At 40.2% G+C, this 128,549-nt stretch overlaps 2 protein-coding genes across 4 annotated transcripts; both read right to left on the reverse strand.

Annotated features, from left to right (window-relative positions):
* Nucleotides 1-5,721: 5,721 nt before the first annotated feature.
* drd4b (dopamine receptor D4b) lies at nt 5,722-19,155 on the reverse strand. Its single transcript, XM_082161016.1, has 4 exons — nt 18,552-19,155; nt 17,158-17,270; nt 14,016-14,611; nt 5,722-10,255 (listed from the first exon to the last, which is right to left on the reverse strand). The coding sequence occupies exons 1-4, from the start codon at nt 18,798-18,800 to the stop codon at nt 10,053-10,055; spliced, it is 1,161 nt and encodes a 386-aa protein (XP_082017142.1). The 5' UTR covers nt 18,801-19,155; the 3' UTR covers nt 5,722-10,052.
* Nucleotides 19,156-44,246: 25,091 nt separating this feature from the next.
* On the reverse strand, nt 44,247-115,374 carry LOC309492161 (globoside alpha-1,3-N-acetylgalactosaminyltransferase 1-like). Of its 3 annotated transcripts, XM_082161035.1 has the most exons (7): nt 115,201-115,374; nt 92,491-92,526; nt 84,583-84,609; nt 77,174-77,221; nt 56,368-56,397; nt 56,136-56,273; nt 44,247-46,068 (listed from the first exon to the last, which is right to left on the reverse strand). In XM_082161035.1, the coding sequence occupies exons 1-7, from the start codon at nt 115,260-115,262 to the stop codon at nt 45,381-45,383; spliced, it is 1,029 nt and encodes a 342-aa protein (XP_082017161.1). In that variant the 5' UTR covers nt 115,263-115,374; the 3' UTR covers nt 44,247-45,380. The 3 variants fall into 3 exon arrangements, with proteins under 3 accessions (XP_082017161.1, XP_082017162.1, XP_082017163.1); XM_082161036.1 differs by lacking the exon at nt 77,174-77,221; XM_082161037.1 differs by lacking the exons at nt 56,136-56,273; nt 56,368-56,397.
* Nucleotides 115,375-128,549: the final 13,175 nt, after the last annotated feature.

The following is a 128,549-nucleotide window of genomic DNA, read 5'->3' on the forward strand; positions in this document are numbered from 1 at the left end:
AATATAACCGTACAAAACCAGTAGTTCTGTGTGAAATTAGACATTGAGCACCCCCATATTGCCAAAATGGTATGATCCTCGTTTCATAACACCCGTGAAGATTCGACTGTGAGATCGGTGGTCGAATCAGGCTCCGCATATCGATGCATCGAATCTTCGACTATTCGGGGTCACCCCTAATGACATCCCAGTCAATAAAGACCCAAAGTATGCGTTTAAGGGTTAAGTACATACTCTACATACTGTAAGTCAAGTCAAGTCAAGTCAATTTATTGATTGATAAAATTAAATTAAATATCCCCAAAATATCCTCAAACTGAGAAAGCCAAAGGCAACAGTGGCAAGGAACCGAAAAACTCCATCAAGTGACCTAATGGTGTCCTAAAACTCCATCAGGTGACCTAATGGTGTCCTAAAACTCCATCAGGTGACCTAATGGAGAAAAAAAAAACCTTGGGAGAACCCAGGCTCAGTCGGGGGCCAGTTCTCCTCTGGCATTTATGAGCTAGAGGCCGGATTGTAGTTTGAACTGTAGGATTATATGAATGCCTGGCTGAAGAGATGCGACTTTAATCTAGTTTTAAACTGGGAGAGCGAGTCTGAGCAACGAACAGTATCAGGAAGACTATTCCAGAGTTTTGGAGCCAAATGTGAAAATGCTCTCCCTCCTCTGGTGGTTCTGAATATCCTAGGTATGACCAAAAGCCTTGAATTTTGTGATCTTAAAGAGCGCGATGGATTATAGGGTGATAAAAGATCCGTTAAATAGACTGGAGCTAAGCCGTTTAGGGCTTTATAAGTCAGTAGCAATACCTTGTAATTAATACGGAACTTTATAGGTAACCAATGCAGTGATGATAAAATCGGTGTTATATGATCATATTTTCTTGATCTCGTAAGAACTCTAGCGGCGGCATTTTGGACTAACTGTAGCTTGTTTATTGAGGATGCAGGACAACCAGCTAATAAAGCATTACAGTAATCCAGTCTCGAGGTCATGAATGCATGAACTAACTTTTCTGCATCAGAAACTGATAGCATATTACGTAGCTTAGCAATGTTTCTAAGGTGGAAAAAGTAATGTAAAGGTGTAAGCAATGTAAAAATTCACAAGCACTGTTTAAAATTATAAATACAATAATAATGTAGCTGACAATAGACACTAGTCAGGGCATGAATTTTACATGGGTTAATACAAGGCTGTAAAGGATAGACTAGCCTGGTATACGGTGTACATTTTAGGACATCCTCAGACCTCAGACATATGAAGACAAGGCATCATGCCTCAGACTAAAAGGCTTCAGTCATTGGACAAAACGGCATCGCGCCTCAGACTGAAAAGTTTCAGGTCTCAGGAAAAACAATGTCAGGTGTCAGGTCTCGTACAATTAGGCATCAGACGAAACAGCCTCAGACAAAAAGGCATCAGACTAAAAGGCATCGGACGAAAAGGACTCAGACTAAAAGGCATCAGACATAAAGGCCTCGGACGAAATGGACTCAGACTAAAAGGCATCAGACGAAACGGACTCAGACTAAAAGGCATCAGACATAAAGGCCTCGGACGAAATGGACTCAGATGGAGTTTGGAGATTCGCATTGCCCCGCCCCATGTGACATCACATGTACGCGGTTCATAGCTCGAAAGAACGCTTTACTTGATACATTTCTAAAGTCTCTAAGGTTGATTAAAAACAAGAAAAGTGACAATGTGATAATGTTTCCTCTGTGTATGTCTTTTATTTATTTATGTATTTTATATAATGTGAAACTTTACATATACTTGATATAATTTAATTCCTGTAGAAGTTATATGTCCTTTATATCCGCTTGTTATCTTATACATATTCAATAAAAGTAAAAAAAAAAAAAAAAAACGCTTTACGATAGTTTGCCAACATACAAGCTATAGTTGAAATATGTCATCTAACTTTTTAAACGTGCAAATAAAACTCGTGAAATGCATGTTCTCTTCTGCATACAGCATAATTAGTGTAACATTTAATTAAAGCATATATATATAGGCTATATATATTATGTGCTTTAATTAAATGTTAAAACATGCACTCGCGAAATGCATGTTCTCTTCAACATAATATATACAGTACAGGCCAAAAGTTTGGAAACATTACTATTTTTAATGTTTTTGAAAGAAGTTTCTTCTGCTCATCAAGCCTGAATTTATTTGATCAAAATGTAATATTGTGATATATTATTACAATTTAAAATAATTGGTTTTAAATTTATTATACTTTAAATTATCATTTATTTCTGTGATGCAAAGCTGAATTTTCAGCATTATTACTCCAGTCTTCAGTGTCACATGTGACATCCAGTCCATCACATGATCCTTTAGAAATCATTCTAATATTCTGATTTATTATGAGTGTTGGAAACAGTTCTGCTGCCTAATATATTTGATGAATAAAAGGTTAAAAAGAACTGCATTTATAAAAAAAAATAAAAAAAATCGAATAATATAAATCTTCTGAACAGGGGCGGATCTAGAAAAATATTTATGGTGTGGCGAGAGGGGTGCAGGAATTTTTGAGGGGTGGCAACATATGGCAGACGTATATATACTGAATTTAATCACAGTTAAATTGGCCATAACTTTTAATTCCTTGCTGCCAACTGGGGTGATCCGCCCCTGCTTCTTTACTATCACTTTTGATCAATTTAACACATCCTTGCTGAATTAAAGTATTGATTTATTTCAAAAAAAGAAAGAAAAAAAATTACTGACCCCAAATTACTGACCAGTGTATATTGTTGTTACAAAAGATTTATATTTTTAAAATATTTGCTTCTTTTTTTTTTTTTTTTTTTTACGTTTTATTCATCAAAGTATCCTAAAAAAGTATCACAGGTTATGAAAAAATATTTAGCAGCAGAACTGTTTCCAACTTTGATAATGAATCATCATATTAGAATGATTTCTAAAGGATCATGTGACAGACTGGAGTAATGATGCTGAAAATTCAGCTTTGCATCACAGAAATAAATGATAATTTAAAGTATAATAAATTGAAAACCAATTATTTTAAATTGTAATAATATATCACAATATTACATTTTGTTTCTGTATTTTTGATCAAATAAATGCAGGCTTGATGAGCAGAAGAAACTTCTTTCAAAAACATTCTCTCTGTCCTAGCATGTATCCCATATATCCCCCCCCCCCAAAAAAAAAAAATTGTATGTTTAAAAATCTTTGGCCTGTATATATATATATAAAAATATATGTATGCTATGTATATATTATATGCTTTAATTAAATGTTAAAACAGTGTTAAAATCACTGCTTAAAATCCCTGCTTTATTGAAATGTTACACTAATTAAGTTGTTTACAGAAGAGAACATGCATTTCGCAAGTTTTATTTGCACATTTAAAAACTTAGATGCCATATTTCAACTAGCTAGTTTGTATGTTGGCAAACTATCATGGAGTTAAAGCATTCTTTCGAGCTATGAACCGCGTACATGTGACGTCATATGGGGCGGGGCAATACGAATCTCCAAACTCCCTCTGAGTCCGTTTCGTCTGATGCCTTTTGGTCTGAGTCCGTTTCGTCCGATGCCTTTATGTCTGATGCCTTTTAGTCTGAGTCCGTTTCGTCTGATGCTTTTTAGTCTGAGTCCGTTTTGTCTGATGCCTTTTAGTCTGAGTCCGTTTTGTCTGATGCCTTTTAGTGTGAGTCCGTTTCGTCTGATGCCTTTTTGTCTGATGCCTTTTCGTCCGATGCCTTTTAGTCTGATGCCTTTTTGTCTGATGCCTTTTTGTCTGAGGCTGTTTCGTCTGATGCCTAATTGTACGAGACCTGACACCTGACATTGTTTTTCCTGAGACCTGAAGCTTTTCAGTCTGAGGCGCGATGCCGTTTTGTCCAATGACTGAAGCCTTTTAGTCTGAGGCATGATGCCTTGTCTTCATATGTCTGAGGTCTGAGGATGTCCTAAAATGTACACCGTACTGGTAGGTGTCATCATCGTACAGTCTACACACGTCGTTCAAGTTTATTAGATCCATGTTGTACAGTGGGATTTGTAATGATCTTAAAGGATTGCGCAGTCTGTGATTTTGGATACAGTCATAAAAGACATCCAAACATCCACTAAAAGATGTAAAGTACACTTTCCACTGTAAAGATGTCTTTACAGACATCCACTAAAAACCACTTTGATACCAGTTGGCAACTCCAGAAATGGCTCTATCATCATTGGATTAAAGACACATTTGGTTTGATATGTTCCTTTGGCTAATGTATTGTCATTCATACATTTAAAGGGTTAGTTCACCCAAAAATGAAAATTCTGTCAGTAATTACTCACCCTCATGTTGTTCCAACCCCGTAAGACCTTCGTTCATCTTCGGGACACAAATTAAGATATTTTTGATTAAATCTGAGAGCTGGATCACTCCTACATAGGCTTCTAAGGGACTGAAACTTGCTGGCCCAGAAAAGTTCTTAAAGAGATCGTTAATATAGTCCTGCGTTAAAACACTACGTGAAATAACTCGAGGCCCAGAGAGAAGGAAATTAATAGTGGAATAATGTCGTTATTTTTGTTTGTTTTTTTGCGCACAAAAAGGTATTCTCGTCGCTTTATAAACTTAAGATTGAGCCACTGTAGTCACTTGGACTATATTAACGATCTCTTTAATAACTTTTCTGGGCCAGCAAGTTTCAGTCCCTTAGAAGCCTATGGAGGAGTGATCCAGCTCTCAGATTTAATCAAAAATATCTTAATTTGTGTCCCGAAGATGAACGAAGGTCTTACGGGGTTGGAACAACATGAGGGTGAGTAATTACTGACAGAATTTTCATTTTTGGGTGAACTAACCCTTTAAGTGTCCAAATGTACTCACATACTTTGCCCTGTACATTTTCCAGTTTTGTAACCATTCTTGATGTTGATTTACTTAATATCACAGCTCAAGTTACTGGCCTTGCCCACATTTAGATGTGTCACTTCTGCTGTAAAAATAACAATGTCTAGCTAGCTTGGTTTGACATGTAACGCCTTGCATGACGGTTTTGACAACGCTTGATTGAAGGCAAAAGAAAAGCTCTGTGCTTGTCGCATTCAGAAACTACCATGAATTGACACACAATGAGGAAAATAGTTGGAGGCTGATAATGACTTTTTCAGAAGCCGAGGACTCATTGTTTGTCTGTTTCGTCTGTTGAGAAGGTGAACTGCTCAGTTCATTGTGTCAGTGTCTGAGAATGCCAAGTAAGTGACAAACACTACGTCTAGCTAATTCAGTCCGGTCTGTTGCTCGGTACTATACAAGGTCTGAAGCAAAACAATGCCCTCAATTATCCGACAATTCAAGATGGCAAGAAACAAAAATCCATGTTTCAGGAAGAAAATCATCTGACATGATGGCAGTGAAGAGACCGGAGCAGATATATATAATATAATGATATAACAGGACCTCTAGAGGTAAAACAAAAGTCGAGCAGTGGTATTTTGGATGCACTTACGGGCACATATAAATTGCAGGTTGGCTGTCATGGAGGAAAGCCATGAGATTGCTGTGGCCCGAACAAAAGAGCTTAATAGCTTAGTGTTGAAGAATGGCCTTATTTTCCAAATGAAGCTGTAGGGCCTGAATGACTGTTGTCATAATGTGGTGCAAAACATGATTATCCCACACACAAACTGTAGTATAACTTTATATATCAGGATCTTGATGGTTAATCAACCTAATAGTTCCATTTGTCATCGCCCTCCTGAAGTGCAGGTACACAGATGTTTTTCTAAAGGCCCTGATATACTTCAAGCAAAGTCAAAGAGCGAAGTGGTGTGACGTCAATGAACAAAATCAGGCCAAAATGAAGCTCGAGTTGGAGTTTGTTTTGGGAGTTCAAAGTAGCTTGCAAAACTTTTCAGAAAACTTCACTCCACCTGGCAAACAACTTCGAACTATGATTGGTCCATTGTGATGATGTAATAGATGGGTGTGGCTCTGAGGCTCCGCCTCTTTTGACGTGGAAATCTTCTCTGATTCGTTTCTTCTGTTCAGTCCGTCAAGATCAGAGATGAGAGTAAAAACATGAACACACTGGAGAGACGCTTTCTAGAAGTAGTGGGAAGTTCTGATCATTTCACTGACTCGGATCTTTGAATCTTGTTTATCAAAATGAACGAACCTTTTTTCAAGTCATTTCGTTCATTTCAGCAGAATGTATTTAAAATGTTACATGTTAATAACCAAATTCACCAAACACATCAAATGTTGATTGCATTTAGAATAAGAAAAAAAAAATGCAATGCAATGCAAGGAAAAGGCCAAATTATGAGAAATTATCTTTGGGCTAATGAGGCTATACAGTCTGTTAGTTTACCTCACCTCCCGATCTAAGTCGTTCGTTCATCCCATGACATCCCAATAAACTGAGCTTTGCAGTAGTTTACTTCACCTCCCGATCTGGGGTGTGTTTCCTGAACAACGACGTAATTCGCTGCTTAACTACAATAGTACGATGCATCGTTGAAGAAATCAACTAGCTAGTCACGACTGTTTCCCGAAACCGTATTGTCGCAAATTGGTCGTTCAACCACATTGGTTTATGACGTCACGCACATGGTGGATAAATAACTTCTTTTAATGAATCTGTTTGAGATCGAATTAACGCTAGATGTTTTGCTATAAATTACAGACATGACATCTGAGGACTATTTCTAATTTTTCTAAGTTATTTTGCTTTATTTCCAGATTTAATCATAGACTCGTTCTTACATAGTAGAGCACGTTCGCACATGCGCACTCTTCAAAAACGGTGCTTTACATCTCTTGACAAACTCAAAGACGTAAATGACATTTGTATTCTAAATAAAAGACACAGGTGAATGTCAGCTTGCTTATTTTGCTCAAGATAAGGATTTATTGACATCATGCAAACTAGAAACTCTGCGTGTAACCACAGGTCGAGAGCTGTTGTTCCAACTACACAACTTTGCGATGCTGTTTGCGAATGTTCGTTAGAACGATGGTTTCTGGAAACACTGACTCGTTGAACTATGCTGATAACGACGGAAATTGCGAACATAGTTGGCTAACGATGCTTTTGGGAAACGCACCCCTGAGCCATTCATCCCGTGACATCCTCATAAACTGAACTATGCAGTCTGTAGTACCGGATACAGAATTGATTAGTTCATCTCTCGAGTCTTCGGGTTCGGGTTCGAGTCGTTCGTTCATCCCGTGACAGCCCCATATGCTGAGCTATGCAGTCGGTACCGGAGACAAAATTGATTAGTTCATCTCTCGAGTCTTCGGGTTCGAGTCGTTCGGTTCCACGTCATTCTCTTACGCTGTTGATGTAAACAGTGTAGTGCTTCTGGGTTCTACGTCAGAACGTCGGCTCACTAATTGGCCGAAGCTGGTCATGTGTGTGATGCTGGCCAATAGTGAGCCTACGTTCTGACGTACAACCCAGAAGCGCTGCGCTGTTACACTACGTCAACAGCATAGGAGAATGACGTGGAAGAGAAGAGATTGTTGAATAATGTTGTTATTTGGTTTTTTTTTTTTCATCGCCTCATAACAACATAATGTTGAACTACTGTAGTCACATGGACTATTTTAATGATGTTTTTACTACCTTTCTGGGCCTTGAAATTTGCAATGACGTTGCTGTCAATTGAGGGACAGAAAGCTTTCAGATTTCATCAAAAATATCTTCATTTGTAGCCTAGAAATCTAGACGCACCCTAGCGGCAGCAAAAATGATTTTGCAGCCAGGGTAATAATAATAATAATACGTTTATTTGATATAGCGCCTTTCTCAATCCCAAGGTCGCTTTACATAGTAGGAAGGCAAGGAAACACAACAACAAACAACCAAAACAATACAACAAAGACAAGTTATCTGTATGAAGCTATGAGTTGGGTGTGGAGAAGTGATCATTAAACAAAAAGGTCTTGAGATGTGCTTTAAAGAAGGGAAGAGAAGGACAGTCACGAAGAGGTTGTGGGAGGCGGTTCCAGAGTTTGGGGGCCAAGGCACTGAAGGACCTGCCACCCAGGGTGGAAAGTCTGGAGCGGGGGATAGCCAAGAGATTTTGGTCAGAGGATCTGAGTGAGCGGGAAGGAGTGTAAGGGGTCAGGAGGTCGCGGATGTAGGGGGAGCAAGGTTGTGGAGTGCTTTGAAGGTGAGTAGTAGTACTTTGTATTTGATCCGGGACGGAACTGGTAGCCAGTGAAGTTGGTGGAGAATGGGGTGATGTGTGCTGATCATCTGGTATGGGTGAGGAGCCTGGCTGCCGAGTTTTGAATATATTGTAGCCTTTGAAGTGATTTAGCAGGGAGACCAAGGAAAAGTGAGTTGCAGTAGTCTAGACGGGACATAATGAAGGAGTTAACCAAAATCTGAGCATCACTAACAGAGAGGAAGGGTTGGAGGCGAGCAATGTTACGGAGGTGAAAGAAGGCAGTCTTAGTGAGTGATTTGATATGAGGATCAAAGCTAAGGGAGGGTAGTCTAGCAACTCTCCGTTGACTTTCGTGCTGGAAAAACCTAAATTGGGTCAGGCCAATCACATCGTGTATAGAGTAGGCGGGGCGGGCTTAACATAATGACGACAGAGTTTAGTACTGTAGATGGTTCCCTGCTACTTGAAAACAAAGAGTTGCTGCTGGAGAACAGTCTTTCAAATCGGCTTTGTCCGCGACTCTGGAGGACTTGGAGTTAAGTTTTTCTTTGAGAAAAGAGCAAAGAACGGCACTTAAGTCATTCTTAAAAAAGGAAGATGTGTTCGTAGTTTTGCCGGCCAGATTCAAAAGTTGAATCTATCAACTGACATTAGCTCCGCTGTTGGGAAAACGCTCTGGTTGGTTGAAGCGCTGTCCTATTGCGTGCAGAGGGAATCTGAAAGACAGCCGTTTATCCCGCCCCTCGGATTGAGCCGTGTCTATGGTGAGTTGCCAGACCTAACATCTTGATGTAGGTCTGGCTTGCCAGGCTACTTCATTTGTGTTCCGAAGATGAATGAAGGGCTTACCGGTTTGGAACGACTTGAGGGTGAGTAATTACTGACAGCATTTTTTATTTTTGGATGAACTAACCCTTTAAGACCCTTGCTTTTTGGAAGCTTTATTTTAAAAGTGCAGGGTGATTGGTTTTGGTTAGGAAGGAGAGCTCCATGATGGATAGTTATGAATCTCAAGTTTTCTGTCTAATCTATACATGTACATTTACTTAATAAAAGTACACATTTTTGGAAGATACAGGTCAACAGGGCTGGATAGTTGGAAAGGACAAGATCTTGGTGATTCTTAATTCTCTAAGAAATGCCAGCGTCAGGCATACTGGAGAATCTGCACTTGATCATGCAGACATTTTATTTATAATTCAATAAGAGAGGGAAAAAAAGAGAGACAAGTGAGAATTCTGCCTAGGTGTCTGATCCTTCTTTCACTGCGCACAGATGATGAGCTCGAAGATTACAAGGTTAGAAACCAAGCATGGTCAAATCCTTAGGGCTTTTCTGGAACTTCATTAGACACTTTCTAATGATGTTTTTGAACCTTCACAGAGAAACTTTAACCCCTTTTTCAAACCTCCGTCTAGTGGTTTTATCGCACATTTCTGATTATAGTAATTTTCAGCTCCAAGTTCAAATGAATGAAATCCAAACTCAAAGCTCTACGGTATCTACAGAATATTTGAAAGACCAAAATATGCAGTGCCAAATGAGGGCTTGTACATTGTTTTTTTTTGTTTTTTTAATCCTTCTTATGGGCAAAAACACGTCACAGATCTAAAATATGCAATGCATTTTATATTTTATATCATTAATCTTAGCTTAATTCGGACTGAGGCATATTTTAACAGAGCATGGCGCATTATAAAATGATGCACAAATGTTCCAGGCACTACTGAAAACAAGTCCACTATGTATAAAATATGGATGTAGCACATGGTTGGCACAAAGAAAGTACTGGCAGGATTAACACAAAACAACAAAATAAAACAGTTCCACTCAAGAACAAATGTCTTTAGCATAAACAATGGCATTATGAAGCGCTGGGTGGATGTCAGCAGCAGCGGGGGAGAAATCCTCGGAAGAACTTCCTGAATTCTGTGTTGAAGACCGTGTAGATGATTGGGTTGAGAGCACTGTTGACGTAACCCAGCCACGTCACGGTGCTCATCAGCTCTGGAGAGATGTGGCAGGACTCACACCGGGCTCGAGCCGTGTGAACGACGAAGAACGGTGTCCAGCAGAAGAGGAAGACACCTGCAGGTGGAGATCACACATCACATAAGGGTTATTATCTTTAACTAAAGACTAACACTACTAGAAACATTTCTGGTATTTGAAATAAAGCTGAAATAAAATGAAATATAAACCTGTTAACTGTCAGGTCGCTTTTTGAGCACTGATGTGAAAATGCACTACCCAAAGGTTGGTCTCTTTTGACAGAAAACACTCAGCAGATTATTGCTGAAGTGAAAAGAAGTTGAAATTTACTGTAAAGCAAATGCACTGTACTAAACATTAAAAAAAAAAATATATATATATTTTATAAAATAGTGAAGACTCTAATATTGCTATAAAATTAAAGCCACATGTCTAACCAAATTGTGTTCCGAATTTGAAGTTGATATCACAAAAACGTAAGTAAAATAGCCCCTAGGTGACGCACACATTCTTTTGATGCATTGTCCTGTCACAAATGAATCAATTTCTGTCACATCCTCACTTCTATGACAAAACAGTCGCCAAATATGGAACATTGAGTTTCAGACCTTTCCGGCAATATGTGTTTTGTTTGGATTATAAAAATAGTGTAGTAAATTATGTAATATGAAACATGACTCTGCCCATGGGAGGAGCCCACTAAACGGATTTAAAGTTGGGGGAGAGTGGGGTAAGATGAGCCATCTTTTACTTATGTGGTCCTCAAGATAAGAGAAAATTAGGCATAAGTGATGCATAAGAAATTTCAGGATGTTTCCTATTATTTTTAAATGATCAGAGTACATCTATGACAAAGGGTTCTAAAAGTATGGCTTCCTATAAAAAAAAGTGTTTATGTGGCTCAATTTACCCCAGGTTAGGGGTAAGTTGCACCATCTGGGTGTAAACTGACCATCTGACTGAATCTGAATCAAACACGTGAAATTGAAATAAAAATAAATTAAACCTGAAAAAATTTATAGAATGAAAAAAGCACATCACGAAATTACAAAAAATTCAACTATAATAATAACATGACAGCTAAAAATACAAAGATAAAAGCTAATTCATAATAATACAACTAAAATAAAACTGCATGACATATTTATCATCAGTTGAATTAAGGCACAAGACATTTGGTGCATTTTTTACCATTACATAAAGTGTATAAAAAATATATTTCACGTATATTGTAAAATGTTACTTGTAGTTACTGTACACAAAAAAAAAAAAGTTATTTTGTTTCAAAGTAAATCCTAGATTTTTTTTTTTCAGTGTAGCAATAACTATAAATTGTGCATAATTACATGCAACCACAGCCCATAACCCTATAGTAAAGTAAGTACATGTAGTTCATTAATATTACTCAGTACTCAAATGTATAATTACACTGTAATACAGACACCTTAAAATAAAGTATTGCACATTTTTGCTTTTAAACCCACTGGAATGCCTATTGTCCATTACTGTAAATGGGTTTTTTGTTTGTTTTTACAAGCTTGAAGGAATTGAAAATTATTTTCTGTGTTAGACGACAACATGCCATTATGAACGTTGTGGTCAGAGTCCTGCTTCTCTTCTTATAAAGCAAGAAAAATGAGCAGCCAGGACTCAAAATATTCAAGAATGACTTTAAGAGCTCTGGAAAGCTTAGGATAACCCAGAAACCTGCAAAATCACGCTCATTCATTCTGCATTATGCAATAAGAATCTCTTGCGAAAGCGACCAAACTAAGTCAGATGTTATGAAGAGCGCGGGACAAACGCTGCACATATAAATCAACCTATGTATGTTATGGATATTAATGTGCTCCTCCAGTGGCCTCTTCACTGCTGAATTATTCAAGTATATTAATGGTATTTCTATAAATACCCAGTAATGGAGTTAAAATAAGTTTCAGATCATCAGCATAACTGCATGTTTCTGTGATGCAAGAAATGTTTACATCTTTGGAAAAGTTATCACTTCCCCCAACCTTTGAATCCTCATGAGGAGGTGAAAACCTACACATTCCTCTACTGTACACGGAAAATATGGAAAATGTCTTGTTACGTAAAGGAGTCATTTCTGACATGTTGATGTAACCAGTAACCGGGTCATATTCAGACATATTAACTCTTTCCCTGCATTTTTTTTTTTGTTTTGAAAAATTTTTTGAAAATTTTTATGGGTTTCAAAATAAACAAGATTTTCAAAACTCAACAAATTTGTGACAGTTGAATGTCACATTTTTGACAAGCCAAACATGTCAGTCTCTGAATCTTCCAGAATCAACGGCACTAATGCGCTCTATATTCAGAATATGTGACATGGTGAACCAATTTTCAACAACAACAACAACAACAACAAAAATAATAATAATAATAATAATAATAATGAAAGATTTGTAAACTGCAACTCTAGTCTTTGCTGAATGGCTCTGTGTTAATGAATGGTGTCCCAGAAATGAGGTCAAGGCACCAGGTGAACCATGACATCATAATTGGATAGAGGGATTTGCCTGTAGTTGGTTTTATCTGTGCGCCGGTCCAGGGAAATTCAACTTCTGTGGCAATTTCTTGCAAAGCTTAGACATTTATAATTACATCCACAAACTAATTAGGCTGCTTTGTTGATAAAAGCTCAAAAGTTGTATTTTAAAGTCTTCTTTCACTCTGCTCACATCCAAGCTACAAACTTCCGGTGTCTCTCTTGAATCCAACACGTTAGTGACTTAAACTGCAATTCATCGACTGGCCACTAGAGACCGGCTCCAGAAGAGAGTCAATCCCATAGATACCCATGTTCATTTGCCCAACTTTAGGGCAGAAAAAATTTTTTTTACAGCCTGGTGCAAAAAGTGGTTTTGGTCTATATAGCTAATTTTCATGACGACTGTGAAGGGGGTGGATTTTTTTATAACTCATCCGTTTAAATCATATTAAGCTTTAAAATTCTGCATAATTAGGGGCGGGGCCATTTGAGTGACGGGTGGATTGCCGCTGCTGTCACTATTAGCCGTTTGTCTGCTGCATAGACTGTAAAGAAATATGGACATAGTGTCCGTGACGTCACCCGTAGTGTTTCTGAAGAGCATTATTGAAGCCCAAAGTGGGCGGAGCCGGCCGTCGCCATCTTGGCAGCGTCACTCCTGAATAACCGGAAATGGGCAGAGGCGGATTAGCTGAGGTGACGTGATGCTAACAGACAGCAGACAAACGTCTAGTAGTGACATCAGCGGCAAACCACCTGTCACTCAAGTGGCCATGCCCTTAATTATGCAGAACTTTAAGACTTAATATAATTCAAACGGATGAGTTATACAAAAAAAAATCACCCCCCTCACAGTTGTCATGAAGGGCAAAATTAGCTATATAGACAAAACCACTTTTTGTACCAGGCTGTAAACAAATTTATTTCTGCAGTAAAGTTGGGCATTTTAACATGGGGGTCTATGGGATTGAGTCTCTTTTGGAGCCTGTGTGGCCAGTCAATGAATTGCAGTTTAAGTCACTTCCATGTTGGATTCAAGAGAGAGACTGGAAGGTTGCCGTTTGCCTGCTGTCTGTTAGCGTCACGTCACCTCAGCTAATCCCGCCTCTTTGCCCATTTTCGTTTATCCGGGAATGACGCGCTGCCAAGATGGCGACGACCGGCTCCGCCCACTTTGGGCTTCAAAAACGCTCTTCAGAAACCTACGGGTGACGTCATTGTCGTCACATCCATATTTTTTTACAGTCTACTATGCTCACATCGCATGTGATTATACAGTAAGTACTTTCAACTTCAACAGGACAGACAAACAAACACTCACAGAAGCATTATTTCAACACTTACCCACAACAACAGGTAAAACCCTCATGGCTTTTCTCTCCCTTCCATTGATCTTAGCCCTTTTCTTTCGCTGAGTTGGCTGGCCGTGTTTAATGGCAGTGTAGGCCACGGTTTGAATGGGGCTGTTTTTATACTCCGGTGGGAAAGGGCAAACGGGCGGTTTGAAGTCATCAAGCTCCTCAAGACTGGACTGGGCCAGATCTCTCTCAATGACCCGGGGCAGAGACATTGTTAGAGATCCCAATGGTGGGAGGGCGGCAGCAACCGCTGCATGCTGTAAACTACGGCAAGCATGAATACTGTTCCTCAGTTTGGCTTTACGTGCTTCTTCCCACTTGCGCAAACCATGGAAGATCCCAAAATACAGTAGGAGCATGATGGGGCACGGGATGAAAAAGGAGCAGACGGACGAATATACCACATAATTGTCGTCTTCCAGTTTGCATTCTCTGGGATCTCTTTGAGGAACATTGTTTATCCCAAAGATGACGGGAGAAGCCACAGCCAGCGCCAAGAGCCACGTCGCAGAGAGCAGGACCATTTGCCGATAGTCGACATGCTTTCTGTTGTAGTTAAGCGGTATGGACACGGCTATAAACCTGTTAAAATGATGCATTTTCAACTTTACCATCTGGATGTAAAGATATTTTTAAAGATGTAAAATAAATAAAGACTTCTAAGGGGCTGTTTACACGACATCGTTTTCAACTAAAATCGTAAAAGTTTTTATGTGTTTTGGCCGTTCGTTTACACGAGTCACGACATCGCGTTTTGAGTGCCTGAAAACGCAAAGTTTTGAAAACGGGTTCAATGGGGATTGTTTTGACAATGTACGCAGAAAACTGAAAGGAAAAACTTCTCCGTTTTAAGCATATCGTTGTCGTGTAAACGTACCCGAAGAGCCATAATCACAGCAAAGCCAAACGCTGTAGTCAGTGGTTCTCAACTGGTTTTGCTTTAAGACCCACACTCTAAATAACGTGTTGGCTCAACAAAAAAAATTGCAACCAATCGTTTGCATCAATCTTTTGAGTCATGACAGCTTCGAATAAAATGACAAACTACATTGAGCAAGAGGAACTTAATCATTTGTGACAAACACAATTTTTTAAGTTGACTACTCAACAAAAATAAGTCACACTAACTACTTGAGTTGTAGCACTCGAGCCAATTTTATGTATTTCAGTTAAAATCCACAGCTATCATAGTAAAATGTAAGATATTACTTGTCGACTGGCATTAGCTCAGTCATTGCTTATAGAGTCAATGTAGTGTTTATCTTCATGATGTCACACTTTTAAGGGTGTGTTCACAATTGCATGTTTGGTTGGATTAAAACAAACTCTAAACTTCTAAACAAACTCTGGTGCGGTTTGACTGAAATATGAATGCAACAGGGACCAAAGACATCTAAACGAACCAAAAACAGAATGTGATGTCACAAGATGCGACCCTAAAAAGGATGGAGGGATTCTTGCTGCTGTTTTGACTCTGTTACACAGTTCTCATCTAGTCAAAATACCATCATATGTACACACATACGCTTTTAGTCCAGCACACAGCATTGGTTTGAATGTTTGTATTTGCAAAATATGTGCCATAAAAGCAATTTAGTTTTTTTTTTTATCTTTAGGTTCGGTGTTAATAATGACAGTGTGAATGCTAAGCAAACCATAATTTTCTTTTTTTAGGTCCGGACCAAAACAACCAAGAGAACCGAACAATATGTGTGAACACACCCTTAATGTCAAACATAACAGCATTAAACACTAGCAGGTCTTTCCCTTCACTAAAAACTAATAAAATGACACTTAATTTCAACATTTGTTCTCCCTACCCAGTCCAATGCAAAGCGTGCTGTAAACTAAAAAAAATCCACTGCCCACTTTCCAAAGTTATCAAGACAATTTTATCAAGTTACTGCAACTTAAAACCGATTGACATACATTTCAGTTTAAATTGCACACAACATTAAGTTAATGTTATGATCAACATTATTATGTTAACCTAACAACACCAAACAATTAATGCAACTTAAAAGGTTTAAAGGGTTAGTTCACCCAAAAATGAAACTTCTGTCAGCAATTACTCACCCTCATGTTGTTCTAACCCCGTAAGACTTTCGTTCATCTTCAGAACACAAATTAAGATATTTTTGATTAAATCTGAGAGCTGTCTCACTCCTCCATAGGCTTCTATGTTATTGAAACTTGCCGGCCCAGAAAGTTAGTAAAGACAATGTTTAAAATAGTCCAAGTGACTACAGTGGCTCAACCTTAAGTTTATCAAGCGACGCAAATACTTTTTTTGTGCGCAAATAACGACTTTATTCAACTCTTCATTTTCTTCTGTGTGGGCCTGTGTGAGTGAGTTCACGTAGTGTAACAGCGCAGCACTTCTGGATGTACATCAGAACGTAGCCAGCATCACACGCATCACACACATGACCAGTGTCGGCCAATAGTGAGCCTACGTTCTGACGCTGCGCTGCGCAGTTAAACTACGTGAACAACGCAGATTTAAATATCTCAGATTTAATAAAAAATATCTTAATTTGTGTCCTGAAGATGAACGAAAGTCTTACGGGGTTGGAACAACATGAGGGAGAGTAATTACTGACAGAATTGAAATTTTTGGGTGAACTAACCCTTTAATTACATAAATAAATTAGAATCTTTAACTTGCAACCATGGTTTAGCATCTGCCTAATTTGGCTAGCTTCTACTAAGTAGCCAATGAATTTGTGTTTGACATCAACAAGATATTAAGCTTATTTGTTCTGTTATCCTATGTTAGATGCATTTTATTATTTCAATTTAGAATTGTTATTTTTCTGCTATTTGCTATCAGATCAGACCTGTGGTCCGTTTTTGGGTCACGACTCACCAGTTGACAACCACCTTTCTTTAATAAAGTCACTCACTGATTTGCTGAAACATGGTCTTACGCACTATAAGAATGAACTTAAGAATGAACCAGCATGACCTGCGTCTGCAACCCTGATTAGGTCAAAATAATATGCTAAAAACTGATTATGCAATTCACATTCTTTCTTGAGAAAATGCCTCAGGGCTCCCAAAGCAACTTTTCTCTTTCCTCTGGAAAAGCAATGCTATGCAATATCAATATGATGGGAAATTCAAACCTGTCCACACTGATCGCACAGAGGTTAAATATAGACGCTGTACAGAGCATCACATCCATGGTCATTAGTCCATCGCAAAGAGCCATATCCAATGACCAGACACCACCTTGAAACTGGAAAGACAGATGTCAAAAAGAGTATTAATGAGCATTTAGCATAAATTAAGGAAAACAACTGCAAACTTCCTTACATCTTCATTCCTGCAATTCATTTCAAACAGGAAAGCAATTGTATTGAGACAGATGACATTCGACCTGCCCTTGATTCTCTAAACGAGTCAAACTAATCTAATGAGCCTAACAACTAGACCGATTTAACGTGGGGGCAACTTGAGGATAACAAGATAAGTGGACTAAAAGAGAAGGAGAATCAAAGAGGAAGTTACCTAGAAGCCTATGTAGTAACTCTTTTCAAATATATGTATGTATATACTGTATGTGTGTGTGTATATATTTGGGTGTAATGCATTACTCAGTAATTAGATTTTCTACTTATGATGTAATTGCATTAAATCCTGCATAGACATACAATTCTGAAACAAAAATGGATTTAAAGGCTAACAATCAAAATGTAAAGTCTAATATTAAAATGTACGTTTTTAGTGTAACCCTCTCCCCTTGAAACACTTTGGTCAGTTCAAGAATAATTGATGCATTTTTATATTATTTATTTGATAGAATTAAAATAGCAGTTCCATGTGTACCCTTGTATATTTTCGAGGTTGATATGGGATTTAGACGGTAATTACTAATAAGTAATGCAATACTTTTTACAGAGAGTAATTAGTACAGTAATCTAATTGAAGATGTAATTAGTAGCTAGTTAATACTTTTTAGAGCAACTTACCTAACATATAGCCTATGTGTGTGTGTGTGTGTGTGTGTGTGTGTGTGTGTGTGTGTGTGTGTGTGTGTGTGTGTGTGTGTGTGTGTATATATATATATATGCATAAAAGTCTGTGTTTATATAATTTGTGTATATATACACATATTATATAAACACAGACTTTTATGTTAGATGTGATTAATCACGATTAATCGTTTTAACACTATATACATATATAAATTTACACACAGTGTTGGGTAAGTTAGTCAAAAAAGTAATTAGTTAATTAATAAATAATTAATATAATGAATTATAATACAATCACATCTTCGATTATTAGTCTTTCACACTGCACAATTTAAAACTTATAATCTATATGTCAGTGATCATACTGATACATCAACCTAATACAACAGACCTTACAAATATGGTGATAAATGGTTGTACTAAAATTGTAGACTAAAATAGTAGCCTATACCTAAGAAAACAGTTTTAACGCGGAACCATGTTTGGACTTCAACAAAACGCGTTACAAAATGAACTTCTATAAACGCAAACGCATGACTTACCTCTGTATAGACAAACAGGGGTAAAACCAAAACTGCCAGCAGCAGATCTGCCACAGCCAAACTCACAATGAAATAGTTAGTCGTTGTCTTCAGGGCTTTTTCCTTGTAAACACTAAGGCAGACGAGCACATTTCCACAAATGACCACAATAATAAGCGAAACCCCGAACACGAGAGCAGGAACATTGTGCGTAAAGACCTCGGGTTGAGGAGAGCTGATGTTCGAGCTCGAGGTGTTGTTCACAGACATCGTTCCTGATCCGAGCGAGAACGGCTTCTTCTTCTTCTGGGGAACTTTTCATAAATGTCTCATGTTGTCCTGTCCGCTTTGGTCCATCTCTGTTCATCTTGTGTTAGTCCGAAGACGAGCCATCTACTGTATATCAGCAGCTCTGAGTCTGAGTATGTTGGTCAATCTGCTGTCTCTCCTTAAATAAACACAGTCGGATAATCTGGGAAAGTCGCGCTCTGCTCTTCATGTGATGGAAACTGCTGTCAATGAAAGTTTTCGAGGTTGAAAAAAAAAAAACGATATAAACCGCGCAACCAATAGATACTCAGTTGCAGGCGATCAGTCAGTGCATGGCGCTGCTTACAGTGGGAAATGTCTCTATACACCCACTTTATTTCTGTAGGCATGTTGGCTATGGAAGGTAGGAGGTATAGAGGTATGGAAGCTTGTTTCCTCCGCAGATTAAAACATTTGAAAAGATAATTGCGACTTTTTATCTCACAATTGCTAGTTTATACATCGCAATTCTGACATCTTTTCTCAGAATTGTGAGATACTTAAAAAGTCCAATTCTAAGGAACAAAAAGACTGACTTTATAACACGCAATTGCGACTTTATATCACGTAATTCATACTTTATAGGCCTAACTCACAATTACGACTTTATATCAGGAAATTCCGAGATAAAAAGTCAGAATTGCGAGATGTAAACTCGCAATTGTGAGAAAAAATATTATAAAAATATAAATAAATAACGTAAATAAAAATATAAGTCGTTATATAAAAATATAGGCCTATGTTTTGTTTATATGTCTAGTGGTGTTTTTAATATGCTTTAAGACAAACCATGTGCAAATGTGTGTGATCGTCAACAGTGGATCTCTGAGATGCTGTGAGTGAGTGGAGGCGGGGCTCATTTGCATATTCATACTAAATGAGGCAAGGATGAAGAGTTGCATCATTTTTATTTATTTTTTGAATAAAAATAAAAATATATAACGTAAATAAAAATATAAGTCGTTATATAAAAATATAAAAGAAAGTGTAGGGAAAAGTTACTTTTAAAGCAATGTGTTATATAATATTGTGTTAGACTACTCCCTAATATGAGACACTGGCAGTTAGGGGGTTTTAAAGCCCCCCTGTGGTGAAAAGCCAGCTTTTAATGTAGTTTATGTGTCTATGTGGTGTTTTTAATCTGCTTTAAGACAAACCATGTGTAGATTCATAAGTCGACAGCATTGCTGAGTATTTCCTCCTTAAAACTGCAGTGAACCAAAGACAGTCTCAAAAACACGCTTTGAAATCGCTGGTGTTTCTGACGTCACAAACTACCTTGTAACCAATCAGATCAACGTGTGATCGTCAACCAGTGGATCTCTGAGCTGAGTGAGTGAGTGGAGGCGGGGCTCATTTGCATATTCATAGAACCGCCTAAATGAGGCAAGGGTGTCGAGTTATATTCAAGCTATTTTAAGGCATGAAGACATTTTTTTCAAGGAAAAAACATTTAAATATGTGATTTTGGTGATCAAAGATGAGTTTTAAGGGATACAATTATTGACTACAGGGAAACTAATTACATTTTATATAAATTTAAACTAATACTTCTTCATTGAATTGCAAATAACATGGAATTAACACTACATTCAGTTCACACAATTTCGGTAATACTTTTTTTTTTTTTACTCTTTTTACAAGTAAAAAGTCTACTTCTTTTTCAGAAGGGTAGAATGGCATGAGGATGAGTTAATGATAACAACATCAATTGAACTATGTGAAGTATTCCTTGATCTCTAGTTTAATAATTTCTAAATTCTGGTGCCCAAAGTAGGGTCAAATATGAACAGACGGATTAGGAACTTAATTCAAGTGTGCATTTGTAAACCTATGGCTTAAAAACATGTTAATCCACAGTAATGCATAGTGCAAAAGGGTTTTAGGTTCGTTATTCGCTGTTGTTCATTAACATTTAAGGTTCTCCTGAAGTTACTTCAGTATGCAGCATATGTTTCCTCTCATCATATACTGCCAGCGGGAGAACATACAAGATATTAATTGGGGTTGACATCACTGTAATCACGTGAAAGATGAAGGTCTACAAGCAGGATGGTTTTAGCTGAAAATATAAGCCAGAAGCTTTTTCCCCCATCAGGGAAAGCATATCCTCCACTCTTCATCTGAATACTGGGACTGTAAAGAATAAACCTTGTTCTTATATTTTCACCTCCATGCGCTCACAGAGGGTGAAAGTGTAAAGTGAGAATAGCAATCAGACAGATTGTGGAGGAAGATAAAGAAGAGGACAATTATAGCACATAGTTCATTCAGAAGGGAAATAAAGTATCGTATAACTCGTGGATAATGAAGATGAAACTTTGTCTTCCTCGAGGTTCTAATAAAAGCAATTTCCACTTTGTAATATGTAGAAAGTTCAACAGATGATGAGGTTGATCAGATGATCAGGTTTTCATTAACAGTTTTAATATATACGTGTATATATATATATATATATATATAGATAAATAGATAGATAGATAGATATTAAAACTGTTTCTATAAACTGTGTGTTCATAACTTTTGACTTCTGAGTCTCTGAAACAGCAAATTATTATGTTCTTAAATATATAATGCCTTGTTATTGTTTTCTGTCCCTCTCATGATATTATTGGCTTAGAATTTATTAAATTATTGTTGTGTTAATTTTTCCAGGCTCAAGGACACACCTGGTTTCTCAAGATGGCAAACAAACACAAGGTCAAACAAATGTTACACTTGGATTTGATCCAAATAAGGGCTTAAAGATAATTTTGTGCCTTTTGAGAATAGCATACTCAAAAACATGCGTGAACCCTGTAATTTGCTTTTAAATCACAGAGAAATCATAGAATATTTTTTGGTTTCTAAAAAATTACAGTTAAAAAGTGAATTGCACATATCAAAAGTTTTTTAGAGCTTATTTTCTATTTTAAGGCCCATTTAATTGTACACAGTACTGGATATATATATTTATAGATCGTATTATAGATGGATGCAGTGTATAAGCATCTTCAAAATAGGTTAGTTATATATACAGCCACGTCTGCTGACTCTAGAGATTTCTTTTTCTGGGTTTTACAACAGGACAGATTTTATTAATCTGGCCATACCGACTGGATCAGACAACCTATAGAGATATAAAATACAATAGAAATAAGACAGAAATTGAGAAATAAAATATTAATACACAGTGTTACAGTATAAAGTATAAGTAATGTAAAGTTGAATTAAAAATATACTTATTGAGTCATGCGTTTCATGTCATGTGATCTCTGCTTCCCCTGTTCATTGTTTTCATTGGTTCCCTTGCTTCATGTGTCATTTTCTAATTGGTTCTGATATTTTGTTAGCAGTCTTGTCGTTTCATTGGTCCATGTTCACCCTAACATTCAAAACAATTAATTGGTTTGAGTAGGGCAAACTTAAATTACCTTTTAGAACTAGCGCTGGGAAAAACTAATTTTTTTATATCGCTGCATCTGAAATCGCACACTTTTCTGTGTAGGTATACTTTTGAATTTTAATTTATTTTGCGACTGTTAAGAAAGTACGCTCTATAAAGTAGGAATATGGTAGTATGAATGAAATTTGAATGTACTACATCTGCCATGTTGTTACTGTCATGTGACCAACCAGAGTCAGTTGCTTCGCTTCTTCAGAATCTCGCCTGAAGTAGTAGATCATCAAGGGACTTTTGTCTACTGTTTTTCAAATACGATAAATTCGGACAAGCTATTATTCAAATACTATATAGTAGGGATATAATTAATAAAAGACAACTTACATGTGCACTTTGTTTTGCCTGTGCTTTGAAAATGGATGGGACGGCCGTATCTTTCAGACGTAGTACCGTCTTTCTGGGCCCATATTCCATTTTTTCAAAGTAGTCCTCCAGTGCAAAATGCTCTTCGCAAACACAAAACTGTATAATTTTGTGATATATTTGATTTTGAGCGCAGCGTTTGAATCAGTTTAAGTCCCTGTGTGGTGAAAATCCAGCTTTTAATGTTGTTTATATGTCTATGTGGTGTTTTTAATATGCTTTAAAGGAACACTCCACCGTTTGGATAGTGTTAATCTGCATCGCTAGTACTCGTTGTGAATACGCAGGCCACAAGAAGTAATTAGGTGGTTTTTTTATTTTATTTTAAATTGATCACTTTTACTCAGGACATGCTAGCTGGCAACAAAGGATTCCATTCATTGTGCTAAGCTAAGCTAGCGCCGACCCTGTCAAACTAAAACAATGCATGCACTGAGACAAAAATGCATTTGCCCACCTATCTAAATGTAGGAAAGAAGGTGAATAAGCCCTATTTCAAAAAACGGTGGAGTGTTCCTTTAAAACAAACCATGTGCAAATTTGGATCTCTGAGCTACTGTGAGTGAGTGGAGGCGGGGCTCATTTGCATATTCATAGAACCACATATACTAAATGAGTCAAGGATGAGTTACATTCAAATTTTTTTTAAAAAACATTAAAATAATATTTTTGGTGATCAAAGGTGAGAGGCGATGACAACTTATTCAAAGAAGCTCTTTATTTTACCTTTGCATTGCAAACAAGCAGAGACGCTCCACACGGGAGCTTATCTTCATTCACGATAGAGGTGGGCGGAGTTATGAGGTTTGAGTTTGACTGACAGTTTGAGGATCCAATTGAGTTATGAGGTTTAATCACTAGCTCTTTTTCATACTTTTAATGGATTAATTATTTGTAAAACTAACACAGACATATAGGGTGACCAATAGTAAGGATTTATGGGGGGAAAAAGACGAAATATGGATATACGACAGTGACGATATGTACTTTCCCATAGTGTCGGCCCAGATTCGGCCCACATCTGGTACACATTCCACACGTAGCCTATACCAGATGTGGACCGGATCTGGGCCGACACTATGTTGCTGTCTGGGTTAACGTGCTTTAAACGTCCTCATAGCAACTGTACATTTAGTTTGGTTGCATGGGTGGTTTTTATTCAGGTGTCTTTAGACTCCTTGAAGTATATAGTCTTTGTCTTTGCCACATAAAGTCATGCTCACTTTGTATCCTTCCCTTTCATTTGAAATGAGGAAAGACGAAAAAGTATGCCAGCAGTTCAGCGAGGCAAGACATTCTCATAACGTGAATTTAAGGTCAAAACTGTGTTCTAAAAATGGCGGGTGACCTAAAACAAGACATGTCTCCTGACATACTTCATAAACAGCCTCTGAGGAACACCACTACAAACCCATAAACCACAACGTTTCCGTGTCGTTGCAGAACATCAGTGAAAGTTTAGCGTGCATACCTGTCAAACATGTCTGAAATATCTCGGTATGACCGTATGACCTCTCTCCTGTTTTGCAGGTGACTTGTGGGTCAAACCCCAGGGAACATTAAGCAGGTTTAAGTAAGGCTTAGTTGGGAGTATTGCACTAATGTGGAGCTCGCTGTCTAAACAGTGCATGACTATATTGACGTCATGTGAGTTGCTTTTACCTCCCTGCAGTTCTCCAAAGCTCTCCTGCAGTTCTCCAAAGCTCTTTTTCAAGACAATCCTTAGAGCTTGTGATAAAGACTTGTATCTGTACAGGTTTCGTATTTCGTATTGGGTAAATAACAACAAATTTGGGAGATCCCAGTCATCTCAATGGCAAAAAGAGTCCCAAGATTCACCCTATTGTATGTTGTTGTGACATGGGGGAGATTTATGTCGTTCATCTCCTACTTCCTGAAATGTATATGTAAGATGGGTTTGGAGGTTGGTCTTTCATTGCACAGAGAACTTCATTCTTACTTACGATCTCTTATGAAACTCTAGACTAGAAGTGGGAAACTTAAGCTAAGCTCTTTGTTTGCTGTCCATTTAATCTCGTTGCAGTTTACGAGGATACACTGACATATTAAAGTAATACTTCAACCAAAAATGATTTTTGGATCTTTTGTTTTGTTTAAGGCAAGACACCCCAGGTGAGTAGGGTAAAAAGATTAACTAATAGATATCACCGTACTTTCCCAGTTGATTGATTACATGAAATAAAAATAATAATAATTATACGTTTTCTGAAAAGTTATGTTTAAATATGCAAATGAGGCATTATCTAATTAAATATGCACTAATTTGCAAACATTTCTACACTGTAAAAAATAATTTTTTGGTGAAGTAAATACTACAAAAAAAACCCAATGTTAGTTCAGGCAAGAATTAAAAAAACTAAGTAAATTCCATATCAGTACTTAATTCAAGCGAGTAGAAATGAAAGCGTAAATATCAACTCAATAAAATTACGTAAAAATTACTCAACTTTTCTGATACTGGGGTTCCCATCATGCACTGGACCTTGAATAATTAATGAGGTTCATTTTTCACTGGTTTCCAGCTGTATTTACACTGTTTTATCATTGCTTTTGTTGTCAGGATTAGTAACTTGCCATTTTGTGACATTTCGAGTAAATTTTCTGCTCAAAATGACACATTCAAACACAAAAACGATCCATCAAATGTTACCGTCATTGTGTATTGTCTACCAAGTATTGATGTCTTTGCATTCACATGATGCTTAGCATCTGACATGATGTAGTATAAATTACTTACATAATCTAAGTAAAGCGCATACTATAAATGACTAGTATAATTCAATATTATTATTTGAGTGAAATGTAATGCAAAGGAAATTTCAACTAAATCGATAATAATCAACCTTTTACTAGCCAAGTTTAAATGACTTATTTTCTTTGTTACTTTCAGGTAACGTTAAGTAAACGTTAAGTAGGTTAAGTAAAGTTTACTAAATTCCATATTCCAAGTAAATTTAACTTAAATATTTCTAATTAAAGCTACTGATAAATATGTTTAGGTTTTTACTTGGCAAATCTTTGTAAATTTACTAGCATTTTCTGAGTGAAAAAAGTTCCCTAGCTTTTTTCAAGTAAATCCTACTCCAAATTTTTTTTCAGTGTAGAACAACAATCTAAACATATCAGATAGAAAGGATTTTACAGAGGGGATTTCGGATCTCTATTAAAATCTACATACGCGATGTACGTCACACCACAGAAGAAGAGACCTGCCGCTACTTCCATTTCAATGAAACTTAGTCATTGTAGAAGATTATGAGACATTAATTAACTGGTGCTCTTCGCATGTCGGTCAAAAATGAATGAATGTACTAGATTTTAGTTTAATAATGTTTTTTATTTAATATTTTGTATTTTTAGGGGATTTTATGGTACTAAATTATATTTACTTTTCGAGCATAGACCTGTAACTTAAACTGTTGTAAATCTTGAATGCTTTAGAGCACAGACTGAAGTTTGATCTCTTTTCAAAGACAACTCTTGGCAGATTATTGCTGAAGTGAAAAAAGTGAACAAAAAAGTTACAGAATTTTACGTTTATTGTTATGAAAAATGCACAAAAACACAAATTAAATTTTTTATATGAAATATATTATTTTCAAAAGCAAAAATCAAAAAGCCATAAATCTAAACAAATTGTGTTCCAAATTTGAGGCTGATATCTAAAGAAAAAATGTTTTCAGTAAGATTTTGTTTGGCCGCAGTACCAAAAGTTTTCACTAGATGAAATTCGTCTTCAATTAATTTCCAATGCGCTCATTTTTGACGTGAGGAGCAAAATGGTGAATATTTTTTTCAGGACTATTTTCTGTGATCTGTTACATTAGGATGTACGTCACAACACAGAAGAAAAGACCTGCCGCTACTTCCGTTTCATTGCAACTTTAGTCATTTAGAAGATTATATGTGACATTAATTACAGGGAAAATCCTCTTGAGGCCGAAGGGTGTTAAGTTCACCTTATCTTGCCAGATCATGAGTCCCTCCTTCTATGGAGTAAACCTGCAAGGTTTATGTTATACCATCTCTGAGCTACAGTACAATTTTCTGCGTTATATATCTGTTATTGATTGTGGACTGAACTATTTCAGTCGCTGAAATGCTCGTAAACTCCTTTTAAAGGTTAGCCTAGGGCTTGTTTTTAAAGGTTGATGTTGCCAAGCAATATTTTTTACAGCTTATCTTGACAGCACATTCCATGCACCAAATTACTTTAAAATGGCAAGAATTTGTGACATCAATGCTAAAAAAACCTGTTCGGTCAAACTGTTCCCTAGTTGTCAAGCCAAGTTGGCATGGTTTGAGGGGAAAATAGGATTTACCTTATCCTTTTACAGAAGGACTTGCGAAATGGAGCAAGCTGTTTTTAGAAGATTAACACATTGTTGGTATTTGTATTTAAACACTTTGCATTCCCCTGGATCTCAACCGAACACTGTATACATTGGCAGATTCCTGAAAGTTCATAAATCTTGCAGATTTGCTGATGATTGGTTTATTCATGATTATGTTGGCGTATTTTAGAGTATGATCATAAAGATGCTCTCAGCTGCAAACCGACAATGTTGCATGTCCAGTTGCTTTCACTGAGAAACATTTGCCATCAGTATACTGATGTGAGGTTATTTCATTGTCTTGGAATGATATTATGCAGTATAATTTTGTAATCGTGACATGATTTTCATTATTATCATACGCAGGTTGGCAGGAAACAGCTGATCACTTTATGAATTCATGTCTACGAAGTCTTATGTTGTCTTCATGTTTATGAAGTCTGTCTACTACAGTCTAATCTTCAATGTATTTACCATAAAACATTAATCTTGGATTGATCTATATTAGGTATAGATCAATCCAATCGTATCAAACTGCTAAAGTCATGTAATATGAGTAAACAAGGCTTCACTTGTTTCGAAATGTTTTGAAATTTCAATGGTTGGCCTCTAGGGGGCGATGATCTCGACTATTTTTGACTTTCAAAATGCCGGTGGACACAGCTTCAGTGAGTTGTTCAAAATCTTTCTTTTTAGTAAACTCTGTGTGTGTACACAAACACTGTTCTCAATGCTGGAGTTCATGTGTAGAGCCACTGGTGACACTTCCAGCACAGTTTCATGTTGTGTCGAGCCTTCTTAGTGTTTTAAAAATAGCGATTTTGATGCTATCATAGTCGTGCCCCAAGCTCTCCCATTCAACAAGGCAATTTGACCGAAAACGAAAATACGGTCAAACTTAAAAGTGGCGTTTCCATCCTAATTATGCTTTTAAACGAAAGTTTGCCTCGGGTAGATTCACAAAAAGACCCTAGGTTGCATTTTGGCGAGAGTTACGCTTTAATGCAAATATTTCTGCATTCTCATATCAATAAACGTATAACAACAGATTATCTCTTTAGAAAAAGTCACAATATACAAAAAAATACAGAATTACTCACATACAGCTTCTCATCAGGTACTGTTTCCACAAATTAAACAAATAATTTCAATAGACACTTGGATTACAATGCACATTAATAATACTATGTACTGTATATTGCATACACATATGATACTCTGCCTAACAATTTAAACATATGTACCGTTTCCCATGTCTTCAACTCTCTTAAACTTCTTAAATTAGCTCTGGAATTATAGCATGTGTCAGCAAAAATAATTATCTCTCTTTACACACCATTAGCATGAACACGTTCATTACACTTTCTCTTATGAACCAACAGATTCCTTTTTAAGCACTGTCACCTGCAACTTCTGACTCTTAACTGTTACATTAGTTATCAAAAACACAAATAATATTGTATAAATTCACTTCGTTTTCACATTTCTGTAACCGCATAGTCTCTGCCATCAGTTTAGCTTTCACCAGTTGCACACGTGATACACACATGGTTAACTTGAACCAAACTTTTAGACATTTCTATACAAACAATTAATACACTTCAAAGAATGACATTTGCCATTTTTCACAGCCTTGACTTATACAAAATGTATTTCCACAACAATTTACTCATCTCATACCTGGTAAAGGGGAGGTATACAGGGTTAGGATATTGTTGCATTATTCCAAATAAATAGATTGAGATTCACAAACAAATGTAAAGAGATTCACAAAAAAATATCAAATTCACAAATAAATAGATTAAGATCCACAAATAAATGTAAGAGTTTCACAAAAATTTATAAAACTCACAAATAAATAAAATGAGATTTGCAAATAAAAAAATAACAAATGTGTTTTATGTCACAAACACAAGTCTGCCTGGCATTTATTTGTGAACCACTTTCTGTGCATTTGTAAATCGCTGCACGCATTTGTGAATCTCTTCTTGTGCATTTGTAAATCCCCTCACGCATTTGTGGATTTTGAAACACTTCTAGCATCAATGTGCAGACAAATCCACAAATAAGTGGACTCCACCCACCGTTTACTCAAGCCAATCAGATAACGGCGCTGACCAATTGTAGCACGTTCTCGCTACAACCAATCACGCTAGGCTTTACACTCTCTCTACACCGGACTCAAGCGCAGGGGGTAATCTTTCAGAAAAAAACTGAAGCTTCCCCGGGCGCCGCCATTGATTAGCGGACCATCACCTGCTGTTAGCATTACAAAGACTCCCATTCATTTTGGCGTAACTTTCACAGCGAATAACTTTACATCTGAGGCGTTTAAAGACTCCATTTGTCCATTATTTATTTCTAAAGAAACACGAAAATGTATAAAAGGCTCCATTACCTTGTATCTTACGTTATGGCCCCGTAGAAGCCGTTTTTGTAAAAATAGGCTAATGATTGTGTCATAACCACGCGACTCTCTGTCGCACAGTAGAGAGATTACCGTATGGACAGGAGGAGAAGCTCGCGCCCAATCGGGGGGACGTGGAGGCAAAATGACAAAATAATTAATCAGAATACTTAGCAAAAGTTTCTCCTGCTCCTAGCTCATGGACACCTCCTACTCACACTCTCCGTCTCTGCAAGTTTCGGAAGGGAATGATTCAGATTTCTCTTGGCACAGCTACTAGAAGACAGACGGGTTTCTCACGTCACATCTACGTCGTCAAGCTCAGTTTGAGTCTGCGCAGTACGCTCGACCATCAGGAAGTGAGAGCTTCTAATTAACTTAACTTTTCTCCGTTGAATCCAATGGGGTCGCTGTGTCCATTTCTTTTACTGTCTATGGGCGAGACAGCGTGTCAAGATCATCAATAGCTCATTATCTTCCCTGCTGCCGTAGCAGTTTCAAATAATGTAAAACTAACATGTTTGCAATGTTAACACATTTTGCCCATGACGTCTGTTTTCTTACCTGCAGATATAAAGTGTCTGCATAATCTTCCTTATTGACTAGTGGTGGCTATGAAAATGTATAATTCGTGACACTGTCTACACTAAGACATTTTATTTAATATTCAACAATAATATTGATCTGCCTGCATTTGTAACAGGTAAAATAAATTTGTAATGAATTTTGCCAAAATGTTTGTTCATGTTGTAGAATAATCCTAAAATATTCGTTAAATATAACGTGTTAAAGGGATAGTTCACTTTGAAATTAAATTTTGGTAAGTTTTAGCTTACCTCAAGGGCATCCAAGATGTAGGTGTCTTTTTTTCCGCAGTAGTTTCAATTTTGATATTTTTAGGTCAAACCGTTCTTGTCTGTCAGTCATATAATGCAGATCTATGGTCACTGTCTCAAAGAGCATGCACAGAGTCCAAATTAAACAATTCCCCATCGTAAGTACACATTGATGGCCTAAGACACGAAACGAGCGGTTTGTGTGAGAAAACGAACAGTATTTATATCGTTTTTACCTCTTGTACACATCCGAGATCACGTCCGGCGCTTTCCGGCACTTGCGCAGACTAAGCCAGAACGCACGCACACGTCACACGTCACACACCAGGAAGCGCCCGAGCCCTCAGATCACTTGGACGTGGTTGTGTATGTGGTTTTACAGAGGTAAAAACGATATAAATACTGTTCGTTTTCTCACACAAACCGCTCGTTTCGTGTCTTAGGCCATCAATGTGTACTTACGATGGGGAATTGTTTAATTTGGACTCTGTGCATGCTCTTTGAGGTGGTGACCATCGACCTGCATTATATGACTGACAGACAAGAACGGTTTGACCTAAAAATATCAAAATTGAAACTACTGCGGAAAAAAAGACACCTACATCTTGGATGCCCTTGAGGTAAGCTAAAACATACCAAAATGTAATTTCAAAGTGAACTATCCCTTTAAGTACCTCTAAAAGAAAGGGATATGGGGACACCTACATATTCTCCTCAGTTTCATGCAAGCTGTTGAGGAGAATGTTACGTGACCAGATGAGCTGTATTTCATGTCTGTTTGGTGTCATTTCATATGTTCCCAGATGAACTTTTTTATAAACAAAAATGAAACATCACTAATTACTTAAGCTAGATTGTGATGCTATTTTCTTCTGGAAACGAACTTTATTGCATTATTTTCCTGTTATCTCTGTAAAGCTGCTTTGATACAATCTGTATTGTAAAAATCGTTAGATAAATGTGACTTGACGACTGGACACGATGATTCACTGACAGTAAACGCCGCCCGTTCTACTTCTGAAGTAGGACGCTCTGTCCAGTGTAGACAGCCTTGCACGGGGTAGACACGATGTAAGAAATGGCGAAACGGATGATTTTTGTCTTTGAAAGCACAATCGAGCCTCAGAAACAGCGTGTTCTATCTTGAATAACGTGACGCTTCCATAACGCGTTGTTCCCATAACATTTTCAAAAGCTCATAAAAATGTGTCTTGACTTGAAATCCTAATTTTAAACATCTTTTACTGTAGCAATTTTATGGGCCTTAACCTTACACTTTCTATTTGAGCCAATGCAGATGAATGAGCAAAGTTTTTCAGGGCACAACCACCCTGATTGTAAAACCAAACATGATTGGTTGTAGCGAGAAAGTACAACGATTGGTCTACTCAGTGTAGCCGTTATCTGATTGGCTTGAGTAAATGGTGGGTGGAGTCCACTTATTTGTGGATTTGTCTGCACGTCAATGCTAGAAGTGTTTCAAAATCCACAGCTGCGTGAGGGGATTTACAAATTCGTGCAGCGATTTACAAATGCACAAAAAAGCGGTTCACAAATAAATGCTAGGAAGACTTGTGTTTGTGACATAAAACACATATGTAAAAAAAATTTTTTTTACGCAAATCATTTTTAGTTATTTGTGAGTTTTAGACATTTTTGTGAAACTCTTTACATTTATTTGTGGATCTTAATCTATTTATTTGTGAATTTGATAATTTTTTGTGAATCTCTTTACATTTGTTTGTGAATCTCAATCTATTTATTTGGAATAATGCAACAATCCTAACCCCATAGAGATATACTGTATCAGTCAATAAAGACACAGAGCTGCTGCAACATCTTCTGAGTCTCTGTATTGTCTGAGCAGCACCCACTCCCCCAGCAGGTGAACAAGTCCCAAGGCAAAAGTAATCAAATAATCGATTGTCCATAGGCAAGGAATATCAATCGCCATCATCCAAAATCACACAGTATGCATTAATGACATTCAATTTCTTTTTCAATGACAACAACATATTCTGATGACACTCATTTATTTATTTTTTCTCTTTTTCTTTATATATTTTTGTAACCACCACACTCTCCCCGTCAAAAATAAATATCGTCCCGACATTACTCTCTTTTTGCTTCAAATTGAATTTCTCCTGATAATGTTGTTTTATCTCAATGTCCTACTGTTTGTATGCAATGTCTCAATGCCTATGTGTACTGCATGTTAACTGTGAATAAGGGCATGCGTTGGAAACTGCATAGTCTTCCTTCTTCAAACCCAATTCTTTTTCTCCATGTCCTCAGTCTCTTCAGCATGCATACAAGTATACTACTGGTTGATAGTGTTGCGCTGGGTAAGTCTATGGAGGTAAGTTCTGCTTCTCATATGACATGGGTTGGAATGCTGTTGTGTTTGTTTGCTCTACATTATAACATGCCGGAGTACCCAAGTAATCATAAGTAAATGTCTTTGGTGGTCTCCTTTCTCTCTTAGGCCATCTGTATTCCTGTCCTGTTTCCCTGTCATTCTCACCCAGTCTTACAGGTACATCTTCCATTTCATCCGGTCTTCCTCCAGGTTGTTCCTCCTCCATCACATCAACTTCCTGTTGAGGTATCTCCTCATTTTCCATTTGAACTTCTGTTCCACGATCCTTTGCTACTTCTTGACCAATTTCTTCCCTTTCCTTTTCAGGTTCACTGTGCAGGATAACTGGTAAGTTTCCACTTACTAACTCTCCGTTTCCTTCCCCAGGTTGCTGAAACTGGACTTCAGGTACGTATTCATCTCGCCAGTTTTCACGCCCAGGTTGCTGACGATGGACCACAGGTAGGTAATTATAGTAAGGATAATCTTCATCCCTCACCCTCATCCTTCATCCTCCACCCTTCTTCTTCCGGATCTGGTACACATCTATTTACTGGTTTTGGTCTTTTCACTGGTCCCTTTGTCTTCTCTTCCTTTCCAAGATCAGTCTCCAATGGTAGATAATCACAAGGCATCAAGAGGTTACGGTGGAGAACACGTGATCTTCCTTTACCATGTTCTGGTTTCACTTCAAAAACCGGGCCTTTTCCTCCTACTTGATGGACTACTGTGTGTACAACATCTTCCCAATGGTTTCAAAGCTTCCCAGTTCCACCTCTAGGTGTCAAGTTCCTCACTAAGACGCGATCTCCAGGTCATAACATAGAACCCCTCACTTTTCCATCATAGTTCCTCTTGTTTCTTTCTGCCACCTTCTTTGCTGTCTGTCTGGTGATTTCCAATGCTTCCTGCATTTCTTGTCTCCATCTCTTCACATACTCCTTATAATCAGTAGATCCGGTTTCAGATGTCAAACTGAACAATAGATCAATGGGTAATCTCAGGGACCTTCCGAACAGTAAGTAGAATGGTGAAAATCATGTAACTTCACATTGTGTGCTGTTGTATGCAAAGATGAGTTTGTTTAGTGACTCTTTCCAATTGGTTTTCTGCGTCTTCAACATCTGAAATAACGTTCGGTTGAAACGTTCAACCCACCCATTTCCCTGGGGGTGATAGGGCGTGGTCCTTGATCCATGTTGCTTATACCTTGCAGGTAAGACTAGCTGTGTCTGCGTGTTCGTCTTTCTACGGAAGATGCCATTGTCTCCCAGGAGAAGTTAATAATAATAATAATAATAATAATGTTGGCGCCTTTCAAGACACCCAAGGGACACCTTACAGAAAATAAGTTGTACAATCTTGATGCTAAAAACCATAAAGTCCAGGAAATTAAATTGGAATGATAAAATGTATGTAGGATAAGCTAATCTAACAAGATGTGTTTTAAGTTGTGAATGTGAAGTGGGAGAGAATTCCAGAGATGTGGGGCAGAGCGGCTGTAGGCTCTAGCCCCCATGGTGCTAAGTCTGAATGTTGGTACAGTTAAAATTTCAGCCATGGAGGAACAAAGTGTTCGAGGAGGATTATAGGGAAGAAGCAGGTCTGAGAGGTATGAGGGGGCAAGGTCTTGGATGGCTTTGAAGGTAAGCAGAAGAATTTTGTAGTTGATTCGGTAAGGAACAGAAAGCCAGTGGAGCTGAGTAAGAAGCGGTGTGATGTGGTCAGTTGATCTGGTGCGGGTGATAATCCGAGCTGACGAGTTCTGAATGGATTGGAGGCGATGGAGAAGTTTATTTGTGGAGCCAATGAGGAGGGCGTTGCAGTAGTCAATGCGGGATGTGATCAGGGCATGAACAAGGACCTGTGTATTGTGTTGGGAGAGGGAGGGGCGGAGTCTAGAGATGTTGCGGAGGTGAAAGTAAGAAGTCCAAGTGATATTGCTGATGTGAGGGCCAAAGGAAAGTGTACTATCTATAATGACACCGAGACTTTTGACTTGGGAGGAGGTGGAAATCGGAGAGCCATCAACTGACATGGTAAACGGGTGACTTTTGGAGAGTGTGGCCTTTGAACCAATGAGGAGAACCTCACTTATATTTCCATTGAGTTTGAGAAGATTGATTGACATCCATTTGTTGATAGCTTGTAGACAGGAGGTGAGAGCGGAGGGGGGAAGAGAGGTGTTAGGTGCTTGCGCAATGAGATCATGCAGGTAGTTTTTCATCTCTTGGTAGAGGGGTTTAGGCACTGAACCCCATCTCTTGGAAGAGGGGTAAGTGTGTGCAACAGGATTAGTGTCTTTCAGTGAAATTGCAAGTTGTAGTTTCTCAATGCAACCTATGTCATTGTCAGATTCGGAAAATGAAGCTGATTTTTCTTTTAACATTTGCTGAACTATTTGTTTTTCAGACTCACTGAGATGGCTCAAGTTGACTGGCGGAATCCATGCGATGTCGGAGGTATGGCTGGTTTTATTTTTGATTTGATTGACCGTCACAGAAGTTAAACCAGGTTCCTAAAAAGCTGCAGTTGGATACACGGCCTGCACAGGTTACCATCTTGCCTGCTAACAGTAGGTCATGATACGTAGGGTTCTGAACACTGACAACTATGTGTGGAGATGTATGTCGCCGCAAGGTTACAATTGTTTCACAGAACTCCAACCCCTCTGCCCACTGTGGGTTAACATCAGGCTCAAAAATTAGCAAAGTCTCTTGCTTTGGTCTGTATGTCTGCACTCTTCATTCCACTTGTACCGATGTATGTTTGGGCACATGAACACTTTCCTTTGTTGTTTTGACTGTATATTCACATGGTGTTTCAGCATGGATTTGTTTTATGAAAGCTTGAACTGTTCCTGTTGCTGCACTAGGACAGGCTGTTCTCTGGGATTCACTTGTGATTGGCTGCGTTATTCTCTTGGTGTTCACCATTTGCTCGATCACATTATATTTGACGATAGGATGACAAAGCTGACTACCCCTCATCACCAACACAGGTATGACAAGTTCATCTGTTTCCACTTCATTTGATGCTAAACCAAAACTCACTTCCATCCACCCAATATAAGGTATATCCTGTCTGTTTGTCGCCACTAGACGGAGTCCTTCAGGTGCGTCAATTACCCCGGCCACATTTCTCAATCTGATGTTTGGTAAGTGTTCACTTTTCCACAGTTCATCCACTATACAAACTTGAGATCCTGTATCTCACAAGGAGCCCTTGAAGGTAACATGGCACTAGACACTGTTTTCCTACAAAGGCGGCACGTGTAGACTTGTCGGCTTCACATTTCTTTCTGTGCACTGCAGTATTTGTGTGTACTCTTGCTGTCTGGTTACATTGTTTCATATCGTCGCTGTCGGGCGGAAACCTCGTATGTCCATATTTTGTCAATTTCATATTTTTTCTCAAATCAATGCTATTGGTCAGTCCCCACATGGTTCTGTTATTTTACAAATTATTAACCAATCTAAAGTGTTGAAAATAGCTTGAGAGCAAATCTCTTAACTCCACTGGACACTTCAACTGTCCAATGAATCCTTGTAACTCCACCTCTTCTTCACTTGCGGCGGGAGCCTCCGCAGCATTTTGTCTCCTCAAGATTGAAAGTCGCAACGATTAAGAAATCCTAGTCGAGCAACACGTAAAGCAAGCCTTAACTCTGATTTTATCTGTGTTAAACTATGATATCAGTTATTGATGTATTTTAAATGTCTACTTATTACTAGGCTTATTATTACTAGGCTTATTATACGTGTGCATTGAAGTTTTAAAATGTATTTAATATAATACTTGAATTGAATTAAATGTTTTGGATACCAGCATTAAATTATTGTTTTTATTATTATTTTACTGACTCGAAGTTGGCACTGTGCACGTAAAATATCCCAAGTAGCAGGTTTAATTTATGGGAGAAAAAAGGTCTGTCTACTGGCGCCAAGTAACAGTTAAGCCTATCTTTGGATAACTCTGTCTGTTTTTTAGACAATAACGAGTGAAAATAGTTAGGTTAGATACATTTGAATAGGCCTGTTTTGTTAAAAATCGATAGCTGTAATGCTTCGGTGCAGAAGGAAGCCCGTTAGCCACGAAGGTAAGTTTGCGTGCAGATTCGGCTCATTTCCGCCTATTAGACAGCCTAATTACCTCATTGTTTTTTGTTCTGCTTCACTTATAGCTCTTAAACCTTTAAAATGGAGTTTAGGAAGATGGATGTAACCACAGTCGTTAGCTTTGGTCAAAAGGCTTGTCAAAAGGCTCAACGCGAACGGCAAATTTGTTTGCGTGCCGATTAATTTCCGCCTATTTTAGACAGCCTAGTATTTTGGTATTGCATCACTCATATCTCTTAAAGCCCATGTTGCAGGTTGACCACCACTGTCGATTAATGGGTACATAAATCACTCAAGATATGTATATCATTTTTAAAATGTCTAAAAAATGGTCTTAAAGACCAGTTTTTTACGTTTTTTGGTATTAACGTTTTTTTTTTACCCAATTCGGTGATGACGTCATGTTGGGGAGAAGTGGAGGAAAGGTAGCCTCAGCCTGTATTAGAACTATGGAGAATGAGTGGAGAGTTGGTGAAGTGTCCTGGTGAGTTGCTATCATTTAGCAACGCAGCAATGAGCACTGGAGCTAGTCTACGAGCAGCAGTGCACAATAACAACACATTTAAAAAAAAAATTTTTTACTGTCATTGAATAGCACCGAGTGAAAAATCAACGTTTTCTTTATATCTAGTGGCAGTGATCATGACGTTAGTTCAGATAACCGCTAACCTTTGCCATAGTGTCGTAGTACTGGTAAACTTTGTCTTTGTCATCTAGAAATAGAAGGCATCATGCTAGCTATATGGCCGTTTCTAAGCGTTTATCTCTTCCTCCGGTGAAAATGTTGTTGCAAACGTAGCCGCAACAACATTTGTCTGTCGCTGTGTTTGGCAGGTGCTTGTGTGGGCGGTGCCGTCCCATGGAAACTGCGTTGGAAAGCTTGTGCTGTAGGGAAGTGAGTGCGTTTTGGTCGCTGGTCGAGGAGCTCACCCCGCAACCAGATGTCAATCTACCTACTATATATTTCTATCTAGCTGCTAGCTATCTATGCTAACGTTATGCTATCTGGCTGTCTGCCTATCTCTCTCTATACTAGCCTATCTATCTATATCTATCTATCTGTCTGTCTATCTATATATCTAGTCTATCTATCTATCTATCTATCTATCTATCTATCTATCTATCTATCTATCTATCTATCTATATCTATGTATTTATCTATAATCTGCGCTATCTGAATACTCTCGTCTACCACTCGTCTCTAGTCACTCTCAATGCTCTCAATGCAGGCTTTGGTAAATTCTCTCCCCAAGGTGACGTAATGCAATGCATTGTGGGGGAAAGGAGAATCGTTGCAAACCGCTGTAAGAGTACCTACTTTTTCGTATTATATTCCGTTTTGTGATACCCAACAACATAAAATACAATGGATAACAGTTTAAATCTTTATTACCAACAAGCAAATTGCACAAATTCGTTGAAAAAATGACCCTGCAACACGGCCTTTAAACGTTTAAAATTGAGTTTAGGAAGATGTATGTAACCACAATCATTAGATTTGAATAGCTCTTAAAGCCTTATCTCTTGTCAAAAGGCTCAACGCGACCGCAGACTTTGATGAACACTGCTGGCAGCAGCGACGTCTGTGTCCGTACCATTCTAATCAATGACAGAGTAACCTCGTATCTCCCTGCTCCCAAGTAATAAATATCGTATCGCCGATTAAACATGATTTTGGGGAAATGTTGTGTTAATGTTGATACACAACAGTATATGATAACAATATAAGGTATAATACCAACTTTAACAATACAATGTTTAATAACTAAAAAAAATATGCCATTTTTTTAATTTCCTGAAAAATAATGGTTTTGGAGATACGAGGATTCCGCCCGACAAGCATGACATTCTTTAGAACTATACAATGTTTGTGTACAGGCAGCGCATTGTCGCAGTCTAAAGTCCTAACCTGTGATACCACACTGTATGCAGCTTTGTGGGGACATCATTGAATATCTGGTCACTCCTCGTCCCGCAGTCGTGACCCTGTCCCGTTTAACGACTGGTTTGTGTACAACGTTAGTCCTCGTTCTCTACAACCTTGAACCAGCCACAAAATGATCGCTACTGCCACACCTATAGCAGTGAGTACAGTATACATCCAATTATTGCTGGGCGATATAGCCTAAAAAAAAAAATCTTAAAATCTACTTAAAATCAATCTGCAGATGACAAAGATATTGTTGAAAATAAGTTTTAACTTTATTTTGTTTTGATTTTCCCTTCTGGGATTTCCCCCTTGGAGTTAAAGTGCAATCAGAAACAAAAAGCTAAAAAGACAACATGGCAGGCCCTGCCTTTGTAAACAGTGAAAATGTAACATAACATAACGTAACATAACATAAAATGGGTGGATTGGGATTGGGGGGATGTATAAAAAAATAAGTGTATTGTGATTGTCAAAACATTTGGTAACTAAACAGAATTTTATTAAGTTTAGTGACAACACAATGTTTACATGGTACAATGATACTGTTGTATGCTACTGTTTTTATTATTGCTTGACACAAATTTCACAATTTCAATTCAATTAAATTCTTGTGATTTGATTCTGATCTTGATTCAATATCGATTTCTTTGGATAAATATTAGGTACAGTAGATACGTTAATGTGTTATGTTAACTGTTCTCCAAAAAAAAAAGATATCTCACCTAATGCTGTAATCATACAGAGCCCTGTCAGCTGGTATTATTATTAAAGGTTAAAAATAACAAAGATAAAAACTAACAGAAATTAACATTTTCACTAGTGAAAATGGAATTATTAATATCAAAAATTAACATTGTTACTAGTAGCAATTCAATTGTTGATATCAAGAATAGACATTTTCAACTAGTGACAATTGAATTCTTGATATCAAAAATAAAGGTTTTACTAATAATAATTGTATTTCTGATATGTGAAATTGGAATTTCAACTAATAATTAAAAAAAAATTTTTTTTTTTTATAATTTTTTTTTTTTAGCTTTATTTAGTTTGACAGGGACATTGTACATTAATAAAAATATTCCTGTAAATGTACCAGAATTAGCCAAAGGCTATTTTTCATCCGTAGTCCCTGGACAAGATGTTACAAGTTAACCTAAAGAAAATATGATTAAGAATACATAATAGAAAATTTAATAATTACACAATACAATAAAAATCTATTTAAACAATTTAAGATCAATTAAAAACAATGCAACAAAATACAAACAATAATAGGATGGCTAGCAGATATAAGATTCTAGTGTTGACAGATCTGAGTACTGATTAACCAATTCTTCAATTGAACCCTAAATAAAGCATATGTGTCTAGATCTCTTATAGTTGTTGGAATAGTATTCCATTCTTGCGCAGCTTTAACAGAAAAGGCAGTTTGACTAAATTTGCTTCGTCTAAGCGGTATGATACAGTCTTGTCTTAATGCGCCTCTTGTAGTGCGATAATCAGTTGTTCTAATACGAACTAGCTGACCAAGAGGGGGAGAAGATAAACCATAAATAATTTTATACATCAAGCATACATTTGCATACTTAATCATGTTTTCCCAACTCAATAAATTATATTCTTGATATCAACAATTGATTTTGAATGGCAGCCGTGACATTTGACTAGTGAAAATACAATTACAGATATCAAGAATTATAGTTTTTACTAGTTGAAATTCAATTTTTGATATCAAGAATTATCATTTTATATGGCAAGCCGTTTTATCTTAAATTGTACCCAGCGTTACTCGTCGTAATTGCATTTTTACTAGTAAGAATTAAATTTGAGAGCTCAACAATTCAATTCTTACTAGTAGCAATTACAATTAGAGAGCTCTCATTCAATTATTACCGGTAAAAATTAGAGAGCTCTACAAATGAATTTTTACTAGTCATATGTCTCCATTGACTTCCATTCATTTTTAATAACGGAGCTCTACAATTGAATTGTTACCAGTAAAAAAACGAATGAAAGATACGTATAATTGCAGAGCTCTGTAATTGAATTAGAGAGCTCTGCAATTGCATTCTTACTAGTAACAATTCAACTGTAGAGCTCCGTAATTAAAAATGAATGGAAGTCAATCAGGCTCACATTTGTGTTGTCATCATATAAGGACTAAAACAATATTACATGCAATATCCAACTTTGAACAGAAGGGGTCACTTTACTACAACTTATATATAGAAGGAATGCAGATTGTTCATAGAACAGCACAAAGACTATTTCCAAAACACTAAATGAAACCAAGTATATATAAACTATTTAACAAGACATGATGAAAATAAATTCAGCTTTTTGAGCTTACTGTACACACACTGTAAAAAGTGAACATGTGCAGTTGTTGCTTTAAGGAGGTATTTCTACCTTATTTATAAATTCAAATTTTGTTGTTGTAACCTAATTAAATCAGGTTTATGAAACATAACAACAAGGGAATGCTGTTTTAACATAATTGAATTACATTGATGACCCAAAATAATTATACACAATACACACACATATATCATGCAAACACAAACTTTTATTTTGGATGCGATTAATCACTATTAATCACTGCAAGCGATCAAGGCCGATTGTATAAACTGCTTAGACAAGTCTTACAAGTTTTAAAAGTATTTTTATTTTCTTTAAGACAGGTCATAACTTAAAAAGTCAGTTCCATAAAGATGTAGATTAGTCTTTTATTTGAATCTAAAAAGTAAGACATTACCCATTGGCTAACTGCTAGTTGGTCAGATTATAAAGTCAGCATGAAATAAATATTCACCCTATCTATTTTCTAAATGCATGTCATAGATCTTATTGTGAACAATTCATCTGTTTCATTTTTCAAAAAAATCTAAATATTAACGGGACCTTCTGGTAATAAAATAAATAAAAAACCTTCTCTCATGGTGACTTATGCAGGACTTCTCCAATCAGCCATTCATCTTAAACCATCCCCTGCGAGCTAGCATTCATCTGCCTCCACTTTTGGGAGTAGTGTGATCAACAAAGTCGAATCAACAACTGATGCATAAAACCAAGTCCCTGTTTCTTTTTCGATAATCCGTTACGCTTGCATGTACGTCACAATATAGAGAAAAAGAAATACGAATACTTTTAATGTACAGAAAAAGATATGTGGCTACTTCCATTTCATCACGGCTTTAAGACAGTCTTAACATAGTGGCTGTGTTAGCAACTTGCCCCTCAGATGGAACCCCTTTTCATTCTGTCAACTACAGAAAAGGATATGGAAAAAGTGTGTAAATGCTGCCCGAAAGATAGTCTGTCAGTATTACATCTAGGGCCCTATCTTGCACCCAGCGCAATTGACTTTGTACAGCGACGCATGTATCATTCCTATTTTGCACCCGCGCACAGCGGACTTTTCCCTCCACAGACGCACGTCGGTTAACTAAGAAATACACTTGCGCTCCTCGGGGCGGTTCAGCGCAAAGAGGAGGCGTGTTCCGGCGCAAACGTTCCCTCATGCTATTTTACAGGTTTAGAAAACATTTCCGCCACTAACCGAAAAAAACGAGTTTAAAGTCAGTGGCGCATTGTGCATGTTATTCATATGCTATTTTAAGGGCGCATGCTTGGCCATAATCAATGTAGCGTGTGCACAACGCGCATACACTTTGATTCTCTCATCTACACAGAAGCAGCAGTTTTCATTTTTGCAAATCATACATTATTACGATAGATAGATAGATAGATAGATAGATAGATAGATAGATAGATAGATAGATAGATAGATAGATAGATAGATAGATAGATAGATAGATAGATAGATAGATAGATAGATAGATAGATAGTTTATTATAAAAGCATACATCTAGCTTACACATTTACCCAAATTATCATACGCCTGTTTAACCGAAGTTAATTTGGATGTGTTTCTCCATCCCCAATGTCACTTCTCTGTGTTTTACGGCCCTGACGAGAACGTCGGTCTCCTCGGCTGTGAACCGCTCCTGGCAAATCCGCCGTTACAATAGGAATCCGCTTTAGAACAAGCGCGCCTGCTCTTAAAGGGAATGTGAGATTACGCTCTGATTGGTTTATTTCACGTTATGCCCAAACCACACCTATGAATAATGAAGCTACTTCAGACCAACCCATTTTAGATTTGCGTCGGGCGCAAGAGTCATTTATCCCGCCGGTATAATAGCAACAGCGCCCGAGATCCGCCCACAAAGTTACTTGCGTTTCGCGCTTGATACTTGCGTTTCAGATCGTTAAAATAGGGCCCTCAGTGTCATTAATTGCAGTATCTACTAAAGTCTGTTGTCAAACAAAATATCACTTTGAGATTACTTAGCTACACATTAGAGGTGCTTGTTGAGCAACACATTAAATTGTTTCTTTTAGAACAATATAGCCTATATTTACATGTTCATGATGATTTGAATCATTGAAGACATTTGTCTGGTGAGATTTGTACTCTGAGGATTTGAGTTATGGATAAAGGGACGGTTCATCAAAAATAAAATGAAAATAAAAAACAACAACCAAATTTTAAAACAAGTTTTATAACAAATAGGCTATCCTCTTTTGTGTTCCACAGATGGAAGTTATACAGGTTTGAAATGACATAAGGGTGATTAAAAGTGGGGTCAGATTTCATTTTTCTTTTTTAGTTGTTGTTACAGTTTTAGTCAGTATGTTCTTGTTTTGGGGAGTACTCGAAGTGGGCCAGAACGCACCGGTACGCAGCACTGGCACATTTTAAGCTGTAAAAATACAATAAAATATAATAAATTATAAATATAATAAATATAAATATAGCCCTATGTAAAAATGTACCACCTGCACCACAAACATTTTTATTAGCTCTGTAATCTGCACACGAATTCGTGATCGCCTAAGTACCCTTTTAACATTATATATGAAAATGAAAAAGAAAAAACTCATTCCCATATGTATGCTAACTAAAGCATACATTTTTTTGCATTTAATCTCACTTTATTGACCTTGCTTCTGACCTTCGATGATTCAGATTAGCAAAAATTACTATAGGTTTCTTTTGTTTTTATTGGTAAAGTAAGTGTTAAACTTTTTTCTCTTGCATCCTATTCTTTCGTTATCCAGAATGGCATCAGCTGAAATGTTTGTTTGAGCGGCGCTCACTACTTTACACGCGTGACTTTGCATTTCCTTCAGACTGAGGCTTATTATTTGCATTTGTAAGTTTTCCATCCACTGTAAAGTTTTTACTGCATGCGTTCACCCCTCATCACACTATAGTTTTCCTCAGCAAAAACAGAACGTGAAGACACTTTCCTCTCACCTTCACTGCTTCACAGGGACTTTGGTTTGGAACAACATAAGAGTGAAGAAAATAATGACAGCATTTACATTTTTGAGTGAACTTTATACTCTTTAATACAGTGACATTCCTTCCACATACATCAGAGACAGAACACATTTAACCAAACTGACGTATGATGAAACCCAAACCCAAAGAGATAAAAATTAAAATAAATGTGAAAAAAATCTCCTGCAAAGTACAAATATTTGTCATTTGGGAATAAGAATTACATCGCTCCCAATGTTAGATAAGGTTTTATTTTTTTTATAGAAAACCATGCAAATCTTTCACCAGTTTGTTCGATTTTTAGATGCAAAGTGCCTTTCTTTGCCTTCCCCTTCACCTATGCAAGTGCTGATTGTGTTTTAACCAGCATTTGAGATTAGTAACCCAGGAAACAGCGAATCACTAACGTTATGTAAAAGTTATGTAAATGTTAGTAAAAAACGTTCCTAAAATAATGGTTTTGAAAAGTCTTATAATGTTTTCATACTTAAAATACATTCTCGTAATATTGAGAGAAAACGTTCTTAGAACAACATTCCCAGATAACAAAAATGAATGTTTTTCTAACATTCCCATTAAGTTATGAAAACGTTATTTCTGAATAGTTTTAAAACGTTGAAAACGTCCAGTTTTTTTCCATATTAAGAACGTTTTGGTCTTGATTTATGTGAACGTTAAAGGGACATTCCATTCTATCATTTTGAAAATTGTTATGAAAATGTTATTTCTGAATGTTTGATGCGTGTGATGCAGGAGCGATTTTTAATGCACTTAGAAACTTCAAATATTTATTTATTCAAATATTTTATGCACTTAGAAACTGTAAACCCTCTGGACAAATGTGTCAACACAGTTTTTGGTACTTAAAAATCCTGTTACTTTGAAATCCATACCTGTGGCTGTAAGAAATTAATTGCTTACATTTTGTCATTGTAACATTTTTATCACTTGAATTCATATAAACATAAGTAGAAACAGGGCAGCACAGTGACTCCAAAAAACGTTCTTAATAAAAAAAAAATACAAAAGAAAGCAGATGTTTTGCACGTTCAGAAAACGTACAGAAATAACGTTTTCATTACATTTTCAAAATGACTGAATGGAATGTTCTTTTAATGTAAAAAAAAAAACAAAAAAAACTGGACGTTTTCAACGTTTAAAAAACATTCAGAAATAACGTTTTCATAACCTAATTGGAATGTTAACAAAACATTCTAAGAACGTATTTTTGTTAGCTGGGAAGCTGCTCTTTGCACTTTAGTGAAGCAAAAAAAATACGTCAGATAATATATATTTCATCCATCAGGCAGCATATATGTTGTGCAGCTGATAGAAAAATATTTGGCAGGTTTTGTTTTTTTCATGTTTCAGTTAACAACTGCTAAGGGTTTGGACGAATTTCATTATAGTTTTTGATAACTTGAGAGAAGCGAATGATTTTCATCTCCTCCTTTGATTTTCTGTCATCCCACAGATACTCGGGTGAAAGCAGTTTACTGGGTTTGTTATAAAGGAAGTACTTGTTCAAATGAGACTCCTCCTGCCATACTGCCTCAATGGATTTAGATGCATCAATGTCCAGCTGCTCCCGGCAGGTTTTAACAAGCTGATATACGTCTTTCACTAAGCCACCGATCACAGCCCCGCCATAATAATAATCACCCTCGGCAGAAGGAATGAAAGCTTGAGACTCTGGTCGGCGTTCATATGTGAATTGTCCACGAGGCGCAACATAAAACCAAGGATGTATGACACCTACCAGACGACTCAAAGTCTCCACCCCCCAGCGACCATAAAACTTTGAATCCACATCAAGGCTGAAAATATAGTCAGCTTCATTGAAAAGTCGACTCTCAATCAGTTTCTCCAGTCTTGCCATCCTGCTCAAACTGATATCCTGCCATCTGTTAGAACTAGGGACCGTCAACACCGTCAAAGTATGTTCTTCACTCAGATTCACTGCAGGAACCTGTTCTGGTTGATCAGTGAACACATAATAATGCACACGAAATCCAACAAAGTAATTCTGCTCTGCAGACTCCAGGAAATCTTTAAGAAACTTTGTATACCTGAAAAACAGAAGGAGAGTGACAAAATTGTAAGTAATAAACTGGCAAAATATTAGAATTTCTAATCCCTTTTGGCAGTTTATTAAGAAAGACCATACAATGAACTCAAATATACTGTACATTCACCCAGAGTTACCTCAGCTTTTAGATCTGAAAGTTAAGGTTATCCATTTATTTTTTATCCATAAACTTAACCAGAAATGCTGCATAAACTGCTTTCTGGAATACCCCACATGGTTCAATTGCAGCTAAACGTTTATTTAATAACAATAATTACAAAAGAATACAGACATAAGACAAAACATCCATGCAAGAAAAAGACCTGACACTGAACACTGGAAACAAGAGGGCTAAATACACAAGGAATAATCAGATTAACAAAACAGCTGATAACAATCAAGGAGCAATGGGTGAAGAACAGGTAACAGAACATATGCAAACTAAAATTACAACTAACAAAACAAAAACATGAAAGTCCTTCCCTCGCTAACTTCCCTCCATTTTGTGGACTTGGATGTACATCATTGCCTATGTTGCACAAGTCATGACAGCAATGAGTTTAATTGTGCTGATTTATATATATATTTTTTCTTTATGAATTGTTTTATGCACAATTCTATAGGTCTAGGTATGCTTAGGCTGCTGAGGAAAACTTAATAATGAAAATTATAATTTAATTAATTGTGACTGGTGTGAGGTTGGGCTGTTGCTTGGATCGATTGCTCCTGTCTGCCTCGTTGCCGTTGCTGCTGCTGCTGCATTGGTTTACGTCTGTAAGCTTTGTATATCTTTCTGTTTTGAATCATTATTTACTATCATTCCTTGTCGTTTATATTGCTAAATATAGCTTACTCAACATCACACATTAACCTGACATCGCTAGCTTCAATCTAAACCGTTATTGCTAGCACAACACGCTAGTAATTCGCTAGCCTGTTAGCGAGCCATCCGTCCGCTCTTTATTTATTCATTTATTTATTCTCGCGCGTGCTCGCGCCTTTTACGAGTCCATCAAACAACTTAGGTGAGTAGCATCAGTCAACAAACCCGGAAAGTCATGTCATCTTCTCCTCTTATTGTCACTTGCACTTCATGCAACATGTTTAGCATAGCCTTCTCTGTCAACACAGGATTTACATGTGATAAATGCAGGGAGATAGTCAAGCTGATGGGTAAGATTTCAGAACTAGAGACACGCATCCAAACTTTAATCGAGGATAGTAAGAGTGCAAGGGCTTTAGATACTGCTTTGGATGCGACTAGCTTAGTTAACTGTACATTGTTCGGTTCCGGCTGAAGTAGAGCCTGTGCAGCAGGGCAATTGGGTGACGGTGAGGCGCTGTATTCGCGGGACAAAACACCACTCTTCCGTTCCGATTACAACATTAAACAGGTTCTCCCCTCTCAGTGAAACACCCACAACAGAATTCATAGACAATTGGAAAAGTTTTTGGGGCAGACCTGACCTGTTGAAAAGAGATGGTATTCATCCCTCCTGGGATGGAGCTGCTCTTCTCTCTAGTAATATAGCACATTATCTTAGAGCTCAAGCATGAATTGGGGCTCAGGTCGGGAAGCAGACAGACTGGCTAAACCAACCGTCTGCTAGCTGTCTCACGTCACCAAGGTCAGATAAATCCCATCACATAGAGCCTCTTTCACCTAAATATCATCATATAGAGACTGTGTCTGTTCCCCGAATTACAAAACATTTCCAAACCCATCTAAGGTTAAAAATGTAATTGATGTTCAACAAATAAAAAAAACTGATATAATACAAATGAGCAAATGATAAAGCTTGGGTTGCTGAATATTAGATCCCTTACTTCAAAAGCACTTATTGTTAATGATATGATTACAGACTATAATCTAGATGTGCTGTGTTTGACAGAAACCTGGCTAAAACCAAACAGTTACATTACTTTAAATGAGTCCACCCCGCAAGATTACTGTTATAAACATGAACCTCGTCTGAAAGGCAAAGGGGGAGGTGTTGCTGTAATTTATAGTAATATTTTCAAAATTACTAAGAAGTCTAGTTTCAAATATAATTATTTTGAAGTGTTGTAGAAAACGAAAAAGGTGCATTGGGATTGGCATTTAAAGACATTCTATTGGAGTTAGATAACATGTGTCAGGACCTACTCAGTGTCGTAATCAAACTCTAGATCTAATATTATCACATGGAATAAATGTTGATGCTGTTGAAATTCTGCAGCAGAGCGATGACATCTTCTGGGTATTATCAACTGGCCAGAATTTTGAGATCGCAATAGATGTGAAGGATTATAATGCGTTAAGAGCTCGCTCAAGTACTGCGGAGCTAAACCATTTAGTGCTTTGTAAGTAATCAGCAATATTTTAAAATTTATGGTCATACTTCCTGGTTCTGGTAAGAACTCGAGCTGCTGCGTTTTGGACCAGCTGTAATTTGTTTATTAAGCATGCAGGGCAACCACCCATAATAGCATTACAATAATCTAGCCTTGTTGTCATGAACGCATGGACTAATTGTTCCGCATTTGTCAATGAGAGCATATGATGTAATTTAGATATATTTTTAAGATGGAAAAATGCGGTTTTGCAGATACTAGACACGTGACTTTCAAATGAAAGATTGGTATCAAAGAGCACACCTACAGTAGGTTCCTAACCGATGACGAAGACTTGACAGAGCAGCCATCAAGTGTTAGACAGTATTCTAGATTATTACGTGAGGAAGTTTTTTGTCCAATAATTAGAATCTCTGTTTTTTCAGAATTAAGTAGTAGGAAATTACTAGTCATCCAATGTTTCATATCACCTAGGCATTCCGTTAATTTTGTGAATTGGTAAGTTTCATCAGGGTGTGAAGAAATATAGAGCTGAGTATCATCAGCATAACAGTGAAAGCTAATTCCATGTTTCCTAATGATATCTCCCAAGGGTAGCATGTACAGTGTGAAAAGCAACGGTCCAAGTACTGAGCCTTGTGGTACGCCATACTGAACTTGTGATCGATGAGACATCTCTTCATTTACTGCTACAAACTGATAACGGTCAGATAAGTATGATTTAAACCATGCTAATGCAATTCCACTAATGCCAACATAATTTTCGAGTCTATTTAAAAGAATGTTGTGGTCAATAGTATCAAATGCAGCATTAAGATCAAGTAACACTAATAGAAGAGATACAACCACGATTGGATGATAATAGCAAATCATTTGTGACTCTGAGAGCTGTCTCAGTACTATGGTACGGTCTAAATCCTCGCAGATATCATTTCTTTCTAAAAAGGAACATAGTTGTGAGGATACCGCCTTTTCTAGTGTCTTTGACAGAAAAGGTAGATTTGAGATCAGCCTGTAATTGACTAATTTTGTACGATTAAGTTGCGGTTTAATCATAGTCAGCTTAAAAGTTTTTGGTACGTATCCTAATGACAAAGGTGAATTAATGATATTAAGAAGAGGATCTGTGACCTCTGGAAGCATCTCTTTCAGTAGCTTAGTCGGTATAGGGTCTAATATACTGTACATGTTGTTGATTTATAGATGATTTAACGAGTTTAATGAATTCTTCCTCTTCTATAGCAATGAATGAATCAAATGTTTCCTTAGGGAGACTACAATGCACTGCCTGATGCGATACTGTAGTAGACGGTTGTATAATAATTTTCTCCCTGATGTTATCAATCTTATAAGTGAAGAAGTTCATAAAGTCATTACTGCTGTGTTGCTTGGAAACTTCTGGGCTTGAAGCTTTATTTTTCGTTAGTTTAGCCACTGTTTCAAATAAATACCTAGGGTTTTGTTTATTTTCTTCGAATAGGGTTGAAAAATAAGCAGATCTAGCAGCTTTTAAGGCCTCTCTGTATGCAATCGAGCTCTCTTTCCATGAAATGCGAAATACCTCTAGTTTTGTTTTCTTCCAGTTGCGCTCCATTTTTCTGGCTGCTCTCTTAAGGGGCCCGAGTGTGCTCGTTGTACCACGGCATTGGACTATTTTCTTTAATCTTCTTTAAGCGCAACGGAGCAACTATGTCTAAAATGCTGGAAAAGAGAGAGTTAAAAGTTTCTGTCGCAATATCGAGTTCTTCTAAGCTATCTGAGACGCTGAGGTGACGAAACTGATCAGGAAGCGAACATGCCGCTAGCACTACAGCAGCAGCAGCTCTGTGAAGTGGCGCTAGGTGAGGATAACGTTAACACACTCACATGGATATAGGTGGATAATATACACACTCACATGGATATACGTGGATTTGCTTAGAGCCAAATGCAACCTCTCCTCTCCCCAGTTCGCCCCTCTTACCCTCTCTCACTAACTTACTATAAATACTGTAAATAACGCTTGTAAATGTGACGTGACAGATCCCTAGTGGCACCTGAACCGATCATCTCTACTAGCTAATAGTAAATAGTAAAAACACAAATGAACAATGTTGAAAGATACAGTCCAACTTACCGAAATGTACATTCATCATAATAATATCGATCAATCAGTGATTTTCAACCGCGGTAAGCTGGAGAACAATTGTCACATAACATTTAGCCTACCTCAGGAAAGCCAATTAATGACCATAATACTGTATAGGCTAGCATGTTTGTTGGCTAGAAAAAAAGAGCTATAGAGAGTATTTTGTTAAATAATACTATATTACATATTTAGTATATTTTTACTTGTATCATTAAATAAAGTTTTTATTATAATAAAAATGCATTATGTTTAATTTGAGTTATTTGTAAACTTAAATAATACTACCAGCTAATAGGGCTGTTTGTATGTTTACAGCATTATGTGAGGTTTTTTTTTCTTGAGAAAAATTAACTCCTATCTTATCTAATATTTATCCAAATGAGTCAATATTGAATCAAATCACAAGAATTGAATTGAAATCGTGAAATTTGTGTCAAGCAATAATAAAAAAACGTAGCTTACCAGAAATTGTACCATGTAAACATTGTAACATGTTTCTGTTTAGTTACTAAAATGTTTTGACAATCACAATACTTATTGTGATGCAAGATTTTTCAGGTGTTATCTGAAATCTTATTCTCTGTTGGGTTCCATCGTAACTATTAGTTTGTGTTAATAATAGTTAATGTGTAATAGTTAATAAACTATTACTTTATTGCTATTTAATTTAATTTTATCAATCAATAAATTCCTCTTGAAACAAACTTTGTTGTATTATTTTAATTTAATACTGTGAAGCTGCTTTGATGCAATCTGTATTGTGAAAAGCGCTATACAAATAAACTTGACTTGACTTGACTTGACGTGTAGTGCAATACATTACTTTGTGTGTTCTCTGCTTTCCATCTTCATTTTGGAGTAAAGAAGTGTATGCAGGGTTTAAAGGGGAATGTTTTTTTTTTCTCCTCTCCAACCTTCACTTCCCCGTAGATTAGCTTTACCTGCCTATCCACCAGTCGGTAATTTTTTTTCCCCATTCTCTTTTAAAGATCGAATGGGGGGGCCCCATACATACCTTCGCCTTGGGCCCCCAATTTGCTAAATCCGCCACTGGGTCTAACATATTTGTAACACGGAGTCAGCTTTGCAGAATTGGCTAAATGAAGTTTACACGACACTAGATAATGATCTGAGATGTCATCGCTCTGCTGCAGAATTTCAACGGCATTAACATTGATTCCATGAGATAACATTAGATCTAGAGTATGATTGCGACAATGAGTAGGTCCTGACACATGTTGTCTAACTCCAATAGAGTTAAGAATGTCTTTAAATTCCAATCCCAATGCATCTTTTTCGTTATCTACATGTATATTAAAATCACCAACAATTAGGACTTTATCTGCAACCAGTACTAACTCTGACAGAAAGTCAGCAATTTTTTTGATAAAGTCTGCATGGTGCCCTGGTGGCCTGTATATAGTAGCCAGCACAAATCTCAAACGTGATTTATCATTTACATTATATATTGCTATATTAAGCACCAACACTTCAAAATAATTATATTTGAAACTAGACTTCTTAGTAATTCTAAAAATATTACTATAAATTACAGCAACACCTCCCCCTTTGCCTTTCAGACGAGGTTCATGTTTATAACAGAAATCTTGCGGGCTGGACTCATTTAAAGTAATGTAATTGTTTGATTTTAGCCAGATTTCTGTCAAACACAGCACATCTAGATTAAAGTCTGTAATTATATCATTAACAATAAGTGCTTTTGAAGTAAGGGATCTAATATTCAGCAACCCAAGCTTTATCATTTGCTCATTTGTATTATATCTGTTTTTTATTTGTTGAACATCAATTACATTTTTACCCTTAGATGGGATTGGAAGTTTTTTGTATGTCCTAATTCGGGGAACAGACACAGTCTCTATATGATGATATCTAGGTGAAAAAGGCTCTATGTGATGGGATTTATCTGACCTTGGTGACGTGAGACAGCTAGCAGACGGTCCGTTTAGCCAGTCTGTCTGCTTCCCGACCTGAGCCCTAATTCATGCTTGAGCTCTAAGATAATGTGCTATATTACTAGAGAGAAGACGGCACCATCCCAGGAGGGATGAATACCATCTCTTTTCAACAGATCAGGTCTGCCCCAAAAAATTTTCCAATTGTATATGAATTCTATAATATTTTGCGGACACCACTTAGACAACCAGTCATTGAGTGAGGACAATCTACTAAGTATCTCATCACTCCTGCGAATAGGAAGGGGGCCAGAGCAAATTACAGTGCCTGACATCGTACTTGCGAGTTCACACACCTCTTTAACATAAATTTTAGTGATCTCCGACTGGCGGAGTCGAACATCATTAGTGCCGACATGAATAATAATCTTAGAGAATTTACAATTAGCATTAGCCAGCACTTTGCTTTGATGTCAGGCGCTCTGGCTCCCGGCAAACATGTGACTATGGTGGCTGGTGTCTCTATTTTTGGTGTAATAGAACCTCCAATAACTAGGGCACATTCAACCGGATTCTCAGTGGGTGTTTCACTAAGTGGGGAGAATCTGTTTTAACTTGTAATCAGAATGGAAGAGTGGTGTTTTGTCCCGCAACTACAGCGCCTCACCGTCACCCAATTGCCCTGCTGCACGGGCTCTACAGCCGGAACCAAACAATGTACAGAATTCACTAAGCTAGTCGCATCCAAAGCAGTATCTAAAGCCCTTGCACTCTTACAATTAACCTTGATTAAAGCTTGGCTGCGTGTCTCTAGTTCTGAAATCTTCCCCGTCAGCTTGACTATCTCCCTGCATTTATCACATGTAAATCCTATGCTGACATAGAAGGATATGCTAAACATGTTGCATGAGGTGCAAGTAACAATAAGAGGAGAAGATGACATGACTTACCGTGTTTGTTGACTGATCCTACTCACCTAAGTTGTTTGATGGACTCGTAAAAGGCGCGAGCGCGCGCAAGAAAAATAAATAAATAAATAAATAAATAAATAAAGAGCGCACGGATGGCACGCTAACAGGCTAACGAATTACTAGCGTGTTGTGCTAGAAATAACGATTCAGATTGAAGCTAGCAATGTCAAGTTAATGTGTGATGTTGAGTAAGTTATATTTAGCAGTATAAACAAGGAATGATAGTAAATAATGATTCAAATACGAAGCTTACATACGCAAACCAACACAACAACAGCAGAAGCAACGAGGCAGACAGAAGCAATCGATCAGGGAGCACGCAATCGATCAGGGAGCACCCAAAGCAAAATGTGAACTTTGATACCGAACTTTGATAAAAAGTGAACCGTCGGGATAATTCCAGTCCAGGTGGCTACGCGGAAGCGATAAAAATTCTGTATTATACATTTTAAGGCCAGACAAGTAGTTTGTTGAGGGTTGGCTTGTAGGGAAGGACCACACGCCTGCACACATATATTCAAACGCACATACCTATAGACTGAACTCATAATACACATGTGCACGCCATCAGCGTTCTCACAGGATCTCGTTTTTAAAGTTTGCGTAGAGAGAACTTAAGAGTTTTCTATTAAAACGGTGTTGTGTTAGCGACTAATGATTAATAACTAATTACTAAAGTTAATAACTAATGATCGTTGCGACTGAAGTGAATCAATCAAAACTAAATTTAGCTGGACAATAACTTTATTTTAGAGCTGCTATAAAGCCAAAACAATCTCTGTTACTTTAATTTCCTATTATCACTGCAAAGCCGCTTTGGAACAGTCTACATTGTTAAAAGCGCTATATAAATGAAGATTATTAAGATTACTTAAGGTAGGTACAAGTATGCGGTTAAATCTCAAAATAATTTTTATATCATATACTAGAATTGTTTGGGGTGGGGGTAACTTAAATGGGATGTTTAATGCTATTTCATGCAGAGTTGAACATATGACGGAGTATTTCTGTGCCAGTTTTTTTTTAGCGTATGGCCCTGTATGATGTCATTAGGGCTTGTATAGGCACTTCTCCCAGAAGAGCGAGCGCACACATACATCAACCAGAGCGAGAGCAAGAGCAATGCCCATCAACGTGCAAGTTCAGTTGAATTTGAGGACCTAGGAAGAGCATCATAGTCTAGTATTTGTCATTGAATCATAGCCATTACTGTCTTAATTAGCCCTTTTGTTGCACTTTGCCACATTTGAAAAAATGGGATTTCGGCCTAATAATAAAAAAAATATTATGACAACATGACGACCATCCGCATCATGCAGGTATATGCGCCGACCACAGCAGCCGAGGAAGACGAGATCGAGCAGTTCTACGAGGATGCTGGATGTAGCTGTCGCCAAAAGGCACTACGAAAAATTTATTCGAGGGCCCTCTGTGGCCCTCTGCAGCCACCTCCGCCTCCTCCAAGACGTCTCTGTCATCGGCAAAGCGTTCTGCACAGGTAGCAACCACCGACTGCAGCGTGCCAAACTGACCATCGACTCCAGGGTGGAGAAGCACGCACTGGCAACCAGGCACAACGGCAGACAGCTATTGACCCGATCATCTTCCGGCACTATATTGACAGTGCCGACTGGGCGCAGACCGACGAGGACATCACAAGCGACTGGGACCAGTTCACAGAGCGGCTGCGAAAGGCACGAAACATTGCTGCAAAGCCATGCACAAAAGACCAGACCAGCCGAATATCGGACAACACCAAAGCCCACCTGCTGAAAAGGCGGCAAATGAGATCGGACAGTGCTGACCATGTGGAATACAGTACAAGTGCAGCCGCCGCTAGCAGAAGAGGAGTTTGAAGAAGTGCAGACGGCTGATGCAGCTGAAGGTGCTGGCGCTAAAGACACCAGCCGGACGGACAAGAAGAACCCGGCTGGGCATGCAGCCGTTTCTACACGGACCTGTTTGCCAGCAGGACGCCAGTCGACCCGCCCGAAATGCAGCATGACGCCATACCAGCCATCCCGTCAGTGTTGACCAGTGAGGTCAGGCACGCGATCCAGAAAGACCGGATGCCAGGGCTGGCCGGAATTGAGGCTGCGCTGCTCAAGGAGGGCAGACTAACGCTCTGGGCTGCATTGACCAGCCATTTCTGCCACTACATGGCGCAGAGACAAACACCGAATCAATGGAAGACGGCCAAGACAACTCTGCTGTACAAGAAGGGTGACCGCGAACTGCTGAGCAATTATCGGCTCATCTGGCTCCTGCCGATCACGTACAAGGTCTTCACCAAGGTGCTGTACAACCGACTAGCCAGGCAGTTGAACGAACAACAGCCACCCGAACAGGCCGGCTTCTGGTCTGGCTACAGCACGATGGACCACATCCACGTGCTGAACCAACTGCTCGAACGCTGCCAACCCCCCCCCCCCCCCCCCCACTCGACATCAAAAGACAACTCGGCCGCCCCGCAACCCGATGGCGGGACTCGTACAGACAAAACATCGGCAGAGACTGGATAGCTCTGGCCAGGGACCGAAAAGCCTGGTGAAGTTGTAGTGGCCAGCGTCGAAAGACCGAAATACAGGCCGATTGAAGATTGAATTGAAAAAATGTGGTACTTAACGTAAGCATCAGCATTGCTGAAAGGGTATTCTGGTTTATTTAATATTGTTTAAATTTAAGTCAATGAAGATCAGAGATAGGAGAGATATATACTTACTTTCCAAGAGCGAAGACTGTAGTTGCTACGGTGATGTTTTGTTGTTTGTAAATTGAATCAATCAGTATTGGATCAAAAGTTCCTTCCCGTATAACTGGGGCCAACCATGGTGCCAAGGGAACAATTTGGCCATCTGGGCTGTTTTTTAAATGAGGAAATTCACATACATATGCATCAAATCCAAATACATAGTAGTATAAAAGAAAAATATATGTATACAAAATTTTCTTACCCCAATACACTTGGCTGGTTGTAAGAAAGCCTGTAAAAAAAACAAAAAAAAACAAACAAACAAACAAACATATTCAGTTGGGAACAGTTGGGATGTTTTTGCAAAACTTGTCATTCAACATTTTGTAACGTCTGTTGTAGATGATGTGTCTTACAGTGGGCTGAACTTGGATCTTCACATCTAAAGCTCTTAGTTGACTTTATTATTGTTAAAACTCTGCAGGGCATTACACCAAAACCAGTTACCTATCAAATATAAGATCTAACAATAACTTTCAATGCCCTTTACAGTCTTGTCCTTTAATACCTCAGCACCTTCCCACACACTTTAGTCCTTTGTAGACACTCTTTCTGAATAGAATACTATACAATACCATTACATTTATAACATTAGCACAAATTTAAAATAAAAGTCAATTGCAAACCAGAATTTTGGTAAAGTAAAAACAGAATTTAGGAAAAATTAAAAGAGATTCCCTTTCCATTCCTTTGTCAATTTACAAAGTGTTAAGACAATCTAGATCAATGACTTCCTCAAATCCTAACAGTTTGTTGCAGTTTGAAAACGTTTTTTAACGGAAGCTGCCATATAAACATAACTTTTATGTATTCCATTACATAAAATACAGAAATGTGTGATTTGAGTGGATTGCTTTCCCTGGGCTCTGAATAAAATCCTGTTTCCAACACACAAGTGTAACCCACCAGCTTATATGAATATACATGTATAATATAAACACTGAAATTCATATTGCAAAAAACCAGAGATAATAAATATGATGTTTCAAAATGCATGTATGAATAAGTTCAAATGTATTACATTTAAGCAAGAGTTCATCGAAACACAAACATCTAAATGGCATTGTCATGACGCTTCCCCTTTAAGAAATCCGTATATGATCTCATGAGAATACGTGTGTAAGTAGAAAGTGTAGTTCCCTTTCGAGAACGGTTCACTAGTATTGCGTAGCTATACGCTATAGGAAAACGTATTTTCTCGAGAATATTGAAGCCTTTATTTTAAAACGCAATGCAGCTGCACAGCAAGCACAGTGCAGGCTGTCTAAGGACGCTGATTGGCTGGGCTGCGGCAACTGCACGAACCTATGGCGAAGCAGCGAGGACGAGCGAACCTATCAGGATGCTTCCCGCCTCGCGCGGGCGTGGCTGTTGACTATAAGCGGCTCATTTCGCCATTGGAATCAGATTTAATCTCCTTTCGCAAACGACGCATCTCTTCGCTGACTTCTCTGGACAAGAAGCCTCTCTCGCCGTTGAACAGCTCGGCAGTGGAACGCAGCAACCTGCAGCAGCTCAGCGACCGGCGGCCTCCTGCTCAGCTTCCTGAAGCTTCTCTGTGTCCTCACCCGGCCGTCGAAGAGCTGGGTCTGCTAGAAGCCACCTCGATGAGTGGTTCCTGTCGGGGCGCCAACAGGCTTCCACCTCTGGTCTCTTCGGCCCATTGGTAAAGGGTTTTGCTGAGCGCTTCACTGAAGCACAGAAGTCTTCGCAGGCCATGCGACACTTCCTTCCCAAGCGCTCCAGCTCGGCTTCAGGTCTCTCAGCCCCGCCCAGCAACTGAAATCAGCCAGCGCTTTAAACCAGCCAACCACTTCCCCTTTCCAAAGCACCAGGGTCCCCGGCCTAAACTTACGCTTGACCCGGAGCCTCGGAAGCCGTCCTAATCCAGCAGAAAGAAAGAGAAGGGGGCCCAGTCTCGCTGTGCCCGGACCACCCCTGAAAATAGCTTGCGTGCTTCTTCAGTTCAGGCAGATGGAGATGTTCTGATTGCAATCAACGGGCCCGTTTCAATTTACGCACCCGCCTCTTTACGCATTCCCTCCAGGGTTGCCAGGTGTCAGCAAGGTTTTCCAGCCCAAAACCTCGTCAAAAACCGCGAGAATGCATAAAAAACCACCCAATTTTTTTTTGTGGCTTGTTTCTCGTTTAAACACATTGAAATCATTAACAAGCTTTAAAATGACACATTTTTCGACTTATCCTATCTGATTTTAGAAACAATATTCAATCAAATGAATGCAAAAGTAGGCTACTGACCTCAGTCAGACTATTCTACTATTAAACCATAAGCTTATGTTACGGAAAATAATGCAATCAACTTAGGCTATCGATGAGTCTGTTTATTGTCAATAAAAGTCGCTTGGAACAAAAGCATTCAGTAACATAAAAACATTGAGTGGATATGTGGACATAAAAAATAACCCACTTTAACATTTCAGTTATTGGCAAATGGCAACATGAAACATGCATATTAGGGCTGGGCTGGGAGAAAAAAATGTATTCACCTAGGTATCGCGATTTTTAAAAAATGTTATGATTTTAAAATCGATTTTTTTATTACAGAATATTACAGATATTAATTCAAATTAAACTGCTTTATTTTTGCCCTTGCTTATAGATGAGGTTGACAGAAGTTAGCCACTTTTGTTTCAATAGAGGATGAAATGTGTCGTTACAGAGCTGCACCATTCATCTTTAAAAGTCTGTGATCTCAATTCAAACACCCACGCGATCTTATTCCATTTCGTCTGTCTATTAAACCTTTGACAAAATCACATCGCAACATTCAAATCTGTGTTGGCGCTGCCACTGACCCGGAGAGAGTTGTCATGAAACCCTGCAATCTAGTGTGTTGTTTGAGGGGCAGGCGGTGCCGGCGTGCGTCACTTTAAGATAGTGGGAGGGAGTGTCTGTTGTGAGGTTAGGGGGCACGTCAGCCAGAGTTGTAGTGTGTGTGTGTGTGCGCGTGTGTGTGTGAGTGAGTGAGACTGCTGCCTGCTGAACATTGGGTTGCAGGAAGAAGGATCTGAAGTGCCAGTGTTTCGGCAACAAAAACCCGCCGAACTGATCTGAAACTAGCCCAATTTTTATCCACCCGCCCAAACCCGTTTTCGCCCACAAAATAGATTGCAAAACTGCCCAATCTGGCAACCCTGATTCCCTCCGGTCTCGATGCTCCCTCAGGTCATCGAACGGATCAGGGAGAACAAGTGTGCAGTCCTCTTAATAGCCCCTCTCTGGCGGACACAGACATGGTTCCCCGAGTTGATGCAGCTGCTAGAGACAGCTCCCTGGCCTATTCCGCTGAGGAAGGACCTCCTCACGCAGGCGAACAGGACAGTCTGGCACCCCCGGTCCGACTTGTGGGCCCTCCATGGATGGCCCCTCAACGGGTATCCAGGGACTTCCCGGAGAGAGTCCTTAACACTATTGCTGAGGCTAGAGCTCTGTCCACAAGACGTCTCTACGCCCTTAAGTGGTCAGTGTTCACCGGCTGGTGCTCAGCTGGGAACCTAGACCCATATTCATGTGAAGTACCACTGGTACTTTCTTTTCTCCAAGAGCGGCTGGACGCGGACCGGACCCCCTCCACGCTCAAAGTGTATACAGTGGCCAAAGCAGCCTTCCATGCTCCTGTGGCCAGCCAATCTTTAGGGAAAAGTGACCTGATTGTACCCTGGGTGGCATGTATCAACCAGGCATATATCAACCAGGCTGAGCCAACGATGGTGCTCCTGGACCACCAGGGTGGACATCGCTAGACCGATCGTGCAATCCGCAACGCTCGTGCTCCGGAGAGCCAAGTCGGTTGCAGTGCGGAGCTCACTCATGAGCGCACGGTCTAGGCCAGGGGTTTTCAAACTGGGGGCCGCGGCCCCCTGGGGGGCCGCCAGGGGGCGCCAGGGGGGCCGCAGCAAGTTGAAAAAAAAATCGAAAAAAAAAAGTTAAAAAACGTCACAAAAAAAGTGTTAATATGAGTATTGTTATGAAATAACATAATAATTTGTTGCATAGCCTATCTGAACATTATACTTTTAATGCTAATCTTTTAGAGATTAACTGATTGATCGGCTGGTGACCAGAATTGGCCGATTTTCACGTGATTTTCAGTCTGACATATGCCGATTCAAATGCACTCGGGCGCCGCATGATTAACATCGCCTAACATCAGCATCACACGTGCACACAGAACGCACATGTAGGAAACCTTGTGAATTACGGCCGTTTCAGACCGCAAGCGGCGCGTGAGCAGCGCAAATTTTTTTCGGCGTGCATGTTCAGTGAGTGCATTCACATCGCGAGCAGGAGCAGCAGGAGCGTCGCGTGCCGTGAGCAGTAGTGAAGCGGAGGGTTTCGGCGCCGTCTATTTTTGCTGCGCTGCTCACGCTCAATTAAAGCGAAAGCACACTTTTGATGGACAAAATAAATATGATTTCACACAAAAAGTACCAAAAATTCACATAATTTGCATGTAGGCTATAGTGTGTTTTAACAAGAACTGGAGTAGGCTATGTCAGAAAAGAAAATGAAGACTCCAAAATATTTATAGAAAATTTACCCATTTAAACTTGTTTTTATTAATCAGTTTGGGTAAAAGTGGTGTTTTATAAAAAATATATTTATAGAAAATAAATATTTGTGTGTGCTGTAAAGTGGTTAGAAAAATGAAATCAGAATCGGCTAAAATCTGTATCTGCAGGTCAAACTCAATGAAAAATCGGAATGGGTCTTGAAAATTGTAATCGGTTCATCTCTATAATCTTTCTGATTGACTGGTATCAAACACCATCACATAATCTGATGTTCACCTAGATGTTTTATTTATTTATTTATTTCTACATTTGCCGCAGTATTGTCGATGGGTTCAATAACACATCCTGCAAAAGGGGGGCCTTGGCCAGAACCTAGTAGTATTTGGGGGGCCTTGTCATGGAAAAGTTTGGGAACCCCTGGTCTAGGCTACCCTTGTGCATGTCCATGAGTGCCTTGGCCTGATAGACCTGTAGCAACGCCATGGCATGCAAAGAGGAAGCGGCTTGCCCACAGGCTTTGTAAGCTCTGCCCCTAAGAACGGACGAGAAGTCACAGGCCTGAGAGAGGAGACGAGGATCCCCCGTCCAAGAGGCAGCGGCCGCTCGACACAGGTGTGCCGCGAGAGGCCACTCCACTGGAGCCGCTCCACTGATAGCCTTGTAACCCTTCACTGCTCCTCCGTCAAAGGTAGCGAGGAGGGAGGAGCTACTCAGGCAGTCTCTGGCAGAGAAAGATGCCGTCCACGACCTGGTAAGCTCTCCACGCACTTTGGGAAAGAAAAGGCACTGGGGCGTTGGGCTGAGAACGAGCGCGGCCCGCCCCGAGAAACCCTCTCTAGAGCTCAGCTCACCCTCCGATGCTGCAATCGGCATCCTGTCCTCTGGAGGGGAACCGAATGAAACGTCTGGTCGGTCCATTACAGAGGGACCAGTGCGGAGCTCCACCGGCTGCGGTGTGATAGAGGAGTGAGGGGCCCACAGGGATTGGTTACTGGGTGGGGAAGCCATCACTACACTCTAAAAACTCCTGGGTTATTTCTTCAACCCATTTTCTGGGTTATTTGTGTTGGGTTAAAATTATGGGTTATTTTTTCATAGAGTAACCATTTTCTGGGTTATAGGGCTAATATTTTGACCCAATTCATGGGTTGTTTGGGTTTCTGGGTTATTTTTCAAAGAGTAACCCATGTTCTGGGTTATAGGGTTGGCTTTCTCTCTCTCTCTCTCTCTCTCTCTCTCTCTCGCAGTTGTTCTGGAATTTTCTCACAACAGTCGTTTGAAATAACCGTCGCTTCGCGCTCGATCCGTTTTGGCCTGTGCTTCATCGGTGAAACTTCATCTATATTCAAGGTAAGAGAGTATTTTCAGTGTTGATGTAATGTTAACTTTTCTGTGTCCATGTCCCTGTTGCTAGTTTAGCACCATTTGCTAAAAAAAAAAAAAAAATACGTTGCTACGTTGAGACTAGCGTTAGCCGTGGTAATTCTGTGGTTGGCATGTAGCCGCGGCTATCACGACAACATCTAGGTCTAGGACAACTCGAGGTAACGTTATCGCACAAGCGGACGCGATTTTGAACACGGTCCTGAGCCGTTGCTGGCTGGGTGCCGCGGACAGACCGCCGGTGTGTGTGTGTGTGTGTGTGTGTGTGTCCGTCCCTTACACTCATAGAGAATAATGTGTTCGAATTTTAAAGACGCTGCGCTGCGCTTCGCGAGCCCCTTGAGAGAGTGCACGTCCGGTGAGCGATACCTCGAGTTGTCCTAGACGCGACGCGGCGCTTCTCGTCGGTGTGCGAGACCCATAGCTGCGGCTACAGAGCGACGAGGCAACACAATAGTTGAGTTATGTTTACCAGCTGTGCCGTGCTTATCATATTATACAGTGCTCTACTGGCTGAAGTAACGTTAGGTAGAGTTAAAGAAGCGGGTCAAGTCTTCAAATTGTTGCTAACCTCTATATTGCTATGTTTTCTCCACAGTTTTGTCGCTGATAAGCTAACTGAGTGGCAGCTGTCTGAGCTGACAGAGAATTTTAGAGGTGAGCATTTTACTCTTATTGCCCTTATATCATCTCTCTATACCTACTTTTTTTTTTTAATAAGACTTAAATGTGTCAGTGCAAGATTTTGTGAAGTCACAACTTCTTCGACAGTGGGGTATGTACAACCCTAAAAGATTACTGTGCCTTGTCTTCAAGCTGTTATGCATAAGAATGGGCTGTCATTAAAATATGTCATTCACACAAAATGGGTAATGTTAATGAAAAAATTTTAATAAAAAAGCCACTGCATTACCTTAAAAGTGATTATTTGTTAGCTTGATAATGAAAGAGTGTCTGGTGAGTGGTTCACAATTGTCTCGTCTTATTAACAATACTCATATTGTCTTGTTTTCTGTCTTTCAGATAGATGAGGAGGCATTTCTTCTCTTTGATGAGGACACCATCAAAAATCTTGTCCCCAAAGTTGGCCCCTGGCTTAAATTCCTGAGGCTCTTCTGAGAATTGTTGTTTATTTTTCTATTTTTTATTTCTAATATTGTTATTACAGTGTGACCTAAAATAAATATGAAAATAAACATGTCCGCTAATGTCACTGCGTGTTACATGTGTGTGTGTGAGCTAGTAAGTGACAGGGGGTTAATGTATCGTCAGGGCTGCTCTCTCCATATGTCAATATTTAACCAATGGCTTTCTCTCTCACTCCTTCGGCTTTTTACTCACTTTTTCTGCCTCTTTCACTTGTTCCGAACACAAGCGTATAACTGAGCTGTCTGAGATAAAAGTTAGCATGAAATCAACGTGTGTGTTTTTTCTTATAGATTTTTATTTAATGCAATAAAAATGTAAAAGTGCTTGAAGTGTGTAATATAATGTAAAACAAAGTTTTATTTTCTGAAATAAGGCATACTGGGATAGTGACCCAAGTTAGGTTATTTTTGACCCAACTCCTGGGTTAAAAAGGGACCAACTAATTTTTGGGTTATTTCTACCCAGATGTTGGGTTTTTTAAACCCAACATTTGGGTCAGGTATTTAACCCATAATGTGGGTCAAAAAGCATAACCCAATTTTCTGAGTTGAAATAACCCATAAATTAGTTGGTCCCTTTTTAACCCAGGAGTTGGGTCAAAAATAACCCATTATGGGTTATTTTTGACCCAGGAGTTTTTAGAGTGTATGATCCTCTGATCACCCATCCCTTACGGCACCCTAGGGTGGGGCATAGTAACGGGGACTCCACCTTCGCGGACGAATGCGAGTCTCGATCTCAATACCGCGATAGTCATGTTCCCACAATGAGAACATAAACTATCCACAAAAGCTGCTTCAGAATACTGTAATCCCAAACACCAAGTTTCATCCCAAAATTCCACTGTCCGCGAAGCCACTATCTTGTACAGTGGAATAAATGCTACGTGGGATCTCCATTTCTCAGCTCTGGAAGGCTTTAGAGACATGAGTGCAAGATTGGAGGCTCTAGAGCCTTCCAGAGCTGAGATATGGAGATCACATGTAGCATTTATTCCATTGTACAAAATAGTGGCTTTGTGGACAGTGGAATTTTGGGATGAAACTTAGTGCTACAGACTCAGGGGAGCCCGCGAGGGTGATCGCAAAAGGCCCGAATGACCATTAACCCTTGTGTTATGTTGCGGGTCAATAGTTGCTGGAAATACTGGTTAACCTATGTTTTTTTTCTTGATATTTTGTGACTTTTTCTCATTTATCATCATGAACATGCATGCAAAGTTTCAACATGCTGGTGTTTTTTGACATATACAAACAAAATTACTGTTCCTTTCGTGATGTTCGGGGGTCAATTTGACCCGCATATTTTAACGCTCTAAGGCAACTGTACGGACCCAAAATAATAACATTTCTTGGTTATACTTTGTTTTTTGTTTTTTTTACTACCTTATGAAGCTAAAAAATTTGGTTTTCCACACTTATTTCAATACAGAAAAATATTTTGTGAGCCACAGATGGTAAAAATTACCTATCATTTATTTTTTCAAGCTACCTGAAATAATATTAAATCTTTTTTATATATATATATATATATATATGTATTTTGTGACTTTTTTGCATTTATCTTCATGAACATGCATGCAAAGTTTGAACGGGCTGGTGTTTTTTTTGTTGTTTTTTTTTATATACAAACAAAATTACTATTACGTTTGTGATGTTCGCAGGTCAATTTGACCCCCATAGGCTATTCAAAAGCAACTGTACAGACACAACATAAAAACATTTATTTTATGTATCAACTGGGCATCAACTCCAGATCTAAAGTGTAAGTGTATCTAAAAGTGCTCTTACCCAAACCAAACACACTTGAAAAAGCTAAATCATGGTGTTCAGAGTTAATTGCAAATTACAAATGAAAATCTTTGACAGACGCAGATAGTAAAATAAGCTCTCATTTATATATTCAAGATATCTGAAATATCTTGAGACTTCGACACAGACTGCAGGAAAAATTTGCTCAGATTAATTGATTAATTGTTCAGTTATGATGTCCTAAGCAAAAAAAAAAAAGTAACAAAAAAAATGTATATTCAAATATATATAAATATAATGTATATTCAAATTTTGTCAAAGCAAAACAGTTTTAAAAAATGGTTAAAAAACATTTTCATTAAATCATATCTTCAGATATATATATTTTGGAATATTTGACAAATGTTGATATTAAAAGTTTACAGTTTGTACCTGAATCTTTGTTGTTTTTCATAGTGTGATTTTTGAGTAATTGTATTGAATCCAATGCGGGTCAATTTTAAGGGGAGTGCACAGAATTCCAACATAACACAAGGGTTAAATAAGAGGCATCTGTCATCCCAATTCACCCTACGATCCCTCCGAGTCATTATGCGTCCAATGGCAGCTTATTTGTATGGCCGTTTGTCCACGAACCTCCTATATGTACTTCTTATGTTATTCAACAACATTTTATTGTAATCTACTATTTCTTTTAGATTCTTGACACAAGGATTGCACAGCTCTGTAAAGCACATGGTGGAACTACTTTACAGGTGCACACATTCTCTGGTGGCGATCCTTCACTAACAAGAAACGTGGATGACAGTCACATTTCTTGTCTGAAGGTAAATGAAAATCTATAAAATAAATCTCAGGGGCAGGGTACACATTTGCAGCACCAATTCTTTACTTAAAAATATTTTAAAGGACCTTGATGAGAATGACATGGTCCTTATTCCAAGAATTGTTGGTGGACAGAGCCCTGAAAAGGGAAACCACTTCATTTTGTGGGTTAGTGTGAATTTATTTTATTTTTTTTTACATTTTTGTTCAACAGTTGTTACTCTTTGTGGTTAAAGCGGTTTCTGTTTGTTTTGTAAAGGTCTTGGATGGTTTGATGAATCATATTCGAGTGTACGACCCCACTGGCAACTACTGTACAAGTCAATTTCTGAGATGGACCTGGCTATACTATGGTATTTTGTACTAAAGCAATGCATTCCGAAATACTTGGGACTTGGGAAAAAGGACTGTTGAGTACCCAGAACAGTGGAAGCTGGCTGACTCTAACAACTGTGGGGTTTTGGTTTGTAGCTACAGTAAGTTAAATAAATGCTTTTTTTATATATATATTTTTTGTGTATTACATAATTTAAGCAAAAAGAAGGACAAAAAGCTTGAACATATCAACCTTTTAATGTGTGAAATGATTCCTGAGGTACGCATTTTATGGGATCATTTTGGTACAAATATATACTATACATTTATCACAAATTATTATTTTTTTTTTTTTTTATAAAAAAAACATCATTTACTCACCCTGGTATCATTTGATAATATGTTGGGAGAAATTGATGGCTGATTTTTATATTTTTTGGTGAACTAACTGTAATTACTTTTTAAAAAATCTTTTGTTGTTCAGATCAGCCTTATAATACTGAGCTAATATTTAATTCTGAGCTATTTAATTCTTTATAAAAGTTAGTAAGCTTAGTAAGTTAGTTAGTGAGCTTTGTAAAAATCTACACGTTTCAGAAAGGCTAGGCATAGAGGAGCAATAATAATGTACAGCATGTGTAAAATAATGACTTTTTTTTAAACCTAAAACCGAGTTAACACATTACATTAAACCAAATACACAAAATAATGTTATTTTTAGAACCATCATATGACCCCTTTAATCTGGTCCGTCGTCAGCATGTGGTTCGGCCAAAACATGTCACGGATCCGTCGGAGACACTTAAGGCTGATCATACTTCTGCCTCGGACCTACGCCAGAGCCTCTACGCTGTAGGCAACGCATTGGTTTTAATTTATACTTCTGCATCGTTGTCCGCGTTGACGCGCAATTACACATGCAGGGAGCATGTGAAACCCGAGGGAGCGGTTCTAGCAGACCAATTACAGCGCTTGCGTCCGTGTAGAATTGGCGCGTTGTTAAAGCCTTGTTTATACTTATACTTGTTTATACAAGGCTTAAGCCTTGTTTATACTTTCGCCTGGCTCCGCAGCTCGAGTCTCCGCTGACTGCGCGTGCACCTCCTGTAATATCCTTTGGTGCATCATAAATGTGGAGACATGGAGATAAATTAATTTGAATCTTTATTAACAGGTGCAGAGCAGACAACGTGCATCTCGACACCGTGGCTGCGTTCCAGTCCACTTTTAGACACGCACTTGCAAACTTCCCTAAGCACTTCCCCTCGGGAATTTACTACATCCCCTTTCCCCAGATAACACTAGCTTCAAATAGTTATCTACACTACTCTTTACAATATATGACATGTTTTATAACTATTGTAAATTTTACCCAAGTTTTAATATATGTAAGGAAACAACACAAAACCATAACATCTGTGCATTTACAACATAAACTAGGGACTTCGGGTGGACTACCTCCGTCCCAGTGAGTTCCAGGACGCATTCTTGCCCGGTGGCTGGGGAACTCACTTTCTAACTACTCATAGTCCTGTAAGTAACTCTGAGTCTTCTTCTGTCTCGTCGACCTCCTTAACTCTAAATTGTCTTTCAGCAAAGGAGTTTCTGACCTTAACACCTCCTTGGTTGTTTCCATCATCTGCTCCACATTAGTGTCTTTGGAGAATGTGACACCCGCGATTGATGTTAACTCGTCCCCCTCTTTCATAGATGTTTCCTCCAACTCCAGAGTTTCCTCTGAAGGCACAACATGCCTGTTCCTCACTTGATCTACAGTATGTGCCGGCGCTCTATCTGGCCATTTCCAAGTGCAACAGTACAAGACACCGGTCCCGTCTGTTTCTTAACTGTCCCAGGAATCCAGATAGGCCCTGAACCAAAGTTCTTAGTGTACACTTGGTCACCTTCAGTCACCTGTCTCTTTTTAGCATGTCGATCATGGTAAAATCTGTTTTTCCTGCACTTGACTTTTAAAGTCAGGATGGATGAGATCCAAGTTAGACCTTAGTTTTCTTCCACACAACAGTTCCGCAGGAGATTTCCCAGTAGTCGACTGTGGTGTGATCCTGTAACTGAACAATGCTCTAGCAAGCTTTGTCTCAATGGAATCTCCTGTGCTCTTCTTCATTAGACTTTTGAACGTTTGCACCGCCCGTTCAGCCAGTCCATTAGAAGCTGCATGATACGGTGCTGTGGTGATGTGTTTGATGCCATTTCGGGTCATGAACTCTTGGAACTCTGCACTTGTGAAACTACTGCCATTATCTGACACCACAATTTCAGGTATCCCATGTTGGCTAAAACTTTGTCTCAGGCATTGAATGGTTACAGTAGAAGGTAGACTTATTTAACGGGTACACATCTAGCCATTTAGAGTAGGCATCCACTAAGATTAAAAACATTCTCCCTAACCACGGGCCAGCATAATCAATGTGGATTCTTCTCCATGGCAGATTCGGCACCTCCCATGGATGTAAAGGTGCACAGGGTGGAGAATTTCTATTCTCTTGGCATGTGGTACAAGTTTTTACCATGCCTTCTATTTCCGCGTCCATCTGTGGCCACCACATGTAACTTCGTGCCAAACCTTTCATTCGGGTTATTCCAGGGTGATTGATGTGTAATTGTTTCAATAGAGCTGCACGGCCCGGCGGGGGAATCACCACGTGCGCTCCCCACAGAACACAGCCTCCCTGTACACTGAGTTCCTCTCGTTTCTTAGTATATGCACCAAAAACGGATTCGTCCATTCTCTTTGGCCATCCTCTGAGCACATACTCTTGCACTCGAGTTAAAACTGCATCTTTATTTGTCCATTTTCTCACTTGTTCTGCTTTGACAAGGGGCATATAATTTTCTTCAAGTAGGAGTACTCTTTCTTCCTCCGCTTGAGTCTCTACTCCTTTCTCTATTAAAGGCAGTCTGCTTAGTCCATCAGCATTTTGATGTTCCATGCCAGCTTTGTAAACAATGGTGTATTCATATCCACACAATGTCACAGCCCATCTCTGTATACGTGGCGATGCCATTTGTGGCACTTCTCTCAGTTCATTAAATGATGAAATCAACGGTTTGTGATCTGTTACAATGGTGAACTGCCTCCCATACAAGTATGTGTGGAATTTCTTTGCACCAAAAATGACAGCTAGACCTTCCATCTCTAATTGAGAGTAATTCTTCTCAGCTGCATTGTTTGTGACACAAATCCAATCAGCCGCTCTGTGCCGTCCTCCATCCTGTGTGACAACACAGCTCCAACCCCGAATGGGGAAGCGTCACAAGCCAGAATGATTGGTTTCTTTATGTCATAATGCATTAGTATGGCTGACGACTGCAGAAGATTTTTTGACTTCTCGAAGGCTTCTTTTTGTTCAGAGCCCCATGTCCATTTTGTCTCCTTCCTCAACAGTGCATGTAATGGTGCTAACAAGGTGGATAGACTAGGCAGGAACTTATGATAATAGTTCAACGGGCCTAAATAAGCCTTCAGTTCACTCACAGACTGCGGTGTGGGGGCTTCCTGGATCTCTTTGACTTTTTCTGCGACTGGTTGCACACCTGCGGCACTGATTCTGTGGCCTATAAATACCACCTCCTCTCCAAGGAACTCACACTTGCTGCGTTTCGGCCTCAGCCCACTTCTGTTTAGCCGAGACAATACCTCGTCCAGGTTTCTTAATTGTTCTTCCTCACTAGTCCCTGTGACTAATGTCATCCAAATAAACTGTGACGTGTGGCATGTTTTGCAAGATTCCTTCCATGGTGCGTTGGAAGATGGCTGGGCTTGACGCTACTCCGAATGGTAGCCTACAGTAAGTGTACAGTCCTTTGTGTGTATTGATAGTGACATATTTCTTTGCACTTTTGTCAAGCATGATCTGCTGATACGCATGGCTCATGTCCAGCTTTGAGAATTTCTGCCCTCCAGCTAACTGTGCAAACAAATCGTCCACTTTAGGAATAGGATATTGTTCCACACTGGATGCTCTGTTGACTGTGACTTTATAATCCCCACAAATTTGAATTGAGCCATCTGGCTTCTTCACAGGTACAATGGGTGCTGCCCATTCTGAAAACTGTACTGGCTCTATAATTTTCTCTTCCACCAGTCTTTGAAGCTCTGCCTCCACCAGGGGTTTTACTGCGAAGGGTAAACGTCGAGGCTTATAGAATCGTGGCTGGGCTTCGGGGTTAACATGAATGTCCGCTGTGGTGCCTTTAAGCTGTCCCAGCTCTTCTTTGAACACTTCAGTGTGCCCGTCTAAAACATCTGACAATTTTAGAGCTGGAGTCGTTGTTACTTTATTTACCAGATGTGGCAGCAGCCCTAAGTCTCTTAGCCAGCCATGGCCCAACAAATTTGGCCCTGCCCCTTCTACTACGACCATCGCCAGTTTTCTTTCTACTTCCTTGCATGTCACTCTTCCTGTGACTTGTCCCAGCACCCCCATCTTCTCACCTGTATATGTCTTCAAGTTCAGATTGCATGATCTCCACTCGGGCATGTCTGTTCTTTTCCATAGCTTGGAGTATTGCTCCTTGCTGATGATTGTGACACCACATCCTGTGTCAACTTCAAACTCCACTTCCATGCTATTCACCTTTGACTTTTGTGTGATAGGAGCCACTTTAGGTAGGTTTTGTTCATTCACAAACCTGCATTCCTCGGGCGCATGATTTCCTTTGTTCTGGCCTTTCTTTTCCGCTGAGTACACTCTATGCACCGATGTTTGTCCTTTCAGCATCCTCATTGCTTGCGCTGTCTCATCTGTTAACATTCCTTGTAAATCTTTTACATTTTTGTTTGCCGACTCCATTGCTTGACAGATATTAAGTGCTTTCTTGAAGTTTAAGTCCACTTCCGACAATAGCCGTCTCTGCATCCTGTCATCATTCACTCCACACACGAGTCTGTCTCGCAGCATTTGCGAAAGCGTTGCCCCATACTCACAATGTTGTGCTAACTTTTTCAACTCAGCCACATAGTCAGCAACAGTCTCTCCATTCTTCCGTGTGCGTGAATTAAACTTATATCTTTGCACGATTTCACTCGGCTTTGGATTGTAATGGGCTTTGAGCACGTTTAATCAACTCATAATATGTTTTCTCCCCTGGAGTCATGGGACACAGTAAACTTCTCAACAAACTATAAGTGGCTGCACCTACCCCACTTAATAGCACTGCTTTCTTTTTGTCAGCGTCGGTAATCTCGTTTGCTTGAAAGAAAAATTCCAACATTTCACTGTAATCCTCCCATAATTGTGTCTCACCGTCAAATGGGCTCACCGTTCCTACCAGCGCTGCCATCGTGTTTATGCACTGTCTGCTCTTCTCTGCATGTGGTCTGTACTCCGTGTGCAATTTTCAGCATGGTTCCTTAGTGCCTTTTTATCCTTGTCGCCATTTATGTAATATCCTTTGGTGCATCATAAATGTGGAGACATGGAGATAAATTAATTTGAATCTTTATTAACAGTTGCAGAGCGGACAACGTACATCTCGACACCGTCTCAGCAGATAACAGACTGGAACAACACTACTCTCTACTCCAGTGTATCAAGAGAAAAGGTAACATATGCAAATCCATACCGCCCTATACTGGACAACCTTGTCTATAGCATCCCATTTACTACACCTCCCCAAACGGACGAGGCGTTTAAAAACCCTGATGGTAACCCTGATTCCTGATGGTTTAGAGGAGAACTACTCGAGTCGCCCCCTGTCGTTTCAAAGAATAGCACAACAGCGAGCGTGTCAAGTATAAACGCTGCGTCCGTTTGGGGAGGTGCGCGCGCAGTCAGCGGAGGCTTGCGCTGCGGAGCCAGGCGAAAGTATAAACAAGGCTTAAGGGTATGCCGAAGGGTATGCGCGCAACACACAGCCTACGACGTAGCTACGGCGGGAGTTTGACGCAGAAGTATAAATCTGTTTTACAAAATTTGCCTTGTCTTAATTTAATTCATGAACATATCCTTCATAAACTTTTAATGTAATGCATTTATGTGTTTCTTATTAGTCTGCAGCCGAAACTTATTATTATCATAAATAGTTCTATAATTCATTTTCAATCTGTACAAAGCCACTAATACTAATACTACATATACAGTTTTAACACACTAAGACAACTTAGATTTTTTTATTCATTGTCACCAAAATGGGGTTATTCATAGCCTTTATTTAGCCTTTAAAAGCGCAACCATATTACACTGGTTTTGGCCACGCTTCACTGGCTTCCTGTTTGTTTCAGGATTGAATTTAAAATTGTATTAATTGTTTTCAAAATCTTAAATGGGTTGTCGCCTTCTTATTTATTGGAGCTTTTACATGTCCACACATCTGTCAAAGCACTGAGGTCTTCCAATCAGATGCTCCTCGATGTGCCCAGATCCAGGTTAAAAAACAACGGTGACCGAGCCTTTGCAGTGGCTGCTCCAAACATCTGGAATAGTCTACCTATTCATGTAAGAAAAGCTCGGACCATTGAAACATTCAAGTCCTTGCTTAAGACCCATACTATGCAGTGGCTTTCAATTCAAGTTGAGCTTTGATATCTTGACCTTTTTCTAATGTTGATTATTTTGTATTGTATATTGTGTATTGTTTGTGTATATTATCTCTTTGATTTTGGACCTCGTTAAGCACTTTGGTCAACTATGGTTGTTTTTAAATGTGCTATATAAATAAATTGAACTGAACTGAACTTACGCATTTGGCAGACGCTTTTATCCAAAGCGACTTACATTGCATTTACATTTACATTTAGTCATTTAGCAGACGCCTTTTTCCAAAGCGACTTACAAATTAGGACAAAATTCAGCGAGTCATCATAAAGAGGCAAAAGCAACAACAACGCAAGAAGTGCTCAAAATACGAAGTTCAGGTATTATTCAGAGTAGCATAAGCCTGATAAGTGATGTTTCAAAGGGAAAGGAATTTTTTTTTTCTTTTTTTTTTTCTATAAGGTTAAGTGCTCACGGAAGAGATTGGTTTTCAGCTGTCTTTTGAATGTTGTCAGGGATTCTGCATTCCGGATGAGGGTGGGGAGAGCGTTCCACCAGCATGGAACTGTGAATGAGAATGTTCTGGAAAGTGATTTTGTGGCTTTCTGTGATGGAACCACGAGACGTCGCTCGTTGACCGATCGTAGGTGTCTGGTAGGGATGTAGACTCGTAGGAGTGAGTGAAAGTAGGAGGGAGCTGAGCCTGTGATAGTTCTGTAAGCAAGCGTCAGTGCCTTGAACTTGATGCGAGCAGCGAGAGGTAGCCAGTGCAGAGAGATGAACAGAGGAGTGACGTGGGCCCTCTTGGGCTCGTTGAAGACAAGACGAGCTGCAGCATTCTGGATCATCTGTAGGGGTTTGGTTGCACATGCTGGAAGTCCAGCCAGAAGAGCATTGCAGTAGTCAAGCCTAGAGATGACCAGGGCCTGGACGATAAGTTGTGTTGCATGCTCAGTTAGGAAAGGCCTGATTTTCCTGATGTTGTGCAGTGCAAACCTGCATGATCGAGCTGTCTTTGAAATGTGATCTGTGAAGGTCAGCTGGTCATCAAACGTTACTCCAAGATTTCTGACCGATCTTGATGGGGTGATTAATGATGACTCTAGCTGGATGGTGAAGTCGTGCTGTAGAGACGGATTGGCAGGGAGGACGAGAAGCTCAGTCTTTGCCAGGTTGAGCTGCAGGTGATGTTCCTTCATCCATGTGGAGATGTCCGCCAGACAGCTTGAGACCCGTGCAGCTACTGTGGGATCATCTGGTTGAAAGGAGAGGAAGAGCTGCGTGTCATCAGCATAGCAGTGGTAGGAAAAACCGTGTGCCTGTATGATGTGTCCCAGTGATGTGGTGTAGATGGAGAAGAGGAGGGGACCAAGAACTGAACCCTGGGGAACACCTGTGGTCAGCTGATGTGCTCTGGATACCTCACCTCTCCATGCGACCTTGAAGGACCTACCTGTGAGATAGGACTCAAACCAGTGGAGTGAAGTTCCTGTGATGCCCAGTGATGAGAGGGTGGACATAAGGATCTGATGATTCACCGTGTCGAAGGCAGCAGACAGATCCAGGAGAATGAGGACTGAAGATTTAGAAGCAGCTTTTGCGATCCGTAGGGCTTCTGTGACTGACAGTAATGCAGTCTCAGTTGAATGTCCTTTCTTGAAGCCAGATTGGTTGACATCCAGCTGGTTGTTTAGAGACAAGAAGGATGTTAGTTGGTTGAAGACAGCTCTTTCAAGTGTCTTCGCAATGAATGGTAGGAGAGAGATAGGTCTGTAGGTAGGAGAGAGATAGGTCTGTATACATTGCATTATCCTATACATTTATACATAGGTATGTGCAATCCCCTGGGATCGAACCCACAACCTTGCGTTATTAACGCAATGCTCTTACCACTGAGCTACAGGAAAGCTAAGTGAAAGTGAACTGAACTTTATAAAGTCTCCTAATGGCTGACACAACACATGCAGGTAAGGGTCCAATCCTAGCTTTGCTATTGCCTGATACATGATAATAATCTGTACACTATTATGATCTGAGCATAGTGTTATATATATAGTCAGCTAACATGTATATATCTAAGCTAACATCAGTTTCTCACCAAGACACCTGCCCTGTTCTCTTCATACCACAACTCAATTAGTCTCCTCTGACCGTTGTTCTGTCTAATCCTGGCCTGTCCCTGCTCTCTGGGTTCTATAGCAGGCTCATAATTATATGGCTGAGGTCCGTCATACGAGTAAACATTTGCAATTTCCTCAGCGTCCGAACTGTCATTGTGATCCATTGCTTTCATATTGTTTAAATTGGCCGCACTCCCTCCTGTTACGTCACTTCCGATTTTGGTGATTTTCAGATGCGATTTTTTAGAATCTAGTTCCTACATTATTTTTCTATACATTGGGTCACTGGGTACTCTAACCTGCAATATGCCCTTTAAGATTATTTTTAATATGGCAATAAAAATACTGCCGCTTTCTTAAGGTCTTATTATCACTTTATTAAAATTAAGAAAAAGAGAGACAAAGGTTTACTTTCACGATCCGTCACGTGTTTTGAATTTGCAGCAGGGATCCCTTAAGTGAGAACGAGAAGTTTAAAGCTTACAGGCTTCCATACGTCCACTGCCCACAGTGTCTTCTGGTATTTTTAATGGTTCGATTCTCTCAAGTCTGTGGCTGCGTCCGAAAACTGATAAATGCTAAGGTCGGAAGGCATCAAGGCACGTCCGAATGCAATGCTAGTTTCACTTCCTGTCCCATATTCTTCTAGAAGCACATTTGTGAGGTTGGGCACTGATGTTAGACGACAAGGCCTGGCTCGCAGTCTCCGCTCTAATTCATCCCAAATGTGTTCTATCGGTTTGAGGTCAGGCCAGTCAAGTTTCTTCACACCAAACTCGCTCATTCATGTCTTTATGGACCTTGCTTTGTGCACTGGTGTGCAGTCATGTTGGAACAGGAACATCCCCAAACTGTTCCCACTACGTTGAGAGCATGAAATTGTCCAAAATGTCTTGGTATGCTGAAGCATTAAGAGTTCCTTTCACTGGAACTAAGGGGCCAAGCCCAACCCCTGAAAAACAACCCCACACCATAATCACTGACCACCAAACTTTACACTTGGCACAATGCAGTCAGGCAAGTCCCGTTCTCCTGGCAACCGCCAAACCCAGACTCGTCCATCGGATTGCCAGACAGAGAAGCGTGATTCGTCACTCCAGAGAACACGTCTCCACTGCTCTAGAGTCCAGTGGTGGCGTGCTTTACACCACTGCATCCGGCGCTTTGCATTGCACTTGGTGATGCAGCTGCTCAGCCATGGAAACCCATTGCGTGAAGCTCTCTACGCACTGTTCTTGAGCTAATCTGAAGGCCACATGAAGTTTGGAGGTCTGTACCTATTGACTCTGCAGAAAGAATTCACACCTGAATTCAATGATTTGGAGGGGTGTCCCAGTACTTTTGGCAATATAGTGTATCTTTATGCTATGAAAGATTTGTAAATAGTTAACGTTTTGTAGCTGTAAAAACTTAATAATGCTACGTATGTTGCAGATACGTCCATATTATAAATTTCAGCATCTATCCAAACGTACAAAAAAGTAGGTTTTATGTCTTTGAAAATTACGTATTATTACCTACGTTTTAACAATGAAACCAGGCTGGTAGTGCATGTGCATAACGTGCATCATTTGTAAAGTAACGGTCGAAGAGGCAGACAGATTGAGTGTAACTTGTAAAAGTGTATTTAAAATCTTTAAAGAGGAAGAAATAATAATACTTATCTGGTCTGCATCCTAAACTGAACAATTTTGGGTGAATGACATTTGTTTGGTCAGGTTTTATGTTACAGTTAAAACTGTATGACGTTGGACAAAGATTCTTCCATGATATGTGTGTGTGCGTGTGTGTGTGTGTGTGTGGAGAAGACGTGCATGACAAGAGGACTAAGATGAACTTAGACTTAAGACTTTTTCCCGGTTTTCCCTGAACTAGATTGGATCAGATTAGATTTGATCTAAATTGAATTAGATTTTCTTTTTTTTCCTTACTCACGATCAAAACTATATTACAAAGAAACTGAGCTTTACAACAAAGGAACTGAACTTTACTACAAAGGAACTGAACATTAATACACGCAAACTGAACTTTATTACAAAAGAATTTAACTTTATTGCACACCAACTGAACTTTATTACATAAACTGAAAAGTATTATACACCTTGAAGTAAATTCAAACTGAGTTGCGGTATCAAATTCTTCATATTGATTCATGTTTTATTGTTCTTTGTTTTGATGTGATTGTGTTTGCTTTGGCTTTTTTTTTTTTTTTTTTTTACTGTTCCAACTACTATTTTTATGTTTAGTGTGTTACACTAAAGTATTTCTGTATTCAATATCTGGTCTCAGGCACAAGTTTTATATCTTTCTACCCCACTCCATTAGAACCTAGAACTGGTCCAGTAGCGTAAGTGTTGTGTTGGAGGATGCTGGTGTTACACAAGTCACAATAAATTAGAGCAAAACCGTTGAAGGAAGTTTTGTACTCACCCATGTGGTGATTGCAACTGATCATTTTCCTGGTGCTCTTTTTCTTGTCTAAGAAATAGGAGATACAGCAGTGTGTTCTGTTATATAACTTTTGTTGTGTTTTTATTAGCATGTGGATGCATGTGCAGACTTACTGCACAGTATACATCATTAGCAATTGCAATAATGCATGCATTTGCCAGGTAGAAGAACATGTGTGATGGAGCTACTAACACATTACAACTAACATGTATCCTACCTTAATGATTTGAGAAAAACTATTGTCATATCATAAAAACACAGATAGACTCCAAGGTCTACACGGCAACCCATAAAAAGAAATGTTTGGTTTAACCTTTGAAGAAAGTTTTGCTTAAATCATTACATTTTAATTAATTGGTTATTACAATTAAATTAAACCATTCAAATGGAATCAAGAAAACAAAAGCAAAAAGAAAAGAAAACAGAATTTGGTTAAAAAACATATTTCATAGTGCCCTAAAAATGTAATTTATTTAAAAATGTTAATAAATTATTGTTAAATTGTGTAAGTTTTATGATTTCAATTAATTAGACATGCTTTTTGCTGCCCTTTGTCGCCCGTTCTGTTCATAATGTTTATGGACAGAATTTCTAGGCGCAGCCAGGGGCCGGAGGGTGTCAGGTTTGGGGACCACATGATCTCATCTCTGCTCTTTGCGGATGATGTTGTCATGCTGGCCCCATCAGACCAGGACCTTCAGCATGCACTAGGACGGTTTGCAGCCGAGTGTGATGCGGCGGGGATGAGAATCAGCATCTCCAAATCCGAGGCCATGGTTCTCAGTCGGAAAAGGATGGCTTGCCCACTTCAGGTTGGTGGAGAGTTCCTGCCTCAAGTGGAGGAGTTCAAGTATCTTGGGGTCTTGTTCACGAGTGAGGAAAGGATGGAACGGGAGATTCACAGACGGATCGGTGCAGCTTCTGCAGTAATGCAGTAGATGTAGATTCAAGATTCAAGATTTTTATTTGTCACATACACAGTTATATATAGAATATACAACCAATAGTGAAATGTAAATAGGGTCCACTCCAAGATAGTGCAATATTATAAAACACTAAAAATAATTAACAATTTAAGCAATATAAAGATAAAACTCTCTGAAGTGCTTTGCAGTCGTGACTTGAGCTATTCCCATACCACACTGTGATACACTGAGTTAAAACACTTTCTATGGCCCCTGAATAGAACGTTTTTAGGATCGTTGGTGATACCCTGAATTTTCTCAGCTGTCGCAGATGGTATAGTCTTTGCCTGGCTTTCTTCACCTGTGTGTGAATGTGAGAGGTCCAAGTAAGATCCTCAGAGATGTTCACACCGAGGTACTTGTAGCTGCTCACCTTCTCCACAGGTGTCCCACTGATCATAAGAGGAGTAAAGGCCTGCTGTCTCTTTCTGAAGTCTACAATCAGCTCTTTGGTTTTGGTCACATTCAGAGAGAGACAGTTGTCCTGGCACCAAGATGTTAATTACTCAACCTCTTCCATGTATGCAGTCTCGTTGTTGTTGGAGATAAGGCCCAGAACCACTGTATCGTCAGCGAATTTGACAATAGAAGTGGAGCTGTGAGAAGCCACGCAATCGTGTGTAGAGAGAGTAAAATAGGGGACTCAGAACGCAGCCCTGTGGCGCTCCTACGCTCATGGTGATGGAGTCAGAGGTGAACCGGCCTACTTTCCCTACCTGGGGTCTGTATGAAAGAAAGTCCTGAATCCACTTGCAGGGAAGTTAATTTGCTGGGAATTATAGTGTTAAAGGCTGAGCTGTAGTCGATGAAAAGCAGCCTTACATTGTTCCCATTTTTACTGTCAATGTGGGTGAGGGAGGAGTGTAGGACGTGAGAGATAGCGTCCTCAGTAGATCTGTTTGGCCGATAGGCAAACTGAAGAGGGTCCAGTGTATCAGGTATGAAGGAGCAGATGTTGTTTTTTACCAGTCTCTCAAATACCTTCATGACTGTGGATGTGAGGGCAACTGGACGATAGTCATTCAGGCATGAGGGTTTATTGTTCTTCGGCACAGGGGAATGATGACAGATTTTTTAAAAGATGAGGGGACCACGGAGGTAGCAAGGGACTCGTTGAAGATAGATGTAAACAATCCAGCGAGCTGATCAGCACAGCATCTCAGAACGCGACCAGAGATGCCATCAGGTCCGGATGCTTTCCTGACATTCACTCGCTTTAGTGCCCGCCTAACCTCGTCCTCCGACACGGTAATTGCAGGGTTGTCACCGCTCTGTCCGCTACTTTCTCGCGCGCTGAGAGGCAGAGTTGCGCTGCCGCGATTGCAATCAAAGCGAGCAAAGAAAGAGTTTAACTCGTCAGCCAGCGACGGATCTGCTCTCACCTCTGTAGAGGAATTGGTTCCGAAGGTGCAGATGGTCCTCAGTCCCTGCCACATGCGTCGGGAGTCATTTAGTTGGAAGTGAGACTCCACATGATCCCTGTAGCGGAGTTTGGCGTCTTTTACTGCGTGGCGAAGAGCATAGCACGATGATTTGTACTCGCTCATATTCCCCGACAGAAGACCGGCGTTGTATGTTTCCGTGCATTTGTTCACTGCAGCACGATTTTTTTTGTTCACCCATGGTTTCTGATTTGAGAATATCTTAATAGTTACAGTTTCCGTTGCTTTTTCTGTTAGTGTGTTTACAAAACGTAATGCTACGTCCGTAAACTCGCTGACGCCAGATGAGCTCGCCCGGAACATGTCCCAGTCTACGTCTTCAAGAGCCGCCTGTAGCCAAGTTTCTGAAGTGGAGGACCAGCGCGTCACTACTTTCTGCACCGGGGGCTCCTGGAAGAGCCTTTGTTTATATTCCGGTGTGAGGAAAATGGCGGCATGATCCGATTTGCCAAAAGTGGGTTGTGATCGGGCTTTGTAGGCATTTTTAAACTGAGAGTAACAATGATCCAGCGTATTGTTCCCTCTAGTAGGACAAGTGACATGTTGGTAAAAGTTCGGCATTACTTTCCTGAGATTGGCTTTGTCAAAGTCCCCCGCGATGATAAAAGCAGCATCAGGATGTTTGTTTATGTAGCCGCTTAGCACTTCATGGAGTTTAGACAAAGCCTCACCGGTGTCGGCCTGTGGTGGAATGTAAACGGCAGTAGCGATGATCGATGAGAACTCCCGGGGTAGATAAAATGGACGGCAAGAGATGGATAAATGTTCCAGATGGGGCGAGCAAGAGTGCGACAGAGTGGTGGTGTACCGGTCTGTCGTGGTGAAGAAAGAGTCAATCTACATTCCTACTCTCACCTATGGTCATGAGCTGTGGGTCATGACCGAAAGGACAAGATCCCAGATACAGGCAGCCGAAATGAGCTTTCTCCGCAGGGTGGCTGGGCGATCCTTTAGAGATGAGAAGGGTGAGAAGCTCGGTCACTCAGGAGGAGCTCAGAGTAGAGCCGCTGCTCCTCCACATCGAGTGGGGCCAGCTGAGGTGGCTCGGGCATCTTTTCCGGATGCCTCCTGGTCGCCTTTCTGGGAAGGTGTTCCGGGCATGTCCCCCCGGAAGAGCTGGAGGAAGTGTCCAGGGAGATGGAGGTCTGGGCATCCCTGCTTAGACTGCTGCCCCCGCGACCCGGCCCCGGATAAGCGGAAGAAGATGGATGGATGGATGGATGGATGGATGGATGGATGGATGGATGGATGGATAGACATGCTTTTTGATTACTAAAGTTTTATCTAACCATTAAAATGGGAGTTCAAAAAAACAGAATACAGAAAAATTAAAACGGTAAAAATAAAACTGATTTCATAGCCCCTACAACCAGTTTTTTGGTGCATTACCACCACCTTCTGCTCCGGACGGTGACATCACGTACCAATCTCAATCCTTGGGCTGACACGTGAGAAATTTACTTAATGGAAAGATGCACACACTCTCGACACCTGGTTTTGTTATAGTTTATAGTTTGTTTGTTATATAGTTATATAGGTTTTATATAGTTTTGTTTTTTGTTGTTGCTGTTTGTTGCCAAATTGTTTTGGAACAGTTGTTGAATAAAAACTGGACTGACAAATTATGCCTGCCTATCAGTTTGACTGACAGTTTTATTTATCACTGAGACAGCATTGACTTGGAATGAAGTTGGTTCAATATAAAAATGAAATTTAAAAAAATAACTTAGATGTAGTAAACTACTTTTGCCATAATGCTGTAGCTTAGCTTGCTACATTTCCCAGGGTGGTAGCTTCAGAAGCTACTGTCACCATTATGTCCAGTTCATAGACTTTCAGTTGTTTTCATTCACCACCTGTGTTTCCCTGTCTGTTTCCCGCCACCAATCTGTAACCATGGACACTGATCACCTTCCTCACAGCTGCCTGTCGTTTGTGTTCATTATCACTGTGTATTTAGTTCCTGCCTGTAACGTTATTCAGTTCAGTGTCTGGTATTGTTTGTCAATGTCTCACCCGATCTCCTGTTCCTGAGTTTGTATTATTAAAGCGTTTTAAATTATCCTCATCTTCTTCTTCATTGCGACGAGCCGTGACAGAATACTGGACCTAAAAATGGAAAATTTAGATTTCATCCTCCTCACTCACAAGAGCCAAGATTTTTTGTCTTTTGCCACGAACTTCTTTTACTTTGCAGTCACCAGCCCCCTTGACGACGAAACCCTGAAGACCTGTTCTGGAAACAGTCCAGTCTGTCCAGAACACAGCCAGACCCAGAGCCCGGATTGCAACCCTCGACGGCAGAGAACTTGTGCGTGCCCCCCGCAGACGGAGAGCTAACACCCGCGGCGACGCGCCAGCCTGAGTCCGAGATGGAGAGGACAGAGCTGACCCTCGCCCCGGCGGAGGAGCTCCAACAGGAGTCTGACCAGGGGTGTGAGCCCACGACATCTGCAGACGAGGGAACCCAATCGACGGATCACGAGGACTGGCTGATCGACTTCTCCGAAGAGACATCGCTTCCCACCCTATCCCACCCGTCATCTGCATCTTCGTCGTTTTCTCACCACTCCAGTGACTGCATCTACCCTACCATCAACCTGTTATATACGATCCTACCACCAAGCTCAGCCAGTCCTCCAACCCCACCGCTGCTGGATGTCCACAGCCCGGTACCGCCTCTGGGGAGTCCCCCTGACGTCGAGCCGCAGGTCTGCCCTCCATCCGCAGCGCCCGTGCACGAGGATCCCATGGCTCCGCCTCCAGCCTAAGTCCAGCGACGTCGTTTGCATCCACCAGCTCTCCGTCTGCGCCCATGAATCCTGCCGCCGAGTCTCTGTCGGTCGTCCCCCAGCTGCCGTCAGCCTCTTCACCACCTGGTCTCCTCCCTCCCTCTCCGCTGTGGGCTGTCGGCTCTGGACCGCTCTGGGTCTGTGCCACCAGGCCCCTTCCATCAGCGCCACCAGGGATTCGTCGTCATCCCTTCACCATCCTGTCTCTCCAGCCTCTCACCTTCACGTCACCTTCACCTCGTCCACCTCCAGAACCACCTCCAATAATGTCATCATTATTTCCAGTTCATAGACTTTCAGTTGTTTTCATTTACCACCTGTGTTTCCCTGTCTGTTTCCCGCCACCAATCTGTAACCATGGACACTGATCATCTTCCTCACAGCTGCCTGTCTGTTCATTATCACTGTGTATTTAGTTCCTGCCTGTATTCAGTTCAGTGTCCGGTATTGTTTGTCAATGTCTCACCCGATCTCCTGTTCCTGAGTTTGTATTATTAAAGCATTTGAAATTATCTTCATCTTCTTCTTCATTGCGACGAGCCGTGACATCTACATTTAATGTAGGGTAAGATTTAATGTAGAGTATCTTGCCCAACACACTGCAAATAACATAATCAAACAATATTTAAGATATACACATGTGCGTGTACATGTGTATTTGTATGTTTAGAGAGAATGTATGTTTAGAGAGTTTTACTTTTTCGTTATATATAATATACTATAAAACAATATATAAAATTAAAACTGCTACTTAGCTATATTTGTTTATATTAATTGTTTTAGCATAAAAAAAGAAAATATTACAAATAAACTATTCTTGGGTTTACGTCTGAGGAATATAAATGGAATAGTATTGAATACAACTTTAGACATAAGTACAGTATACTGTATGATTCTAAATGTTTAAATTCCAAGTCAAGCATGATTTCCGTCTTTTTTAAATAACATTCATTATGTCAGCATGACATAGAAGGAAAGCAAGTTTCATATTCTAAGATCTTGGACCAGGAAAGAATGCAGGTTATCAATGTCCACCACTATTTAATTTTAACCTTTTTTATTTTGTATAATTTTAAAACATTTGTTGCTACTGTTTCTGAACAATTTTTAAAGATCAGGTGTCTTAATATGCATACCACTTGGTCCACATAAAATGTAAATCTATGATTTTTCCACCTTTCCTCTCGTCCTCTTTGCTAAGCCTGCTGTTACTTGTCGTTTTCGGTAGGGCATTCAGCATTTCAGCTCCTAAGCTTTGGAACAAACTCCCACAACACCTCCGCGCTGTCTCCTCCCTCCAGACCTTTAAACTGATCTCAAAACTAATTTATTTACACTATGCTCTGTTAACTAATTGTATACTTTGGTTTTATTTTATTTGTAACATGATCACTGTCTGTCTGCCTGTTTCATGTTGTTATATCCTGCGGCCGGTTGCATAAACATAGCCATAATGTTAAGACAGTGTCTTAAGTTCTAGTATGACCTACTAGCAGTTAGTCAGGGGCAGTCAGTCTTAGTTTTCGGTATCAAAGTAGGCTTATCTACGTTTTTATGTAACTGATTTAAAAAAGCTATAAACCGTCTTAAAGAAAATAAATTGATGTCTAACTTGTAAGACTTGTCTTAGAGGTTTATGCAACCGGCCCCTGATTGTATAGTTGTAACTGTCACTATAATGTAAAGTGTCCTTGGGTTCTTAAAAGGCGCTATATAAATAAAAAGTATTATTATTATTATTATTACTCAATCACATATTGATCTCAAGTTTGGTATGGAGTCCTGCAAGGCTTAGTTCTAAAACCGTTGGTTTTCACTGTTATGCTGATGTAAAATTTGTAAGACCGCATTTTCCATCTTAAAAATATCTCTATACTCTCAGTGTCAAATGCAGAAAAGTTCATTCATGCATTCATGACCCCCAATGCTAGATTACTGTAATGCCTTACTGGTAATTAGAGTAATCAAGTAAAAGTGTCCAATAACAGGAAAGAAGCAGAGATAAAATATGTAGTATAAAATGAGGACTTTTTTTAATCACTTGGCCATGCTGACAGTAAGTTTGAACTTGCACTAGGCCTATAGTGTAGGCCATGTGCATATATGTATGGTTCTAAATGCGCTTTTGAATGTGTAAGTGTGTGATTTGAGCGTGTTTCAGTGAGTGCATTAAGAGTGGCAGTACTTACTTAAGGCAGGATCTGTGCTCTTTATATCTGAAACATATATATGGTTATAATGCTGAAATACTGCATGGTCTCAATACATTCTCCTAATTCAGAAAAAAAGGATTACGGTGGGTGAGCTTGTGCAAAACAAAACACAATTCCGAAAACAAAACAACAAATTCATAAACGAAATGACTTGCAATCAAGACTTCAGAAATTAACGTAGGCCTACAGCAGATCTGCGACAGGAGAGTCGATTTGCGTGTGCATAGAGCTGTCTATTTAACCAGCTAATTTTATGCGATTATTATGGATAAAGAAAAATGTTTATATTAAAATCTTCCTACCATCTGGTTTGGTAAGAGAAAATTTTAAAAGAACCCAATCAGGTAAAGTGGGAGAGTGACGTGTAGAGTAAGAACAGCAGATTCTGCTGGCTATTCTCTGAGAAAACAAAGGAAGTTAACATTTGAACTCTCTTGCTATATTTACCGTCCCCATTCGAGACACGATCACACTTGAGTTGACCAGCTTCCAATTTACACATCATTCCCTTCACCCATCCCTTCCTGAATTCACCCAAAAATCTATATGGTTTAATATGAACAATTATCATACAGTATTATACATGTTTGGTATCATTTGAAATTTCTCAGTGCGACTGATACAAAAGTCTCATTCCCAAAGAAGTAAACCAAAAGGTAATAAAGTATTTAAGAGTTTAGAGATAATTCGCACACAGAGGAGGGTGTGTCTTCCAGGCAAATGACATCCTATTCTCAAAGGTGTAAACTATTCTGCCCCCAATAAGTCTGGGATGGTGATCAATGGAAATTCCCATTGTTAGCATATGTTTCCATGTGAAACAACTTTGTCTATATAATGAAATGCAACGAGAGACTCGGGGCGATTCTGTAACCCAGATCAGATCATGTATTTTATAATGTCAAGGTATTGCATCTTCTCTCTTTATTCCAGAGCATTTGATGTTTTGTATCTATTATCTTTGAACTGATTATGAAATTGGCATTATACATTTACCTGACATAATAAATTGTAAACATTTTATTTTATTCTAATCGAAGTAAAGATTTAAAAAGAATAGTCAAACATTCGCTCACATTTAAAGGGAAACTTCACCCATTTGCATCAAGCCTTGTATCGTTAGAAACCCAGTCATATTTTTGAATGGTCGTGCATTATTCCCTAATTTTTCCATGAGACGGGAGAAATAAGGATTTCAGTGTTGCACTTCCTGCTTACAATGACGCAAAAATCATCATTTTGCGTCATTCTAAGCAGGAAGTCCCATATCTTTGTAGAGGGGTTGAGACTACAAACACTCGTTCCTCATCTTTCCCAGGGGGTGGGACCCACTCACGCTACAGACCTATTACAGATCAGTGGGTGGGACTTTACTTTCTGAAACTAAAAAGCAATATCCTCCCATCTTGTTTGGAAGCTAAGCTAACAGGCGCTGTGGAGCCAGATGTGAAGTTACGACGATAGCGGAAGGTACTCAATATTATATGGAAGAAGAGGATTTCGAAAGTCTGATGCTCGAATCAGATGTTGGTGGATACTTTTACGAGCCGCAATATAGCTAAGAGCAGCTGAGGCTGAAGGAGGAACAGGAGGCGGCTGCTGTGGCTTCTGCAGCCGAGGCAGAAGACCTGCCTGTCGCGGACGAGGAGCCCGGACTGGCTTGAGCTGGGGCAGACTGGTGGTGCCTGTGCTCTCACTGTGCGCCTACGGACACAGAGATAGAGTCTGTCTGCTGCAAAGAATCAATGATGCCAATTTCTCCTGGACGAAATCTCTGAATCAGACGAGGACACGGACGTTTGTGTTGTGAACCATCCTAGTTTCGCACCGCATATGTTCTGACTGAACATCCCGGTACCATGCAATAATTCACCATTTAGAAAGAAATATAAACGAGGAGTAATTCACTAATGAGTTCGCCAACTAACTAGATATTTTGCATGAAATGAATTTCAAGCTCTGGTGGTAGCTAGCCTTGTAGACGGAAGAGCGATTTCTCTGATAGGCGGATACCTGATGTGCTGTTCTGGATTAGTGGGAGTGGCTTGCAAAGCTGTGCAATGTGGTGCATTGTGGGAGTTGTTGTCTTTCATACAAATGCGCCCTGAAATTACTTTCTGTCTTTCCTCGGTCAAAAAGGCACCAAATTCGAAATTTATTTTACATTTCGACTACATATATGACCCACTTTCAATAAAGATTAATGTTCCCACGGGTGAAATGCTCCTTTAATGATGCACAGATATCATTAAAACCTTTTCATTTATGGAGACAGATGAAATAACGAGTTAATACATATTAGGGCTGTCAACGAATATTCTAAATTCGAATATATATTCGAATAGTTTTAAAAAACAGAAATTCGAACGTGAAAATTAATATTCGAATGTGAATTTCGAATATGGAAAAACACGCCCGCGGAAGCAGAGGCGCGGCTGTCTGCTTTGCGAGTGGGCGCGCGCGCTGCCTGAAGCCTTGTTTATACTTTCGCCTGTCTCCACAGCGCGAGTCTCCGCAGACTGCGCGCGCACCTCCCCCAAACGGACGAGGCGTTTATACTCGACGCGCTCGCCGTTGTACTATTCTTTGAAACGATAGGGTGCGATTCGCGCTCGTGCGGACGCGTCGAGTATAATTTATAAACAAGACTTGAGGGACAGGTCACACGAGTCGCACTGTCTAGCACAGCGTCACTGCTGAAAGTTGACAGTGCACTAAAAGACAATGGAATAAATTGCAGTCAGTTTTTCCTTTTTTTAATACAAGCACCAATAATGTAAGTAGCCTTTTTCTTTTTTAATAGCACTTTATTTTTTATGAACCTCAGGGTAAAAGTTCTTTGTTGTCACATTTCTCGGAATTGTGTGCCTCATTTTATTTAAAGTTAAACAGAAAAGTTCCATGTTTACCACAGCTCGCTCGGAGCTTTCAATGTCGGTTCTATACTGTAAAACTTCAATTAATGTTAATACATTTGTTTCAATCACTGAATGAAGCCTGCTATATTTGGGGCAAGAGTCGCGACCTTAAATTGCTTGCACAAAACTCTTGATCAGCACTCAACATGTGCTTATTGTTGTTCATTTAAACCGTTATGAGCAGAGAGAGCGTGAGCGCGAGGGCGCGAGAGAGAGAGAGTGCCTGCGAGTGAGCGAGACTGAGGTCTGCGGTCTTGGCCATTAGTTTATTTACTTGGTTTTGTGTTGGTAATACATTGTCAAATATGTTTAAACTTAAATTAACTACCTATACAAGTTATGTATGTCTCTTTGTATTAATTTGTCCTGTTATTGACGTAATGCGCGTCATTGAAAAAATGCGCAACCAGATGTTCGAATAGTTCGAATATTCGTGTGTTTTTTAGAGGGAATATTCGAACGTCATTTTTGAGCAATTTTGACAGCCCTAATACATATGCAAAAAATATATTTCATTTAATCAAATTACTTTGCCACGAGGAAAGACAGTAACGCGCAGAGACCTTCACCCGCTGATCGGATGCCTCCTTTGGGCCGATTGAGCCGGGCTTACACCCAACCACTAAACTTTGACTATAGGCATGTTGAATATTAATTGTTCTAGGAACCTCAAAGCATATTTAAATTTTTGTGTAATTTGTGCTACTCCATAATGATGTTTGTAGTTTAAGTAGGGCCCAAACATAAATTTAAGCCCAGGGGCCCCAGCCCCCTAAGTCCTGCCCTGCGTACAACTATTTTGCTTTGGCTTAGTTTGGAACTATATTTTCGTTGGCGAAATTTTTGACAAATTGTAATTCACAATATTAACTTCTTGTGTATTGATCTGTATAAAATTAATATCACATGTGGAAAAAACAGCACTCTTGCTTGTGTGCTTAACTATAGCCTATGAATAAAAAGACAAAAGCTCATGCAGGGGAATTTTATATCTGGAATTTTAGGGACATTACTGCATTCTAATAGTGTTTTTGTTTGTTTTTTGCATGGTGAGTATTAACATACTCGACAATGTCAGCTCGCAGCCTCGCACATCATAAAAAAACAACAACAACAATTATCGTAGCAAAATCTGCGCAGAACCGATCACCGGTGATCACCGGGAGATGCATGCCGGTTAGAAATGTGTCAGAGTGCGGTACGCCTTGCTCTGATGTCATGCTGACGTATGTAAAAAAAAAAAAACTCACGACGGCGGACGTGTCGGATTCTGCAGTTTCTCTCCACCGAGTGCGCTGATCAAAAGCACGATGGGAAACGACTTGCTGACGACACAGCTTAATGCTCATTGGTTTAAACAACCATGATGTATTGTTCTCTTTTAAAATGTTTGATTTTAAAACTCTGATATGTTTTATGTGTATAAATTATGAGCGAATATTCCCAAACTTTCTGACAGTGTGATCTCTATATGGGTAATGTGATGTCATTTTATAAAAAAAATATATGAACATATGTCTGTATTAAAGTAAAAATGATTGATAAACACGTATTTGGAATGGAATTAAATAAGTACTTGGGTGTCTTGTTCATTATATTTATTTTCATATAAAAGCAACAGAACGTCACGGTTATGTATGTAACCCTCGTTCCCTGAGTAGGGAAAAGAGATGTTACGACAGTGATTGAGCAAATTGGGGGTTTCGCTTAGAAGTCTATCTAAGCCTATCACCTTCAAGTTCTACAAAACGAGCTAATGGCATGGGAGATGCCATGGGTCTGCGGAATTTGCATGGCGCTACTCCGCCCCACCACGTGGGTATAAAGGAGGAGCGCTGGCAATCTCGCATTATGTTTCCTCGCTGAGGAGCCGAGACTGAACTCCAGGCCGTTTCAGCGGTACAGCGGTTGTGGCAGAGGGACGTAACGTCTCCGTTCCCTACTCAGGGAACGAGGGTTACATACGTAACCGAGACGTTCCCTTTCGTACGGTCACTACGAGTTACGTCAGTGACTGATGAAATTGGGGGTCCCAGTATAATCACACAACCAGTGCCCTGCGCAAGACTGTCGTGAGACTAGCACGGACGAAGGGCTAGGCTTAACGCAAGAATACCAAGGTACACTGGGTAACATATCCCAGGAGGAAAATGTAACAAAATCCAGCCCGCAGGGTGGAATGTTTCAACCTCGAGAGAGAGAGGACAAGACACAAGGTCGGTGGAGACTTACCGTGGAAATACACATGTGGGAGTCACCCAACAGGGGAACCATGCACATGGAACACCTAGCCAATCATGAGGGCTGACCAACCGGGCAGGGTGACGGCATCATCAGTGTAGGAAGAACTCAGGGTCTTAGTGGAATGGAATGGCGCAGCAAGCGATGACACGAGCGGGTCCTATTACCGGCCACTGGGAGCGAGTACCTGGGAGGACACTGGCTCCACTCAGAGAATATAGAATCTCGCGAATGTGTTGGGTGTTGCCCAGCTCTGCAGATGTTTGTCAGCGAGGCACCATGCGCTAGAGCCCAAGAGGAAGCCTGGTGGAGTGTGCCTTCACACCAAGGGGGCATGGTCGGCCCTGCGTCTGGCAAGCCAAGACACTATCCAGTGAGACAACCTTTGCTTGGAGAGAGCCTTTCCCTTCAGCTTAACACCATAACAGACAAAGAGCTAGTCTGAGGTCCTGAAACACTGCGTTCTGTCTATGTAAGCACGGAGGGCGCGTACTGGACAGAGCAGTGCCAAGGCTGGGTCTGCCTCCTCCGTAAGCAGCGCTTGCAGGTTCACCACCTGATCTCTGAAAGGAGTGGTGGGAACCTTGGGCACGTATCCAGGCTGGGGTCTCAGGATCACGTGAGAGTTAGCCGGCCCGAATTCCAAACCTGGTCTCGAGAGTGAGTAGGATCAGCCAGTCGTGGAGATAGTTCAGGATGCGAACCCCGTGTTGCCGACTTGGCACAAGGGCTGCCTCGACGACTTACGTGACGATGCGAGGGGACAGGGCTAACCCAAATGGGAGAAACGGTCTGTGTCGAGGAAGAATGGAGACATGAAAGTAGGTGTCCTTCAGGTCGATCTCTGCAAACCAATCCAAAGGACAAACACATTCGAAAATGCGTTTCGCTGTCAACTTCATGAACAGAAGCCTGTGAAGGGATCGGTTCAAGACGCGCAGGTCCAGGACTGGTCGTAACCCACCGCTTTTCTTGGGTTCAATGAAGTATGGGCTGTAGAAGCTAGACTTCATCTTGGCTGGAGGGAAGGCCTCGATCACACCCATCACCAGTAAGGTGGCGACCTCCGCACGCATGACAGGGGCATAGCCACCTACCATGGTATAGCGGACTTCCCTGGAAGCGGGGAGGAGACCGTGCGAACTGAATCGCACAGCCGAACCTGGTCGTTCGCACAAGACAGTGGGGATGCATATCGTCCCGGAGTGGGGGCGTGGTCAAGTTCCGGACGGCTGGCCGTAGGTGCAGAAGGGCCTCAGTCTGCTTCTGGGCGGACAAAAACTGTTGGGCGCAGTCCTCAACCACACCGCCGAAGAACCCAGCCTGGGACATTGGGGAGCTGAGAAAACAAGTTCTCATTCTCCTGCACATCAAACTGGTTGAGCCCTAATGGCGTTCCTCGACCACACATGTGGACATCACCTGGCCCAGGGATCACGCAGTGACCTACGTTGCCCGTAGAGCGAGGTCGGTACAGTGCGCAGCGGAACGACCGGCCCGGACATGGGAGGCACAGCGTCCCGGTGGCGTCCTGATGCACGCGTCGCGCCCAGGAACCAATCGTCCAGCCTACAGTGCTCGGGGAAGGGCGGCGCCACTCCAACCGATGCTTTCAGCTGCCCGGGAAAGCATGGCCATCAGCTCTGGATCTGACTCAGCTAACGCTGGCACTCCCGAGGGAGGCAACGCAGTTGGATGCTCATTTCCAGAGGAATCAAGCCTGCCTTGTGATGCTGTGAGTGGCATGACATCATCCGCCGGAGCCCCGAATGAAAACACTGGATCCCTAAGAGGAACCAGGCTCACACGGAAGCTCCACGGCTTGCCCTGGCCACCAGCCAAAGTATCCCCTCTCGAGGAAGAGATAGATTGGGGTGTGGCAGAGGGGACTCTACCCACACGGAGATCATTGAGTCTCGATCTAAACATCACAATGGTCATGTTCCCGCAATGAAAACATGACTCATCCACGAGCGCTGCCGAGCGTGATTGAGCCCAACACGCCAAACAGCGCTCGTGACCGTTAGGCAGATGGATCACTTGCCCACATCCAGAAAACACACAGGCGAGCCGTCTTGAAAAAGACTTGCTACGTGCAGCTCTTTTAGAGAGAGGATAAAGCTCAGCAGAGTGCTGAAGCACCCAGGGAGAAGCACACACACTGTCGGCAGATCACTGCACAGATCAGCAGCAGGCAATGTGATCACGCTGGAAAGAGCCGTTGCACCAACACACTGGAGGGCCGCTCGTCTCGTAGAGTGAAGATAACTCAGAATGGCTTGTGGGAGTGAAGAAAACTCTTGGCTCCGAAGCGAAAACATAATCAGAGATTGCCAGCGTTCCTCCTCTATACCCACGCGGTGGGGCAGAGTTGCGCCATGCAAATTCCACAGACCCATGGCATTTCCCATGCCATTGGCTCGTTTTGTAGAACTCTAAGGTTTTTGTAGGCTTCTAAGCAAAACTCCCAATTTCATCAGTCACTGACGTAACTCGTAGTGACCGTACAAAAGGGAATTATTGGCTTATTGGTCTTATTGGTCATTTTGTCTTTCATAGTTTTAGTCTAGTTTTAGTTAACGGAAAGTCATTGCATTTTTTGTCAACTTTTAGTCATTACTTTTAGTCAAACTGCAATTACCGACATTTATTTTGGTAGCTATTTTAAGATTTTCAAGATTGTTTTGATGGGTGTAGTTATCACACACAGTTGAAAAACACTCACCTGGTTGAAGTGGGGGTGCAGCCCAAATAAATCAATCTGTGAGGAAACACAATAACAGATCATGAATGATAAATTGAAGCAGATCATATATTTTCTCAATTGAATTATCAGATTTAATACGCCGATACACATGAACCTGTCACAGTAGTTTGATGAGGTTTTGCAGTGATCTATACTGTAGCAAACACACATTATTGTAGAGAAAAGTTTATAAGGGTTAAATCTGTTCCTAAATGCCCAGCAGAAAGACTGTGGAGTTCATTTTCAGGAGCTGCTGTGGTGTCATCATTACTTATTTCAATGTAACTCTAATCAACCAATGGACAAACGCAGAGTGATAAAATATGAAAAATAGTGATATAACTGACAAGGTAGAAGTAATGTAATAAGTGACTTTTACAATAATTAGCCTACTTCACATTCTCTCTTTTACTTCCAAATAATTTCAAGATTGCTGTGATTGATTAATAGAAACTCTTTCAGCACCTGTTGCAATAGGATCAGGGCCTATGGAAGTAAAATAATGCCAAATGTTTTTGAAACAAAAAAGCCAGTTGAGTTGCACTACTTGAAAAAAATAGGCATTGCATTTACCATGCTTGCATTTTAATGCATTGTATTTTTAGGGCTTGCATTTTTATGGGCTGAAATTCAACATGGTTGAATATTTAAGCTTTGAATATTTCTATTCAAAACATTTCAAACACATTTTAATTAATTTTTAATTTTAATTTTATTAAAAAAAAGAATAATCCATATTCACCTTTCATATTTCACTTCCAAAATATTCAAACTGTTTAAAAATAATATATAATTTTCAACAGGCAATTTTCTGTCCATTTTATTTCGCTTTGCAAATTCGCTTCCACAAATTCAGTGGTTCAAATTCGACAGTAAATTCAACATTGACATCCAGGAACTGCATACTCTCCATCTGCTGTAAGTCGACCTCACCAGCAGGTGGTGCAAAAGGGCATGTTGTTGACGAAGACCAGCAACAGTTAGAACAAGCCATTCATTCATAAAATGAAAATGATTATCTGGGTCAGTATATATAAAACTCATTTACAGCAATGTAAGTGTATCTGTGATTATTATGACGGCTGTTTTATGTTAAATTCAGTGTCTTCACGGTTACTTTCCCTGTGTAGCCTACATGCATCTTTCTCTACCGTGAACGAGATTATAATGTTACAACACCGATACGGATGTACAGATCCAATGTTACATTTGAGGTTGACATATATTTCTCTTAGTTGTTTAGTTGCCTTAACTTTATATTGCAGCGATGTGCTGCATGCAGTAGGCTACTAGGGTCTCCCTCAATACTTCAGGATTCCCCTGCTGGACATATGAAACACTTAACTTAGCTTAAAGGTACAATATGCAAGAATTTTTTGCCGCTAGAGGGCGCTACATTCCAAACAACAACAACGGCGCAGCTTGATGACGATGTGAAGGAGCGTGGAATGATGGGAACTGTCGTTTTAAACTCCACCGTGGATGTAAATCAGTCAGACGGGAATCGAAAAATCATGTTCATGGATGAGGCTAAGTTCTATTTTTATAAATGTTGCGTTTAATGACATGCTTTTTGTGGTGAGGGGGGTGTGGTTCAGCGCGGTCTGTGATGGGATAGAGAAGAGACGAGCAAGTAGGTCAAGTGCAAATGACGAACACCTGTGTCTTATTGCAGTATTATTGGCGTGGAGAGACCGCTTATTAGCCGCGCTGGAACGAGAGAGAGACTGGAGAGAAAATTGGACGCAGAGGAAGAAAACCGGTGGATCCGAGCTCTCATTTTTGAACTGTTTTGTGCCGTCGCGGTTGCCACGGTGAATGCGCATTGTGCGCGGCTTTTGTTTGTTTTGCTTTATTTGAATAAAGTACGAGTCCCAGTCACGCCGATCCCTGTCTTCTTCCTTCCTGACTCTTAAACCTCATCACACTTTTATTTCATTAAAATGAATTAACCGCAAGAAAAGTAAGGTTTAATACTAAATTGGTTATCATAGATGTTACTGTATTTGTTGAATTCATTGTTGTGATAACGCTGCGCAGTTTTACGTGTTCTAAACAATTGTTGTAAAAGTACATTCGAACATACCCACATCATTTGCCAAAATACTGATTCATCTTTATGTATTACACATGCTATGTTTATTTACATGGCCATAAACACCAGACGTGATAAACAATGTCAATAAACTAAACACAAATCTAAAGCAATAATACTTTCCTTACATAAACATAACTATTACCGAATGCTACATTTGGAAAATATAAAATTAAGCATGCTTTGTCGACAGAACCAGCTGCAATCGGTAAAGGATAATTGTGTACCATAACGACTGCAAGAAACAAGCTAAAGTTTGTAGCTTGATAGACGCTACAACTACAACTTCCGCATTTGTCCAGGACTCCACCATATTAGACATTCTCTGACTCCACGCAGTACGAGCGGAAACCGAGGGTAACGCGGATATGACGCAATTGACTGGCGACTCCCAGCTCACCCCTGTTCTAATGCCCCGTTTCCTTGGTTAAAATCGCAATTTTCTCACGATTTAAAAATAGTTGGAAACATTTGGGATATTGTAAGTAATCAACTTAACAAAATATATAACACTGGCCTTGAGATTTTGGGATATTTTAATGCAAAATTCTTACATATTGTACCTTTAAGTCAAGTTCCTCTATAAAACTATGAAGTTTTTTCCTACTTTGCATGTGAGCGGTGTCTTTACTGTTGTACCTATCTAAATTTGGAATTAATGTTACATTAAAGTCTCCTCCTATGATTAAATGTCCAGGCTGGGATGCCATAATTAAGAACAAGTTTTCGAAAAATTCTGAACTGTCAGAATTGAGCCCATACACGTTCACCAGGGTAATTGTGTTATCTATAAGAGTGCCTTGTACAATTAGATCTCTACCAGATTTATCTGAAACTACTTTTAATATTTTAAATGGAATGGCTTTATGAATCGAAATCATTACTCCCCTTGAGTTGGATGTATATGAAGCAGAGATTACTTGGCCCGGCCAACATATCTACATATTTTTAATAGTTCACAGGACAAAAGGTGAGTTTCTTGTAACAACACGATAGATGTTTTAAATTGCTTAAGTCTAGATATGACCTGTTTTAACTTGGAAAGTTACCAACCCCCTAACATTCCTGAGATTCACTTGACATTTTTTACAACAGTACATTTCCATAACTCTATGATCATACCCACAATGGATAATAAATAAATAAATAAATAAATAAAAACCTTCAACTAGGTCCTACAACTAGGAACACATCCTTGGCCAGCAACAACAACATTAGACATCAGCCTATCCACAACCCAGCCAACATTTGTATGTGGGGCCCATATGGGTATGAAATGGGCTGAAAAATGGGCCCCATGTAGGATTGTCCGCGGGTTCCATAATGGCCCAATGTTAATTGCCCAGATGGATTTCATGTAGGATTGCACTTGGTACTAGGTGGGTACTTGGTACTTTAGCAACACTGTGCACAAACGTGAATCCCGTGATATCCATCTTTGATCTCGCAGGTGTCAGATCCACTGCGAGAAGAGAGAACTTTTTTCATTCCTCCTCTCACTGCAGCCGCCTACTCTCTCGTACATTTCAGGCGAGGCAAGGCGCATCTCAAACAAGCCTAGTGAATAGATGATTATCTCTCCTCAAATATTCGTTGAACTGCTTCAGTCTCAGATCGAGTTACATTTAAATATGTTGTCTTAACTTTAACAGGCTGATAAGACAACTGTCAGTTTACATATCCGAGTTAAACCAATAGAGAATTTCCTTGGTTATGATAAGAGGCATTGAGAAATAAAACTGCATAACGTTTCAGTCAAATGCTAGAATCTCTTCGTTGCATCCCGGTGCTTCTCAGAATTCCTGTATGCATTTCTGTACATCTCCTGTCGTCTCGCAAATCCTCCACTCTCCCATATACAGCAAGCTCAGTTTGGCTGGATACACAAATCTGTATGAAATGTTAAGTGTCTGGAGACGCTTCTTCACATCATCGAATTCCTTTCGTTGTTTCCTCACTGCTACTGAGAAGTCTGGGAAAAACATCACTTTGTGTTCCTTATACTTCACTTTTCCCATCTCCCTTGTAGCTTGAATCACTCTCCGTTGGTCGCGGAAGTTGTGGAATTTCATGATCAGGTTTCGCGGAAACTGCTGCGGTTTTGTCGGGGGCCTGCCGATTCTGTGTGCTCTTTCGATGACTTCTGGACTTGGAAAGGTAGATGCTCCAAACACATCAAAAAGGCACTTTTCCAAAAAGTTTACCGCATCATTCCCTTCCACTTTTTCAGGCAGGTTGACTAAACGGAGATTGCAGCGACAGTTGCGGTTCTCTAAGTCATCCAAAACCGAGGTGACCGTTGCAATTCGACATTCCAGAACGTTTACCGTTTTCTGTAACTTTTCCACAATATCCTCAGTTTCACTAATTCAGTGCTCCGCTTCTGATATTCTGCCACCAAATTCAGAAATGTCATTTTTTTATCTCTTGAATAGCATTCAGGACACCTTAGAATTTGGAAGAAAAAAAGGTCTTCATGTCAGCGATAGCCTTCATTACCTCATTATCCTCTTCGTTGTTCACGCTAACAGCACCCACTGGCTTAACGCTAGCTTCGTTCCCGTCAGGAGTTTCCTCAGTTTTATCCGGATTTTTCTTTGTGGTTCTTCGATTTGCCATGACGAATCAACACTCTTTGTGATTGCGGTTAAACTCGGGTAATACTCAGTCAGTTAAGTGTCTTTAAGAGTTTTAAAAACCTTAGAAATCAGGCTGTTTGATGTAGGAGCGTTGAGTCGTACATCTATCTAGCTCGCCGCCATGTTGGATCCCCCGAAGAAGGCTTTCTGAGTATTCTGTGAAGTCAGAAGATCGTCACTGAAGGAGATTAAATCTGAATCATATTGTGAAATGAACTGCTTTTATAGGTTTATAGATTCCCCACCCCTTCTGACGGGCTCTGCGCTCGGATCGGCAGGCTGTACACTGATTGGTTCGCGCAGTTGCACCGCTCTGCGACAGGTTCGTGCAGTTGCCAGTTGGTGGCGCTATAACTTTGACTAACAATAGTTACATACAAGTGATCGGCCTCTTACCACGAACACACTGCTAAAGTTTCATCAAGATCAGTTAATGTATGCAGAAGTTATAACACTTCCTTTTTATCTTTTCTCGCCATAAATTCGTTTTCTCGCCACGGCCAAACCGTTCGAGATATCAAAAATCCGTCCGCAATTTAGCATCCTCAATGTCTTTACTTCATGCACACCGAGTTTGGTGGCAATTGAAAGAATTGCCTAGGAGGATTATTTCAAATTCTAGAGCAAGCGTTCTCCAAACAACCCATAATAGCGACTTCCTGTTGGGCTGGCGTAAAACTTGACCATGGGAAAGTTGTTCAGCCCGATGAGATCTATACGTGTACTGAGTTTCATATTAATTCATGCAAGCGTGTTTGATCTATGGACCAAGTTTTCAGACCCTGTTCAAGGGTGAAAAATCCCCCCCACCCCTCACACACACAGAGACAGAGAGAGAGAGAGAGAGAATTCGCCAGAAAAATCCACATTCAAACCAAAATATCTGACTTCCTGTTGGTCGAAGCTAATGACTGTAAATTAGAAAGTTGTCCGGCTTGATGAGAACAATATACATACCAAGTTTTGTTGCTGAAGATGAATCTAACCCCCCACTTTGGCCAAAAGGTGGCGCTACTGAGCCATTCCACAACGCCCGTTTCTGAAACTTTGCACATGTCTACTGGCTAATAAATGTGATGTGTCTGTCGAGTTTCATCCGATTTAAAGCATGCTAAGAGTCTCAAAAGCATCAAAAAAGAATATTAAAGTTCGATGCGTTGCCATGGCAACAGTATCTAAGATATCAATAATCCTTTCACAGGTCTACATCTGCCGTGTGTCTACATTATACACATAAAGTTTAATGAAAGAGAAATAAGAGAGTGATTTCAAAGCATTTTGAAAGTGACAAACTTCCTGCTGCCAGTTGGTGGCGCTATAACTTTGACTCACAATAATCACATCCATGTGTTCGGCCTCTTACAACGAACACACTGCGGAAGTTTTATCAAGATCAGTTAATGTATGCAGAAGTTATAACACACTTCCTGTGTCCCATTATTCGCCATAAATTCGTTTCCTCGCCACGGCCAAACCGTTCGAGATATAAAAAATCCGTTCGCAAGAATTCATCCTCAATGTCTTGACTTCATTCACACCGAGTTTGGTGGCGATCGGATGAATTCCCTAGGAGGAGTATTTCACATTCCAGTGTATGCGTTTTCCAAACAACGTATAATAAACGACTTCCTGTTGGGCTTTTGTAAAACTTAGAGCATGAAAGTTGTTTGGCCCGATGAGATCTATAGGTGTACTTAGTTTCATATTATTACATGCAAGCGTGTTTGATTTATGGACCAAGTTTTCGGACACCATTCCAGGGGGCACTGTTGAGCCCCCCTGCCACGCCCGGGTACCAGCTTCAGCCCGGCCCTGATGGCCGCAGGTTTTGACGTGTGTGCAAAATTTCAAGAGTTTTTGAGCATGTCAAGGGCCCCAAAAGTGGCAAAAAGGCAAAAAAAAAAAAAAAAAAAATATATATAGCTGCGAGCAGCGATTGCGGGCCCAAGCCGGTGGCACCGCCACCCTGGTGCCTTTAGTTACACCAAAGGCACCGGGGTGGCGGTGTCACCGGCTTGGGCCCTCCATCGCTGCTCGCAGCTATATTTATATATATCTATATATATCTATATCTATCTATCTATCTATCTATCTATATATATATATATATAGATGTAATGAAGATGAAGTTCCAGTGAAATATGTTCACAATTCCCTATGATATCTTCATGTCCTATGTATGTATTCTGAGTGGCAGTTTCTAGATGATGAGGTTATGATCCGTGATAGCATTGGAAATAATTAGCCAAAATGTAGGCCTACAGTATGAGCCCTTTACCGTGTTAAAGTGATATAAAGCCATAGGATAGCTTTAATATTTTTCTGTGACTGGGTATGTTTAGGCATAAAATAATAGTTCATTCCTACTTCCATAGGAATTAATTGAAAACGCTCGCTCTGCTTCACTTGGCTCTGCTTTTCTTTACAGTAAAACACTGTTCTCAAGGATTCATCCAACCCTGTTTAAAAATAATCCAATACTGCCCTCTTTTGGAAATACTATATATTCAATCGGTAGTATTAGTTTATACAGAAATAAATTATTTATAATTCAGATGAGAATAAAATTAGTGTTAATTAAAATTGTAAGGAAAACAAATATATTGATCTGAAATCTACTATCATTTGGTGCAAATAGGTTGACTATTTTATTATTATATTTTATTACGGCTATAATAAACCGGCTGCGATGTCAAGATTGCAATGCTGGAATGCACTGTGTGTGTGTGTGTGTGTGTGTGTGTGTGTGTGTGTGTGTGTGTGTGTGTGTGTGTGTGTGTGTGTGTGTGTTTGTTTGTTTGTGTGTGTGTGTTTGTGTTTGTGTGTGTGTGAGGCGCGGGCGTGATCGAACAGTGGAAACATAAAAACATAGGCTACTCCGTCATTTTGTAATAGGCCTACCTGATTTTGAACACAAGAGGGCAGTATAGCCCTATGTATGACTTTTTTTTTTTTTTTTTACTAAATAGCGCATTCTGGCTGTTTTTAAACTTATACATAATTCTTTAATTGAAAAAAACTGAATAAACCCAAAACTGGGTTTAGTTCTGATATTTGTATAATTTTATATAGAAATAAAAGGTGTATAATTTCATTTTTAGAAGATATGAGGCTTTTACTGTTTCCTTTTTTGACATTAATTTAATCCCTCGCCATAGCAAAACCGTTTGAGATATTTATTATCCGTTCACAATTTAGCATCTTTAATGTATTTTCATCATGTTGAAAAAGTTTGGTGGGAATAAAATAAACCACTTAAGAGGAGTGGGTAAAAATGCAGAGGCTGATTTTGCAAATAAATCCACATTCAAACAAAAATATCTGACTTCCTGTTGGTCGGAGCTAATGACTGTAAATTAGAAAGTTGTCCGGCTCGATGAGACCAATATACGTCCTGATTTTTGTAACTGTGGGTAAAACTTCCTGTTGAAGTTTTACCCAGTTTTACCCAGTTTTACCCAGTATAAAAAGTATAAACAGTAATTTAAACAACACACGCACTCTTTTTGCTACTGTAGAGAGACTGACAAACCCCCCAAGCCAGATTCCCAGTGAAATGCTCTCAGACAGCAAGTGCAGTGAGTTTGCTTCCTTCTTCTCTGACAAAATCAATAATATCAGAAAGGTGATCAGCACATCCTTGAGTTGCGCTGGGGTCAGACAGATCAAACCACCTGAGAAAGTAGTTACTATGTCTGATTTCAAAGAAATTGATGGCAAAATTTTGGAAGAAACCGTACAGCACCTTAAAACATCAACCTGCGCTCTTGACACACTTCCCACATCTTTTTTCAAAAGTGTGTTAAACAGTTTAGAAGCAGATCTTCTAGAAGTGGTAAATGCTTCACTTCTCTCTGGGAGTTTTCCAAACTCCCTAAAAACTGCAGTTGTCAAGCCCCTCCTGAAAAAGAGCAATCTGGATAAGACCATATTAAGCAACTATAGACCAATCTCAAATCTTCCTTTCATAGGTAAGATCATTGAAAAAGTTGTCTTCAATCAGCTGAACAAATTCTTATGCTCGAATGGATACTTTGACAATTTTCAATCTGGTTTCCGACCGCACCACAGCACAGAGACAGCGCTCATAAAGATAATAAACGATATTCGCTTAAATACTGACTCAGGCAAATTATCAGTGCTGGTACTACTCGACCTCAGTGCTGCATTTGACACTGTCGATCACAACATACTTCTGGACAGGCTGGAAAACTGGGTGGGGCTTTCTGGGATAGTCCTAAAATGGTTCAGGTCATACTTAGATGGGAGAGGTTATTATGTGAGTATAGGAGACCATAAGTCTGAGTGGACATCCATGACATGCGGAGTCCCTCAAGGCTCAATTCTTGCGCCACTCCTGTTCAACCTGTATATGCTCCCAATGAGCCAAATAATGAGAAATAACCAAATTGCTTACCACAGCTATGCAGACGACACACAGCTCTACTTAGCCCTATCGCCCAACGATTATAGCCCCATTGACTCCCTGTGCCAATGCATTGATGAAGTCAACAGTTGGATGTGTCAAAACTTTCTTCAGTTAAACAAAGACAAAACTGAAGTCATTGCGTTTGGAAACAAAGATGAAGTTCTCAAGGTGAACGCATACCTTCACTCTAGGGGTCAAACAACCAAAAATCAAGTCAGGAATCTTGGAGTGACACTAGAGTCAGAGCTTAGTTTCAGTAGTCATGTCAAAGCAATAACTAAATCAGCATACTATCATCTGAAAAATATTGCAAGAATTAGATGCTTTGTTTCCAGACAAGACTTAGAGAAACTTGTGCATGCTTTCATCACCAGCAGGGTGGATTATTGTAATGGACTCCTCACTGGCCTTCCCAAAAAGACCATCAGACAGTTGCAGCTCATACAGAACGCTGCCGCCAGGATTCTGAGCAGAACCAGAAAATATGAACATATCACACCAGTCCTCAGGTCTTTACACTGGCTCCCAGTTAAACTTAGGATTGATTTTAAAGTATTATTACTGGTATATAAATCATTCAATGGCCTAGGACCTCAATACATTGCAGATATGCTCACTGAATATAAACCCAACAGATCACTCAGATCATTAGGATCATATCAGCTTGAAATACCAAGGGTTCACTCTAAGCATGGCGAGTCTGCTTTTAGCTATTATGCCAGCCGCAGCTGGAACCAGCTTCCAGAGGAGATCAGATGTGCTCCTACTGTAGTCACATTCAAATCCAGACTCAAAACACATCTGTTTAACTATGCATTTACTGAATGAGCACTGTGCCAATGTTCGTCCGACTGTTTGTACTGTATTTTATTTTTTATTTTTCTAAACTGTTTTAATTATTCTTATTTCTTTTTATTATTTTAATTTCTTCTATGTAAAGCACTTTGAATTGCCATTGTGTATGAAATGTGCTATATAAATAAACTTGCCTTGCCTTGCCTTGCCTTGTTGGGCTGGCGTATAACTTAAGAGTGCAAAAGTTGTTCGGCCCGATGAGATCTATATGTGTGCTGAGTTTCATATTAATTCATGCAAGCTAGTTTGATCTATCGACCAAGTTTTCGGACCCCATTCCAGGGGGCGCTGTTGAGCCCCCCTGCCACGCCCGGGTACCAGCTTTAGCCAGGCCCTGATGGCCACAGGTTCTGACTTGTGTGCAAAGTTTCATGAGTTTTCGAGCACGTTAAGGGCCCCAAAAGCCCCTGAAACCTTGAAAAACAATTATAAAAGCAGTTTCTCCTAACAGACAAATCCCCCACACCCCCCACACACACAGAGACAGAGAAAGAGAGAGAAAATTCTCCAAAAAAAACACTTCAAACCAAAATATCTGACTTCCTGTTCGTCGGAGATAATGACTGTAAATTAGAGAATTGTCCGACTCGATGAGACCAATATGCGTACTGATTTTTGTGACTGTACATAAAATTAACCCCCCACTTTTGTCAAAAGCATTTAGAAAGTGACACACTTCCTGCTGCCAGTTGGTGGCGCTATAACTTTGACTCACAATAGTCACATCCATGTGATCGGCCTCTTACAACGAACACACGGCTGAAGTTTCATCAAGATCAGTTAATGTATGCTGAAGTTATAATACACTTCCTGTGTCCCATTATTCGCCACAAATTCATTTCCTCGCCACGGCCAAACCGTTCGAGATATCAAAAATCCGTTCGCAAGAATTCATCCTCAATGTCTTGACTTCATTCACACCGAGTTTGGTGGCGATCGGATGAATTCCCTAGGAGGACTATTTCACATTCCATTGTATACGTTTTCCAAACAACGTATAATAACCGACTTCCTGTTGGGCTGGGCTGGTGTAAAACTTAGAGCACGAAAGTTGTTCGGCCCGATGAGATCTATATGTGTACTGAGTTTCATATTATTACATGCAAGTGTGTTTGATTTATGGACAAGTGTTCGGATCCCGTTCCAGGGGGCGCTGTCGAGCCCCCCTGCCACGCCCGGGTACCAGCTTCAGTCGGGCCCTGATGGCCGCAGGTTCTGACGTGTGTGCAAAATTTCAAGAGTTTTTGAGCATGTTAAGGGCCCCAAAAGTGGTAAAAAGGCAGAAGAAAAATAATAATGAAAAAAAAATAAAAATCCTTCCGGAAACAATAGGGCCTTCGCCCTTTCAGGGCTTGGGCCCTAATAAACAAAGCACGCTTTTGCAGTGAGTATACGTGTGTGAGGTAGGTGTGAGTGTGTGTGGGCCGCAAATGGCTCTGCGTATGGGAGCTTGAGTTTGTAGTCCGAGAAGGCTTGTTTTTAGTGAGTACCTGCAGTGAGTCGGTCGGCAGTCTAGGAATCACCAGGGAGAGGAGAGGAGATCCAAAGACGAATAATCCCTCTTTGTCCACTGAACCTGAACACGCATCGAGGTAAAACACCCACGGGTGGATCCAGCAACACTTTGCAGGCGGCTTCGGTAACGCAGGAACAGACGCTCAGTCAGCACACAGTCTCGGAAGCCGGTGTGGTGAATAATGCGGTAACTCGGTGTGAATAGTCTGGGCGTAGGACCCCATTAGTATGCCAGTAGTATGCCTGATCTAAATCTGTTCTCGCGATAACTTGTAGCTAACGTGAGCTGTTTTAGTGTTATTATGTGGTAGCTTTATGTAGAATGCTAACTCCCGCTGCTATATGCAAGGTAAGATTAAATTAAATTGTATATTGTATATGTAAATTGTGTATATTCTATAGCTAATATTTAAAATCTCAAGTTGCGTCAATAGCAGAGGAGAAAGACCGCGAAATTTAAAAATAGTACTGTTATTGTGTATGAAATGTAGTTTTAAGAGTTTTTCAGTCGACAATGTTCAGTCGACTGTTTCAATCTCAAATATATTGTTTGTTTATACAGATAGGGCCTATTTAAAATTTTGATCTGACGTTTTCGGAGATGTGAGATCCAAGGGATCACCGGGCGCTCAGCGCTCATGTATCCCGCCTGGAACAGCCTTATCTCGGCTAGTGGTGCTGACGTTTGCCGCTGGCTTATGTCTCTAGTCTAGTGGTTAAACATGAGATATAATTCGTTTTGTGTAGGCTATATCTAACGGATGATCTTTGATCTCAAAGTTAAATTATTTAGGCTAGGCTATTCATCTTTAACGTTGTAGCCTGCTGACTTATGTTTGACTGAATCGTTTAAAGGGATAGTTCACCCAAAAATGAAAATTCTGTCATCATTTACTCACCCTCAAGTTGTTCCAAACCTGTATGACTTTCTTTCTTGTGCTGAACACAAAGGAAGATATTTTGAAGAAAGTCGGTAACCAAACGACTGATGGACCCCATTGACTTCCATAGTAGGAAAAAAAAATACTATGGAAGTCAATGGGGACCAGCAACTGTTTAATTACCAACCTTCTTTAAAATATATTCTTTTGTGTTCAGGAGAAGAAAGAAAGTCATACAGGTTTGGAACAACTTGAGGGTGAGTAAATGATGACAGAATTTTCATTTTTGGGTGAACTATCCCTTTAACTTACTTTATTTCTTGTCTTGTGTAGCTTCGTATAACTTTTAGGCTACTTATACTTTTATAATGGCTATTATTGATCAATAAAACTGAAATTTAACAAAAAGAGACAGGGTTGTGTCATTTTATTTTATATAGCCTATGTAAGAATATTTTAATATATATAAAATATGATATCACCAACACGGCATGTATTTTTTTTCATGTATGGGATGGGAAGTATTTCAGAGTATGTTGTCTTGAAAGAAAGCAAGCATCACTGACAAAGGCTCAAAAGAGACCATGACTTTCTAAAAAATCTTTTAAAAACAGATTGTTTGTCTTTTTTGTTTTACTTTTAGGACTGGAGAAAATCTGGCAATGGGATGTCACGACTTCTTTTCTGTTTGTTAAATGCTTAGTTAGGTTTGGGATCTCTGCAAAGGAGTACCTTCTCACAACATAGCGACACTTTATAGTTAACTTAATGAATTACTAACGTAATGATAGCAGTAGCACCAAAACGTACTTTGCAAGATTAAGCGCTGTTTTATATGGATTAACCCTTTCATGCATAGTGGTCACTACAGTGGACAGCTATTAAAAAAGCATTTTCTTAAATTTGCACGGGTTTTGATGGCATAGTTGCACATCATCCTTGTTGTGGAAAAAAATTCATTATTACTTATATTCATCGTTTCCAAACTGTTAATTTCATTTAGTCATGTGTTTCTGTGAGGGTTTCACTCAGACTGATGGGATTAGCACACGAATGATTCACTGAGAATCTCACCTTTTGTTCTGCAAATGGCTTTCGGACCCAAATGGTTATGAAGCCTTATGCTGATTGAATTAGGATTGGCCAGACCCTCACAGTCTAGGGTGTTACCTTAACCTGTATATAATAGGGTCCAAGGCCCCCTCCTGAGGGAAGCAGGAGGTCATTTAGATTGTAAATGAAGGCCTTTTGGCCTTTGGGGGGGGGGGGGGGGGGGGTAGAAACCAGTCCATACTAGCTTGAGATATAAGATGTCTTTAAGGAAATTTACAGAAACTGGGAAAGGAGGAGTCAAGAATGTCAGAAACCTGTATAAAATGTCTCTCTTTATTGAGTCCACTAGGTTTTTCTGTTTCAAGTCTGGGTGGCTGCGGGCTGTGAAACGAATCCTCAAAGAATAAACATCTTCTCTTTAAAACAGTTTTGCCTCTTGAAAGTTTCTTACACCTTTGATGCTGTTTTTATTAATCTCTGAAAATTGCTCTTACAAGTGGTGTCAGAAGTGGGATCTCGTGCGGACTCTTCTTCTCCTGGTCCTGAGAACGGATTTGACGGAAGTGCAACCCGGCAGCATCAGGCGGCCGTCTCATACCTCGACGGTTTGAGATAGAAACTCAACAGGTTAAGGGAGAGAGAGCCAATACCCGCATTCAGGACCAGTTGAAGAACTCCCACAAAGATCAAAAAGAATCCGTGGCAATTACAGAAAACAGAAAAGCATCTCTGGGTAAGAAACGGCAAAATTGTTTTATTGAAGTTGAGTGTAATTTGATAATTGTGAGTGAACGTGAACCATATTGGCTGAGTTTTGCTTTTGGTACGAGCGAGAGGTGATTCAGATAATCACAATTGTTTGGGGAAGAAATTGATCCGACAGATTCGGATCGGTTTCTACCACACTTAGCTCGTTGGTGGACGGAAGTGCCACAGGTGATTCAGATAATCACAATTGCTGATTAGTTAGTTTTACTCAAAATCTCTGTAACCAGAGGAAATATCGTACAAGTGGACGGAAGAGCCACATCAAATCAATCGTACAAGTGGATGGAAGAGCCACATCAAATCAATCGTACAAGTGGACGGAAGAGCCACATCAAATCAGAATTAATAGAGCGCTAGAAAGTGCTTATGGGAAGATTTTGAGTGAAACGTAATTACAGAAACCTGACCGATTTTGGGTGACAAAAAAAAATCGGATCTGTTGAAGACGTTTGACAGATACTGTAAGACACGTGTCGAAATTGTGAAATCCAGAAGGGAGATTCAGCCAAAATGGGGTCATCTAACAGTAAATTAGACCATTTTTACACACCTATTTTCTGTCAAATGAGAAATAATTATGGGGGAAAATGTATGATTGACATACAAAAACGTATCAAATATCACGATTTCCCCGAGGCGGGAACCTTGAGTAATATAAGACTTAATGTCGTAAAAGAATCAATAGAAAAGAACGAGAGAAAACAGAAGGGTTGCTGTGTGTGTGTTAAACATGTGTGCAAGGACTGTAAACAGACTATAATGTGTTGGTTGGAAGAAGCTGACAGACGAGAACGAAAGCAAATACAAAAAGAATTAGCATATAATGGTGAGAATGTTGTATGTGTGAAAGCAGTTCCACTGGAACAGAATACTACTAATGAACCGAATGTATGTGTTTCCCCACATGTGACTGAGGGGGCAACGGCTCCGCCGCCTGCCTACAACACAAATCACTATCCCGTAGCAGAGATCTCGGCTCTCAAACTGGACCTCGATCTGGACCGCTCTCCACCACCCCTAAGAACCGCACAAGAACTGGAACGGGACAGACAACAAATGGAACAACGAATGGCAGACCAAGAAAGACAACTCGCTGAAGCAAGAGCACAAATTGAATTGACATTAGCAGCCCAAAGAGCAGCGCAGGCAGAGGCAGATGCAAGAGCAGCGCGAGCGGGGGCAGAAGCCGCAGAACGAGTGGCAAAAAGATTGACAGAACAGCTTCAAGCACAACTACCAACACCGCCAGTACAGCAGGGGGAGACAGACTCCTCAGCACGGGCCGCGACAAGCAGCGAAGAAGACAAGGGGGAAGTTTCCGGAGAAATAGTTCCGTACGCCCCGAATGAAGAAAGACCGGGACCAAGCGGACAGCAAATGTTGACAAGATCACAAGCCAAGCCAGAAAAGGTCAGTTTTACAACGGCAAGAATAACGGCTCCGATGGTTGAAGTTGCGGGCACAAACGGACCTATACTAGTGTTCAGAGCATGGACAATGACGGACATGAAAGACGCTATGGCACATCTGCCAGATCCGCAAGACGCGGGTGAGCGTTTTGCCAGCGAACTGCTTGCAGTATGCAGAGAATTCAGCCCAACCACACCGGAACTGAAACGATTGCTAACTGTGAGAATGGGCGCTGCGAATTGGGGCAGAGTGGCTGGCAAGCTGGCAAAAGCAGATATCAGAAGAGTGCATGCAGACTGGGACCATGACAGCAACGAGCCCTACCGGAAAGAAGTGGAAAACTTTTCCAATTCCATCGGCGCAGCTTTTCCTCCACGTGTGGACACTGAAAAAATCACATGTTGTGTCCAGGAAAAAGATGAGTCGGTAAGAAATGACTATTTCAGACTTTGAGACATTTGCAAAGTACAGTGGCTTAACTGAGCCAGCAGACAGGGGAACAACAGCAGGTACTTGGGAGAAACATTTGATGGGCTATTTCCTGCAAGGAATGAAACCCGAAACCCGAAGAGGGACAAAGTCCAGCTATGTCGAGTGGAAGGACGGACGTTTGAGTGCAACACTGCGACACGCTATTCACGTTGAAGAGGACACCGAGGAAAAGAAAGAAAAGAAAAAGCCCCTCACAATGGTGGTTGTGCAACAACAGCAATCACAGCAACCCAACAGACCTGAGTTTTCCCATCCAAACCCTGCTAACCGAAGAGGACAGAGAAATAGAGCTGCTGGAGGAAGATGGAGCTGTTATGTTTGTGCAACGAATGACCACTTGCTCCGAGACTGTACAAAATGTAGATTTTGCAAAAAGAACGGGCACTGGAGCAGCGCGTGCCCGAACACAAAGTCAGATTGAACCGACAGGGTGAGAGAGCGGGACGGAGAGAGTCCAGCTTTGGGAAGCCAGTCTTTGGCTGCAGCAAAGGGAAGTGAAAATATTTTTACTAACACACACACACACACGACGCACACACAAACACATACACTGATTTACTTTCTGCTACCTGCAAAAAAAAAAAAAAAAACTGCTTGCAAGTCTTTATGTGTGCCTGATGAAACTTTGAGCAAAGCTATGACTGATGATTTAAGCAGTGTTGTGATTGATGAGCGTGTGAGATTGTACAAAAGTACAGGGTTTTCTGAAATGCCAATTTATCCGTTACTAGTCAAAGGGGTAGTTATTGATTTTTTGGTCGATTCAGGAGCCTGTCAGTCAACTTTACGACCATGTGATTTACCATGTGTTCCGAAGCTAACCGGGAAAGTGTATGAAAGCACCTCGGCTTCAGGCCATTTGATCTCTGACTGGTTAACAGAGCCGTTAGAGTGCGAGACAGAAAGCGGTCGCTTATTCAACCACGAGTTTGTGTGGTCTCCTCACTGTCCCGCACCTCTAATGGCTTGTGATTTAATGTGTAAATTAAATTTGTCCCTCTGTGCTAATTCACATGGAATCAACATTGAAGAAACACCACAAATTACATGTTCTAAATTTGAGCCGAAATGGGCATATGAGTGGCAGGTAATAAATGTTGATTGGGCAGAGAAAATCTTGAAATTGGCTAAAAATCGAACAAACCCAGTCAACACAGAGTTTATGACAAATGATAAAATGCATTGTACATCACATGTTGTGACAGAGCGAGATTTAGACTTTGAAAAAATGTGGTTTAATCCTGTGAAGAATGAAAGAGTGAAATTTGACAACATTTTCTGGAAAGAAAATGTGTGTGCACTGTCTGCAGTATTAAGTAAGAGTCAAAAAGGGTGTTATCTTATCAGACCCAATGAGGGTGCTTCGCGCCCACTGCGTCACGTCCCACCGAAACGGGCGTGGCTTAGGCCTATAAATACAGCTCGCAGGCAGCTGATATATGATTTTTCATCTCTTCAGCGAAGCACACGCATCGCTGGATCCGGAGAGAAGCCGCGCCGTCTGAGGAAGCACTTGCAGCGGGACGAGTCGTCACTGAAGTCGCTGGCCGCGCCGCCTTCAATCGCCTTCCTGCTGCGCTATCCGGCGCCTATATCCTTTACACTCTCTGTTGTGTGTGTGTTCGCCGCCGCGACACACACTGTCTAAAAGAGCTTGCGTCTTTTTAAAGATGCCTTCCTGCGGCTCGTGCAGAGCCACACTCAGCGACGGGGACCGCCACGTTATCTGCGTTTCCTGCCTGGGTGAGGATCATGCAGCTCTCGCGCTCGCTGACGGCGGCTGCCATCACTGCGAGCTACTGCCTATGGCGACTCTGAGGACTCGCCTGGCATATTTCACTGAGACTGCACCTCCGCCCGCTGTAGTGCCGCGCCGTAAAAAGCGCCGTGCTCAGCGGGTTCCGGAACCTTCCCCCACCCGTCAAAGCTCGCCGGTTCGCCTGCCAGCTTCACCGGCTTCGTCAGTGTCTCTTCCTGACGGACAGCGGCCGCCGTCTGCCGCCGCTTCCGTCGATGACGCTGATGAGAAAGCCGCATTGGGGGAGGATGATTCCTGCTCTCTCCTGGCATCGGGCAGTGAGGATTGGGCGAGCTCTGTGGATCTCGCGCCCTCTGTCCGCGCATCGTCAGGCAAAAGAGCTAGCATCGAGTCAGAGCTGAAGCGCATACTCGCACAGGCCGCGGCGAGCCTCGGCCTCGAGTGGTCTACGCCTGAACAGCCTGCTCACAACCGGCTGGATGGATATTTTCTTCCCGGGGAGCGCGCTTCGCCTGCGTCCAGACCAGCGCCCTTTCTTCCTGAGTTACACGAAAAAGTCGCTAAGTCTTGGAACGCCCCCTTCTCAGCTAGAATGCGCTCTTCTGTTTCGCTAGCATTCTCCGCTGTTGACGATGCTAAAAACAGAGGTTACCATTCGCTGCCGCCGGTCGAAGAAGCGATAGCAGCCCACCTTTGCCCACCCTCCGCTGGACGGCGCGCTAAGCTGGCTCTACCTTCAAAAGCTTGCCGCATGACATCAACCCTGCTCGGTCGCGCTTTCTCCGCCGCTGGGCAGGCTGCGTCAGCGCTGCATACTATGGCCACACTGCAAATTTTCCAGGCCGATCTCCTCCGAAAGCTGGACGAGAATGGACCAGATGCAATTTGCGTGCCAGACTTGAGAAGTGCTACGGACCTCGCTGTCCGCGCTACTAAGTCTGCTGCACAGGCCATAGGACGGAGCATGGCCTCTCTCACTGTGACTGAGAGACACCTATGGCTAACGCTCTCTGAGTCTGAGCGTGCCGCGTTCCTCGACGCTCCGCTTTCTCCTGCTGGCCTCTTCGGAACATCCGTCAAAGATTTCGCGGAAAGATTCGCCGAGGTACAGAAAGCGTCACAGGCTATGAAGCACTTCCTGTTCTGCAGCAGGCCGTACGAAACCGTCTGCTCAGAGCTCACAGCCTCAGCCTCAGCCTCCGCCCACCGCCGCCACTTCGCAGCGCCGACAGGCCCGAAGTGCGAGACCGCGCTCTCGCTCATCTGGCCGCCGCCCCGCCCCGCGTGGGCCGCGGCCCAGGATTGCGGTAAAGCCCGAGGCCCCGAAGTCGTCCTAGCACGCCTAGGGAAACGACGGTGTCCAAGTCCCGCTACGGCCGGACTTCCACCAAAACTCATCGCTCGTTCAGTTCCAAGAAATGTGATTGTTCCAGTGTATTTTGCAGTCAACAAGCCGGTTCCACTGCCCGCTTGCCTGCACACAAATGCCGTTTTTACGGCTACCCAGATAAATCCCATAAAGAGTGTATTTTCTGGTGTCCCGGCCACGGCCGATGGTGTTATGAGTGTAGACAAAATGCCCACTGCCCAGTGCCCATTCCTACACACAAGCACAGCCCGTCACACAGGGCTCGCGCACATAAAATCGACCCAGTTCGATTGCGCATTAAACGTAGCAGATGTGCCCACTGCCCAGTGCCCACAATCACTACGTCCTGCATGTCTCGAGGTTTCTGTAAAAACGAAACCAACGTGCATTCGCTCTGCTCAGGCGGACAATGCTCTCGGTGTGGTAAATGTGCCCGCTATCCCGCGCCCACATCCACACACAGACATGACAAGTCCTACGGGACTCGCCCAGCCCTCCCCCTCTCGGTTAACCACCGCAGAGGAGCCAAGCGCGGGAATCTGCCCGCTGTTATCAGCGCACCCTCTGCCTCGAATGTCATAAGCGGGACGCTTGTGTTACAGCACACCGAAGCCCCTCTGTAGCCCCTATGCTCACGACCAGAAAAATCCTTGCGCAGATTCGCCGAGGAGATTGGTTTGTGTCAATAGATCTGAAAGACGCGTATTTTCAAATACAGATAGCGTCACGTCACAGGCGATATTTGAGATTCGCCTTCGAGGGCCAGGCATATCAGTACACAGTCCTACCGTTCGGCTTGTCCCTAGCACCCCGTACATTTACGATGTGCATGGACGCAGCGCTCGCACCCCTCAGGCTACAGGGCAAGCGAGTATTGAACTACTTGGACGATTGGCTGATTCTAGCTCAATCTCACTCGATGCTCATAGAGCACAGGACCATTTTACTCGATCACCTCGAGAATCTGGGTCTCAGAGTCAATTGGGCGAAGAGTTCTCTGTCCCCCAGACAGATAATATCTTTTCTGGGCACAGAACTGAACTCGCTGTCTATGATAGCGCGACTGTCACCACAGCGCGTGCTAGACATTCAGCGCCCAGCGAGCTCTTTCCGCTGCGGCGCATCTGTCCCGCTCGAGAAATTTCAGAGGATGCTGGGTCTCATGGCCTCAACATCATCAGTTCTTCAGCTGGCAGTTCAGCATTGAGATGTCGTCCTTGGCCACATCCAGAGCCTGGTGTTGAGACTCAACACGAAAAAAAGCGTATTGGCACCAGCCCAGAGAACCACGTTCCTGGGAGTGGTGTGGGACTCGGTCACGATGCGGGCACAATTGTCTCCTGCACGGATCGAGTCCATCCTGGCCACGGTGACCAGTATAAAGCTTTTCAGAGAGTGTTAGGGCTCATGGCAGCAGCGTCCAACGTCATTCCATTCGGCCTGCTGCACATGAAGGCCCTGCAGTGGTGGTTAAAAACCAAGGGGTTTTCCCAGAGGGGGAACCCATTCCACATGATCAGGGTTACGCGCAGATGCCTTAGATCCCTATCTATGTCGAAAAAAAGCTTGGTTTCTGTCCCAAGGCCCCGTGCTGGGATCGTCATGTCGCCAGAAAGCCGCTTCGACAGATGCCTCCCTCATGGGCTGGGGCGCGGTCATGGATGGCAGGGCTCTGAGGAGCTTCCTCCCAGACCTCAGGTATAGATATATACACTAGATGTCGCCTTGGCTACTGCGAAACCGTAGCCAAGGCGACATCTATTGTATATACCTATACCCGCCCGCGCTCTCAGATCACTTGGACGTGGCTGAGTTCAAGAGGTAAAAACTATATAAAAACTGTTCGTTTTCTCACACAAACCGCTCGTTTCGTGACTTAGGCCATCAATGTGTACTTACGATGGGGAATTGTTTAATTTGGACGACGGGGAATTGTTTTAATTTGGACTCTGTGCATGCTGTTTGAGACAAGTGACCATCGACCTGCATTATATGACTGACAGACAAGAACGGTTTGACCTAAAAATATCAAAATTGAAACTACTGCGGAAAAAAAGACACCTACATCTTGGATGCCCTTGAGGTAAGCTAAAACATACCAAAATTTAATTTCAAAGTGAACTATCCCTTTAAGGTATTTTTAACATGTTGCAACCGTCCCTGGGTTGTGTTGCAACCGTCCCCTGGGTCGGGGTCAGTTGCAATATCTGACTTCTTCCATTCAAATAAATACTGTGAACGATATATCATATATAATCATCTTTAAATGGTATGGGTAATTAGCAGACAGATGCAAGTTTAATATATACAAATTTGGTTGGTCTAGTCCAAACAGTCTCTGAGTAACTGAGAGAAATGCAAAAAGTGTTGCAACTGTCCCCGGTCTCCCCTACCTTGTCATACAACATTCACATCCAAGTCATTTGCTGTAGCCTACTAAATCCCAGTTCGTTAGCGTGTGTTTGAAAATGGTAACACAAACACACAACACACACACTCAGTTTCGCTTTTTGTGGGGAATTTCCATAGGCGTAATGATTTTTATACTGTACAAACTGTATATTCTACCCTCTTACACTAACCCTACCCCTAAACCTACCCATCACACAAAACTTTCTGCATTTTTACATTTAAAAAAAAACAACAACATAATTTAGTATGTTTATTAATCCATTTCCCTCATGGGGACTGCTGGCTGGTCCCCACAATGTAGGTTATTTCAGGTTTTATAATCAGGTTAATATTTATTTCAGGTTAATAACACTGTTGATCTGGTTGTTTTGCATATGTAATGGCGTGGTACAGATTTAAAACACAAGCTCGAGTTTTGCACTGATGTAAAAAGAGAGTGACATCATACCTAATGTTGTCACTACGTACCCAGCTATTGAGAGGCCAGCCAACACGAGAAGAACTGAATTAACATTGACGAGTTGGTAAAAAGAACCAAAATGCAGCCTGTGGATTTCAAGCAGCCCAATAGCATGTAAACAATATTGTGATTATGGGTGGATAAAAAATAAATAAAAATAAACTGTAATACTGGGTCTGCAGATTTCAACCAGGACTTGACCTTTGTGTACATGCAGTATATCAAAAAGTTAATACAGTTATGGCCAGATGGTCCTTTTTGTGTATATCAACAAAGCAAAGTATAATAGTTTGTAATTATTTTAAATATTTTTATGTATTTTAAAATATGAAAACCGATAATTTCCACAGTTTAGTCCACAAAGACTGCTGTTAATTAGACTGCGTAATTAAGCTACCATGTGAACTTTTTTTTCTTTTTTTTATCAGTCCAAATTAAAATGACACAAACTCCTAAATAGTTTAATTACTTATATGTTGTTTATTCATTTTAGATCCAAACACTAAAGGTAACAGTAAGCCAGCTACAATTGACAAAGAAGTAACTACGTACCCAGTTATTGAGAGGCCAGCCAACACCAGAAGAAAGGTATTAACTTTTTGAAGGAGTTTCATGATTCCTGTAGGCTATTAGGTTTTGTGTCCTTATTAATTCGAAGAACTGAGTGTCCCACAGATAAAGCAAGCAAGAGAGTGATAATTAAAGAGGCGTGATGCTGGGTTACAAGGTGATGACAGTATTTTTTATTTTTATTGCCACCCACCAAGGGAATAACAACCATTCAGAATTTCTTAGTTAGGTTCTCTTTACTTCCAAAATAACTGCTGCAAATAAATAATTTTACATTAACAATGGCACCAAACATGAAAAGAAATAAATAATATAAAGGTTAAAATTATAAATACCAAATACCACCACAATTACTAAAAACACAGATTTGGAACTGAACAATGTAAACACAGAAAGTTAAAAGTGCAAAGGTCAGGCACAATATAATAATTCTGTACATAATTTGACAACTCTGTGAATATGAAAATATACAAACACTGAGATTGTGGGGGTTTTTTTTCTTCTAATTGCAGTTTCAAAGTAAAAAAAAAAGAAAAAAAGAAAGATTTTAGCCATGCAGGGCTAAAGCCCCGGATCTTTTGCACTACTATAGCGACGCCCCTGGACATGCATACGCATAGGCGTAATTTGCGGGTAGGACATGTCCCCACCACTTTTGAAACATCTCGCGGCACGAATGTACCAATACAAACAAACAAAACATCTCCAGTTAACCAGCAGAGCATTCATTTCATTCGTTTTTTAAATAAGAGTCGATCCAGCGCTGAAATGTGTTGTTTTTTTAAATCAACTGATCAAAGTGCTCGTTGCCGAGCGATCAGTGGCGCGGATACTATGTTTGTTTCTGGCTCGCGCACAGCCTTCACTCAGACGCGCGTTTCAATCCGTTGTGGAGAGACTCTCTATTCGCTCCGGTACAATTAGAAAACAAAAAGCACAAAAAGTGTCCCTGCCTGATATACAACCACTAAAAAACATAATCGGTTTTGATGAAAATAAAATAAAAATAAACGATATGAGTGCGGATTAGAACTCGAACCTCTGACACGCTTGGCAAAAATTCTACAACTGGACCACTTAAATACACACATAATTTTCGTCGGATCAACATATAATAGGCCTCATTGAACGACCACTTAAACCCAATATTAACATGCTTTAGACATATTTTATTTGTTATTTATACTAGTACCCTATTGTGATGATTTTTCACGACCCAGATTTTTTGGTGCCCCCCCAAGCACTTGGTGCCCTACGCGCAGTGCGTGATGTGCGTGTGCGGAGCGCCGGCCCTGGGTACAGGTTTGAAAAACACAAGCCCAAGTTTTGCACTGATGTAAAAAGAGAGTGACATGATACCTCATGTTGTCAAAATGTTTTAATCTTTTTAACTATCAAATGAAAACCATAAAAAACGATCAAAAAACCATGTATGTTTTTAAATGTTTGATTATCTTTTTATTAGTAATGTCAATCAATAATTAAAATAATTAACGAATTAATTCCACATTATTTTTATCGCGATTAATCACACCTAACATTAATGTTTTTAATATCTTTTTATATTGTAATAATTTCACATTTAATCTCCAAATTAATGTAGAAACAACATAAAGACAGTATTTTAAATATTTGATCTAGCACAGTGGTTCTCAAACCTTTTACACCAAGTACCACTGTGACACTGCGGCCCTGTCCCAAATGGCGCACTTCATGCGGACTTTCGGTCTCGTGGACTTGAATTGCGCGTGCTCGCTGAGTCTACGAGTCCGTAGGCCGTCCCATTCAGCATTTTAACGCTCTGAAGTGTGCTCAGCAGCGCCCCCTTTGTACCCTTGAAGCGGTCTTCCATGAAGCCCGCATAGAAGCAGGCTTCACGCACTTTAACTACCCAGGAATCCTTGCAAAAGGCCAATCAGACAACAGATGGGAGGAGATTTCGCTCACGGATAATTGTTGACATGGCTGAGAAGAAAATATTACGGTTTTTATGACCTAAATGTACATTTTACCAGTTGTTACCTACAGTTTATACAAACATTATGGTCATCGAGCAGTGGTTGATGTCTCAAACATAATAATAGTGCGTTTAATAATACGATCGCATTATGATTCATTAAATAAATAGAACCGAATGGCAGGGCTTTACTGAGTCATATGTAAACATAGTATGAATATTGAAACCTGTAAATTGAAAAAATTATGTTTAAATTATGTTTTAAAATTGTAATCTTAGTTCAAATGGAACATTATGTATTATTATGTACAACTGTATACATCATTTAAATAAGCATGATTTATCTATTGTCTAATGCCCAGGTGATATGCACAATATCAAAATATAGAACTGTAAAATTAGGCTGTGTAGTGGACATGCAGATAAGACGTCGGAGCGCAAAAATGTGATTTCTCCTGTCCAACAACAACCAGACCGTTATTTCCGGCATGCCGATCGAGTCTGTCCCAAATATACCTCTCAATGCGCCCTCGTGGACTCGCGCCAAGGGCCCTATAGGTCTGCACTACATGACGTCACCAAAGTGTGGACTCTGAGGAAGTCCACAAGTCCGGAGTGTGCCATTTGGGACAGGCCCTGCCACACATAGACATCATATAGATAGACGCCCTATCGACCGCTACTGCCTTCTGGCGCGGGTGAGCCGTGGGGCCGCCATCTTAGACCGGTCACCCGCTCCACTCAGTGTAATCTGTATGGCAGGTGCAATGAGCTGTCAGCGCATTTAATTAATCATACCTCACTGAATACCGAACTGATTTTCACGCGGGTTTTTCTGCTGCAAAGGTCATTCATGTAGCTATTATACAGGACACATGGTTCGGCGTATTTTAATATTCATAGTAGGCTTAACAGTAATATAATATTCTGATATAAGATATAAAGTGACCAGACGTCCAAAATCAAAATATGTGATGTAGGATATAAGCTATTTAATAAATCACACACTATAAATATGATAAAGAAGCAGAAACAGATAGTTGCAGTAAAGTAAGATATTTTAATAAGTAGAAGAAACGTGTGTGTTTTACATTTACATTGCTTCCTGATATCACGTGCGCAAACACAAATAACCTATATTTATATATATATATAACAGTTATGTCCGGTCGAACAATGTATGAATTAACTTAAGATTGGATTGCGGTAAAAGTAAGTTTCGTGCCTCTTACAAGTGCTTTCGAACTTCTTTCTGATCTGAATGGTATGTGGAAAACACTTGAGTTGAGGGAGGGAGAAAACACGCAACTGAATGCCTTTTCAAGCGTCTCAATACTTGAAAAACCACAGGAAACTACTTTTAAACACGAAATTACTTGATTTACAGAGGGTCTATTCGCACGTTTATAAACGTTAACGTTACCTGAGGTAATTTTCCTGGACCTTTTTACAGAAGGTAAAAGTCGCCGTAATCTTTACTGACATTGTCCGAAATGATTACTGAGATGGCACATTCGGACGGGACTAAAATAACCGAGAAGCTCTTGTAATTATTACTTTACCCCACCTCATGTCAGGTGAACACCGGCTGGTGCAGTAAACATTGCCTAGCTAACGTTAGCTGGCTACGATATCAGTACAGTAATATCAAAGATCCTTGCTCCTTCTCAATTATCTGGTAATATTCTATTCACAAAATACAACCAATAGTACGGTAATGTTAAAAGTAATCCCCCGGGCCCTATTTGCGATGGTCCGCCGATTAGAACAGGAAAATACTCCACAGTGCTCTAGCATCTTCACTGCTGCCACGCAACGAAACTAGGAATACGACCGGTTTAAGATGGCGGCCGCATTTCTCAGTGCCCAGCGGCCAATAGGGCATCTAGTCTCTATATAATATCTATGCTGCCACAGTAAAGCCCTGCGCGATGCTCACTTAAAACTGCAGTCCGTAGCTTTTCCTCTTTGTCGCCATCTCTGTTCAAAATCTGCAATTGCAGTTATTTGCGGAATTATCAACTTTACGTGGGTTGTACATCGGCATGAAACAGCGCGGATGAATCCAATGTTTTGAGGAGAGTGAGCGGCGGTCAATCACCGCGCCGGTGTGGATACGGGCATTCAGAATCACAGAATATACTTTTTGGAAGTATGACCAATATTAGAATTTTCAACGGAAAATGTCGTCTGAACAAGTAAGTAACATCCACTTTTGTTCTGATCAACTAAGGGGAAAAAACCATTGCAGCAAATCGCGCTGATTAAATCTAACGATCGCTTATATCATGTCTAACTGCAAATCATAGAAGAGCAGTTATTTTGTACAAGGGTGAATGACGGATAAGGATTAAGATGTGAAAAAAAATAAAACTGCCAAAAAAAATTTAATTTGAGGACTTTCTATACTTATTAGAGTGTTGTGTATGTAATGCAATGACATGTACACATTTCAAGAATGTAATTAACCACTTTTTTTGGTGAATCATATCTTTTTCCCCATGAAAATGTCATTCCAAATACGTAATGAATTTTTAAATTAATTACATTTCTACCATTGTTGGCATACAAATGTACTGATATCCATAATTGGAGCTCAACAAACAACTAGTGCTCGTAAAACTACATTTTAATCACAATTAATATAATCAATTTGGGATTTCATATAGACATGTCATGGGCTCAGTTTTGGCTGCTGATAACTCAAAATTCAGAACCAAATTTTTAAAAAAGCTGGAAAATGTTTAAAAATGTTTTCCAATAAAGTAAATAAGACTTGTTTTATCATTAACTCAACAAAAAACAGAATTGTGTAATCTAACACACAAATATGGGTTAAAATAATTGCCTGTGTCATTGTTAGCCGGAATGACATACTGTTAGACGGAAGGACATTCTGCAATATTTTTCAGGATTACCATAAAAACCATCCTCAGTATAATTTTTTCCTTTCCAACACTCAAACTTGAAACAAAGTAAGAGACACTGACAAGTTTTTAATGATTTAAAAAAGTTAAATTCATTGATAATGACCCATGTGACTCATTGAATCATATGAAATCAAGATGAATGACAGCTAAAATATGGCAAAAAAACATACAATTATGTAAATAATGTTAATGTTAATAATATAACAATAATAACTTTGCCTAAAAGTTTTTAATGTTAATTAAAAACTAGATTGTTGTGCATATGTCATTCTGGATAACGGATGACATGTCCTGGCTAACAGAGGTTTTTTGTTATACAAGAATGACATGTTGTTATCCAGGAATGACAAAAAACAATATTTTTTCTTTATAATCAGGCACTAACTTAACCACCTATGGAAAACTACAACTTAGCTATCATCACTTAAGGTAACCTTTTAGATCAAATAGATAGTTTTTTATATAAAATCATTAAAAATGTTTTATTAGTGTTATCCAAGAGGTCACATGATATTGCTACAAAGTGCTAGCCTGGCAAGCCAGACCTACATCAAGATGTTTAGTCTGGCAACTCACCATAGACACGGCTTAATCCGATGGGCGGGATAGACGGCTGTCTTTCAAATTCCCTCTGCACACAATAGGACAGCGCTTCAACCAACCAGAGCGTTTTCCCAACAGCGGAGCTAACTTTAGTTGATAGATTCAACTTTTGCCATATCTGGCCGGCAAAACGACGAACACATCTTCCTTTTTTTAAGAATGACTTAAGTGCCGTTCTTTGCTCTTTTCTCAAAGAAAAGCTTAACTCCAAGTCCTCCAGAGTCGCGGACAAAGCCGATTCGAAAGATGTTCTCCAGCAGCCATCATTCTTTGTTTTCAAGTCGCAGCCAGGTAACCGTCGCAACTCTGTGGTCATTATGTTAAACCCGCCCCGCATACTCTATACGCGACGTGATTGGCCTGACCCAATTTAGGTTTTTGCAGCTCCAAAGTCTATGGAGAGTTGCTAGACTACCCTGGCTGCAAAATACATTTTGCTGCCGCTAGGGTGCGTCTAGATTTCTAGGCTAACAAAGTGCACCAGTGACCGAAATATCAAAATATCGACATTTTAAGAGACGCTTCCTGACCTTTGCACATGTTCTAGTGCTCCTTCAGGGTCTTCTTTTTGATACAATATTATGTCACATGACATACCAAAATGCATTATGGTCCAAAATGGTCATTGATGTCTGTTATCCAGGACTGACATTAGCGAAATCACAATTTGGGGACAAAAGTCATTCTGTCATAAAAATGTAAATAAGCTTAGTATTATCACTATATTTGTAGGAATCATTGAAAACATCAATACAATTATGCCCAAGTAGATTTTAAATACTTTTATTTATAATTTTAAAAATTTTGTTGTATTTTTGTATTCAGATTTGAAGCCGGGACAGTTACCCGGAATGACATTTTGAGACTTTTGAGCTCAATAGTTCCTTAAAGATTAATTATTTATAATGAATTCTCACATGAGTAATTAAAGAGGGGGAAGTTGAGTCACTTAATGAAGTGCATTTAAAAATGTATACATTTTTATATTATGAATATGCTTGGGACACCAGAATTGACACGCCACGTCATTGACCCACAAACAAATAACAATCATAGTGCTATGAAATAAACGGTGTATGAACGGAATCCCTGTTATGCATAAACGTGTTACAATATAACATAATATAAACATCTTAGGTCTAGGACAGGAAAATTTTCACTTTACCGATCTGATTCAGATCCAATACTTGACAACGGAAGAGGCGGGTTTGATTTTCTTGGAGGTGAATTGCTCCCTCTCATAGCTAGCACAAAATAATTCATATTTACCATAATAGCAAAACGAGAAAGGCACAACAAAGGAAACTCCGTAACTGTGTAAATTAAGCGAAGAAGTGCGCTACTGTTACGTAATTAAAGGGATAGTTCACCCAAAAATGAAAATTCTGTGATCATTTACTCTCCCTCAAGTTGTTCCAAACCTGTATGACTTTCTTTCTTCTGCTATACACAAAAGAAGATATTTTAAAGAAGGTTGGTAATTAAACAGTTGCTGGTCCCCATTGACTTCCATAGTATTTTTCAGTCGTTTGGTTACCGACTTTCCTCAAAATATCTTCCTTTGTGTTCAGCAGAAGAAAGAAAGTCATACATGTTTGGAACAACTTGAGGGAGAGTAAATGATCACAGAATTTTCATTTTTGGGTGAACTATCCCTTTAAACTATTGAAATGTCTTACCTGTCTAGCAAAAAAAAAAAAAAAAAAACGTCTCTGCGTCCGTTTTGAACCCCTTTAAAACACGGAGTTCACGCCATCTTTCAAAAGCCCTGCAGATGTTTATCCTTGTTTTCGCATGGCCAGGTTGCAGTCTCTTTTTTTCTCTAGCCACTCCGAAGTCCGAAGTCTTTTGGGTTTTACAACTGGTGAATCTCAGAGCTCACTGGGCCCCGGGGCTATGAGTTACTGCAGGGCCCCCCCACCACTTTAGGTCACCAACTACTGAGAGAGAGAGCTAAATGTTCATTATACAAGTCGTTATATTACTTTTAATAAGATTTTTATCATATCAAAATTTAATGCCACTAAAATTTCATAATTCTTGTGACCAATTTCAATATCACCAAAAATAATAGTAGCTTAAGAAAAGAATCTCAAGCTTACTGATGACAAGAGGCACAAATAACAATAGAACAAAGGCGCATAAGAAATCGACCTACTTGAAAAATGCACTGAATAATATTATATTGTATAAAGTAATCAAATATACAATACATAGTTTTCACTATAAATTCCACATTCATTCTTATTTATTTTACAAAAGTGATTCAGTCAAGGGCAGTAAATTACTTTCTTTCTGATGTTTGATTAACATTATTGACACAAATGGCGACAGCAGCTTTATTAGCAGCTTCTGTCACTCTAAGACCTCAGGGTCGGAACTCAAGTGCGCTGTGCAAAACCGTCTCAAAACGAGCATTTACAAAATGAATTCTCTCCCGCTGCTTACTGTGCCTGAGCAGTTTAAAATAATTTGTATCTAAACCACAATGCTTAAAAACGCGTTTAAATTATAAACTTACATCATTATGGCGCAGCAAAATTGCCATATTTCTACCGGATATATTATCGCCAGCCCTTCAGGCAAATATAGAGTTTGATCAAACACAAAAAGCAATATCATACATCTTGTAAGTTAACTAGATTTAAATGCATTTCCGGAGGAACTGCGAAGTGTGCTTGCTCGGGTGCGGTTCACTAACGTTAGCAGGTAGTGGATAAGGGTGCGTTGAAGTTTGCTTGATCTGAGAATTTCAACAATAGTACTTTTTTCAAGATTGTGCAAAAAGGTGAAAAGTTATGTCCATTAAGAGACATGTCTGCAATGTAGACTAGTGCCAAATTGTTTATGTGGCTTGGTTGTTGGTTTTGAAATAATTGGTTATGAATATACAGCAGAGAGTGGGAGTGTTTTGGGTGATGAAATAGTAGCCTATTGAAAAGAAGTTGACAGTCTTCATTTACTGTATCCAATAAGCCAATACAAAACTCACCCAGCTGTTCTGTGGTTGAGTGTTCCCTTTGATTAGGAACAAATTTACTATCTCAAATTAAAGTCTACCATAATTAGCGTTGCTTTGATTGCTGCTGTCAAGATGGTTGTCATCACCTACACAGAAACGCAGATTTTTATAGCCATACCATCAGTCCTCATATTGTAATTAAATGAAAAACGCTATCAGTTTCACTATTAGCTTACTCTAGCGATGCAATCGCAACAACATGGATAACGCTGTTTGGCCTTGCCTAACTTTATATGACATATGCGCCATATGCTAGAGTTACACATCCCGCTGCCATTTCAGGGCTTGAATTTCGGTGCGGGAATGTAATTTAAACCATTCCAGCAAGGTTAGCTTTTATAGTGCGAGAAATTCCCGCACAAATATATTCGCTTCATCTCAGAACAAATAAATTCACAGATGCAAGAAAAAAGATGTCAAACTGTCTTTTATTTTCTAATTTAATTCCTCAATCAGCGCTGGACCGGCATTCTCTGTCTTCCGCTGAGCCCATAGACTGTAAAAGAATATGGACGTAGTGTCCGTGACGTCACCCGTAAGTTTCTGAAGAGCATTTTTGAAGCCTAAAGTGGGCGGAGCCGGCCGTCGCCATCTTGGCCTCGCGTCACTCCCGGATAACAGAAAATGGGCAAAGAGGCGGGGCGGGTGGGGAGGTAATGCTATGCTATATGCTACTGACAGTACCAAGTCTGCGACTGCACAGGGCCTCGCGCTAAAGTGACAGTTGATGATGTAAAGCCAATTAAAAGTTCCTGTTTTTGCCCTTCAAAATATTATAATAGTTAAAAGACATGGCAACAAGTGAGACTGTGTATCGTGATTCTGTACTATTCTGCTAGTTGAAAATGTATATGCAGTAACTTAATATTACTCTGAGAGAGTGTGTGTGACAGTGATTAAATGTGCATACATGTCAGTCACAATTTTTTTATAGTGTATGGTCCGTCAGCGCGGCATCGCTCGTCAAGTTCGTAGAGAGCTTATTCAGTCCATTTTAAATTCTGATTTTGGTCGCCTCTCAAATAGGTTAAACCATAGATATATTAACGTTACCTATGAAGTTCAAGTAAATGCGCTGGAAATCCTCGCTCATGTAAGGATGTGCATTTATTGCATGGACGGAGAAAGCACCGACACCTGCAGGATTTCATCTGACGGTACTTAAGCATATTATAATCTATCTGTTCCGTGAGAGCAGAACGAACAAGCCTTTATTGACGTTTTTAAATCTGAAAACTCCAAAAAGCAACGAAATTGTCAGACATCCATTAGTGCATGTTCACAGAGGAAAACAACTGAAATACAGCACTGGTTGTTCTCTCGAAAGATACTCGACGACAACGACGGAATCCAAAGCCATGGGCGAAGTAATGGGTGTATTAAATTGTATGAAATAATCCCGAAAAAAAGCACAAACACTGCAGAAATGGCAAGTTCAGCAGCTAAAATTTGCTGAGGTGAAGTGACGGCTAGTAACAGCAGACAAACATTGTAACAGCTAGCATTGACATCAGTGGCAATCCACCTGTCACTCAAGTGGACACATCCTTAATTATGCAGAACTTTAAATATTAATCAACTAAACGGATGAGTTATAAAAAAATTCACCCCCCTCACAGTTGTCATGAAGGGCAAAATTAGCTGTATAGACCAAAACCACATACAGACACCAGGCTGTAAACACGTTTTTTTTCTGCTGTAAAATTAGCCATTTTAACATGGGGGAGATACAGATTTGACTCACTTTTGACACCAGCCTCAAGCGGCCAGTCAATGAATTGCAGTTTAACTCACTTCCGTGTTGGTTTCAAGAGAGAGACGGGGAGGTTGCCGCTTGGCTGAGCCCTGGCCGTAGACAGATCATATGTTTCACGCTGTCAATGCAGTGGTCTGCGTTGTGCTGATCTTATTCACACTATCGTGTGCAGGTGCAGCATTCTAACACTGAGTCATAATGAGCTGTTTGTGAAGAAATTATCCGCTTCCAAATTATGTCATTTTAATCACGAAATTGAAACATTAAAAAACAATTTGCTCTTTATGGTGTGCGAGTGATAGAGCGCGGCAGCAACGAACCAACTGATCAGCTTGCAGCGTAACAACATTGAATGCTCGGCCGAACAGCTGATCATAGCTGTACAGGGCGCCTTATTATTTTTCATCTGCATACATATATCTAGTAGTAAAGCTAATGCAAGGGCTAGAAATCAATTAATCTTTTGCTGATACTTCCTTGTCATCATGGAGAGCGCAGTTCATGGTTGCATAGCAACGACAGACGCCACGGGAGAGCAAGCGCTTGTGGAAAGGAGACAGCGGCGCGCCCGCGCTTTCCACTTGTTTTTACACATCTAAGGTGCGTTCCATTCGACAGGGTCCATACGCAGTGTCCACTGCTCCCCTACTCCCTGAGCACGGTATATCAGTTGAAGTGGACTTCACTGACAATAACCGCTCATTTGAAACGCCCTGCAAACGTCATCAAAGAAAGTCAACGACGGGGTCGCGCAGATTATGATATTACATAAATATATATAGGACTACATTCATATTTTAATTTGTATTATTATATTATATATTTACAATTATATTGCACTATTTTACAACTACCTAAAATAAAATCACTTTACTTCAAAAACTAGCTAAGCTGGCTGCATTCACTGAGGTAAATTATAATCATCAAAAGTAGTATATGTAATATTCACAACAATAACAGTTAAAAATACTGTCATTTGTATAACAATGGCGAAATGTATGAATACTTGTTACACACATACGTAAACTCCTCCATCGTTAGTTATGACCGTTCTGACAGGTGATGACGTGGTGCGCGAAATGACAGTTGGGTGATCATCGCTCTCCACTTCCTGTGAAGTGATGTATCGATGTTCCCTTATTCCCTATGCCGTGCGCAGTGCCCTTCGAATTGAACATGTTCGCTCCCTTCGGATTGGAATCTCACTTAAGATGGCGGAATACCCTGTGAAGTCCACTTCGCAGTCCACTTACGGTCAAATGGAACGCACCTCTAGAGCGACGTTGTTGATTGTTTGAGCATGTGACTGCGCGTTTCTCCTTGTTTTCTATTGTTATGCGCAGCATATTTCCCGCGCGCACAAACACAGCCACAGTGAATTTTTTGTTCGGTTAGCGAAGAAGAGCATGATGTATTTTGTTATTAACTGTTTTGAGAACTGGAAATGCACATTGCATGCATACAAATCTGTAGATATTAATAAATGAAGATGATTAAATTAGACCGATGCATCAAAAGTTATAAAGTCCCGGGAATAATAAGAATAAGAATAAGAATAAGAAAACTTAAGAAGAACAATAAGTGTGCTGCTTTCAGCAAGCACACTTTATAATCAAACTTACCGAAAATTGGTGGGGTCGATGATGTCTTTATCTGCTCCAATATATATATAATATATATTATATTGCCGAATACGCAATTTTGTCCGACAACAAAGCAGTCAGTAGCCTACAGTAGATTAACGTCGGTGGACTTGAACTTGAAAAACGGTATTGTTTAAATTACTTAAATGACAATATTTGAAAGTTGAGACTTTTTCACATCAACAGTAAGCTGCTCTGAGCTCTCTCTTGTATGTCGGTGCGTAGTCTTTGCCCCGCGATGTATTTTTCACTGCGTGAGTGAGAACATGATGTGCGTGACTCGTGAGAGCGGCCTGGCTTGTCACACAGTAACTAAACGAGGCGGGTCTTTGCGAACGGTCACTATAATATTAATGATAATGATTCCATGATAATGCATGGAATATACGGCAAAGCGCCACTAAATAACAGAGCTAATTTGGGGGGGGCGTGGTAAGGCTTTGGCAATCAGATGGCTAGTAGTAGTCAATCTGCTCCACAGCCAATCACGGGCCCCCTCCTTGCTCGGGCCCCGGGGCTTTAGCCCGGCCTAGCCCTATTGTTAATGCGGCCGTGCAGGCTGTGAGAAAAGGTTATAAATCTCCATCTCCAACATTCTCACACGCAATATAGCCTACTAGCCGAGACTCGTCTTTATGTGTACAGATGTGACGTAATGACACAAAGACATGCTCGAATTTCTCGCGGAAATCCACCAGTACCACTGGAATTAAAATCATTATTAAAAGCTAACCGATTTGAATCGAGCTAAGGCAAGCAGATAGTTTTGAACACTGGCTGGTTATGTTTTTTTTTATATATATATATATATATATTGGATAATTTTTAACACAAAAAAAGTTACGGACAGCAGCTTTAAGTAAAAACAAACAAACAAAACATATTGTATACTGTATATATATATGTGTGTGTGTGTGTGCCATGCCAAAATGTTTATCGTTTATTTATTTTTTCTGCATGTATGTTGATTTTGAACATTTGCCTTTGCTTTTTTGTTTGAGGGGGAATTAGTGGGACTTTTGTTCGGCTCTAAGGATTCTTATTAGGATGAGCTGAGGGATAAAGGAAAAGGGGGACAAATTAATCTGGAAGGACCATATAGATTATATATTAAAGAACTGTGGTAAAGTTTTAAATTTAATGAGAGCAGTGGCAGGACAAGATTGGGGTGCTGACAAACAGTCATTAAAGGGCATTTATATTGGTCTTATGCGATCAACATATAGACTATGGATGCATTGTTTATGAGTCAGCATCGTCAACGTTGTTAAAGAAACTAGATGTCATGCAAGCTACGGCATTAACAATCATTTTAGGAGCCGTTAAAACCACACCCATTGCAGCATTGCAAGTAGAAACATCAGAAATGCCATTATTTATAAGACGACAAAAATTGCCTATGGCATACTGGAAAATGTAC

The sequence above is a fragment of the Leuciscus leuciscus genome (genome assembly GCF_965113295.1).
Source record: "Leuciscus leuciscus genome assembly, chromosome: 2".
NCBI classification, from domain to species: Eukaryota; Metazoa; Chordata; class Actinopteri; order Cypriniformes; family Leuciscidae; genus Leuciscus; species Leuciscus leuciscus.

Coding starts and splice junctions, on each gene's coding strand:
- drd4b (XM_082161016.1), bottom strand. CDS start 18,800: ATGTCTGTGAACAACACCTCGAGCTCGAACATCAGCTCTCCTCAACCC. Junction 17,271..18,551: donor CCCTGTTTGTCTATACAGAG/GTAAGTCATGCG, acceptor CTGTCTTTCCAG/TTTCAAGGTGGTGTCTGGTC. Junction 14,612..17,157: donor TGTGCGATCAGTGTGGACAG/GTTTGAATTTCC, acceptor TCATTTTAACAG/GTTTATAGCCGTGTCCATAC.
- LOC309492161 (XM_082161035.1), bottom strand. CDS start 115,262: ATGAAACTCCTTCAAAAAGTTAATACCTTTCTTCTGGTGTTGGCTGGC. Junction 84,610..92,490: donor TGCACCCCCACTTCAACCAG/GTGAGTGTTTTT, acceptor TATATGTTTCAG/ATATAAAGAGCACAGATCCT. Junction 56,274..56,367: donor AACCAGCCAAGTGTATTGGG/GTAAGAAAATTT, acceptor TTTAAAAAACAG/CCCAGATGGCCAAATTGTTC.